Genomic DNA, 142,667 nt, shown 5'->3' on the forward strand with positions numbered 1-142,667 from the left:
CCTAGGCAAGCTTTCATTGAAATTCATTAAACACTGGTTGCTTTTACTTGTAAATTCATATGCCAGTTATTTCAGTGTGCTAGGGAGGAGATTGTATGTATTCCCCAATAGTTTTTTGCATGAAGAAATATACTCTCTTTCTCCTAAGACCTGTAATTTCTGTTATACTACTGCTTCCTTTATATGTCAATCCCATCTGTTATTAGCCTAATGTCAAAGCAAAGGATCATTGCTTATTCTCAAGCAACACCATCTCTTGTTAGTTGATTTATTATTTAAGAAAACCACTTTATACCATCCCTGTGTCTTTGATGGAGCTCTGCTATCACTGGTGGCATTAATTTTCTGCTTTAGGTCTGGGAAGTTAAAGTCTTCCTAAACAAGGAATTGCAGTTATTACTTTCCTGTAATTTTACCTCTCTTATAATTTATATTCAAGTTTGAATAGAAGAAGGAGGCTGTAAAAGATCCTCAGCACTATCCTGCTGGGGCAGTTTTTGTCATCTCTAGTCTGAGTTATTTCCACCCAAAGAGAATTTGTTTGGTCAGTGCGATCACAGATTTCTTTATACTCTGTCATTTCCTCAACATTCACTGACACTCTCCTTCTCCTCTCATTTCTGTATTCCCTAAAAAATTCCCTACATACTGCATTAGCGGGAATATTCTGTTCTCAGCAGAAATGCAGAAGACCTCTCCATGCTCCAGCAGAGTTACTAATGAGCTTCTGATATCTCACCTTGCCTTTGACATTGCCATTCTGTCTGGGCAAGACAACTTTCACAGGAGACAGGGCATGTCCTGTGTGAGGCTCAGGGGGAGGCTGTGCCCTGCCACGTCCAGATGATAACCAAACACTTTTCACAATCAAAGATGACCTGAAAATAGACATTTGATAGCTTTTCTGTGTGAACACACTGACTCCATAGGTCCTCAGGCCTGGACTACCTTCTCAGGATTGTCATAGAGAAGTATTAATATGAAGAAAGAGTACAGAAATACTGATTTTTGTGCTTATTGATTTGTTCCCCTGTGGATGTCATATTTCCAGTATTTTTCTGGCATTCACAGCAATGAGAATAGTCAGAGCACTTCCTATGGAGAGATCTACTTGAGCTAATCTGCATGTCTTACTTGTTCTTCAGAGAAATTATTTTAGCCACATCACAAAGCCATTCACTGAGGTTATAAATTTCAGCAGAGCCAGGGGAGAAATATGGTCCTACATACCTGATCCCCTGAATCCATCGGAGATTTACTTCTTGGCACTGACTGCAACATCAAACAAAAAATAAAGGACTTGTTGAGAAACGACATTGCTGGAGTTCCTTTGGCCCCAGTCACTCGTGTCTGCACACACCCAGTTGCTGTGGCTGGGAGTGCCTCCAGACAGAGCTGAGTGATGCAAAGCATTTTCCAAATGTTTGCACAATGAAGAATTTCCATCATAGGCTCAGGAGCAACTGTTTTCAGAAAGTAAATATTGTGCATTTCTAGATTAGATAATAGCTAAGGGCAGCACGCATGGTGGCTGGAGCCTGAAGGCAAAGCATAGCAGCAAGTCTGAAGAGAGATTCTTGTCTCCTACACAAGGATGAGACTTAGGCTATGCAGCTCAAGGAATGCTCTCCCTTTCACCCATTACTAGTGGCTGCAATGCATCATGCTTAATTTTTCAGAGATGTAAAAATAAATTAGACAGAAGGACAGCAGCAAAAGGTTCGGTGAATTGCAGAAAGAGTAATAAGTTTGTATCTGATTCCATCAGATCAAAAGTATCCCAGTTCTCTTCAAAGTGCCAGCAGTTCAACAGTGTTCACAGTTTAGCAGCTCTGGTCAGAACTTCTATCTGGTTCCCCATGTAGCAAGAACAGTTCTTTAACTGCAACATTATCAATTCAGATACAACAGCTCTTCTGTTATCTGGTAACATTTTTTGACTATGTTTCCTTCTTGCTGTTCTCATGCCTTTCCATTGTAGTGTGGAAAGTTACAGAAAGTATGGGAAGTACAGAAAGGATGAAAAGTATGGAAAGTACAGAAAGGATTGGCATTCACCTGGCATGTTGTATCTGCAAAATGATTTATTAGGTCTTAATTAGTAGTTCTCAGAGGGTGTTAGGAGGTAATTTCTCAATAGAGAGGATAGGAACAGCAACAGGATAGGAAATGTCCCATTGGTATTTCTGTGGGCTGTTTGATGCTCAGAATATTTTTTAAAGAGCTATTTGGTCAGAGGCACATCTTTAGAGGAGTTTGGGGATTGATTACTGCAAAAGGACAGTATGGTTTAAAGTCATACTACCAGTGCAGTATTTTCTAAGATAGAATGGTTGGCAAAGAATTTTTGGCCTACTGGTAGCAAAGTGTACAGGCCTTCTTCCCCTCAGCAGAATGTCCGAAAACTATCTGAAATTTCTTGTTGTCTTGGCAAGGTACCTGCAACTCTAAGAGTTCTTTTTGCTTGCCTGTGTGGAAAGGTGGCTGAGACAGGAGGTTCTTTCATCTGGGGGAAGGATTGCATGTGGGAAGTGGCTGCTGAAATAAACACTTGATTTTGTGTCTGCAGTTTTAGGATGGAGAGTGAACAGAGTCTTACCTAAAACTGGTCAAACAGTCCAGCTTGTGTGATTCATAGCAGTAATTCCATGCAGGAATTCTGTGCATTCTGTATAATGCTACTCAGGCTGGAAGCCCCATTGGGTTGATAGGATTTTGGCCATGATTTCAGCTCTTAGGCAGACTGTCACTGCAAATACTACCATAATTAAAAACTGATGAAGAAAATTGGGCAAATGTGTTCTCTGTTCTGGACATCATCTTTCAGCTCCAGCTCAGGGGCAGTTTTGCACATGCGGCAGTATGTGTGACAGCTTAATAGAGATGCCAAGGACAGGACAGTATTAATGACACTGTAATTAATACCAGCAGTATTTTAATAGTATCTAACTGCCAATATATGTCCCATATATGTCCCAGGTCCAATTCAGGGTGACTGATTGCTTTAGAAAAGCATGTTGTTTTGGTGCCTCTACAGTCAAGGCAATTACTATTTCAGCTTGTTGTAGTCTGCAGCATCAATCCAGCAATCCAGCTCTTTTCAAAGCATTATATTCACATTGGTTTTTTTTGGTTATTGTGGGGGTTTTTTTGTTTGTTTGTTTGTTTTGGTTTGTTTTTTTTTTAAAAAAAAAAAAAAGATAAAATGAACTTTGCAATGGAAACCCTTGTTCTGACTGCCAGGCAGTATTACCAAATCAGGGCTGTGACCCTGTAAGATGCACATGAGTCAGCATTGGGTTCAAGTCCTGCCTGCAGAATCAAAGTGCAAAGACTTATTTGGCTTGTGGGATAGAGAAGCCTTATTCAATATCTCACATCTCATTCTGTAACCTGAAGATGCACAATGTGAGTTTCCAGGGGATGATTAGTTGAGGGTAAAGCAGAAAGGAAGGTCCCTGCATCTTTGCTGGGACCTGCCTGTTTTTTAGTTCACCATAGGTTCATTAGCATTTAGGGAAAATGCTTTATGAGTGATCACACACTTCTTTGTTCCAAACTGTATTATAATGTGAACTACATGTCACAGAAAATACAAAATAATCTTTCCTGTTTAGAGAACTAGACAGTCTAGACTTCAATTTATTTATGGTATTTATTTAAAGCTTCAGTTTTGACCTAGATCCAGTTCTCATTTCTGAAAGCTACATAAAGTTCTGACTTGCAGCAATTTTCTTCTTAAGGCTGCTAATGTATATTTATGTAGAATCAAGAATTCCAACCTCTTATTACATGAACCATGTAGTATTTTTAACAAGAGTCAATTGATTCTATGTAAAATTATGCACAGGATACTGCAGGCAGGGGGGAAAAAACCTTATGGTCTACACATATTTGTTATTAACTGCTTTAATTTGACCTACCTGGTTTTATAAGCAGCAGTGTCAGGGGAATGAATTGTATCAGAGTCCATGGAGTGAAAAATCAAGGAGGAATTCTATTCACCCCAAATTAAGCTTTAATACTGCAAAGCTGTCATTATGTGTATCAAAGGCTGTTGAAAGTCATGTTGCTGGGAATAACTAGGGGGCTTGTTAATGTAGTCATGATCATCTTTCTGACAGAAGCTCACTTTCAGGAAACGTGATATGAAATTTTCCTTAGGTCCTCATCTCATTCCCATACTGTGTTTATTTCACTCTTAGTGTGCTTCATCTTTAATTTCTCAGTTAGGAACTAATTATCTACAAAACTGTATAATGAAAGATGAGCAAGTCTGAAAGGAGTCTTAAGTGAATGCAAGTTACATTTTCTTTTCCTAATTTTGGGAATGGGAATTTCTTCAACTTATTTGGGTTGAGGCTCTTGCATAAATAGGATCATATTGTGCTTCTAAACATAGCCAGAGATTCTGATTTCTGCTTCTTGTAGTTCTATTTGAAAGGCACTCTTTTCTTCCATGTTCTTTTTAAGTGGGTGTATTTCTTCCTTTCTAGTAATCTCTGCAATATCTTCTCAGTCTCTCGGGGCTGACCCTTCCCTCTGTGAATGGCCGGAACTGCTGCTGGAGTCTGTAGCATTTAAACAAAGGGCAGAATCAATGAGAGATTCTCCTGGCAGCTTAAAGGCTTACAGAATTTGTAGCACTAATGTAGACATTGTTTCATTGGGATTTTGTATGCATTCTTACACATGTATGTCTATCATGTGCAAATCTATCTGTGCAGTTCTGTTCCATCCTTCCTCAGTAATTTTTATTTTTTTTTAAGATCAGGTAGGAGCCTGAGTTCCCAAATATAGTTCCATGAAGGCAAAAAGCAAAAGTGTATCAATAATAATGCAGTAGACAGAGAACACAAGAATGACTGTTCTACTTCAAATTCATTTGACATTTGACTGTATCTCCTTTATGCTGAAATCACTGCACAAAACAATCAGTTGCAGTGTAAGAGTCTCTTTCTGTAAATAAATGTGGCTATATATGATAGCTGTTCCCAGGCCAGATGATGAATTAGACTCAAAATTACATACACAAAATGCATGACCAATTGCATATTTTAATTTGTAATTATCACCAGTGCTTATGCTAATTGCTTGTTGTGCAGTAGCAATAAAATAAAACATAACTGGGTTAGTGTTTGCTGTCTAGCCATTTTCAGTGTACAACAACGGATTTATTGGTCCTCTGAACCAATGAATATTCTTTCTCTATGTGAATGATCTAGAAACCATTAAATGCAAGATGCCTTCATCATAGGATCAGCAAATCTGTAAGTTATTATCTACATGCTGTGTTCCAAATGGTGACCTTTGTGTCTATGTCTTATTTAGATTTTTGCCTCTAACAGTGAGCATTGTGTTTTCATTGTACAGCACTGAACATACTTTCTCTCATATTCTGTAATGTCATGCAGTTCTATACAGCAGCACAAAACTCTGCTTAAGGCAAGAAAATAGCCAGAGCCATCTGGAGAGGCACTGAATTTCTCAGTAGTGGACAAAGTGCATTCCAGACAAGGACAGGAAAGACAGAGCAGAAAAGAAGTTAGAGCACATATGGGAAACAATATCCCTTGGTGAGTTCTTTGGACATTAAACCAAACTGTGGCAGAGCTCCTGTGTGTTTCTCACTCAGAGTTTGGGAGAACTGTGTGCATTAATTGAGCCACCTGCATAAGTGCCACAGCACCAGAGCATACAAAGGTGAGCCTGGGCTCAGGCTGGAACTGGTGCTGTTCAGATCTCTCTGGGAGTCATTGGCAGGTGATGGTGGGGCACATACAGGATGTCCTGTCTTGCAGTGATCAGCTTGATGTTCTGGAGACCTTCCTTCTTGTTGTTGTTTAACCCTAGATAGAAACTCAGCTCCATGCAGCCACTCACTCACGCCTGCCTGGTGGGATGGGGAGAGAATTGAAAGGGTAAAATTGAGGAAACTCTTGAGTTGAGATAAAGGCACTTTAATGGGTAAAGAAAATTCACACACACAAGCAAAGCTAAATAAGGAATTCATTCACCACTTCCCATGGGCAGTCAGGTTCAGCCACCCCAGGAAAGCAGAGCTCCATCACATGTAGCAGTGACTTGGGAAAGCAAATGACACCACTCTGAAAGTCCCCCCTTCTCTATTCTTCCACCAGCTTTAAACATGGAACATGAAGCCTTGTAGTCTGGGATATCCCTTGGATCAGTGGGGCTCAACTGTCCTGGTTGTGTCCCCTCCCAGCTCCTCGTGCACCCTCATTCTCCTGGCAGATGTGTGGGATGAGGAGCAGGAAAGGCATTGACTCTGTGTGAGTTCTGCTCTGCAATAACAAAAACATCTCGTGTTATCAACACTGTTTCCAACACAAATACAAAACACAGCCCCATACCAGCTACTGTGATGAAAATTAACTCTATCCCAGCCAAACCAGCACACTTCTCCACTTTCTCTCCCATTAGCACCTCATCTACAGGATAAGGCTTGCAGTACATGAGACCAGGAATCCCCAGAGTGAATATTTCCTCTGCAGTGGGTCTGCCCAGGCAGGGAATCTAGATCAGCATGGAGAATGTTAACAGATGGCTGCCAGGCTCGTGTTTGCCAGCTGGAGAAAAGCACAATGCAGCAGGGATGTCTGTCCAAGCCCTCTGCCAGTGGTGGGACCAGCCAGTGAGGAGGAAAGCTCTTGTAACTGTCCTGATCTCCAACAACTATAAGCAAATCTAGGCAGAGGAAAAATCAGATGTCACACATTGATGTTACTGCTTATGCACAGAGAGCATTGCAATATTTTCTTGTACGTCAGGAGTATTTAATGTGTAGGAATGTAATATGACTTGTGTTAATTTGCTAGATAAAAATAATATTTTCTGTACCTATGTTCAGAGAATCAGCCTTTTGAGACATATCTTTATGAAAAATAAATGTATCTAGTGGTTTGTGTGGAATGAAGATTATATTTGGGTCAAATTAAAAAGTGGTCTATACTTTGGTGGGTAGTTAAGCCAATGAAAGGGTAAAAATGATAATCTTGCTTTTACCAGCTCAGCAGTAAGCAGAGCAGGTGCAAACCATGTTTAATCCATGACCCCTGGGAAATGGTAATGTTCATTTCTGTTGTCTTCCTGTGCCAGATGCCATGCTCTCCAAATTTCTAATTGAGAGCACTGACTAGAAAGAATGATAGGACACAACTGAGCACCTGGGTCACATCAAAATGAGAAAAGCTCTTTAACTGCTGCTTATTGTAATATGCCACTGTAGGCAACACCTGTGGTAGGACTTTATAAATAGATAACCTGAGCTGTGCTCACACAAGGGTAATTCAGAAGCTGTCAGCTTGTTAGGCAGTTTTCCAGCAGTGTGCTGATGGCACATGCCCATAATCCAAGAGGAAATAATTCTTCATGTTTACATGGTACAATATGACATAAAGTTGTAGGGGTTTTGTTATCTTTAAAATTCCTAGTATGCTTTGGCATTAAAGGAAGTTCCAAGCAGATGTGACATGAGCATTTTCTAATGTCTTGGAGCAGGTACGTCATGTTACCTGCCATGTTCTAAAAACATTTGGATGGTCAAAATTACTTACCATGGTAGCACACAATTGCAGAGGAATTAAACTTTTGGCAAAGGTGCTGATAACTGTTTTCATATGTAGTTTACTCTCTTATGATGCTTTTTCTTAATTTGCAGTGGTACTCACTGTACCCTCTGGAGTTCACAGCACTGAAACACCACATCCCTTTTGTATTGGGTACAGATATGAAAGAGATCCTTCTGCTGAACATACTACAGCCCATGGGCTTTGATTAGCTTTGGACCTTTAGATTGAATTTCCTTCAAATAAATTCAAATAAATTTCGTTCAAATAATTTACATTTGAAAATATGAAGAATAAAATGCATTTTCCAGCTACCATTGGTTCCTGATTACTCAGTGCTTATAGAGGTTGATTCATGAGATTCATATATAGTCAGCAAAATGCCATCAAACCCCTTTCTACTCTTCAGAAGTCATTTAGATTCTGTATTGTCTGATATATACCATATACATCCCACTAAGGTATATTTGTTAGTTTTTACATTGCTTTGATATCAAAAGAAGACACCAGTTCCCTGTCAAGATAAATGCATTTTTTTTTTTCTGGACCAATTTTTCTTTTGTGGGACTGGAGAGCAAAATTGTAGCTATTGACATTTAATGAATGAGATTAGACCTTTTCACTTTGGTCTAAGCTTTGAAAAGCAACTTCATCTGTAAGACTACAGAATGTAAATGATTTTGTAAACCTGTTTCTGTTGAATTAGCTTTATTAAAAAGATAAAGAGATTGTGGAAAATAGAAGGGTTTTGATTCTTGGATGATCTTTGGACTTTCAGAGTGCAAGGATAAGGAAAATGAGCTACATATTTCAGGTCTGTTTTTGTAAGTAACCAGTTAATAAGTAAACTTAAAGTAAGGTGCTGTCCTTAAGAGGGCCAAGGTTTTTTAAAATGCATCTAATATTTGTTTTTAGTGAGTTGTTCCTTGCCTTGTCCTTGTGGGATAAGCTTTGCTTATTAGTTTTTATTGCTTTCTTTAATAAATTTGCACTGAAGTATTTTATACCTTTCTCTTCTGATTACCATGTAGTACAGAGATCTATAACCAATTGTTGCATTCTGTAAATGGTTCTTGTTCTGAATATGATCTTTTGAACCAATAATTATTAAAAATAATGAAAATATAAAAAAAAATGTTTTCCAGTTTACATGTGCAGGATATTTTGGTTTGTGCTCCTTCCTCAATTGACAAGATTCTTCCTGATCCTGCTTAAGTTGTCTTGATTCACCCAATCCTCTGTGTAATTGTTCATGTTGAAATGTCAGTGCTCTGGAAGACAACATTCATTAATGTAAGAAAAATACATAAGAAAGCATAAGCATTTCAGTACAAGCTACATCCTTCCCTTGCAGTGCTGCAATGAGCTGCACCTTCCTCTAAATCTTGGATCCTTGTGCTTTTCTTCCAGGTGTGCACTCCAGCTGAAGGCATCGAGACACCAATTATCTCTCTGTTAGCAGCTTCCTTACTCTGTTCTTTTATCCTTTTCTGGGTCTGCCCTCCACATCCAAATGCTTCTTTTAAAAATTCCTTCTGTCAGTATTACAAATTGTTTCCAAATTGGGATGAGCTTCCCCCCCCATACACAGAGAGTCCTTAGCCTGAAGCCTTTGCTTATGCTTTCACTAAAACTGAGTGTGGAAGTCAGTGAAAGACTGTTGAAAGGAAATGCAAGTGGTCTAAGGTAATTTCTGGTTTAATTTTAGAGCACTTGAATAGGATTGGGTTATTAAGGCCATTTAAAATGAAAGGTGAGTGCCTGCATATGTAAAAAAAAAAGTCCTTTAATCTTCAGTGAATTTCAGCTTGCTCAATGTTAATGAGAACTAGTACTTGTATGAGACTTTTTCTTGATTGTTTTCTATAGTTAGGTATAAAGTGGTATGGAAATGGAAAAGACTACCTTAATAGACAGGTTGATCAAGAATTCCCTGTTTGGTAGGACTGCAAACAATCTTTGTCTTTCAGTAGGTGACACATTCAAGTGGTGACATATAAAACAAATCAAAATTTAGTATTAGAATTCCTATTTAGACAGACATGCAAATCATGTTTTATCTTGCACTCAAAAGTTTGCCTTCCTTTATTGAAAGGATTTGTGATGAAGAGATTCCTGCTGTTCAAGAAGTCTAGAGGCAGATAATGCTTTTTTGGCATTTTGTAGGCAGAGTTTACATCAGCAAATACTTTGTTAAACATGGCTAATTACAGGAGCATTCTGTAGCCTGGAAATGGTTTGTTTCTCAGAGGCACTGCCTGGTTCTATACCTTGTAGGTAGCTTTACTAAACCCTTACACTTAGGCAGAAGTGCTGCTGAACTGTTCCTTTGCAGAAGTGCTGTTGTTGTCACCTACACCTCCAGTGTAGGAGCACCCGGAGCCTCACGTGGTGACATTTGCTTTTTTGAGCTGTCTCAGACAGGACAAGTTCCTGAGAGCTGCTGAGCAGCTTCCCCAGCTATTGCCTTCAAGAAAGTATTGCATGAGGAGACACTGAACTGCAACCTCGCTGTTTGATCTCCTGCTTCTTACTTGGTCTGTTTGTGAGAATATTCTTTCTGCTTTGCTTTTTTTCCCCTTGACACACATACAATGTATATTTAGATCAGGACTGCATTAGACATTCATGTGGTTAAATAGTTTCTCACTCTATTCAGTCCTGATTTGCTGCATCTGTAATAGTCCACACAGTTCAATATTTGCTAAAAATAAATAGGAGAGGGTGGAAGGAATTTATAATGTAGCTGAGAAAGTTTTGCAACAGCTTCTTTACACAAAAATCATAACTTTGCATTTCCTTTTGTGTTAATGGAAATTAATTAAATCTCCTGTACCTGAGGAGGGAATAGACACGTATCATTTCTCTCTTACAATTTTGGAAAAAGGTTGCATAGGAAGCTTTAAAATAGAGCTTTATCACCACAGACGTATCTTTTATTTCAGCATTGGGTAGTTCAGTGACATAAAAAACAGCTTCAAAATTGACATGAATTGACAATTTGGATGGCAATATCATCAGAGTAACATGGGGAAAGAAATTTACCCACTTGTGACTCTGTTTTTTGTAAATCAGGATGGGATCCTGTTGAGAATTAATTTATACTGATGTTGGCACTTATACTTCTTTGAAGGAGTGCTTAAGTTCTCTTTCACAAAAATTAATTATTTTAACTAACTACATCAATTCCATAGAATGGTTCAGTGGACTAAAGTGAAATGAATATAATTTAATAAAGTAAATAAAGTAAATTTAAATTAATTGGATAAGACACATTTACAATTATAATCCATTTTCATATCTTAATGTTAAAACTTACTGAAAGTCTACCTGTTTGAAGTCAAAGTAAGCAGAACCTTCCTAATCAAGCTCATAAAAATCTACTAAGTATTCCTGAGTCAACAGAAATGAAGCCTGCACTAAATTTTGCAGAATGTTAGTGGCAGATGCAAATCCAAATATTGAGTATTTCCCAAGAAAACTGTAATTCCTTAATGATTTACAAGAAATTGATTTAAAAAGAGCTGTTTTATCTCTATTTAACACATTTTAAAATTAATGCAAACTGAATTTTCCACCAGCAATTGGAAATATGCAATATCATATAATCCAGAGGTTTGTTTCTCCACGTGCAAGTTTAATCATTTGTGGGAAGAAATCAGAGAGTTCTGACTTAAACCCATTTTAGAATGACAGATAGATACTAAGAGAAAACAACTGACACAAATGAGATTTCTTTTACTGTGTAACTTTTAAATGCAGTTTTCTTCAGCCAATTTTCCTTAAAATGTGAAATTCTGGCTGCTGGACTTTGGAATGGAGAAAAAGCCTCCAGTTATATAAAAACACTATTAGGTCACTGATGGCTGAAGGTGGAGGTTAAAACCGGTGATATTTATTTTGTCTCTGTCAGGTGGAGAAGCAAATCACTTTGTTAAATACAAAAAGACAGCACTGACAGGGAAAGAAAGGTTATATTTGAAAGCAGGAGATGTGATTCTTTTGTGGGGAGGGAGAGCAGAGTGTGTGTCTCAACATTCCTAAATAGAGAAGCCAATCTTTGTCCTTAAAACAGTGATCTGGAATAAGAGCTGGGTCCTGTGATCAGCTCGGTTCCCGGTGCTTGGAGATGCTGTTTTGTAGTAAATGAATTGTGATTCTTTGGGGCTTTATTCAGAGTTACCTGAGGACCTTTAACACCCCTCTGGCAGCTCACTGAGCCTGCTAGACAAATATTCCTTCTACATGAATATTGTTATCAAAAATATTGAAGAAAACCAACTGAAAATAAAACTATCAACATCCTTTAATTGATCCAATTATCTGTCTCTAAAAAAAGGTTTTAACGCCTCCCACGCGGAACAGCAGCTTCAGTAATTTGGCCATGATACCAGTGCATAATCAAGAAACACTAGGCAGTGATACGTGGTAGCACGTCCCATTTTGTGTATAGGAAGAGTTTTGTTTAAGTAAATATATTTTCTTTGTAAGTACCTTTTGGGTTACTCACTATTATGTTGCTCATCCCATTAGTCTCGTGTAGTTACCACAGATGTTTAATTGCAGAAGTTGTAAATGAGTGAATCTAGCATTCCTGAGGATAGAGATAGGAGATGAGGCTTTGCATCCTTGGATTTTTTTTTGATGTTCGTGGTGTATTTGAAGATAGGGAGTAAACTGTGACTAACGTGTAGAACAAAGGATTGGAAGGTTTGGTTATTTAGCTTCTACCAGTGACTAATTCACAGCAAGCCTTAAGTGTCCCATTATAGAATAGTGCTCTAACAAGTCCTTGTAATGATATGCTGCCATAATGCTCCAGATGATATTACAACATGATGTTTTATCAGAAAATTACATCAAAGGCCCAGCATTCAATTATGATAGGGTGGGTTGGGAAATCAAGCAGTCTGCTGTTCTGAGATTCAATGAATTGTTTTCAGCAGTGAAATGAGAACACCCTTGCACTGTAGACCTGCTGGAAGGCTACAAAGGAAGGTTAAAACTTCATGTCTGTAGCTGCTATCAATCTCAACATTTTTTCTGTGTGGAATTTGCATGAGGTCAGTGGCAGAGCTCAGAAGTACCTCAGACCCAAGGCACTGCAGGGATCAGGACATGGGATCTGCCCGTGTCACACCACAGAAACACGGTGTTTGAATAACCATCCTTACAAAGCATGGCTCTAACCTCAGCTGCAAGGAGCCACACCCACGTCCAGGGGCCCCAGCCCTGATGTCCATGCTCATGGGAGGGAAGGAAAAAGGACTGACCTTGATGTTTCCACTGGATATTTACAGTACATACAGAAAAAGACCCAGCTTTGTCATCAGTACTTTGCCTCAGTACTACAACAGCCAAGAACTATTTAAATGGAGATGGTGGCTGTTTGTACATGAAAAAATTATGTCTTACATATTATATATATTGTATATAACATATCACTAATTTTAAAGGGAAGGGATCACATTTTGCCTCCCATCCATGAAATCCACAGACAACCAGACAAATAATATTCTGGGATTATTTTAGAACGTAGTTCATTATAAATAAGATAATGAATTAGTAATAATTTACTCAAGCAACAAAAGAGATGATTGTATTCAATTTTATTATTCAAGTAAAATATTTCCTTTGGAAGGAAAACTAATTAGAATATTTAAAAAAATATGGGTCATTTGGTAACACAATTAGTGTCTTCAACCAGACAGAGATTAGCAGACTGGGGTTAAACACACACTTGGTAGGAGTAGTCTGATTCAAGTATATCCCCATGGTAGAGAAAATTCAGAGGGACAGCGGGAATTTGGGTTTATGTTTTGTCTTCCTGGATGCCATGTTCCAAATACTACTTTGAACACAAAACTTTCTTTTCATGAATTCCCAGGGGTGCACTCATTGTACATTTCTTTGGACAATCTGATCTCCCAAAGTCATTATATAATCTTGACATAATTGGCCTTTTTGTTAAATTATCTGGAAAACAGAAATCTAGTTTGTTAGTCGTATGGTATTTCCCTGTTTCCTCACTGCAGAGAGCCCCTGATTGCTTAGGATTAACACTTCCTTAACACTTAATTTATGCTGCTTAGAGCTGACACCTCATTTTCATGTACTCAAAGTTCAGCATAATCACGGACCTAAACGAGAATAATCTTTATTTCTAAACCCTGCTGGTATCAATAATTCAACAAGGTCACCTCCAGCCTTGGAAGCGCACGGGCTGCAGAGGGAGGGTGGTGTGCCCACCGCAGAGTCTAACCTGGGGCTCAGCAGCTCCGCAGAGCAGCACGAACAGGCCGAGTTCACCCCAAGGGATGGCAGCAGCGGCTGCGCTCCCGCAGGGCTGATCCCGAGGGACGGCCAGGAATCTCTGCTCCTGCAGGGCTGATCCCGAGGGACGGCCGGGCTCTGCGCTCCCGCAGGGCTGATCCCGAGGGATGGCCGGGAATCTCTGCGCTCCCGCAGGGCTGATCCCGAGGGATGGCCGGGAATCTCTGCGCTCCCGCAGGGCTGATCCCGAGGGATGGCCGGGAATCTCTGCGCTCCCGCAGGGCTGATCCCGAGGGATGGCCGGGAATCTCTGCTCCTGCAGGGCTGATCCCGAGGGATAGCCGGGCTCTGCGCTCCCGCAGGGCTGATCCCGAGGGATAGCCGGGCTCTGCGCTCCCGCAGGGCTGATCCCGAGGGATGGCCGGGAATCTCTGCTCCCGCAGGGCTGATCCCGAGGGATGGCCGGGAATCTCTGCTCCCGCAGGGCTGATCCCGAGGGATGGCCGGGAATCTCTGCTCCTGCAGGGCTGATCCCGAGGGATGGCCGGGAATCTCTGCTCCCGCAGGGCTGATCCCGAGGGACGGCCGGGCTCTGCGCTCCCGCAGGGCTGATCCCGAGGGATGGCCGGGAATCTCTGCGCTCCCGCAGGGCTGATCCCGAGGGATGGCCGGGAATCTCTGCTCCCGCAGGGCTGATCCCGAGGGATGGCCGGGAATCTCTGCTCCCGCAGGGCTGATCCCGAGGGATGGCCGGGAATCTCTGCTCCCGCAGGGCTGATCCCGAGGGACGGCCGGGCTCTGCGCTCCCGCAGGGCTGATCCCGAGGGATGGCCGGGAATCTCTGCGCTCCCGCAGGGTTGATCCCGAGGGATGGCCGGGCTCTGCGCTCCCGCAGGGCTGATCCCGAGGGATGGCCGGGAATCTCTGCTCCCGCAGGGCTGATCCCGAGGGATGGCCGGGAATCTCTGCTCCCGCAGGGCCGGGCAGTCCCGGGCACAGCTCTGAGGGGGCTCCACGCCCGCACCGGCCCTTAGGGGACATGCAGCCGCCAGGGGGCGCTGCCCCCACCGCGCCCTGGAGTCCTGCGCGCGGGCTCGGCCAAGCCCCGCCTTCCCCGCCCCGCCCCGCCAGCCGGTTGGTGGAGAGAGCCGTCAATCCGAGCGACGTCCCGCCCTCCTCCAACCGTTCGGAGCGCGGCTTGATTGGCAACCGCGCGCCGCTGCTCCCGCGCCGCAGCCTTCCCTCGCCCTAGCTCGCCCTCTGCGGAGCGATTGGCTGATACAGCTGTCAATCACGGATTAACCCCGTCCCAACCAGTGGAACCGCCTTCTGAGCGCGAGGCAGGGTTTGATTGGCGTTTCGGGCTGTCAATCAGAGGTGCGCCCCGCCCCGTCGCGGTCAGGTAGCCCGGAAGATGGCGGCGGCGGCGGCCGGTGGGGCTCTGTGAGAGGAGCGGCGGCGGGGCCGATGCCGCGGAGCCGGGAGGCGGCGGCTGCCGCGGGGGCTCCCCGGAATCGCTGAGAACCTCGAGCCCCTCGTTCGGCGCCGGGCCTCGGTCCGGGAGCGGACGGCATGCGGCAGCGCGGGGGGCTCGGCGGGAGCGCCGGGCGGCGGGGGGGCGGTGGCCCGCGGCTCCTCGGCCCGCGACACCTGCTCGGGCTCGTCCTTCTGCTGTGGCCGCTCGTGGGGAGCGGCGAGGCGGCTCCGCTGCCGCCAGCAGGTGCAGGTGAGCGCGGGGAAGCGGGGCTGGGGGTGCGGCTCCGCACCCGGAGCGGCGGGGCCCGGGAGCGGCGGCACTGCGGGTTTCAGAGCCCCCGTCCCTCCCCCGTGCTGCCGGCAGGGCTCCGCCGAAGCGTCGGGAAGGGCACGGCGGGCGGATGGGGCTCCCCGGCTGTAGGTCACGGCTCTGCCGGTGGCGGTGAGCGATATCCCGCTGTGGATCGCTCAGACCCCTGACACTGAGCTACCACACTTCTGTCTGTGTTTACCGCAGACCTTCTTCCTATAGTGCTGCTGCTTTCACCTGTACTGAGCTCGGCGGGATTTTCTGTTTCTGGTTTTGCCTGTGAATCACCGGGACTCGCGTTCCTGGGTGGAGGCTCTTCAGGGCAGACGGCACTTCCCTGTTTTCCGGTCAGATTAGTCGGATTCCCCCCTCGGCCCCCCCGGGCTGGGCTCCCTAAATAGTCATGTAGTTCACATTTATTTCTCTCGTATGTTAGGTAACGCTGACTTCCTTCGATTTCCCTGCTTATTTTCCTGTTTGTCTTAAAAGCGCAAACTAAACAATATGTCTTCGCAGTTGAATCAGGTTTATTCGGACTCACAGGTACCAACTGTGTCTTTGATTAATTTTTATTGTTGGCATTTCATTGGGACTTGCAAACATAGCATTGTATTGAGACTGAATTTTGTTAGGGTTGGGTTGGTTGAAAAGTGGGCTGAGATTCCCTTTGGCCATGAGGAGTTGTACAGCTTAAATAGACAAGATGTTGAGGGAGGAGCAGGAACAGTGGAGAGGGAAAGATACGAAGCACAGAGATTAGGTAATTTGGCTGCTCTTCCACATGAAATCTCAAAACTGGGAGTGGAACCTGTGCTTCCTTTTTTTTTTTGGACCTGTGTCTCTTTCCCAGTTTTTCCTTCCCAGAACATTTATGAATTGTTCATAAGTCACTCCCTCCATCAGCCTGCTTGGAGGTCTTTCATACTTCATGTAAAAGTGAACTTCTGAAAAAGAGAAAACTATCAGTGAAATCTTTATTTCTTTGACGCTAAATGATAATTTTTTTAATACATGAAATACCTGAGGTTTAGCCAAATAATGTTAATTTGTCATTGATCTGTAAGGTAAGACAGCAGAATCAGTTCTGTATGAAGGATTTTATAATGCCTTTCATGGGTCTTACTTTCTTTGAAATGCAGTTAATTTTTCTATTTAAAGGGAAATGTCGTGGGGTTTTTTTAATACAATTTTCTCTTTCTTATAAGGACTATGCATATACCTTACAAAGATGGGGGAACAAAGCATAACTTCCATGGCACTGGAAAAAGCTTTATTCTCAAAAGGAAAAGCTGATTGGACAAATTGTAGGACATAGTATTAAAGTGTTGTTGTTTGGTTTTTTTTTTAATTTTGTAATTTAAAAGACTGAATCAGCTGTGCCAACTGCAGTACTGCTAAGAGAAATATTTATGATGCTGTGATATTGGGCTCATACAACATGAATGAGATACTGTAATTTTATACGTAGGTTTTGGTTATATTTAGGCCACAGTATGTATACACGGGATGTTAGCTCAAGTTTAGCCAACTGTCCAGATGCTGTCATGGGAAATCCAGGGAATGAAGCTGCTGCTTTCTCCTGTGTCTTTGCCCATGGAAGAGACAATGTATTTGAATTACTTTATTGATGGATATTTAGGTGCCTTTTCTAGTTACACTGGCATCACTTTTGCTGGAAGGACTTTCTCCTGCCTGAAACAATGTGTGCCTGGTGGGTTTGAGTGCAACAGGTTCTTAGGCTGCAACATGTCCTGTGTCATCACCTGTATGAGCAGCAGGAGCTGGTGGAAAGCTACAAGGCCTTTGTTTTTTTTCCTTCCTGTGAATATCTTCCTAGTGGATGACAATGAGACTGGTTCAGCTTGAACCTTCTCTGTCATTCTAGGCAGGTTTTAAACCTGTCAGAAGACAAACTGTGACATTATTTTGCAGGGTTAAGAGTCATGGGTTGTGTTTAAAAACAATTCAGCCAAATTGTGAATGTCTCTCTTGTGTCCCATGACAGGTTGCTTTGGTTTCCTCTTTTGGGGCTGGCAGGTGGTGGTGGGCTCCATTCTGGACCTTGGCAGTTTTTGCAGTTGACTGTAACACTTGGTCTGATACACGTGAATTGAAAACTTGAGAGGAATTTAATGGGCTTTTCACAGAGTGATTACTAACTGGTTTCAAGATTACTCTTCACCTAACAAGAATGGTTGCTTCTTTGACACTGGAGAAACATTTTTATGTGTGTTGCTTGTAATAGGAAAGATGGGATCCACAGAAAAAGGAGAAAAGTACTTGTAGTTATTGTAAGGAATTTTACAGAATATTTCATGAAGTATACCTATAATAAATTCTCCTTTGGGGAGGAAGCTGGAATGCTGGAAGTGGTGATGGGCAGGTTCTAGCAAGACTAGATTGGATTCTTTGTGCAAAAGTGCTCCAATTTGTGGGAATGCTGTGGAAGTTTGCCAGAATGGGTGGCTGGGGAGCTGTCAGGTTCCAGGGCCCTGATGGAGAGGAATGATGTGCAGATGAAGGCATGCATTGACAAGGTGTTCTATATTTGCCTTGCCTTTTTGATGTTATATTTCTAAACTAATGTATTTTTCTTCCAACAATAACCAGAGGAGGTAATCAAGCTTGAACTGTTTCCTTGGTAAGGTTCATAGCAATTATTGTAGGAAATGTGAAAAACAAGCTGTTGAAGATGCTACTGCCTAAAAATACTTTAACCAACTTAGGTTTAATTTATTCTGTGAGTGGAAAAAAAGGATAGTGATATGTACTGTGATAGTTCTGAGTTTAAGGTTTGACTTTATACTGGAGGTTAGAGCTGGGGCAGTTGTGCTGGAAAGGAGTTTCAAGGCTGAAGTGTTGAAGTTGTTTTTTGCCTGCAGAGTATTGGTGGTTTTCCCCAAGTGCACCAGCCTAATGTGAGTTCCACTACCAGCTGTGTGGCTGAAGGAAGGACATTTGGGCGCTGCTTTTCTGCAGCAGTGTTTAGCAGCCAAACAGTGCATCACAAACTGCCATGGCTGCTTTACTGTGCTAAAGCTTTACATGTATATTCAGGCTCTCAGTTCTGACTTGGATTTCCATACTTGACCTTAATTCCACTGAGCATCTGAATCAAGTGTGTGTGTAATGTCAGACAAAGTGTTTTCATCATCTCTGCGCTCTATGAAGTCTTTGCAAATACAGAGAAGAGGGACTCAAAAATACTTTTATTATCCTGTAAAACTTGAATAGGTGGTAGCATTTTTAGCAGGTGTGTTCAGTTTCACATTTCTGATGACTGCACAGTCTGATCAGTTGAAGAGCTGGACTTGGTGCCTACATGATTGCTTTTTGAGACCCTTGGCCTTACAACTGAGTGGCCCAATTGGGTATTAGTGGCAGAGAGTCTCTGCTGATGGACTTGGTCATGTAGGATCCAGGAGGAGATTATTAGAATTTGGTATGTAGTATCCAGAGATGTTCATCTGGAGAATTTAAATATTCATGCAGCTGTACAAATCTGAGTATCTAAATATTCAGTCGGCTGGCCTCAGATGGCAAGTTAAAACTTTGAGATGAAGTAACTTTTTTTTGTTTTTGCATTAAGATGAGCTCTGTAGTACATATATACTTCTGGGAAAATTGCTGCTTTTGGGTTGGTTTGGCTTGATGTTTTACTTGGAGTTCTGTCAGACTGGGGCCAAATTGCAGTTGTGGCCTGTGGTTTGGTACAATGTAAAATGTCTGTGACTTGCGCATGATAAGAAAAGCCATTTTCTTATGCAAGTTAGCAACTTGGATCACTGGAAGTTAAGAAAAATCTTGTTTTTACAGTGGAGATTTTAACTGTGGTATGTGCCTTTCATGGGAATGGTCTATCCTTCCTCCCTTTTCAAGCTGAACTTTCTTACTTGTCCCTGTATTTCTTTTTATAGCTTCTGTCCTAGGTACTTAATAATTGTAGAACCAGAAAAAACAATGAACTGGAAATTTGTCCTTTATCTTTCGTTTGTATCTGTGAGTTTGAGGTGAGAAGCCAACCCTGACTTTGGCCTGCAGAGATTCCACACAGTGCTTTGTTCACAGGCTTGGTTTGCCTTCTCTGCCTGTGACTGTAAAATGTCTGGACTTTGCTACAACTAAAGGAGTCCTCATAGGATGAGGTCACTTTCTGAAGCAATTTCTCATGTCTTGAATGCTTGGGTATATTTAATAATTCCCCAGGTATCATTGCAGCATATTAAGATAGCAATGATCAGAGAGTGTTTGAAGGTTTATTGTCACAGCATCAGGCGCTGGGCATTGGTTTGAAAAGGCCAATTGCTGGGTGCTGGTTGTGCCCCTGCATTAAAAAAAAAAAAAAAAAAAAAAAAAGATTTTGTGGGATCCAACATTCTGGATGGATAAATATGATTGGGAGTAATTTTCTGGATACTTGCTGTAGTCTGGTTTCAGTCACTATTCACACACAGTTTATCTGCGTGGGATAAAGAGACCTCGGGCAGTGTAATGCCAGAGCTGCAAAAATCACAGTTCTGTTTCAGTACTAACACTGCAGTTCTGCAGCAGAAGGACAGCACATGGAGTACTGGAGTCTTCCTTAGCTTTTATTTTGGGTTTGCCTTTCTGTTTGGTCTGGGCATTTAGTGTCTGGAGCTTGATACAGTTCTGGATACAATTTGCAAAAGCTTCAATGCTTTTGTTGCTCTGTATGAGCTCTTTGTTTTCATTGTACTGCTGTTATGAAAGGTCTTGAGCAACGTCTAGATACAAGAAACATTTTGTCAACTTTTATAAGCAGAAATGTACAAAATGTGTCAGGATAGTCCTTTCAGCCTGCATGTGTGCTTGTCTATAGCAAGGTGTTGTGCCATATTTAGCTTGGGCAAGGTTGTGGTGGGAAGCAAATTGTCAGTAAATTGTCTTCTGAGTGATTTTCAGTATGAAATGCTGTACAAAGTAACACCTTGTCCAACACTGCTGCACTTACAAAAGTTTCCTTCCTGATAAGAAAACATCACTGTAGTGACTTAAGAGTGACATGACTCTTTTGGGACTACCACTGCAGCGTGGTATGAAAGACATGTAGAAAATAGCAACAGTAGATTTTTTTAGTGCTGACTTTTAAGATTTCAGCCTGTACATCAGATCCAGTTCTCCAAAATCAATCACTTTCTCGATGGCCTGTTCTGCCTGGGATCCTTTAGCTATGAATAGGGATGAGAAATAGATCTAATAAGCTCTTTGTACAAAATGCTGCTGCTTCCTTTTTCTCCTGCATTTCTTAACTCAGCTGTACATTGGAGTTGGAAAGGCATCTACTATAAAATCAAGATTCTGGAGAATCCCATCACATGAAAGTTGCATTTATGGATTTCTTTCCTGTGAACTGAAATTAGTCTCTTCAAAGGCATTGTATCTTAATGGCTTGTGTTGCTATCAAATGGTAGGAGGAAGAGATACTGCTGTTTAGTTTCCATGCTGCAGATAATGCTTTTTTGGTGGTTGGAGAAACCATGATGTGTGATCATTTCCTGCTGCTTTGAATTATTGTGGTCTATCCTGTGTTAAAAAAATCAAACTACAACTCCTGTGCCTCATTGTTGGAGATATGGTATAACAGATGAAAAAAAAAAAAAACTGTACTTGAGCAGGAATTAATTGTCAAAACCAACATCTAGCAGTACAGAATAAAGTATGCTCAGTAGAATTTTGTGAGTGTATGTACATATCTGCACACACATACATGCAATTAAGAGTCAGTGATGCATTTGCAAGATGATGCTTCCCAGATTTTCCAGAAACACTGCCATGAAGGCATAAGGCACATAATTATTTAACATGGATATTTTTTGCCTTGTCTTAAGATGCCTTTGTGCAAACATGAGATTCTAGCACTGAAACTTCAAACAGATCTCACTCTGTAAACACTTGAAGTACCAGCCTATATTTAGTCCTTATTAAAATTGAGCAGTATGCTGTTATGTGAGTAATTCTCTGACATTACTGGGAAGACTTGTAGGATAATAGAATAAGGTCAGTAATGTAAAACTAATCCCAGCTCAGAGTTTTGCTAGTTACTAACTGTTCAGCCAATATGCAGGCCAGGACAAGTGCTCAGGAACAGGAGGATCAGAGCAGTGTTGTTTTGAGATGCTGTGCTCTGGGAGAGTCCAGCATTGCCCTGGATATTCTTGTCTTAGGATATGGAACATGTGCCACCCTAACACACTGAGTGGATTTAAACACATTAGAAGAAACTCATTTGAAGCACGTTGTAAAAGCATTTAGGGGGAACAAGGGATAAACTAGTTTGAAAAAATATTGGCTTATACTGCAGGATAGACTCCTGTTCTTTTTAAGGACAAATGGGAGGACAGAAATAATTTGCCAAGAATTGTTGACGTGGAATTACACATCCAGTTGTGATATGAAGTAGCTAAGATTTCTTCTTGAAAATATTGTAACTTATTGCATAGGATAGTGATATTTCAGGGTCATGTGTCCAGAAAACACAAATTTAACTGTGTAACTGCCTTTTGACACTGTAGAAATACATCCACAGCTCAAGATGGGTTGAGGAGTGCCACAGGTGTTTTTATTGTTTCATGGGGTAAACTCTGTAAGAAATGGCCATGTTGCTGTCTTCGTTACCCTTCTTTCTGATGGTTAATTGTTGTAAAGAAGAAAAGCTTTTGGCTTCTCAGAAGAATTGTCTCTGCAGGTGCCTTGGCCTTTCATCCCATCCACTTACCCCATGAGGGACCTAATGAAGTTCTAGGGTAAGGCAGGCATTGTAATGGACAAGTCGAGTAGAGGGATGAATGTCTCAATTTCTGTCTAGAGGAATATGGGAACAGACTTTTAATTTGATTTTTGATTATTTTTTCCCCACACTACTGCTGAAATCTTGTCATTTTACTTGTATCTTTCCAAGTGCCAGACTTTGATTTGGGCCATGTGGCACAATTCAGGTTTAGCCAGGAAATCGTTTTACTGACAAGCTGTTAGTTACGGCTTCTTGTTTTCAGAAAGAGTACAATTGTGCACAAGTAACTTGCTATAAGTCCCTAAGAGTTTTTTTCCTTGAGATTATATCGAGAAAGTAGAATTTTTCATAGAAGGAAAAATAAAATCAGGTGATAAATTGCTTTTGCAAAAGGGTACGTAATAGTGAAGGTTACTTTTATTAGTAATGCATTAGACATTTGCATTATCCAGTGTAGGGGTAGCATAATGTCATGAGAAGACAGACTTTTGAAACAACTCTTCAGTTAATATTTTCAACAGTTTGTTCTACGTTATTAAGACAGTAAACATTTGTGCTTTAGTTGAGTGTCTTAAGTACTAAAAATATGAATGCTGAAAATTTCAGGTGTAGACTGAGAAATGTTAAAGTTCCTTTAGCAGTGTTCTGTCTGTTCTTAGGGATTTGCTCAATGAATGAACATTTCCAGTCTCTGCTTGAAATACTTTGGGCATTTGGAACCATTTTAGATTTCACTAAGGTGCTGCCATTGTGCTGAGGACAGCAAGTCAATGGAAGTCTAAGATCTTGGGAATATTTCTTCCTGTAGTGCTGGTACTGTATTGGTAATGGCCATTCAAAGCAAAGGGCCGATTGGAATTTGGAGTGTCTCTCTCACACTAAAATTCTCTTCATTTTATTTTCAAAAGAATGTCTGAAATGCAAATAACACTCCTTCAAAACTTCTGTTTGTGTGTGTTGTATCTCATTTGAAGGTTGGTGATTTGAATGCCCTTCTAATGTAGTGTTTTAAAACCCACTGTGATATAGCATTGCACAACTAAATAATGGTACTGCACCCATTTCTTCTTAAACTTAATCTTGAAAATGATGCTTTTTTTTGGCTCAGTTGTTAAATGGAGCATAGCAGGAAAAAAATGAGATTACAGGAATGTGGTAACGAGTGGAATGTGCTTGAGTTTGGTTGGGGTTTTTTTTTGTTGTGAAATGGAGGAGTTGCAGTGTCTGTTGTGCTTTACCTTGTCATACAAATCAGGCATTACACAATAGATGTGTCTAAAATAATTTTGAATAGAGGCTTGCCTTAGTATTCTGCCTGTTACCTGCAGGCCATCTGAATTTATAGGCCTGGTTCTGTCTGTATGGTTTTGTGCTTATTAGTAGCAAACATCTGAAGACTTCAGGGAGTAAATAAATGCAGGAGAAACTCTTTATGAGGGAAAGATAATGATCTGAATCTGACTTGTGGAGAACTGGGTAGGAGTCGATAGCGCTTTCCCACTTAATTGCTGGCATAGAAGAGAATGACAGTATTATTTAGGAAAGTTGGGATAGCTTTTAAAATCACATTTGTCAAAACCACTATAAATTAGCGCGATATTACACTTTTAAATGTGGTTGCTTTAATATTTGTTAAAAGCAGAGTAAGTAAACTGACAGAAGTTTATGAAAGATGCCCTGGGTTTAGCTAGGGAACAAAATTAGATTTGGTCATTCATTAGTATTTTAAAGACTGTGCTGTTCTGACTTGGTGTCATAAAGTAGCATCTTAGTTCATGATCATATAATTTGAGTGTGTCCAAGAGACAGTTTAAGTGACTGCTGTCATGCTAGATTTGTGCTGGAAATAGTTATAGCTATTAGTGCCAGTTATATAGCTGCTCTTGAAAGGAAATGGGCTCTTGCTTATGCAGTGGGACTGTTGTTGCATAGCAACTACTGTGCTGAAAGCTTAAAATCAGATGCTCCCTTGAAGTTCACTGTGCCCTAATAATGCTTAATTTATCTGTGCCTTACGCTGCCTTTATCGCAATAGTGAACGTCTTTTATGAGTGCACTCGGTCATGTCTGGAGTATACATTTACTTTTCTTTTTCCCCATGCTTAGAACTGTGTGGAATCATGCATTTTTTAGCCCAGTTTTATGAAGGTAGAGACCTTAATAATGTGATAACTCACATTGAACCAAAATCAACAGTTCAGGCATCCTGGCCTTTCATAATCTGTAGAAGAAAGGCAAGCCCAGCATCCCTCATGTGTGGGCAGCTGCACCTGGTCCTGTATTGTCCTGAGTGGAGGCTGTTGCTTGACAGTAACTAAACATAGATGGAATATTTGGCTAGTTGGCATGCTCATTACTTGTAATTAATGATACCAAAGGATGCCACAGGTGGATGACATGAGGGTATTTGAGTATTGTGGGCAGACTGGGAAATGGGATAGAGAAGGGGAATAGTTGTAGTGAAACAAGAACTTGTGTCTACTTAGGTGTTGCATTTGGTGGTTGGAGAACTGTCTTGTGAAGAAAGGAGATATAAAAGAAAGGAAGGTATAGGAAATCCTGACCTATAGAAGTTGCTTTGAAATATGCTTTGTATGAAAAGAACATTTTACAGCCCTTGAAACATTGTAATAAATACTGATGGGTGTGTTCTCAGGTCTGTACTTGATCCTGAGAATACCAACACAGTTCATCATCATGGTGTCCTCAGTGAGCCTGCTCGTGTACTTGCCTGTGTACAGCCTTTGACTTCACATGTGCTGTGCTCAAATTTAGGCCTTAGTGAAGAACGTGCTTAGAAAATGGCATCTTCAGAGGTGCTGAGGAATCTGCTTCAGTAGCTGCTAATTAAACATCTGCCTCAGCCATGGCTTTGACTTGTTTATGATACCATGTTCTTCTAAAAAGTGGTAAATATCATAGATTTATTTAATCCTGTGTAGCTTTGAAAGAATACCTGGTTTTCTGTGTTGATAATTTAGGACCATGTAGGTGCCATTTTGGGATGGAACATGTCCTAGAACAGAGCTTTGTAAAGCATTGTGTTGTGTTAACCTTGCAGTAACACAGAGTGATGCAGCTGCACTTCATCTCCTGCTTATTTTAATACAGGACTGATATAATCCAGGCCTCTTCCTCTGGTTTAAGTAGTTTGGATATACCAAAGCAAACTAGTCTAGACTATTTATATTAGCTGCAGGGAGCCTTTTACTGTTGGCATGTTAGAGAGAGTATTTTATTAATCTGTTTGGCTGTTCCTTTCCTAAAGAACAGATTCTGACTTCTGGGTAGATATTAAGATGCCTTAGGTTGTTACTGCATAGGGTTACAATAAATATGGCAGGGTTTTAAACTGGTATGCTAAGTAAATCTATTAACTTCTCCACAATGTATGATATTAAGAATCTTATCTTCTGCAATAATTATGTTTATTGGAGTTTATCCAGGTTTATTTTGAAATTATTTCAATTTAAAATGGTTTTTTAACAGGTTTTTTTAAATTAGGAAAATTCTTTTTTGATGACTTTATAAAATGGTCCTCTGCATTAATTAGAATGGATTTCTTGCTGGTTGCTTTTTTCAGTCAGGACCATAAAATAAATGTCATTGCTTCATACTTCCACAATTTACAAACAAAAGGGTGTAGTCAACATCTTCTAGTTTCAAGTCATTTTACTAAGCTCCAGTGAATTAATCATTGGATGGAAATAGTTGAAAAATGCAAATGAGGTTATACTGCAGCAGATTTTCAGCACTTTGTCACAAAGACCAGTTCCAATACTTAATCAGTAACTTCTGTCACTGAATATGTATTCATGCAAGCTTTTAAAATAGCTTTACGTACAATAAATTTTAGCCCAATTACAGGTTGCCATAATTTAATTCTTAACTTTACATTAATTAAAAAAAAAACCTGCAAATTAAGAATATTACTTATTAATTACTATGTAAGAAACTTCAAAGTTTATCCAAACAGAGATGGGTTCTGTAATTCTTAGTTAAGTGGCTCTTACTTGTGTGAGTCATCTGGAATGCTGTTCTGTAACTGTTGCAGAAACTTGCCCAGAATAATTGGCATTTTTATTGTATTAAAGCTTCTGTTCATAATTTTCTGTGTGAAAATTGCCTTGTGCTTTTGGAAGTTTAGATGACTTCCATCTTAACAGACCATTAATGGTTAGCTGCCTTTTCAAAGGTGATCTTTGCTTAAAAAAAAAAATAATCATTACTTTCTCCAATTAATTGCTGCTCATTCACACAGTTTCATATCTAGGGAATTATGAAAGGTTTTAAAGGTTAGGAAGTAACATAATGAACAGCAGCAATATTTTTCTTTTCTGTATTCTTTCCAGGACACTTAAAAGAAATGCTTACCTTTTGGGGATAAGTGTAACTTGCATGACAGGGTTAGACTTTAGGCTTGATAAATGTGTAGTTTCTTTCACAGAAGGAATTCCAGAAAAAATGTTATATTTTTCATATAAAGTGTCTGAATACATATGCAGTGTATCTACCATGTACAGTAAATGCAGCTTGTCATTGATAGAGCTCATTATGTCTCACTTGGAGTTAATTAAACTACTTTGAGTTAAATAAATGTCTCACTTTATTGTGCATAAGATCATCAGGAGCTTGAATCCTCCTAGCTGGATTTGCTGTGATAACTTGTAACTGCTGGGGGTCAGAAGTGGGGATCCTGAGTTGGAGTGAGCATGGTAACGTTTATGAAAATACAAGTTGTGGTTGTGCTGCTGTAGCTGGGATAGTGCAGGGCTGAGTTTGTGGGTACAGGGACCATCATGACCAGCTCATGTACTTGCAGTAGATGAACTTCTGGGGGCACAAACCTCTGGCCAGGTCTTGAAAACAAGCAGTAGAATTGAGGGAAGTGAAGCAAACTCTGAGGAGCTGCTTCAGGTTTTGGTAGAGGCTGGTCAGAAAGGCCACCTGGAAGGTGACATGGTGTTTGGAGCAGAAGGTTCTGGTGAGAAGGGAATTGTCCCCTCAGTTTCTGTGGGGAACAGGAAGTCACTGTAAAATTCATGTTAGCCAAAAGAGACCTTGGAGTGTACCAGAAACCCAGAATAAAGTTTGATAGCATTGTTTAGTGTTTTATACTCTCGGCAGTTGAGATGCTTTACACCCTGCTCTCAAGGACCTGGTCTGAAGTGAAGTCCTCAAAGAGCAGGAATGCTTTCTGTGAGTAATGACAGCGCTCGTGGTGCCTGGGTTCAGTGTGCAGGGGTTGGCTTGGCCAACTTTCCCAAAGCATGAAACATTTGAGGAGGTTCAAGAGTCTTGATCTTCTGCTAGGAGGAGTGATTGTGGTGATGTGTTCCTGGGTGTTTGTTAGGGAAAATCTGCAGCTCTTCATTAGATAGTCTGAGGTGAGTTGACTTCTTGTTTCAGTGAAATTGTTGGGGAAGGTGAGGAAGTTGTTTGGAAATCAAGTGTGACGGGTTTGGAAAAATGTCTGAAAAATAATTTTAATTTGTAATACCTGGTAATGTAATTTTTGTTGATAGTGGTTTGTTTTTTGTTTTGGGTGGGTTTTTTTTTTGTTGTTGTTGTAAAGCTACCTTTTATTTGGTTTCAATTAGGAGTTTAAAGGAATTCCTTAAATTTTATCTACAGCTGTATTACCTGTGTTTGTTACAGTAATTTAGCTTCACAGAATATTTATATTTGCAGTTCAGGTAATTTTTAGTCTCCTAAGTAAGGCTACTGAACATTTGGAGGAAGTAAACACGTCAGCTGTTATCTTCCCCTTTTTTCTTGTTGATGCTTAGAAATGGAAAAATATCCATTGTGTTACATAGAAGACTTGATTTAAATAAACATAAATTGTTCTATTGAGAGCCCTCTTCAGAGATACTTCGTTCTGTTCAAAATTATGACTAAAAGCTGGTGAGTGGCCTCACCTCGTTGGTGACCTGTTAGAACAATGCTCAGTATTTGCAGCGAAGTATTCCCAGTCCCTAATGAGGTTAGAATACCAAAGCTATTGTGGAAACTAGAAACAGAATCACTTGTTTGAAAACCTTCTATTTTTGCTAACTTTTATTTGTTGTATTGATAATATTCCTAATTGTGCAGAAAATGTGACCTTCTGGAAGTGTCCTGACACACTTTGAAGCAGGATTTTCATTATGTCAATTTGGTCTTTACATGTAATTAAAATAAGTAAATATTCTGTAAGTATTCAGTGGAACATGATGAAAAGCTTTTTCTGCAAATGTCTCAATTTTTGAAATTTTTTGAAGGTTTAAGAGATAGGTGGACAAGTTTCTGTGTCCCTTGACAAGCAATCAACTTCTGCTTTTCTTATTTTTGAGGCTTCATTTACATCCTGTCCTGTTGCCAGACGGTCCCATTGATACTCAAATGCTTTTGTAAAATCCAGTCAGTCCAGGTCACCTGACATGGTTAAACTCTGACAGTGATGTAATAGCTAAATCAGATTTTAATCAGATGTGGTCCAACTACTCCTCTGATCCCTGTGGCAGTAGCTGTTTGAAAAGAAACAGCAACAACAAAAACAGCTCCTCCAGATGTGTGCTCTGGTCTCCTAGGGAACCACATGTCTTTGTTCTCTACTGAAGATGAAAACAGGGATGAAAATGGTTTAATACCCCTGGAAATAACTTAAGATTTTTCTAAAATGCCATTTGAGGCTTTTGATCCTGTGAGTAATAACCTGACTTAATCTCAGGAAATGTGTTGTAGAATGTTTATATATAAAATTTTGGAAAATTATTTGAAGTGTTTGTAAAACAGCTAGAACTCTAAAGTTCTTGAAGTGAAGGCAAATCACCTAGTGAATCACAAGGAACAGAAATGGTGTGGAGCTGATTTCATCCATTGCACTTGTGACAGCAACTTGTGTGTTTGGCAGACTGTCACAAATGCATTTGTTGAAAGAGAGAGTACTGTCCTGTAGTGATATATTTTACATTTGTGTGCAGTTTAAGTGAGGATTTCTTCTAGTTGCCTGTTCCTGTTTTAGCTCTTGGGAAATATCTTCCAAAATACCAGGTTTCTACTCTGTGTTTGGATATTTGTATAAATTTATTGACCTAAACAGAATCCCAAGGCATGGTGCTATCACTGTTCATCATAAACTTCAGAAAATCACATTGGCTGAGGCCTCTTAGCTGGAGCCAAGTAAGTCCAGAATGGTGCAGGCAGGTGCTGAAGCACAAATCTATTTTGCCAGTTTGTCCTCTCTGTTCAATTTCTTTTTAGCTTTGATCACATCCATGGGATTAAATGTTCAGACTCCCATTTTTAAATAAATACATGTGGATAATATGTTTGGAAGGAACTTCTTAAATATAAACATATTTATATAATACTGCATACATGTTTATTTCTAGGAGACGGGACTACAGCAGAAGTTCCCTCATCTTTTGTGATTCTGTCTCTGTGCACTCTGGTAGTTCTGGTCATTCTGCTGGCAAACTGTGTCTCCTGCTGTAAAGACCCTGAGATAGATTTCAAGGTAAGACCTGAAGTTATCAATGTGTGTACAAGTGATATTCTCTGCAGTGTCACTGTACATCCTCTCTTCTGAAACAGCCAGTGACTGTATTCCTACAGGCTGTGAGTCCTGATGCAGCTGTTTATTTTAACTAATTGCTCCCTGCTGCAGTAAGGATCTTTAATGCTTTTCCAAAATAATAGCTAGCTATCAGAATCAGTAGTAAAAGTTACACCTTTGAGACAATTCTGCTGTCAAGAAACTTTTTGTTGTTTTTCTGTGTTTTGTTTTTTCATAGTCTGCAAGGTGGGGTCTGTCCAATAAGAATACTGAAGATGCATATCCACTGTAGCAAAACTCTTGAGCAATTGTCATCAGAGAATTGTTACTTTTGGAATATCTGTAATCAGTGTTCCTAAAGCTGAGTTTTGCTCTCATTTCTAAATGGAGAATATTTGGCCTCAGCAGTTCATGGTAATTCATTCAAAGCCAGGGCTAGCATTTAAAGTAAAAACAAAACAAAGCAAAAAAAAACAACAACACCAACAAAACCCAAACCACCAAACCCACAAAACCCCAACTAAACAAAAACCCCTTGATTATTAAAAGCAATGCTTTAATCTCTTTAAGACATCAGTTAATGGAAAGTAAGGAGTAGAGCACTAAATATCTGTCACTATTCTTGGAAAAAAGCTAAGCTTCCTTAGCAGTGCTCATTCAAACTGAAAGAAATGTATTAGTACTTATTTAAAGGCAAGGATCAGCTTGTTTACTAAGACTTCTTTTGTTTAAGGAATTTGAAGATAACTTTGATGATGAAATAGATTTTACACCTCCAGCAGAAGATACTCCATCTGTTCAGTCTCCAGCAGAAGTGTTTACTCTTTCAGTTCCCAATATTGCTTTACCAACTCCCTCCCAGTTTCCATCTCGTACAGGTAAAGTACTGGTTTTCAGTGCAAAAACAAAAGTAGGCATTTTCAGTGTCTAAAATGGAGTGTGGCTGTTTGACTTTAATAAATAACTTGTTACAAATTTCCATAAACTGAGCCAATATATTTTGTAGGGTAAAGGGTAAAAGGGGAAATATTACTTCTAAGATGTTAACCTGTGTCAGAGTAAGAGATCTTAAGAGAACAAAACTGCCTTAAACTCCCTTCTCTATACTGCTGTCATTATATCTCTATACCCCCTAAAGGATTTGAAGTACCCTGGGACATTAGTGACTTCTGCTCTTTAGTGGTTTTCTTCATGGCTAAGTTGTCATTGGATTTTAACCACCACCCTTAAATAGAAATAAAAGTGAATCCTTTACTTGACAGCAGTGCTACTGCTCAGCTGCATCACTTTCTTGATGTCACTGTAGACTATTTGTGCAGTAGATGTGATCTTGGTAAGACAGAGCATTAGGCTTCATCCCCCTGTGTGGAAGGGGTTTTGGAATGTATTCTTTAAAATACAATTTTTGTAAAAGGAAACTTTATTATAAGCAGAGTTTAACCCAAAGTACTTACTCTTGTGTTGTGCTACTTCACATAATTTTACATTCTACTTGGGTTGCTTGATCATTAGATGTTCAGGGAAGCTTCTAGTAAAATTTCTGTACAAATTTCAATAAACACTTGGTGTGCCTTTAATACAAATGACACAGTTGTACAAATGACTCAGTATTTTAAAGAGCTGGGAAAAATTATGAGTGAAAAATGTTGTCAGCTCTTCTGTGTAGCCATAGTTGTTAAAATGAAGCTGTCACAACAAGTGTTTTGCCAGAAGGAAGGCAATGTGCCTGAGTGCTTGGATAAAATGTGGTTGCACTGCTGTGGCCTTCGCCATGCTTAGGAGCACATTGACAGTGATTTATACAGCTCTGGCTCTTCCAGTACAATAATACTGCTCTAAATCTAGTTTATGGAAATAAATTGCAGGCTAGAATTCTCAGACAAGAAAAGGTTTTGTTTAAATCAATTAGTGTTCCTCACCAATTGGGCAGCAGAGGGGTCAACACTGCTGAATCTCTTCTGGTGAATGAGGTCTGCCATTGTTACTGCCCATCCTCTGCCAAGATCTGGGTTTGCTTTTCTGTCCTCCTCTCTGGGCTCTTATGTGAAGTATTTTTAGTTGAAAAATGTCCTCCTTCCAGATGGTAGCTACAAGTAGGGCAGTTGGGCTGAAGAATAAAGCAGGCAAACCTTTTCTCTTGGAATGGTAACTCTATATAACTGTAATTGTTAAGATGTACAAACAATGAGTTTTGTCTTGGGTTTTCTATTTTGTTTACATAGGAGACTTTTGTAAGTAGGTTATTTTCTCTACCCAGATACAGGCAATAATACACTTTTATATTAGAAGCAGAACTTAGCCTTTTTGCTAAGTGTGTTAAAAACCTTGTAAGTTCATGTTAAAACCATATAAGTTCACACTTAATCAGGACAGTTGCTGTGGTTTTGTTGGGGGTGTGTCGTGGTGTAGTTTAGAAGCTGGACCTGAGAAAAGTTTCACTTGAGTGCTGTTGTCACAACATTACCTTCCTACTTTATGTACATCTGACTAGGGTTTGGTGCTTGGGCTGAATGTGTGCACCCAGCTGGGTATAAATCTTGTAGAAGCTTGCATTGTTTCCTCAGCAGTTGCCAACTTTGGCCATCTGAGTGGTTTGATATGTGTTACGTTTGTTTCGTTGTGTGACAGATGGATCAAAGTCTCAAGTTGCACGTCAGAGTCTAAACTACATCCAGGAAATTGGAAATGGCTGGTTTGGAAAGGTGAGGAGTTATCTCTTCATATTGCACAGATTGAAGCTTATTCCCAGCTGACTGGGCCTCTGTATTTACTTTAAAATGCTACTCAAAAAAAAAAAAGCATAGAAAAATTTTAGTTGAAATTAGGTATTTCCTTGCATGCATTTTTTTAGCTGTAATCACAGCCATAATCCGTGCTTTTAAAATTTATCTGTACATTCTTACTAGAGACTAGTTAGACATTTCACTTCCACAGATTTGATTTAATACACTCCTGTTTTTACCAATTCTTTTTAGGAAAAAAAATTAAGTAAATAAGTGGTCTTCTCTAGAAATTATGTTTTCTGAAAGCTGGCATGTAGATCAGTTGTCAAGATTTAAGTATGTGTATTTAATTATCAAAGCTCTGTTTGTGTTTGTAAAAAAGCCAGGAAATCTTTCCTGCAACATGTTTTTAGCTTTTGTTTTTCTTTGCAGGAAGACTACAAATGTTTTTTCCCCTCTAATTAAAAACACAATCTCTCTTTCAGGTTCTCCTTGGAGAGATCTACACAGGCACTAGTGTAGCAAGGGTAATAGTGAAGGAGTTAAAGGCAAGTGCAGGTCCCAAGGAGCAAGAACAATTCTTAAGAAATGGAGAACCATATTAGTAAGTAATGTTTCACAGCTTCATTCTGCTGCAGATAAATCATGGGTATTGCTTTTGTTCAGTGTTACTGTCTCTACTTGCCTTCCAATATAACTGTAATGTTTTTCTTTAAAACGTGAAATACACTCAACCTAAAGTGAGCAAAAGTTGTGTTCACATAACTCGGTGTGCTTTACTTTGCCTGGATGTGCTGTAAAAGATTGGTCAGTGAAGAGCTTTCTCTTCTTGGTGATTCCTAGCATCCTGGCTGTAGTTGCATTTAGGCTTGGGTTGTTGACATTTGTCTGAAGAAATTTCATGCCTTCTGCTGCACTGGCTCAAGTGGTTTTGGTGCAATTTTGGAAAAGTAACTGATCTGGCTGGGAACTAACCCGGCTAAAAAAGATTTATCTTGTAGCCAGATCTGTAGCTTGGTGTAGTTCATGAGTTGCATGCTTTTATTTTTGGTATGAGGGGTTGTGGGAGGATGAGTGTGACTCTCATGTGGCAATCCTGGCTTTTGAGGGTTTGAGATCCTGTGAGTTTTGGCTGCTGTCAGTGTTACACTTCAGCAATACAAAGGTACAAATGGAATCTGTGGCTTTGGTACTTACACCTTCTGTTCCTGCCACCCCCCTCCAATGTAATGTGTTGAAACTTCTGGTAGGGATTTCAGTGTGTTGCACTCTTCTGTGATCTTCCTGCCTTTAACTGTATTTTTTCACTCCAGCATTCTTCAGCATCCAAATGTTCTCCAGTGTATTGGGCAATGTGTGGAAGCCATTCCTTATCTCCTAGTTTTTGAGTTCTGTGACTTGGTAAGTGCACTTACACGAGATGCTGCAGTTGTTTTTCCACTGGTGTAAATTGTATGTCTTGTATGATTGCCCTTTCATCATGAAATTATTCTTTTGCTTTCTTGTTGTTTGATTAACCAGAATTTTAGAAGGCTTTTGTTTATTTATTTTTTAGAGGAATCACAATTGCAATTTTTTTGTTTGTACTCTTTTCATTTTATCATGTATATTCTAAGTGCTTCTGGAGTGTTCTGAAGAGGCAGATACCTGTTCCTTGATAATGGAATTACCAGTCTGTCTGCCTTCAGCAAGGAGCTTGGAGGGCAGAGGGTGTCATAGCAGGGAGCTTTATATCCCAGTATCATGTGCACACACCAACATCACATCCAAAATACTTGCTGTCTGCAATCTTAATGTGCTTTTATTACCATTTATGTGAAAATGTTAATGTAGGAAAATAGAAGAATTTATTCCCTTCTGCCTTCTCCTCTACCTCCTGAGTGCCCAAATTTTACCCATGCTGTGCTTCTTTGTGCTAAAATGCAATGGTGGGCTCACTTCTGGTATCAGTCATGTGTGTTCTAATAGCTGGAATTTTCAGTTTCAGTCTTCATTCTCTTCCCAATCCTTTCTCTTATGGTTATCTTTTTTTTCCCCTACATTCTTATCCTTTTATTCCTTTCTACCCCCCAAGCAACTACCTTGTGCTTCCTAGGCACCAAAAGAAAAGCTAGGAACACACTGAAGGGTGTTCCCACTGCTTTCAGTGCCACATGGCCCCTGGAATAGGAGGGACAGCTCAAAGCCTTGCTCAGATATACATCCAAATCAGATTTAACTGCAGTCCTTGGAATGTTCATGAGTGTTGTGAGGAAGGGGGGGGCATGTACAGAGCCTTTGAACTGTGCCCAGTGTGCAGAGCCATGAGAGACAAAAATTTGGATCCATGGGCTGGAAAGACTTCAATTGTTTTGTTGTAGCATAACACATTACTAAAACCAAACAAGCCCCAGAGTCCAAGTGGCTGTCTAAACATTGGCTCAGTACATGCTTCTAAGGTTTCTTGTGTAGATGTCACCCAAAGCAGAGTTCCTTGGGAAATGTCAAGACAGAAATTATGTCAGAAGTGCACAGATGTTACTAAGGAATGAGTCTTTCAGAAATGAGACAGTTTAAATTTATAAATTTCAGCAAGATCTTTTTTTACCAGTTTCACTACTGCAGAATTTCCCTTTAAACTCAGGTGCAAAAATCTGCTTCTAGCTGCCTCAGGCAATTTAAATTACTTAGTATGAACTTGAGTTTTTGGAGAAATATCAATTAATCTGTTACTTTAAATAACTATTTTTCCATGCTGCTCTTTTGCTCAAATGTATTAACTGTGGTAAATTAATGAAACAGAAGTGCTGATAAAATCCTTCTTTTCCAAATGGAAGAAATGCCTGAACTTTTTAAGTGACTGATCAAAGTGAAATGTTCTGGGTTTGCTAACAATTAAAAACTCTGTGCCTAAGGTCAACAGATAAGGGTTTTCATAGTTTTTCAGTATAGAAATAGAATACTACTTACTGTTTTTTAAACCTGCTATTCAAATTGGAGTTTCTTTAAAAGGATCCTGGAAAGAGAGTTGCATTTTATAGAATCTATCACATATACATCCAAATCAGATTTAATTGCTGCCATGTTTTCAAATAGTTATATTATTTAATCCAACTTAAATTTGAAGCTGGAGTAGCTTTTAAAGATTGCCCTACTTTAGGTATACAGGAAAAAATAATATCCTTGTTTGATTCCTCATTATTTATGCCAGAAGTTGTTATGATCCTGCAGAGTAATTTGGTAAGGATTTTATTTAAGGGGATAAAATAGATTTTCACTTTTAACTGGGGGGGCAGTAAGCTTGACAGTTAAGGTGGTAGTTCTACAAATTTGAGTATAGTTAGGTAATTTCTTTGGAATGGAAAATAAATGTCTGTGCTCATTATTCTATTCCAAGTGAACTAAAACTTGGTTTTAGAAAATGATATATTACAGTCAGTTAAACATAACTTTCATATTAAAGTCTGGCTCACTTGAAGAGTTCTTACTTGGTAGAGCTGAGTATCTCCTAGACATGATGGTGTTTTTTCCTTTGTGCACGCAAATACTCAAGGGCTGTGCAGACAGGACAATGTTCCCTTTGCAGTTTGGTGCAGAGCCTGGGCCGAGTGAGCAGCTCAGTATCCCTGTCCATCACTAATTCTTGTCATGGTCCAGGGCCTGGGCTGGGAGGTGGCAATGTTGGAGTAAGTGCACAGAAGAGACAGGAAGGAAGGAATGTGAGGAAATCATGATGGAATAGAAGGTGTGGCTAAATAGGGTTTTTTAGTAAAAAGGTTTTAGGGGAGTGTCAGGAAACTTTTTATGACTGCAGTTATTTGGATTTTTTAGACTTCAAGTAATTGATCTCAAAGCTCCTTTTGTACTTCCCCTGAAATTGGGTGAATTTGGGTGCATGGAGGTGCTTCTGGAACACGCAGCAGTGATTCTTCAGCAGAAAAAGCATTAGGGCAGGTGGAACTGAAGTGGTTGATTAAAGGTTCCAGTGTCTGTGGTGACTGCTGTTCAAATGGGAAGGATGAGAAATGTGGTCCTGTTCAGCTGCCAGTGGTTTAATGCTGAGCTAAAGCTCTTTCCTTTATGTTATGGTGGTGTCTATGTATATCCAGCAAAGTAAACTTGTTTTAATCCCTCTTACTTGTGTGTTTAAGAATTCAGTAATTCTGAAAAAACATGGCAAGAAGATGAGCTATGCTGGATAGCAAGTTTCAGTATCTTCTGGTGACAAGTTCTTTTGAGGCTCATGTGGCAGTGTTGACCTTGTTTAGCAAATTTGGCATACTAAGTAACAAAAAATGTGGCTATTCTGCTGACCAATTCAGTCCGGAGGGTACAGAGGTTGTTTTATTCACACTCCTTCAAACTCATAGTTTATCACAACGTGTCCTCCTTTTGCTACTTTTCTTACTTGGATTTGTAGCCTTTTTAGGGCCATTTGACCTTGTCTTGGCTACTCAGGCAGCCCTGTTGGATTATTGGTTCCCAGGCTCCTTGGCATTGAAAGGTTCTGATCAGAGGCACTGGAAACTGTAGTGCAGAGAAACCACAGCTGTCAGGGTGGCAATGCTGAATGTCAGGCGGGCTGGCTTGTTTTCTTGGCCACAGAAACTCCTGATACATTTCTGTTACACAAGATTGCTGGTTGCATGTGCAAGAACTGTTTTGGCTAACATTTAGTCTATTTTATAATGTAACCCAAGTTGCTTGTATCCCTTGCTTTGCAGAGCTGGGAAAGAAACAAGAGAAGTCAGTTGCACAAAAGTGATTTAAGCTGTTAAATTCTATGCTTTGCCTGTGTTAAAATTATTTAGAAAATAGTAAATATAAAAAGAAATACTCAAAAAGGTTGAACAGTCCCTCTCCCCATATTAGTTGCATTGTATGTTGGTGCAGTCTGCTATGAATAGTTAACTGTTCACTGTTAAACATTGCAGAATGTTCACTGTTAAACATTGCAGAATGATGTCAGGTTAAAAATAGTGGTAGCTGTCTTATTAACTTTAATATATTACTCAGCCCTGTGTGTGGCCAGCATTTTGTCAGCACAGCAAATCCTCTAATGGATTGACATAATTTATGAGTAAAAGGAAAGTTATTCAAATGTGGAAGTTGCATGTATATTGTGAGGCTGATTTGCCTATCAAATTCTTACAGAAATTCTTCAAGTCTTGCAATTCCCTGGGCAGATGAGATCAGCAGGATGCAGTATTTGCCTGGAATGCTCTGTAGCTTACTTTAGGGATGTTGCTGTTAGGGGAAGGTGTCTGCTTGCAGTGATTGGTTCTTTTTTTAATTACTGCCACTTGAAAGCATGCTCTAATCAAAAAATAATCTTTGCAATGAAATCATCATAATCAAGGAGTTCAGTGAATCTATTTAATGATCATGGTCAATATGGATGTGGGCCAAAGAGCAGATTTATCAGTGGTGTGTGGTTTAACAATAAAGGGGGGATTTGTCACTTTATGACAATTTGGTAGAATGTGTTCAGTAGATGTAATTTGGTAACTGTTTCACATTTTTAAAACCATCATCAGTTTTAAAACAGTCAGTGCCTTCTGGTTAGAAAGTCATGTCAGCCATTTGGGTGTTAACATGAACCCAATATGGAATTTGCACAAACAAAAAGCTGCCAAACAGTACTGACTGTAAGTGTGCCCCAGCTTCTGGCTGTTACAGAGAAAAAGTGTATTAAAACTTAACAAAATGGCTGAACTGAGAAGGATGGAAAGAAAGGCAAAATTTAGTTCTTCATGGAATCCCAGGAGAGGAGAGAAAAGGCAGAGTGGCTGACGAGGTTGGAGAGAAAGTAGAGCCTTCCTCAAGCATGATTATTGAGCTTTTTATATTTAGATGTCTCTGCAGTGAATTTTGCAGAACTGCATTTATTCAGATATATATAACCTTTGATATTTACTGTGTTAAAAAGTCTGTCAATAAAGGGCCATTTTGTGGCTCTCAAAATAGTGCAGGGATAATGTTGCTGTGTTGCTACTGTCTGCTTTTAGGCAGGAAAGCATCATAGGATAATTCAGGCTAGCAAGGAGCTCAGGAGGTCTCCAGCCTCCTCCTCAAAGCAGTATCATCCTGAGGTCAGACTGGATTTCTCAGGACTTTGTCCAGCTGAATCCTGAAAACATCCAGGAATGGAAACTGCGTGTTCTTTCTGGGCAGCCTGCACTTCTGTTCATGTCCTTATGTGAAAAACTGTTTTCCTTACACTCAGTCTGAGCTGTCTGTGTTTCAGCTCATCCCTGTTCTCTCTCATTCTCCATCCATGCTCCACAGGGAGGAGCCTGGCTTAGTTTTTAATAACTTCTACTGGGCAGTCATGCTGAAGTCTTTCTTTTTCCATGCTGAATGGGCCTGGTTCCCTCAGCCTCTCCTCATGGGGAAATGCTCTGACCCCTGATTGTCGTGGTGGCTCTTTCCTGAACGTGCTCCAGTTTGTCTTGTTGTGGGGCAGGCAGTTCTGAGCACAGGATCTGTGTGGTCTGACAAGTGCTGAGAAGGTGGTGAGACCTCTCCTGGGCCTGGCCCTGTTTGTGCAGCCCAGGAGCTGCTCCCAGCCTGCTGCCAGGGCACACAGGGCTCACTGGAGCTCACTGCCCACCAGATGCCCAGGTCCCTTCCTGCAGAGCTGCTGCCCAGCTGGCCACTGCTCACTTTGTGCTGTTGCAAGAGATTTTTCCTTCCCAGCTGTGAGAGTTTTTGCATTTGTCTTTCTGGAGTTTCATAAGGTCCCTGTTGAAACATTCTTCAGCTTGTCTAGGGTCTTCTGAAGGGCAGTTCAGCCCCTGAGTGTGACCACTGGTTCAGCCCACTTTGGTACAAGCAATGTCCTTTTAAAGCAATACCAAAAGTTCCTATTTTAAATTTTTAACCTTGAGTGTAGCCTTAATTAGACTGGAATGGAAACATAGAAACAGTATGTTTCAAGGTGCTGGATTTAATAAAAGTTGGTTTTCCTACAAAAATATATGCCTACATGAATAATTTACTAAATAAGGGATGTCACACAGCACTGCTGTTACTAATGCATTTAAAAATTAAAAAGTAATTCCTGGGTGCATTTCAGACATCCTAGGAACTTAATCCACCTGGGACAAGCCCTAAGCAAGCAGTTGCTGTTTTAATGAATGACAATTTTAGAGCATGACTTTCTTCAGGCTCTTGCTGCCACCTACAGTCGGCTCAGCTGGGAGTTCAGGGCTTGTATTCCTTGGGCTCTGCCGTTTGGAACCGCGTGTGTTACAAACACTGCTCCTTTCCTGTTTGTTGGAACTCTGCTCTGGCAACAGCTTCCTGGCCCAGGGTTTGGGAAGACAATGGACATAGACAAAGCCCAGGATGTTATGCTGGTGAAACAAGTTGTGATATACATTGTGCAGTCTCAATACAGAAACGTCTTTAAAATAATTTGCTAACCTTTCAGACAGTCTATATTTTAAATAACAGAAATACAGGACTGGTGGATTGAAAGTCAAACTGTGAGAAAGTTAACAACAATGGCATGAGAAACTTATTCTTTTCCCTTGCTTGGATTCTCTTACTACATAAGTCTTTCTTTTCCTCAATGTTTGGACAGCATTCAATTATTTTTCTCTATTTCAAAGCTGTTCTTTTTTTAGTAATTTATGGAGTGCTTCCATGGGCTCATTAATTACATATCTATTGCTCAGCATTGCCTGGGTTCAATAAAACTGCTGCCATCATCAGAATTCTCTGACTGGAATGGGCTGTATTACCATACTTTTTATGTAGAAAGCTCTGGTGAGTTAGCAATGTCTGAAACTCTCTTCTCTAGTCTCTCCCTTCCAGCCCCTTACAAATTTTCCAGACAGCTTTGCTGATTTGGAGCACTTAAAAACTCATCTCATTTAAAAGCAGAGGCTCATCAAACTCTGTTTTTTTTAATGGAAGTTATTAATGCATGACAGATTTTATGTGGCAGTCTGATCTAGGATGTTAATTACTAAATTATTAGATTAAAAACCCTTAAGGACAATACCAAATGCCTTAGATGACTTATGCAAGATCCTTTATGGAGACTGGAAACTTGAGGAGCTTTATTTTATTGAGCATAAATGTGGTAAATAAGTAATGTGGTCAGTTGGATCTTTATTAAAAATAATTTTTTTTATTCAACCGACATAAAAAGCTAATAAATATCTTCAACTTTTTTTACAGGGTGACCTGAAAACTTATATCTGCAATGAGCAGGAGCACATTAAAGGAGAGTCTCAGCTGATGCTGCTGCAGAGAATGGCGTGCGAGATTGCCGCTGGCCTCGCTGTAATGCACAAACACAACTTTGTGCACAGGTAGGCTCCAGAGAAATGCCAGTCAGTCAAGATGCACTCTGAAATTCAGCTGGGTGTTTTCATTAAAATCCAGGGGTATTGAAGACTCTGTTTCCAAACATGTGAAATAGCCTGAGGCATGAAGGTGTGATGCTCATGAAGGTGCTAATTGAGCTGCAGTGCTATGGTGTTGAGCACCACTGGCCTGAAAGCCATCACCTGCTCTTTGGGTTTGCAGCCCATAGAACACAACCTGGTGCCAAGCCAGTCCACATGTAGTTGTTTGATTAATTCTTGGACAAGTCAAATTAATTTTGTTTATTGTGAAGGGAGGGATGTTAAAATTCAGTTACAGTGAATCTTACATGCTGTGAATTTTTATTAGATTGCACAAATTTATTCTTGGTAATGTTATCTGTATTACTAAAAATGGGGAAAAAACCCTCTTTCTAATGCAGTAAGGAGGAAGCTGAGTTTAGAGGGAAAATCTGACTGAAAGGGGTATTCTCTCACTGATATTGTTCATGTAACCTTTAAATCTTCGCTAAAGGAGGTAGTCAGATTTCAAAGTAATCATGCTAGGAGAAGAATCTTGCTCCCATCAGGGGGAATGCTAGATTTATTTTTAATTAATATAATTATCTTTAATTAAAGTTAATGTAGTGAATACTGAAAAAATGGCAGTGGTTGCAAAAGGCTGGGGAACCTCATTCATGAAACAAGTTGCCCAGAAAAATACAACAAAAAATTTTTGCTTTAAGTGTAAAGGTATTAAGGAACTGGAAATTATTAACCACTAAGATGACTAAAATATTAAAGAGTACTTGTTCTCTGAATGTGGCTTTCATGGTGAAACCTTGGGTGCCACATGACAGTTACTTTGTCAGTCTGTTCTCTTCTTTAGAACCAGCACTTGCATCACCCTTTCATCAAGTCAGGAGCTTGTGTTGCAGCTTGTTAATGCACATCTTGCTGCTTGGGGAAGGCAGAGATCTTGTGTTCAGGGAGAAATGTACTCTCAAACCTAAGTCTTTTAAAAGGTGCAGGTTTAAAACAGCAGCAAAACCCCAAAGCCTGGGCTCAGCTGGTGGCTGATGAACAGAGCTCTTCTTTTAACCCATTTAACAATTTCAAATGACTTGAAGGTAATACCAGTTGTACCTGTCTAACAGAGGGATCAGTTTCTTGTCTTGCAGCAGCATGGCTCTGTAGGTATTAAATTTAACAGTACATTTTCAGTGAAATACAGATAAACTGGGTAAATAATTAATCTGTGGATCTGCAAGATTCTCATTGTAATGTTTACTTCTAGCAACACTATCCTGATGCTGTCAGAGTAAGTGGTAAAGCTCCAGCATCAGTGATTTTGTTGTTAGTGGTAAATTCAAGCAGCCAACAATTTTTCTCTTCCAGGATATTTATTTAAATAGTATAAAACAATTTGGCAAGCTCTAGGACATACTTGAAGGTTATAGATGTGTTTCTGACCTGTGTAGTTCAATGACTCTGGAAAGGAAAACATCATTGTCTTTGTAGCAGACAAGCTGTGGCTTTCAGACCATTTGTACTTCAGAGACTTTTTTAAGCTAACAGAAGCAAAGGTAGAGTTCCTCCAGGGCACTTAATTGCATGATCCCCTCTGTGAAACTGAAAAGTGAAATATTTGAGCAATTAGTCTGCTGAGCTCTTTGCTGTCGCAGCCACAGTTCCAGCTTCATTAAACTTGCATAAATTTCTGAGTTTGCATGATGGGTCTCTTAAAACTGCCTCTTTGTATTATTACAGCAGCAGTGCTGTTTCGTGAGTATTTGTGGTCTGGTTATGGTAGAAACTGGAAGGAAATTCTGTGTCTATTCAAGAGCTTTGTGATTTGTTTATTGGAGGACTTCTATGAAATACATTATTTTTTCTGTTGGTCTTTTTCAAAGACTGTCTGTAGTACTGATTCACATGTAATGTATGGGTTTGTTACTTAATGAACTTAACTGTAGATGTAAGATATTACTGGTTGCTCAGTATGATATTGTAATTATTATTTAATCAGAATTGCTGAATTGACAGTTAAAATGCAAGCCATGTAGTGATAGGTGTGAAGAGGGGTGACATCACTGTAGCATGTGAACAGCCTACTTAATCTCCAGGAGAGGATTGTGAGCAGAATGAAATGAACTGCATGTAAATGCTGTGTGTAGTTTGAATGCTTAAGAGTTACACCACTGCTCTAGAGAAGTGACTGCAGCTTGAACTTCTTTATACAGGACAGCATAATAGTCCAGGGTTTTTGTATGAAACCTTTAAATGTGATTGCCTTGTTGCTGTGTTTAGTTTTCTTTGGATTCCAGAATGCAGATTCTGCTGGGCTCTGTGGCTCTAAACTGATTCTCCTTTGAAGCAGTGGGACTGCCCAAGGGAAATCACAGCCTCTTGCCATAAAAGAATCTTGTCCAATAAGTCCTCTCTAAGGAGAAACCCTATCAGTGTTTGTTTTTTTCTGGGAGTGATGACTGTTTGTATAGAACTGTAGTGGCCACAGTATTCTAGTGAGATATGGAATCAATTGTTGGCATGTGTAGGTTCTAAAACTTAATAAAAAATATAAGCAACAAAAAACTGTCTTAATGTTTGGTTTAGATCACTGTTGCATTTTAGAAATTACTTTCCCCAGTTCCTGTGTTTGGGTTTGCATTGCATATGAGTTGGTTTTTCAGAGTGCATGGACTGGTTTACTTTCCTCAGAAGAGGATCAGGAAGGGAGCTGCAGGAGCTCCAGGAGCACGCCTTCCTTGCACCCAGCTTGCCTCAGCCTTCAGCAGGATTTAGGTCTTTGGGATCAGCCTACAGCTCATGCACAGAGGATTGCTGAAGTGTATCTAGAGTGGATGCTGAGTCCTTAGCACTGTTTTGTGTTACTGATCTGCTCCTGTTACTTGCAACTGTAACTCTGCATAAGTCCTTGACTTTTAGATTCTAAGTTTTTAGAAAATAGTTTTCTTGGTTTTTCATTTGATACTTCAATCTGTGACCTGACTGTTCTAAAAATTGTACTTTCTGTTAACCCATTTGTCTGAATTTGCTTTGAAGACCTCCTGGTTTGTCTCACTGTTTATTTGTTTGCATTTGCAGTGACTTGGCCTTACGGAATTGCTTCCTTACATCCGATTTAAATGTCAAAGTAGGAGATTATGGTATAGGATTCAGTAGGTATAAGGTAAGTTAATCTTGTCATGGACCACTTTTTTAAAGGATTCAGGGGCCAAGGTTACAGCAAGCATGCTTGACAGTTGTGAACTGATACTAGATTGTCATTTATTTGAATAATGAACTTTCAAAGTATTACTGGCAAATAACTGTAGCAAGTTCATGTACTAGAATAGCTACCTTTCTAGAGATGAGTAGAGTTTGTTTCTGGAATCTTCTGTTAAATCTACCCTTTTTTGGTCCTATTTACAGTGCTCCTACAATATGAACAAACTAATTTTGATTTGTTTTAAGGACATTTGAAAGAAAAGTTTGAATTTTTTAATGAAAATACACAAAATATTAAACTATATCAGGAAAGTGAAAAATTAAGGACATTATTTAAAACATTTTGTAAGTACCAAACCTTAAACAAGAAATTGGCATTCTATTTTCTGCTGTGCAGTGACCAGTGAATGACTTTCCTCTATAGCAGTATTCTCTGCTACTTGGGGAAAATAGGATTATTTTTTTTTAATTCTAATTTTTTACATAGGCATCACAGAAAAACATATTAAGGAAAGGACTGTCACTGTTGGAAGTTGATCTAATGTATGTTCAGCATTTTTATGAGTTTTTTCTTCATTTTGCTCAATAATTTAGGAAGATTATATTGAGACAGATGAGAAGAAACTTGTTCCTCTACGATGGACTGCACCTGAGTTAGTAACAAGTTTTCAAGACAGACTGTTATCAGCAGAGCAAAATAAATACAGTAACATATGGTATGTAGAAGGCTTTAAGAAATTTCAATGAGAGATCTGTGAACATATTTTCAAATGTTACATGAAGGAGTAAATAATATTTAAATTAGCTGATGCATCAGATGTACAGTGGGTTAATCACTGTAAACCTGAAACTATATCCTGCTTTGGAAAGATGCTTAGAAATCTGTTGAGAGAAAGTTGGAGCAAGCAAAAATGTTTAGTGGAATAGGTGTTTATATTAATAAAAATACCTTCAGATGTTTATAAAGAAAAGAAATGGTAAATGATTTTTCCAAGAATAAGTATCTCTGAGTGACATAAACAGATGATCCCACTAGAGCCCGATGAAGTTCAATTGGTAGAACAGTGGCATTTTAATTAAAATGTTGTGTTCCTGCTGCAGCATTTGAGAGCAGCAATTAACTGATGGTTTCTGCTGCCAAAGACCTGATAGACAATGGCTGGTGAACTCTTGAGGATGAACATTTTTGAAATAGCCAAGTTCTACTTCAGTTCTCAAGCCCCAAGAAATTTGGAGAATATAAACTGTGGATTAGGCTAACATTTCTGAAAACATTGTAGTTAATTCCTGCTTTATATTTGAAGGATATTAAATAATAAACTAGGGTTTGTTTGGTGTTTTAAAAGTAAGGTTGCAGAAAGCAAGTGGGGTATATAGAAATTATGTAAAAACGAATTTGCTTCCATCCTCCAAGGATGCTTCCTCAGCTCATACTGTTCATCTAGACTGCAAGCAGCCAGGGTCTAAATGTTTCCAGCTTGTTATTTTAGTGCCTCTTATGCAGAGCTGCTTTGAACAGGTTTGAACTGGATGATTCCAGACATCCCTTCCAATCTAAATTATTCTACATGCAGAGTAAGGTACTTTGCATTTTGAGCACAGAAAGATTCCCCAAAGCTTAGCATTGACTGTAATCAGTGCAAATGTGATTAGTGTTGGATACAGTAGAGATGCAGCACTGAGCAGAGGCAGCTTTTGACCACTGCAGCTTGACAATAAAGAATTCTATGAACTCTGGAAGAAAGATGAGTTTTCTAGCAGTTTGACCTATAACTGCAATTTCTCATGAAAGCTTTTTCTCTTCTATTGGACTAACTGTAAGGTTTTTTAATCTCATTTCTATACACCATAGTAAAAAATAACAATATTTTTTTAATTGTTGCAAAGATAATATTTTATTATATGTGGGGGTTTTCCATGATCAAATAATTTGAGACCTTCTATATTTTGTTGTCTTCATTGTTGTTGCCTTCAAGCAACTTTATTCTTCAGGCTTTTAGCATTCTGTCAAAATGAATTAAGTTCTGAAGTTACTCTAGAGACAATGGGGACTAGTATTTATTTCTTCTTGCCAGTTATGCTTTGCATATCCTTTCTTAGAAAAGCCACTCTAAAATAGTTCTGAGAGTGCCCAGTCATGTGCTGCTCTTTTGCAGGTCCCTGGGTGTCACGCTGTGGGAGCTGTTTGAGAATGGTGCTCGGCCTTACTCAGACTTCTCTGACAGGGAAGTCCTAACCCATGTCATCAAGGAGAAGCAGGTTAAACCCTTCAAGCCACGTCTGGAGCTGCCATACTCTGATAGATGGTAAACTTTTAAGTGTTTCTATTTATTCTTAAAGCTGCTGAAGAAGTTTCTGAAATGACTCAGTTCTCTTAAACACATTGAAATTGCTACATGGGAACTCAGCAAACAAACCCTAGATAAAGGGAGTAAAAGGACTTGCTAGAGATGGAAGTTCCTGCCAGTGATGCTGGTACTCTGAGGCATGTTAGGTACCTGAATTCTATAAATTCCTTTTCAGTGTGAAACCTATTGAAAATGTTTTTATTTGTATAGGTATGAAGTTCTGCAGTTCTGTTGGCTGCCTCCAGAAAAGAGACCGACGGCAGAAGAAGTGCACAGACTTTTAACTTACCTCCGCATGCAAAGCCAAAGGGACTCAGAGATTGATTTTGAACAGCAGTGGAATGCTCTGAAACCAAACACCTCAAATAGAGAAGCAAGTAATTCTGCATTCCCAATCTTGGATCACTTCACAGGAGATAGACTTGGCCACGAGCTGGAGGAGGTTCTGACTGTAACTGAAACAAGCCATGGTCTGAGCTTTGAATACATCTGGGAGGCAGCTAAACACGATCACTTTGATGAATGTGGTCATGTGAATCCTGATGAAGCCATGAACTACACAAGCATTTTCTATCCAGTGGAGGTTTTTGAGAGGTCACTTTCAGAGCAAGGACCAGGAGCACAGGATGGAAGTGGTCAAGAGGCATCACTTGCTGTCCCTGGGGTGTTACCTGTGTTTGATGCACACAAACTTTCTGTTGGAAATGACTACTATATCCAGTTAGAGGAAAAAGGAAGTGGCTGCAGCATGAATTTTGATAACCAGTCAGTTGTATTAACAACAGAAGTTGATCATCAAGAAGCTGTACAAGAAAAAAGTTCTCATTTCACGGTTCTCAGGGATCTTGATGTTGAAGAATCTAGTACTGATGGGGACTTCTTCCACTATAATACAGATCCTAAAGAGGAATTTTTGACTGCTACCAATAGTCCAGAAAGTCCTTTCCAGAGTATATTTAATGACATTGATAGATCAGAAGAATTGACAAATAGAAAAATACTTGGGTTTGCTGAAACAAATGATTCTCCTAAAGACTTTAAACCAGCTGTTTTGAACTCAAACACAGATGCTAGAAAGGCAGTAGGCTGTTCTGAGAAGGAGCATTCTAATCATGCTTCTGAAAATGAAACTGTTTCCTTATGTGAAAATATCTCTAACCAGTCAGAATTGGTAACTTTAGAAGAACTTTCTGATAACTTCTTATTTCTTCAAGAGAAAAACTTATTAACAGGTTTATTGCCTAAAAAAGCCAGCAGTGATTTTGGGCCAAACTCAGATGATGTTCTAAAAAGTATATTAGAAACCTCAAAAAGAAACTCTGTAGAGCCTGAGCCTGAGCTGGCTGAAAATGCACAGGTCTTTTCTTTAATACATGAAAGTCTTAGAACAGTGAAAGATGAAAATTTTAACCCAGTGACAATGAATAAAGATCCCAGTTCCCAGTCTCAGACTCCTCTAGAAATGCAGGCATCTTCTAGTCCACCCACAGCACATAATTCATCTGATAACTGTGCAAATCTTCCTATTTTGAAGGATGAGGGGAGATTTCTAAAAGTGGAAGTGAATGAAGTCATGTCCTGTAACACCGATGTTCTCTGTCAGGAAGAGCTATCTTATAATGCCAAAAATAATAATGTTGGAAACAGTCCATATTACAGTGTTGCTATTGAAACAGATGAGTGTGATGCACAGATGAAACAGGGAATGCTTTTCAAGTCTGATGAAATAACTTTTAACAAAGAAAAATGTAGTGATCAGGAAGACAGGAAAAGAAACTTGCAAGATAGTTCTCCCGTATTTAAAAAAAATGAATGTTTATTGGAGGAAATACAAGAAACATCAAATCATTTTGAGAATTGTAAGGATGTTCCAGAAGAGGTGACCTCAATTTCTGTTGCTGCTTCAGATTGTACCAGTCAGGATAGTCTTTTGGAAGACAGCCCGTCTCCTATACAAGCTGTAGAACAAGCTTTAGAGACACCTGATTCTTTGGATTCTTTAGATGTAAATGAGGTTTTAGAATCTTTACAGGCTCAAAGTCCTCAGAAACTTTTGCCACCAGATAAACCTGCTGACAGTGGCTATGAAACAGAAAACCTGGAATCTCCAGAATGGACTTCCCATGTCCCTGTTGAGGACACTTCCAATGTGGATACTGCTCTGTGTGTGAGTGAGAACAGTGTCAGTGCTTTGCCTTCTAATCCAGTTATCATTGTGTCAGAAGCAGCAGCTTGTTTGGATGCAGTGAACAGCAATTTTGAAATAACCCCAGTGGTTTTCCTGAGTGGAAATCAAAACTCTTACAGAGACTCAGCCTATTTCTCTGATAATGATTCTGAGCCAGATAAAAAACCAGAAGAGTCTGTAAATCTGTCCAGAGAGACTGTGTGTATTGTTTCCTCCAACAGTGGAGAGAATCACACTGAAGAGGTTTGTGGTTTTGAAGAGAGACAGCAAACGTGTGATGTGAGGAATTACCAGGATGATGATAATCAAAACTCAAAACTGGAACTAAACCACAATTTAGAGATTCAGGAGATGGATGAAAGGATGCAGGGGTGTCCTGATGAGTGGGCTGAGGCAACTCTGACTTCCCTGGAAATAATGATGGATGGTAACCTGAGGGATGAAATAAAACTATCTGAGACTTCCCATAAAAGTGTCTCTTGTGTTGGCACTAACACTTCAGAACTCCTTTCACACAGAGACTTAAAGCCTGTGCACAACATGGCTTTAGATCTGAGTAACAGTGAGAAGTCCTTCTATCACATGGAAGGACAAAAGCTGAAAGAGCCAGATATTGAAGGAAAATACCTCGGCAAACTCAGCGTGTCTGGAATGCTTGATTTAGAAGACGGTGATGATGCAGATGAGGAAGATGAAAACAGTGATTCTGAGGATGACATGAGGACTTTTCATATGCATAGTCTGAGTTCTGACAGTGAAGATGAAACTGTTCATCAAGTACCTGAGATAGTTACTGAAAAAGATGATGGAAAACACTTGAGAAGCTTGTTGAAACTTCCAAAACCTCTTAATGAAAGGCAGCCTGAACTTTGGAAAGATGAGAAAAAGGCTGTGAAGTTCTTTGATGATGTGACAGTCTATTTGTTTGATCAGGTACCCTTCTTTTTAATTACTAAGTAAAATTTTTGTTGGCTTGCCTTTTTTTATTTTGTTGTTTTTCTTTAAACAAGGAGCAATTGAATAAATTGCTTAATATTTGGGAAAACCTTGTTACAAAAGTACTTTTCTTGTTTTGGCAGGCTTACAGCTTGTTCATGATGTGGGTTATTTTTTTTTATATATTAAGGCTATAGAAGAATTTATGTATGTAAAAGAATAATATTTATATATAAAGAAAAAAAGAACTTTGTGACTTGGGTAGGTACAGTTTTGTGCTGCTGGTAGAATAGCTGCACTAATTTGAAGTGAAGGAGGATTTTGCTTTGGTTTCCAAATCATGAGTCTCCTTTGCTTTTGGCCCCTTGGCTGCATATGCTGAATGAAACATGGTTTTAGTGGTATTTTTCTGCTGTTTATAAGATGTATTTAATTTGAATATGCGAGACAGCATTGCTATGGACAAGACTTATTTTGGCAGAACATTGTTGTAACTTTATAGAAGCAGCTTATCTGTTTAATGAGTTTGAAGTCTTTTAGATGCTTTATAAAAGAAAGGAAGAAAGCAAAAAAGCCAATAATTAAACAAAAGTCCCAAAACTCAGACTGAAGCCTAACTCTGAATCTTATGTTAGTTAGCACTAAGGTAAATTTACCTAAGATCATAATCAAAGATGAGAACAGTATTTAGATGGTAATGCTAATTTTTATTAATCCTGTGGGATTCATGCTCAGTGACACAGTGATCTGCTTATAAAATTCAAGGCTACTTTTGTTTTCCCTATCAGCTTTATCAATTTTTAACTTCTGTAACTGGATACAGAGGGGATTGTATTTTAGCATTATGGCAACTAAACTAGTCCAGTGAGTTTAAAAGAACAGTCACATTGTCAAGCTTTGGAAATGTTGCTTATGATGGTGATTTATTTGTGTTTAGGCAGCCTATAGAATAGTAATCCTTTTGTCAGAGGGGAAGGAAAAAGTCAGCTGTGTTTAAACTGCTCTTAGTTGTTGAACTCTTTACTTTTTCAATAACTGATAAAATGTTGGCTACTTCCAATACCGGCTATACAAAATCTGGCTCTTTATCCTGAACATGATTAGGGGATTAAAAAAAAAAAAAAAGTTGGGATAAGGCTTTATTAAAGAGGAAAAAAAAAAACCTACCCTTGTTAAGCCGATATGGGAACTGCTTTCAGTTGGAAGGTATTTGTTGCTACAAATATGAATTTTATATAGTAAATAATATTTAAATAGTCGTTTCCTGTGTGCATTTTAGCATAGATTTGATGCAGCTTTCTTTAGAAGTACTTGCATGTGCTAATCTGTAACTCAAAGTCTAGTTGTGTTGTTGTAACAGTTTACAGACCTTTTAATTCCACATTTGACTTGATGGCAGGATGGGGGAGTGTATTTGTGGGTGCTGGCATCTGAAGGCACAGAGACATGGTGTGTAAAAAGAGTTAAATAAGTGACTTTGTTTGCCTTAGGAAACACCAACGAAGGAGCTGGGAAGCCGTGGGATAGACGTGAACGGGGAAGGTGCTGGCAGCTCTCCTGTTCCATCTTCCAGTCCTGGTTACTTAAACAGATTTGCAAATTCAGAAAGCTCAACAGATGAAGAAGGTACATGAATATATTTATACACAGCAGGGGCCGAGACTGTTTTATGCAGAGCCTTTTATGAGAAGTCATTAAACTATATGTGATCTGTAAATTCACTGGACCATGTTGGCTTTAATTTTGCATCCTAAGCACACACTGCAGCTGGGCTCAGATTCCCTTGTTCCTGAGGAGCAGAGCTGGGATGTGATACTGGTTGCTTATATATTGATGTGTCCAGGGTTGCCTTAGAGGCAGCCAAACTGGGTGACAAATCTTTGTGAGACTCCCTGGGCTAGGACCTTGCCCAGGTTTTCTTTGGGGTTAATGTAATCTTACACTCTGCTTGTACAACTCTGGGTGACCTTATGTGACATTACTGTAATGCTGCTTTTTTCTTCTTTCTTCCCTTTTTTTTTTTTTTTTTTTCCCTCCCCAAGGTGGGGGTTTTGAGTGGGATGATGACTTCTCTTCTCCAGAGCCATCCTTTATATCCAAGGCAGCTAATAGTCTCATTGGTTCTAAACTACCCCTTCAGCCATCAAAGTACTTCTCTCCACCTCCACCTTCCCGGACTCTTGATCAGAACTGGTCACATTCATCCCCTTATTCCAGATTCTCCATCTCTCCTGCAAACATGGCAAGCTTTTCTCTTACACATCTTACAGATTCAGATATAGAGCAAGGAGGTAAGTGATTTAGTTATAATAATTACTTTAAAGATACAAATTAAAATTGTTATGTAAAGATAAAGGAACAGATACAACAAATCTTGTTCTATTTAAATACCAAATGTAGAAGTACATTTTTAACACTATGAAAGTTTATGTCTGGTCTTGTGTTTCAGTTAAGACATAGTTTTCCATGAAGATTGAGATTATTGCATCCAAGTGGGTACAAAATTGTGGTCAAACAGCCTGTGGAACATTTACAGGATAAGCTCTCAGTTTTTGTGTTAAAAACCCTAGTGCTGTATTTGTATAAATGAACATCCTGCAATCCTACAGCAGTGCTGTTGCACCTGCCACACTATGGCAGTTATTAATTCTGATTATTGCACTGTCTTAAGTCACAATTGTGTTTTCATTGCACAGGATGAGGATGCCAGGAACATAATGTTTCTGCTATTACTGTGTAAGCTTATTTTACAGTTTAGTTTTCTTTTCATATTGCTTTTTAGACAGTTCATTCTTGACATTCTCTTGAGAATTGCAGCATGTTTTCTAGAGCTGTGAATAGGATACCTTTTGTTAGGAGAGCCAAACAATCCATTCAGAGCAATATTGAGTACTAGCAGTGTTTATTAATAAGCCTTCTTGTCAGTAACCAAAAGCCTTTTTAACCTTTGATATGTTTTTGAGGGTTAAGAGAAGCAAAAATAAGCACACTTGAATAGGTTTGGCATATTATTAATCTTGATAACACATTGCATTATTAAAAATAAATATTACTGATTGCAGAGCCTTGCTTATGGTCAATGTCTATAAATATGTAATCAGTGCTATATAGAGTTGTATTGTTCTTGTATTGTGCTTATTGATTAGATAATATTTGCTGCTTAGTAACTTAGAGATAAGAGAGAGTATTTTGGAGATCCTGTGTTGCCTTATGTGCCCTAAGAAGTGACATTGAACTGTGTGATTGAAGCAGATGTCTATGAATAAATGAACCAAATGTTTACAGTAGTTGAAAGTGTAGGGAAAAATTAACCAAAACTTGGAAGGGCAAAACAGCAGAATGCCAAGTTCTAGCAAGAGTCTTACAGAGAAGTGAGGTTTTGCCAAAGAATCTCACCGTATCTTATGACCTTTCCTCTACTAATAGGAAGCAGTGAAGATGGAGAGAAAGATTAAATCAATTTAAACGTGCTTGGACTCCATACATAAAACACATAGACTTTGTGTTTGAAACTTCTTTATCTAAACTCTGGATCCTCCTGGAGTAACACAGGTAACCAAGAAGTACTGAGAAATGGAAGTAAACACTGAAAGCAATGTTAAATCAGGACATTAATTTGAATGTGTATTTAACTTTGTAATGTATTTTTAAATCAGTGCAATTTTGCTTTTCATTGAAAGACGATTCTGCCGCTGTTTTCAAGTACTTGAAGTATTTTTCAGATAACTTAAACAAGTAAAGCAATTACACTACAGTCTGGTTTATGTATGAGATTGTATAATATTCTTTTTATATTTTTCCATGTAGTTCATTATCTATTTGAACATACACCTGTTGTAGAATTGTGTATACCTGTCCTGTGCAACAGGTGGCTGTGTTGATGGAACTGTTTGAATGATAGTTGATCAGTAGTGAGCCATATTTATTCAAAAAATATCACTACATATTACTTTGCTTATTACAATTGCACTATGGATTATTCTTCCTTTATTTCCTGATGATGTACAGAATCAAATCTTAAATCTTTCAAAGAAAATAAGACAAGTTGAATTGGCCCAGTTATCCAGTTTAATTTGTCCTTTTTGTAGCCTTTTGCTATGCACGGTACTCGTAAAACGTACATAACTTCTGAGTATTATGTTAGACTTGCTGAAATCTTATATTCAGTACCATTTCTAAATTGATAATGGTTATAGAATGGTTGTTAGTGTTCATGTTTTATAGGAAACTGGAAAAGAATATATGATATACTCTGGAATTTTTAGATGAAAGAGATAATGTCTCTTAATTCCTACATATGATCCTACTGACTGCTTAAACTGTAATTGCATCTGACTATATCAAAGTTAAGAGCCTTCCAGTTTTTACTACAATTTCTGCCTTTTGGAGAAAGAAGAGGAAAAATAGGTTGTACAAAACTCTGGAATTTATGAATCTTATAAACAGACTAATTTCAATAGACTGGATTTGGGTACACTTGGCCCTTCAGTTGTACATTCTGTGAATTTTGAAGCTCACTCTTCTGCTGACTGCAGATCTGGGCTCCATTCAGAGGCCTGTGGTAAATCTACCTCTCGGTGATGTTATGACAATTAAGATTTTGATTAATGGTTAATGCCCAGTTTTGCACCCGTTATAGAGCCAGATCCATTTTAAGATGTCTGCAGAGCTCCATGGTACATCTTGAAATATATTCTGAACAAAGGCTGCAGTACAATAGGTTTGCTCTGAAGCCTGTAGGGAAGGGAAGACAGTGTGAGGCTTAACCTTCCTGCTCTACCATGCATTTAGCTGATTTAATCCTCTAAACTGCTTGGAAAAAGATATCCTTAATTATTACTCCAAAGTGAGTTCAGTTGAGAAACAAATCCCTGACTTCTTGGGATGCCTTATGCAGTTCAGATCTGTAGGAAACACTGATAGAAACAGTTTACCTGGCTTTGTATTTGTTTACCTGTACTAAAATACAAATGCACTGAAATGTGAAGTACTTTGTATTTTAGTGGCTGTTTTGGCAGGGCTTGAGGTAATGGTGGTCCAAGTGCTCTGTGTCCAGATCCAGTCACCAGAGAATTTTCATCATATGGAGATGGGAGGACTAGATATTTTCAGATGTGTGATTTCTTTTTTTTTTGTATACCTCTGCATTAATTTTGATTTTTAAGTATGTTTTAAAAATGACAGGAATATGTTAACTGTTTTTTTTTTCCCAACATTATTTAGCCCTTAAACCAGAATGGCTTCCATACTGATGAAAAGGGAATAATTTAGTTATCATGTTGTTTGAAGTTGCCAATGAATTGAGATATTTTTTTCTGATGAGGCACTCAGGTTCAGAGTTAGTCAGAACTGTTCTTCAGTATGAAGTGAGGAACTGAATTTTCCTATGGACCTTTCCCAAAACGTTATTTAGAAGGCAAAGTCAAGTAGTTCTTAATACAGGCTTACAGTATATACTGTAGAGGGTTTAAGGAAGCTGTGCGCTACTGAAAATATTTTTAAATGTTGGTAATAGACCTTGTGCACAAACTATTGCTTAGAAACTCCATAATTCCAACATTAAACTCCTTGATACAGCTAGATTTAGGGTACCTCATCTGTCTTTAAATTTTCACCATAGTAAGAATGAAACTCCATAATGGTCTGCAGGGAACATGTGGGCTTGTCTGCCCTACATGGTGAAAAACTTGTCAGACCAGGAGTTCAGCCTTAATTTTGAATCATTTTATTTAAAAAATAGTTCTGGGTTAAATAAAAGCTTATGGTCTGGAATGTTGTAATTTGGTTGTGCATTTTGTTCCTTGTAATTCTGGAAAATTAGATGTTTATCTTGCACATCAGGAATTTCCTTTGCTTGATGGAAATCTAAGATTTTTATTCTTTACCTGGGTTTAAAGAAAAGCTTACACAGGAGGTGAAAGTTTACTCCTTTGTCCAAATGGTCTCATTGCTAATGAATTGCCAAAGGAGCATTTTTTCCAAAACGAGATGTGTATGATACTAAGCAAGGTAATGTCCTTTTTAGCTGTACAATGAAGAGAAATAAATATTTAAAGTTAACTCAGATCACTTAAACATAAATTTTAATTTCAGTAATCCAGTAGACTGGATTGCAATAATATAAACTATCTTTTGGGGTAAAAAATGATACTTAAAGATCTGATCAAACTACTAGCAATACTTAAATATCTGCCTGGCAGTTAAGTGGCACAATGAAGATGAATCAGTAATTCCAACATGTTACATTATAATGAGGGGATTTGTTCCAAATCATTCATTACACTCTATGTAATTTCTTGCACTAGCTACTTAAGCCTGGTCTCCATTTTAGAAGTACATGTATCTATTTTCAATGGTTTATTATGAGGACTGGTTACAGCTTAATTCCTTCTCTAGTAGAATACCTGGATTGTTTGAATAATGAAGGCATTGTTGCAATTCGGCTACTAAAGATATTTAAAAGATATGATTTTTCCCACCTAAAGAAGTTTATTTGAACATTAGGATCTGTAGTGAGAAGCCAAGAGAGCAGCAAGTGTGTCCAGTTTCAGTGGGAACACCTGTACTCTCCCAAATGCCCCAGCTGCAGATACACTGTGTATAACTGCATTTGTGGAAATTGCCATTTTTGTGGAAATGAGCAGATTTAACTGTTTTTTCATATCCTTGTTGATGCACTAATGAAAGCCATTTAAGCCTCATTCTTTTTATCAGTATTTTTAGCAGATTTGTATGTAATACTCAATCTTTCATGAGGTGGCTGGTTGGTAGAAAGATTTTTTTTTTTTTATGATTAAGCACTATCCTAAAATGTCAGCATTGTGAGGTGTCAGTGACTTGGCTATTTGTGTGGGAGTTGGTGAAAGGTGGAATTCAAGTACATTAGCCTTATAAGAAATAGCCTTAAATAAGAATGGAGTTACTTCAAAAATTACTTCAGCTTTAAGTCATACATGTTAATGGTTTTGGTACAAAATGGGAAGAAATCTAGAGGAGAGTCAAACATCATATAAACTTATTGAAAATAAGTATTTGTAATACCAGCAGCCTGTTTTTCAGAAACTTGAATATGACTTACAGTTAGTTTTGTTTATGAAATTGTTTGAACTTGCACAGATGTAGGTGTAACTTAAATGATAAATGGTACTGATGTGTGTGTATATATAATGTTCAATTCTATTTGTAAATGAGAAACTATGTAACAAAATCATAGGTATGAGGTTTTCCTATTGTAATTTAATACAGGTATGAGGTTTATGGCAATATATCATAGTTAATGAAATTTCAGGTCAAAATGTCTTTAAATTGTGTACATTTTTAAATTGTAATTTCTACTGTATATTGATTATCATGCATAGTGTGATTCAAGAAACTGCTTGTAATTTAAAAATATTTAATATTAAAAATAAAATACAGTTATATATTTATAATCTCTTTGTCTATTTGTTCATTTTTAAACAGATGCCAGCAGTGTAGTTCTACTGTAAGATATATTTATTAGTCTCCTGAGGTTGAGAAAGTTCCAAAAGTTCAAAACCACAGTCCCGGCAGATGAGTCCTCGCTAAATAGTGTAGTCACCTTTAAATTCTTCCAGTATCATCATCCTTGTGAAAATTTCAGGTAAAGTGTGTACACAGTCAGTAGAGAAGCAATAATTAAAACAGAAACAGTGTAATACTGAATACTGAATTTTGCTTTCAGTCATAGAATTAGAGATCTGTAGGAAGAATGGGGATTTTGAAATTTATAAATTCAGAAAACAAGTTAATGATGCTTTCTCAGTGTTCACAGAATTTCTTCCTAGAAGAGTTGCTTGGTTTTTCTATCTTAAGAGCATGTGCTGAATGGACCAAAAATCACCAGGTAAATAAATGTAGTAGTGAGTGGTGTGTCCTGGGAGCTCCCTTGATGAGACGCTGTGGCTGGTGCAGGCTGGGCGCTCGGTGGGGCAGGAGGAGAGCGCTGGTGTTCCCTGCTCTCCGGGAGGGTGCATGGCCCAGGGCAGCCCCGGCAGTGGTGATGGAGGCTCTTGTGGAAGCCCCCACCTCTCATGGCAGCTGTTGAGTGCTGGCACCTCTTGTGACCTGGGAATGAGAAACTGATAGCAAGATGACTTAACTTCATTAGGTAAAATATAACTACTGGGCTGAAATTTGACCAAGGTGGTGGTCATTAATGAGAACAGATGCAAAAGATCCCATGGCACTAAATTGGTCACCTTATATAGAGCTTATTATCAAAGAATTTGAGAACTTGCAACCTTTATGATCAGCAAGTTCTCAAAGAGATGGCAATGCTGTGTCTGTGGGCCTGTGTCAACGGGTGCTGTGACAAGTTGCGGAACAGAGCTGAGGCAGACTTTGTCCTCCTGCAGCCAGGGGCACTCCACGTGTGAAGGAGGCACTGGGCCGACCCCTCCCGTGGTGACAGAGCTGTGCCCGGCTCAGTGTCAGTGACACCCACCGGGCGCTGCCTCCCGTGCGCGTCCCCTGTGTCACCGCCAGCGCTGTGACCACCCGAGCTGGGGCGGGAGCCGTGAGCGGGGCGCTGTGGCTGTGGCCGTGGCCGGCCCCTCGCGGGGTGTGTGGGTGCCCGCCCGCGGAGGGACCGGAGCTCCCGCCCGCCGGGCCCGCCCCCGCCGCTAAAGCGACGTGTCCGGGGCAGCGCCGGCCCTGCCTGCGGCTGCCTCCGCCTGCGGGCTCGGGCAGCGCCTGCCCGGGGCTCCTCGGGCCAGGGCAGGGCCTCGGCCCCTCGCACGCTCCTGCTGACAGACCCTGCCTCGCTCAGAGGACACGCAGCGTTCCCTCCCTCTTGCCCCCACAGCCCTTGCTGCTGTTCCTGGCTTCCCCTGGGTCTCTGCCGCGTTGCCCCTTGGGCCCCAGGCACCTTCTCAGCAGCGGGTGGAGTGGTAAGTCACAGAAGAGGGATGCCAGCCCTGGTAGATGGCTGCACAGGGTGTTAAATGTGTTGGTGCTTGGCTGCTCTCTTTGGTTTCTCTTGACCACTCCAGTCTGTTGCTCCTGATCCCCACAATCTGTTTGCTCCTTGCACACTCTGATAACACCTTCCTGGGACTCCCAGCAGCTGAGCTGGGGCTCTCTAAGGTTACTTCTCTAGGTTACAGCAGTGACAGTCTAAGAACAAACCTGCCAGCGAGGCACCTTGTTATCCCATTATACCCCATTTGCTTTTGCCCAGCCTACAGTTTTGAAGACTACTTTGCTTTCGTAGTTTGCTGAAGCTTCCTTTCTCTTGGATCTTCTTCCTACTTTCTCTCCTGGCTGTCCCCATGAGCCCCCTCTTCACCAAGTCCTGTGGACTGTTTTCTTCCAAACAGCAGTGCTCCCCAGGAGTGCTTCTCGGGCTTGGGCAGGGAAGATCCCACTCTGTGCTCTACTGTAGCTGTGCCTTTTCTGCCAAGTGAGTTACACCAAGGGTCCAGAACAAACCTGGTGCTTGCCTTTGGACCTGTTTTCTCTCTGAAGATACCTGCGTGTCTCCAACATTTTTTAGGCTCCCACAATGCAAGCTGGTTTGTGCTGTCTTTCAGCTGTCATCACCAGGTGCTACCTTAACCCAGCTGCTTTGTGAATTCCTGTCCTGTTTGGTAAAGTTGCCTCTTTGATAGTAAGGAACCTGGGGATGGCCAAGATGTCCTCACAGGCAGAAAACTGAGTCACTGTGCAAGCCCAGCAGCTGAACATGGCTTTAAAGAAATGAGAAATGAGACAGGGTCAGGTGTTTACCACAGCACAGCCAGGACCTGCCAGACACAGCCACCACCTGCTCCAGCTAAGGCTGAGGTTGTACTGGGACAGTCTCACATCTGGGGCTAGGTTTTTTGTTCTTGTTTTTCTTTCATTTTTTATTGGCTCACCAACTCTCAAACTGCTCCTACACAATAGTATTGGCATAAAAATGTATTTTCTTTTTATGACTACATGAACTGTGGAAAAAACATATTTTGAGAATGTTTCTTAGTAACACTGATTGTTGGTGTTAGAGGCAGGGTTGCTGTGGTGCTACTGTCTTCAGATGTAGTGTGGGCACAGAACATAGGCTGTAAAATATCAATGCTGTTACCTAATGCAGAGGAAGGAACATTGCTGTGTCTTTTTGGGTAACTTGGATATAGCCTGCTCTGCTGCTGTTGATCTGGGGCAGTAACTGCAGTTAAGCCCTGGCATTATTGGATTGTTGTTGGAAGAGGGAAGTGCTTTTTTTTTTTGTGTGTGTGTGTGTGGTGGGGACTAGCCCAGAACACAGAAATGCTGCAGCTGAAAACACGTGGCTGGCTTGGAGCTTCTCCCTGAGAATGTACCATGTTTCCCTCTAGTGGACTCCTCTCACAGTGGAAACCTGTGCCTACAAAAACCAATTACCAGGAGTTCAAGGAGAAATTACTTTAAGTAAGAGCCTGAGGGTCTGTCTAATACCCCCCTAAGCCAGCACATGTACATGGAAGTGGTGCATGGCTTTATTATAACATGGGGGAGTGAGGAGCTGGGAGACAACAGCAGCATAAGAGATCAGAGGCAATGTGTTACCAAACCTCACTGACTGTTGTATTCTGCATATTTTTTGAGTTGGGGTTCACTTTTCTACAGAAGACCGAATAGACTTGGAGACCAATTTCTCTTACGTACAATGATAAAGGAAAAACCTCTCTGCTTTGAGGCCTGTTTCTAAGAAAGTAGAGGCATCTGTTTTTCACCAGCAGGTGATTCACTGCATCTTTGTTTCACTGGTTCCATTCACTTGCCCTCTGTTCCCTCTGCGAGCTCTCCTCCCAGCTGAATATTGGTGTTATGTTTTTACAGCACATTGATAATTAGTACCAGTCCATCCAACAAAACATGAAGACTAAAACCAAAGGAAAGAAACAAAGGCAAACTGTTGATAAAGAAGCGTTTTCCGACGAGCCAGCAATGAGAAAAAAGGAACTGGTGAAACGTTTGCGACACAAAGAAAGGAGGAATGGGGGGAACAAGGAGAGCAGCAAGATCCCCACAGGCAGAGCCAAGCGTGCTTGGAGCAGTAAGGACAGGCTGCTGAGGAGGCTGGAAAGCAATGAGCGCGAGAGGCAGAGGATGCACAAGCTCAACAACGCCTTCCAGGCCTTGCGCGAGGTGATCCCTCACGTGAGAGCCGAGAACAAGCTTTCCAAAATAGAGACTCTCACACTGGCCAAAAACTACATTAAATCCTTGACCTCCATTATACTCAATATGTCCAATGGACACTTTCCAGCAGTAGAAGGGATGGGGGGAGCCTGGGGATCCAAATTGTACCAGCATTATCAACAGCAGCATGGGGAGGATGAGCATGAGGAAAATCTACAGAAATATTCCACATAGATTTATAACTTCAGCCAAAACACCAACTGCCAACTACTACTGTCATTGTTTTTCCTTCTTACATCATAATACATGCCATTACCTAGAGGTTTAAAGAGATTATTTTTGCCTTCAGTCTCCTTTTTTTTTTTCTTAAAAAGACAAACGGGTAACACTTATGACTATAGTTTACATGGCACATTAAAAAATTACCTTAAATCTTCAGAATTTTTCAGAGCATAGGGAATGTGTTTGTGCAGTGTGCTAGGGTCTGGAAACCTATCCTGTAACACTGGAGTTGACTTGAAAATAGTGATTTAGTAACTTCTGAAAATTATCCTACCTGGAGTAGAGTGAGTGTCACTTGAGTTCCTTGGAGTTTGTTGAGAATCTTGGCTGTAGCTCTGTTTACTACCCTTTCAATGACTCATCTACTGTGCTAAAGAAAAGATTAAAATTGATGACAGCATTTGACTGACTTGGTGACTGAAGTGGCATATATGGGAAACTGGTCACCAAATCTTAATATTTATCTTGATATTTAACTTCTGTGGATCTGCCCTGGTAATCTTGAACGTTGCAAGACATAAAAACCTCTGTTGATGCAAACATCTGCAAAGCTTTCTTAGATTGTAAGCTCTCTAGAGTAAGGACACTTCTGATCTGTGTTTCCAGAGCATCTTGCTTCACAGAGATTTTCTTTAGTGGATGTCTTGGTGCCATTGTAATACAAATAATAAATAAGGGACAAATTATTTTTGCCAAGACAATGATAAAAATGCTTTAGTATAGTCTTAAGTTAGACAATGCTCTGGCCAGTTTAAATTACTTGTTAATGAAGCCTGTGATGTGATCAGGTTCTTTCTGGGTTAGTGTTAGATTCTGATACTATAAATCAATAAATGAAGCAGAAACTTTTCAAAAAGGAAAATAGGCTCTTTTATTCCCCTCCTCCTATCCCCTTCTGTGGTAAAAAGTTTTATGTCACTGAGGAACTCTCATTTCCTCTTGTATTCTCATACCTGGGGCACCTGAAGCTGGAGTGGCCTCAGTTGGAAGTGCCCATGGAGCCCCCATGTCACAGCTCCCCTCCCCACATGCCCCATGGAACAGGAGGCTGCTGCTCTGTGCTCTGCTGGCACAGGAAACATTTGGCACCTCATCCATCACTAGGATTGATACTGGTTTGTGGCCTGGTCCTTTTCCTGCAGAGGAGGGCTGTTCAAGGAGGAATGGGGGCTGAGGAAGGATTTATCAGATCCATCACAAGAGGACTGTGCTGCACTGTGCAGTTTGGAATGTGTTTGTAGTTTGCTGCAGACAGCTGAGGGGATGACAATGTAATTCAGAGTGAAAGGTGAGGTTTCCCACACAGGCTGGTAAGTGATGTCAATTCTCTTTCTCCACCACAGCAATCCATAGCTGTGATGTAGAACAACACAACAGTTTATACATGTGGTTGCCTTACTGGAGAAAGCATTTGGATCCTGCGTCAACCAGAATTTTCTTAGTAGTTGAACTGTTTTCACATTAAAATAAATGTGATTAAGCCCTTCTCATATGCAAAGGCTGAAAGAATTGCAGAGTCTCTTAGAGATTTAACTTGTCATTACAGTGCTGGATCTTACTCCATTTGCCAGCAGCCCTGTGTGGGTAAATTAATCCTCACTGTGTTTATGCACTGATCACAATGGGTCAGTCAGTAACACCAAGGCCTTTTCTTCCAGTTATTCCACTTGGCACCTCCTCAGGTAAGAGATGTTGATGTTATTTGGTTATTTCTCACCCTCTAGGTCAGTGCAAACTGTGGCTCTGTGTGTCACACAGTAAGCGATGACCAAGCAATTGTAGATTATGGTAGTTTTTTTGTAGGATTCTTCAAAGGTCATTATCTGAGAGTTTCCAGCTAGTAAACATCTGTGGAATGCTTTTGTGGGATAGTTATGTTTGAACTGCTGTTTGGCTGCATTGGTGGAAAGAGGGAACCAGCAAGTTTAAAATCCAGTATTTTAATGGTGCTATTGAAGAATTGCACTTTAAGAATCAATTATGCTGGTATTGCTCCTAAACATACAGAGCTTAATGCTTGGGCAGTGTATTTTTGACTTTCTGCAACCAGAGGCATTTCAAATATGAAGCCCAAAATGGCACATCATATCTAGCTATGAATACAGCAGCCAAGGAGGCAAGTGAACACTGCCATCCCTGAGGGACAGTCAGGCTCTGGACACAGGCATTTTTATGGAATTACACCTGCTAGTTCCACAGTGTAGCGAAGTACAAAGTGCTGTGTTCTTGGACATGTCAAAAGGGATTTTGTAAGAAGCGTGTTTTTCTGATAAATTACTTTTATTTTTCAAAATTGCTTAAGTTTAAAGTCACTTTTCCATGTTTTAACTAGCCACAACAATGACATTATATTTTTAAATTAAATAATTTTCTAAATAATATTTTAGAAGGCAAACACTTAGTACTCAAACATAAACAATTTATAACTTATCTTTTTTTTCACTTAAACCCAGCTCTTTACAGTAAAGTAAGTGAAACTTGGCAATGTAGGGAAAAATGCAAAGGTACATTATAAAGCTTATTGTATGCAATCAGGTTGATTGTTGGAGATGTAAACACTGACTATTAAAAGGAAAAATCTTGATACAATGCAGAGAAAAATACAATCCTAATAATTCTCTAAAAATACATGTAATAAAGTTCTTTATTTGGACAAGATACTGTGCAAGTTATGTGAAACCTATTACGGTAATTAATGCAACACATTATTTATGGTTCTGCCACAATGTATGTATAAACCAGAAATCTCTAATCACATACTGGAAAGATCAACAGGTTCTTTTTTAACAGTAAAGCATCTTCAATCTTCATTCACATTTGGACTTGGAAACAGTGCTTTTCCTGGCATTAAATACCAAATAATATTCCTTAAATACGTGCAAACATAAGTTTTACTTCTACAAATACAGTACTGAGACCACACCAAACTGCTCATCATATAAAAATAGCTTCATGTACAGTCACAACAGAGAGGAGAAATGAATGTAAACTGTCCAATTATGATAAATAAGTCAGGAAAAAAAGCTTTTTTTTTTTTTGAGAATAGAAACTGGTTTCATGTTGGAAAAAGGGATGAATAAATCACTTACTCAAAATGAAGAGCAGAGCTTCATTCTGAACTGCCATCAGTGTACATTGGCAAACTCCACTGCTGCCAGTAATGCTGTTTTGCATTCCTACCACTGTAAATTCAGAGTTTAAGACCTTCCCTTAACTTCTACAGTAGGAAAGCATAATTTGCAATGATCTGGAACACAGCCTCCTGAGTCTGGTGCCTTCCAGCCTCCTCAGGCAGACATCTGTATACCTCAGTTGTCCCAGTTTCATTTCAGCTGAAGACAGAACATGATTTCCCAGTGCTTGCAGTGACAGTTCAGAGCTGAGCCCCACTGACCAGGACTGAGCTCTCCAGTGGCTCCCTGAAACCAGGAGTTCTGCTGCCTGATTAACACATTGTGAGCAAAGACAGCAAAAATTGGCCCTTCCTGGTAACTGCAGCCTAAGCAGAGCTGTGCAGAATTGGATTTTGCTGATGGGAGCAAGAACAGCCTGACCCAAGTCCATCCTTAGACATGGAGCCCTCCCATGAGCAGAGCTCTGTGCACGTGTAAGGGCCTCTGCAAACAGGATCAGCTGTGTTTGCCTGCATTCATTCAAACTGAAACATTTCCATCTCTGCTCAAAGATGAATCTCAAGGACAGTGTGCAAGATGTGTGAATATGAGAGAAATGTAGGGAGCATAAAAAAAAGAAGTAAATGCAAGATCATCGGTGCAGATACTCACATTTGCATGGTGTGTAGCAGCTATGGTAAAGGGTCAGAAATACATTGTGGTTAAAAACCTTGCCTGCTTTGACAAAACTATGAACTCTATCAAGTCACATTTTACACAAGATGCATTAGAAGGATTCAGTACTTAAAATACCCCATTACAAAGTCCAGTTCAGTCAAACATAGCACAAAAATGTCAGGTTTTTCTCTCCAAAAAGTAGACATCTATTTCTTTTCAAACTATTGCCTACTGCTTGTTAGCAACACGTAGATGGCAACAATTTAACAATTAACAGAATTTCTGTCCAACTCTTGACTTTCACTGACCATCAGAGGGGTCTTAGAGTGTTCTGTTTTCCCTTTACTCTCCTCATCTTCTCCCTCCTTCGATACTGCCAGGTTTTCCTCGGCGGTGTCAGGCCCAGCACCCTGAGATGCTTCTGTTGCATTTCCTCTGACTGTAATGTGCTCCCATCCACCCTGTGAAAAAGGGACACAGAAACTCAAAAGGAGGAACATCACCCTGTCAGTGCTGTACATTGTGTGATGCTTTATGTGCACTGCTAGTTTATTAATTTCTTTCCTGTTCATGAGGAAAGTAATCCTGCTCTGGGATGAATCAGAAAAAAGTCTCCTTGTAAAGTGAAACAAAACACAGCAGACCTCCCTGACAGGGAGTTATAGAGGTGGTAAACTTGAGGATTGTTCTTTATCACAGGGAACTGTGATTAGTAGGGTCAGGCATTCATAACAGAGCCACTGCAGATGTTTCACCAACTTAAAAGTTGGCAAAACTTGAAATAGGCTTTCTCAAAACATTGAGAATATTACAGGGTACAACAACGAGGAATAATTGTGTGCAGACCAGGAAGGAATCCACTTTATTTTAAATGGCTCTTACTCCACTAGTTTTTCCATTGTAACTTTTAAATTACCTATTTAAAATGAATACTTATCCAATGCAAATAACTTCCCAGCTATGATTGCACAGCCCATTATAAGAACCTCAAAAAGGAACCTAAACCTGAAGGAAAGTGTCTGTTTCCTGCAGGTATATCCAAGCTTTCCAATGCTGGCCAGCTGGGCAGGATGGCACTTCCCTTTCCCTGTGATCCCATAGACATTGGGATGTACAACTTCAGGCAGTTCTGTGCCCCCAGCACTTACCCCAATGCCATAATCCCAGGAGAGGCCTTTGGGTTCCAGAGGCTGGACACCAGTCCGGTGGCAGACGGTCCCACAGCTCAGGCTGTGGCTGCCCTGCACTTTGTCAGCTATCACCCACACCTCAAGGAAACAGAGAGAGGCAGTAAAATGTGCTGCTCTTCCCAGATGTGAAATCTCTGTCTGACCCCTTTCAAAAATCAGTCTTGTTCTTCAATAGGCTGAAAATGCTCTAATTTAGGCAGAGAAACACACAAACAAACTATAGAGCAGTGTTATAATTAAAACATTGCCAGATAAGACTTGGCAGGAAAGAGGTTAAATATATAAAAAGCCTTATTTAAAAAAAGGAAAAAAAAATAATGAGGCTTTTTGCAGCAGAGGGCTTGGCTGTATCACTATTCCATTGGTAGGATTTTTTCTCTTGCTATCAGATTCCAGCATTTAGACCAACATTTTGTGCAATAAAGTTAAACAAAACTAAGGCTGAAGAACATTTAATTACTAAAGTATGTTCTACATAATTTTTAATAAACTCATGAGATACAAGGAAACTTAATACACACCTGGTCCAGGGGCCCTACAGACATTTTACGGATATTATTTGAAACATGATCCCAGGTAGATCCTTGAGGGTAGCTGGGTGTGATTCCCTGCCGGTACCAGAGATTGCCTGTGAAACAAAGAGTGCTGGTTACAGCCCAGCATGGCTGTTTGTCTGAAGTGCTGTAAACAACATAAATCAGGAATTCATTCTTTCTGTGTGCCAGGGAAATGCAGTTTTGGCTGATGTGTTACAGAGATGGACAAAATGAAGTTCCCACTATGGAATTTGTATTTCTATAGTTATTGCTTATAAAAGGTAGCAAATACTCTGTTTTGTAAAACTTGGGGAAAAATGTTCACATAAGGAACTAGGCACTAGAAAACAAAAGCAAATGAGATGAAGGTCTCTGAATCTGCTAAAGGCTTGATTCTTGTACAAAAGGTGCTTCATGATTTATCTGTTTTGGAGCAGGATTCCAGACAAAACCCAGCCATGCAATTCTCTGACGTTCATCTGTGTCTTCCCCCCACAGAGCACAGATGCTGGATTGTTGTTACCCAGGGCACTATCAGATATAACAACCTTCAGAAGCAGTACTGAAGTGCATTGCTCCCCCAAATCCTTCAGTATGAAATACTACTCCCTTTGGAGCACCAGTATTCATCTGTCCAGTTCTAACTTAACCTCTCCTTTGTAAATCAGTCTGGTATAGACTGCTGTACTTTTTGTAGCATTGACTAATAGTTTTTTAAATCCTTACCATTTTTATCCAAGACAAACACAGATGTTCGTCCTACTGAGACTTGCTTTAACTTCTGTTTTTGAGGTGAAGGGATATGGTACCAACAGTCACCTAAAGGTCACAAATCTTGAGTTAAGCATTGAAAAAATAGAATTAGGCATGGAAATGTCTGCATTGTTGTTCAAGAAGGCTGTGAAGGCACCCTTCACATATTTTTAAGAGATTGTTTTTTACAAATGAACACTTTAAATTACATAAGTGAATAGCAAATTAGCTGCTATAATTATTGTATTATTTGTGTGCACTGTTTTGCACAGCCATAGGAAAGGCCTCTGCAAAACAGATTGGACTTTTTCAGACATAGCAGTGGAGTAGAGCAAAAGATAAAGTACAAGTTCTTACCTGCAGGTTTGTTTGGAGACACTGAACCCCGGTAGAAGGCAGAACCATCTCTAGCAATAGCCCACACTTGGTAAAATGCTCCAATGGAGATGGAAATGAAGGGCTGATCTGTTCCCACATGCAGCCAGGATGTTCCCTAACAAATCATGGGAGATGAATTGTGAAGCAGTGCTTAAAACCTCCATGACAAAATATTGTTGATTATTACCAAATGAGAAAAAAACAACATAGTGAAAAATATTCTGGAGAATAAATCTTACATAACTTTACAACTGAACAGAAACAAGGCTGCTGAGCCTCAAAGATATTTGAATATATAACTCTTTGAAAATAACTAAGTTGGACAATGAAGGGCCTTTTCTATTAAAATCACTGCATTTTAGGCATCTACATGTCTCTGAACAGCTGGACTAGAGCCTTCTTTTTTTTTTTTTTTTTTAATTCTTCACAAAAATCAACTGATATGGGATTTCACATTCCAGACATGGTATTCCAGTTCTCACTGCTACACTGCTTTACAGATCAGGAAGGAAAAAAAAATCTTAAATATTTTTCAATTTCTTGTAGTTTTTCTCCAAATTCTACTAAAGTATTTTCTTAGATGTTTTTCCTGGTTTTTATCCTACTGGTATCAAGGCACTAGACTGGGACCCTGCTTCACAGAGTCCATTCCTCAGCAATTCCTTTAAGTGGGATACACCTGTTATCCAGGTATATAACCATTTCAAAAACAAACAAAAAAAAGAACAACTAAGCTGCCAGTGCAGAAAGTGGAAGTAAAACACTTCATGAGAAGATGGCCAGGAGCTGAGAGAGGCTCCTGCAGGTGATGTGGCACAAGCTCAGGTAGATTATGCAAGAGAAGCACTATTATAAGGAACGTGGGCAGCAAACTGTGTTATAGCTGATGGACAGGGACTTGCAAATCTGGGACACAAAGGGATGAAAAATTACAAGGTGCTCTGAGAGAGGGCCCTGTGTGATTGTATGTACTTGCATATTACATTAAACACATCAATAAGCAGTAAAAACAAACAGGGAGCCTTACAGCTGGGTTTTGCTGTGTCACTCCAAGCCTGCAGAGCACGTCTCCTTTGTCACTGATTGCCCACAGTGCTACTGCTTCTTCATCATCTGCATCTGAACTGGGAATTATGGAGATGTCCCACAGGGTAACAGGAGGCACTTCCAGCCATGGCCCATTGGTGACTATCTTACATTTTCTGAAGCAGAAAAGACCCAAACCTGTCAGAAGTATATACTCTGTATAACTGAATTGGTTTCCCAGTCTGTTGTTGACTTCCAATCCTAAAGTCTTTTCATTAGGTAGTGCTTTTCATTAAGTATTAGTATTTTTAATGTGAAAGAGGTTTTTAACAATCAATCATGTTTTGCATCAGGTTTTGAAGTTTGAACTAATAATTTCTCAAAGCTTCTGTTGTTTGTTTGGATTTTTTTTTAAGTTACTTTATAAAACCAAGACCACACAAGAAGTCTGCAACTGGTGCTACACTGCTCCATAGCTCTCTCAAACTCACTGGGCAGCAGCAGGATAATAAATTGCAGAGAGAGCTCCACACCCAGCTCATTCCTTCCTCTGTCTTGGTTCAAAGAATAACTTTACAATTCTTTTTTGGTTGGTCTGTTAAAAAGATTATGTAGCATCTTGAGGTAGGCAGAGGTAAAGCAGCTCTAACTGATAGACTTGATAAGTCATGCTAGGACATTGTGTACTTTTTATGTGGAAATTGCACCAAAGTAGTGCTGTCAATTAGGGAAATTATGTTAGACTCTATCATCACCACAATAATTTTGTGTATGAAGAATATCCTAAAAACCACCAGGACATTTCTTTGTTTCCCAGTTCTGAAAAATCAGATCCAACCCTGAGTGGTTCCCTATTTGTTTTCAATTTTCAATTGGTAGTTAAAACAAGAGGAAGTATTTAGGCTAGAGGGTATTTCTCAAGTTGCTTCTTTTATTTCAAGTCACCATTTTGATTTACTGGGTTTGTTTTGCTGCATATCATGAAATAACACTTTTGATGCTTCAGAACCTCACTTCAAAGCTTTTTGTACAAGGGGCAAAATACTTTGTAGCATCAATACTAAACCCAGCAGTGTGCAAGTTCACAGCAATTAATTAGCACAGCTATTAGATGCTCTAGTATAGAAAGCACAGAAAAGTTGGAAAAACAGGGAGTGCACAGACTTCCCCAGCTTATAGAACATAGTGGCAGTTTGCTGTTCTCTGGGCTCCACCTGGACATTTCCTCTGACTGAAATGGGGTTGGACTATCTGTGGCCCAGCACTCACTATGTGGAATTCATAAGTTGAAACTATTAATATAAAAGGCCTATTACCAGCAGTTACAAGTGACCTATACCCAGTGTCTACTATTCCTTAATCATTTTCCATAAGAAATCAGATATAGAGAAGAACTGTCTGACTTTTATCTACAGATCCCACAATATCCAATAGGGTAACTACCCATAGAGACTTACAATTAGAGACATTATGCTAAAGGTCATCAGTTTCTCCACTAGGTTATTTATTTCAGGTTTCTTTACTTTTACTTTTATTGATTGGGTTTTGTTGACAAGACTCTTTACCTCATAACTAAAGTAGACTTAGTGAGCAATTAGCATTCAAGTTCAAAATTTATTTATATTGAGGTTCCTCACCTTGCCCAGCGCCTCCGTCGGACAAAGTCTTTCATTGTCTTGTGGCCATGGTAGGACCTGCCCAAACAGATTTAAACAATGTTCATGAGGATGTCAGAGCATCTCCAGTGTCAGTGCCAGCCTGAGAGCACTGCCTCCATCTGCCCACCAGGCACAACTGCTGATTTTAAAGTTCTTCAAGTCACAGTTTGCCAAGTTCACCTTGCTGCCCTCCCTCCCTGCAAATACCAGCATGCCCACAAAAAGGGGGGAAATGAGGTAGTGTTGTGTCCCTGCCAAAGGGCAGTTAATGTGCAAACCAGAAATGAGGAGTGAGGACTGGAGCCTGGGATTTGGTAGAAGAGGAGTTTCCTTACGCTGGGAAGTCAGCTGCATACTGCCAGCCCTCCCGGTCCGTGCCGCCCGCCGGGCTGAAGTCGATGTACCAATCCGAGACCTGTGGGCAAAGGGGACACTGGGAGTAACAATCAACACCTAATGTAAGATGAACACCTCTTCTTCTATTCACCTCCACCTTTTGGAGAGCAATGACTTGCTAGAAACCTTCTAATACTTGAAATACATTCAGAGGTTCCCAAATCTTTTTAATTCAGTAGAAAATTATCTAAGTCACATTAAACAAAACACCCCACTCAGTGCTTAACATTCTTTAGACTATGGAAGATTATTGCTAGCTATTAATGGGAAAAAAAAGGTTAAATGTTACAACAAATCCCAGAAGAAAATCTGGGCCCCTTGAACTCAAGTCTTGTATCCTACTTGCTAAGCCTGGACTTCTTTGTAAAAAAATTTGTAAGACAAAACTTACCCAAGACCACTGCGGAGAAGGAGGCTTGGTGTTGGTCTTTGTACATTCCTGCAGGCCAGAGGCATCACTCCACATGTATCTGTCTGTGGGCAGACCTCTGTGGTGGTGGAACACAAGGAATGCAAGGTCATTTACAACAGGGAGTTTAAAAGGCAAGGGAAGAAAAGCCTTTCTGTAGCACTTCCTGCTTTCACACACAAAACACTGCCATCATTAATCTCTGTATTTAGAAATATCATGTGAGTGATGAGCACAGTGGGAAAGAATCTGTACAATTGCTTCCAGTTACAGCAAACTTGAGGACCATGTAAATGTTTCTCTGTAGAGTGATATTCCTCAGTACCATTTAAAACTGGTATGTGAATGTCATATAATTGGATATGTATTTTTCTATACTTTTGGTTAAACATACTATCCAAGGACCCAGTGTATTTAGCACAATATGTACAGGAATATACAGATCCTAATAACTTTTCTGTCTGGCCTTAATAGTGAAAGATACTGCAAGTAGGCACACTTTGTGCAATCACAAAGCACAAATCTGTAACATTTTGCCATAATGACATTTTGACATTTTTGATAATTACAAATTAGAAAATTCAGAAGCACTGCTCCTTTCATCACAGGTAAACTATGAATGTTGGAGGAGACTGAAGATAGAGTAAGTGTAATAACTTTTCCAAGCTAGAACAAAGCCATTGTTTCATTTGACAGTAGTAGTGTTAAAGTAAATAAATGCAATAAATTGAGTAAATAACCTGCTGCTGTATCCAGTGACAGGGTTCCACCGTTGGTTCTCATAGATGTAAACACATTTCACATCTGTCTGTGTGTAAATGTTATCAGCACTACTGGCCAGTCCTGTGAGGAATAAACAGTGTGGATTAGAGTAAAGCTAAAGCTCAAAGACATTACATTTTAAATTCCATCAGCCACTGATGATTCCATTTCTCACTGCCAAGCTGTACCTTGGATGAAGCCACCTCCATATCCACCGGAGTAAACCCAGGCTGTGTGGTCGTAGCCGATGCCCCACACCACGCCCCGGCTGTTGCTCTCTATCAGCCGCAGGTGGCCGCCCACCTGACGCCAGAACCTGCCAGGAAAGGACATTGTACTCAACACCACATCCTTCAGGGATGTGTGCTTTCCCCACCAACAACCCAATAATCTTCAGCACAGGCAACCTTCTCTGCTCACTTGTCCAACCACTGTGCAATCCCTACGTGAAAGCAGCTGCCAGCTGAAAGCATTTCCCTCTGAACAGCTCCCAAAAAGCAGATGGTATTGTTCTGCTTGAGGAGTTTGCAGTACCATACTGCCACAGTTGTCATAAAACTGTCAAGAAACTACTCCTGGACTGCAGTGTCTATGGAAGATGAGAATTTCAGATTTCTTGACTCAGATAAAACTGAAAGCTCAAATTATATTCCAATTGCAGCAATTAGATTTACTTTCAGTTTAGGCTATCTCTTATGACATTAGAGATGCAATTAAAAAAATGGGATCTCAGTGAGAAAGGCTTTTGAAATCACAAGGATATCTCCAGCATTAAATATCTCCAGAATTAAAATATGATTTGGTGAATTTCTTCATGTGCAATCATGAGTAGGAAGGCAGCAATTAACCCTGTCAGTGAGAGACATCTGCAGCATACTACACACTCCAAGAGCCCATCAAAGCCACTGAACTGACAGGACATTCTTTGCTGGATGGTGTCCCATGCAGAAAGAGCAGCTTCAGAAGCCTCTTACATTTGATCACATGGCATCAGCTGGGGTCCGGCCTCCAGTTCAGGACTTGGCTCACTAACAAAGATGTCTCCTTTACAAGTAACTGACCAAATGGCATGGTGAGAAGGAGGGCCTTGAATCCGTCTGCTTTCACAGCAAGACATGTTCAGCAAAGACAGCTACAAAACAAGAAGCAAAAAAAAAGCTTCCATTTACAGCAAGAACAAAAATTCCCATTGAGATGCTCAGTACTGTAAAACAAAATTTTACCTCTGCACGTTCTTGCAAATCAGCAAAGTGAATTTGCAGCTTTTTCTCAAAAGGCACTAGGATTCAGTGGTTCAGAAATTATTATACAACCACTGGAACTGCTGTGGTTTTCAGGAGCTGATCAGGATGAAGCATCTCTCAGGTCTGCCCCTGCTCCAGTGTATCTATGCCTGTCTGCCTGTACAAAAGACTCTCTGCAGCAATAAAAACAGAGAATGGTTCTTCTACTAATGCAGAAGAACACAATAACTTAATTCAACTCCTAACTCATTCCTACCCTGATCTATATCCAGAGATAGGAAGAGAATGTAAAGCAATATTGGTGTTGCTGTGGATAACTGCAGCACCAGAAAGCAACCGGACTTCAGAGGAGATAACAAGCCTCAGGTGCCCCTAAATAAGTTTTACCAGATGGTTTAAATACCTAAACTTAAAAAACAGATGAGTAGCCTCAAGAGTTTAAATGTAATGCTGACATTTCAGGGACTGGCTTCTATGTTTAATTGCAGATACTGCCAGCTTGAAGTGAGAGATGCCCAGAATTACCCAGTCATGCATTTCTTGCTCTGTTGCGGCTGCCAGGCGGATTGGCCATCGTTGCTTCGTCCTCTCAGGTGTGTACAGTGCAAAGGAATGCTTGGCTTCATTCAGCACTTCAACTATAATGGTCACTTCATTCAGGAACACGTGGATGTACTAAGACAAGAGAAAAAAAAACCTGTGACTAAGGCAAGCCTTCCACAGAGCCAGCATTTTTTGCACTTCAGGTCTACAAACAAGGCATTCCTGCCAAGGACAGCAAAGAATCAATTCTTGGCACAGAGGGAATGGGACTCCACTTCCAGTCTCGCCCTTCCTCTGATTCCTGTTGCCTGCAGGCATTAACCCTACTTGGGAAGACCCTGTACAGCCAAGCTGGGCTCTTCACAATCAAGAACACTTTGAATTTCCAGAAGAATTCCTAATTAGTGCAGAACTGATGGTTTAAGCAATGTGAGTGGTTTGTGATTGGGTATTTCTGACATAGCATTAACACAGCTCAGAAAAGCCTGTGGTTTGCTGGTACCTGGGGTTACCTTTGAATTGGTTGCCAAACCTCAGAACAGTAGGTGCCATAATTTGCCTCCTTTAAAGAAACTGCTTCCCTTTCAGAGACTTCCCTTTGCCAAAAGCAGCTCTCCCAGGGGTCTGCAGCTGGACACACCTTTTTCTCCTCATGGTACATGTAATAGATGAAAAGGATGCTGTCACGCATCCCATCACTCCCAGTGAACTGCTCCAGTGCAACTCGAACGTCCATCCACTTATGAGGCTTCCAGTTCCTCCACCACTGCAAGGCTCCAGTTTTAACCCAAACTGACTGCAAGGCAAACACAAAAGGAATAAAGAAACTGCATGACTCTTTTTCTTTCTCCCAAATGCTGTTTTTGTGCCCACAAGTTGTGTCCGTTGTAGGTTAGTCTGTATCACACCTCATCATACAGAGTGTACCAGAGTATGAAGACTTGTAAAAGTGGATAAAAAGATACTGAAGTAGCACGTGTACAACAGTAGTAACATTTTTACCCTGCAAGAATGCAGTAGCACACAGGTAGTAACTGACTCAAGTTTGCTCTTGTTATAACACAACCTCTCTTTGGAATTTAAAGGCTTTTGACATAATTTTTTTAAACTTGATTAAACCCCTGGACTCCAAGTGTTTTTAATCAAATAATTCTAGATGTCATTTGGCAATTAGCAATGAAGGGACCAACCATATGAATGAATCTGAAAAGAGCCAAGGAGTCATAACAAAAGGAACATCAAACAAAACTGCTGCTATTTAGGTGCTGCCATTGACGTTTGCATCATTTATTTACGCAAGTTAAATTAGTCCTAATGGCCACAGAGAGGGAAGCTCACCTCGCTGAGTCACTGTCTCAATTAAGATGCCTCATCTTGTGGTGGAATAATTCATACAATGTTCTGCTGTTGCAACCATTTCTCTGAGGATTTGACGTCTCACAGTACCCAAATAATGCTGACCAATGCTTTGTTTCTTCCTAAATAAAACTCTCTGATAATGCTTTTAGGTGAATACTGCTGCTCTATGTTTGACAAGTTGTTAATTTCCCACAGGAGCTCAGACATCAATAATCCAGGCAAGTTGTCACAGAAATAGGGGCAAGAATATAAAGCTGACAGTAAGCTCAAATCAGTATGTCAGAAATATATTATTGATTCCCAGATGTGTTTAGAAGATAAGAGATAAATGTCCTCACTGCTTACCTGCTCAATAGCCTGCTCATAGTGCCTGAAATTCTCCAGTTCCCGCTTTGTCCTTTCACTGAGCTGCTGAAAAATCTGCTTCCTCCACGCTGCTGTCTGTGCAGGAGTGATGGACAGGGACAGAGACTGCACAGACGATGACAAACCTGGGGCAGAACCAAACCCAATAAACTCCAGTGAGCTTTGAGTACAGTTCTGTGAAAGGTAAAACATGGTGCTCCTTTGAACACCAGACTGGATCAACCCAGTCTAACACCATTTCTATAATAATTATAATTTGGAATCAATGTATTACAGCCAAACTTTGTAAATGATGCATAGAAATAGGATCATTAGATGATTATGTAGAAGCTTTTAAAGCCATAACCTTGTAAAAATGCGAGTTTTGTCACTGAACTGCAAGATAATTAGATAATATATTGCATCACGAGTTAGACTGTTAAATACTGGGATGCCACAGTTCTTGGTTTATTTTACCCATTTCAATAGGAATGGCAGAGTGAGGCAGCATCTGCACCTCCCAAGAGAGCCCTTTTCACTCCTTCTTGTTACTGCTCAGTGATATTATGTGTTTAGCCTGAAGCTGCAGCTTCAGTACAATTAAAAATGAGATGTAGATCCAGCACAGATTACTTTGCAAAATTGTTACAGGAACTCAAGAGAAAACATCACTTTTACATTTATTTATCTCAAGCCCAAAGTGCTCTACAGCTAAATACTGCAGCACTATGCTCAGAGATTAACCTATTAACAAACTGCAGTAAGAGAAAGTGAGTTAGCACAAGTTTTGCACTATGGCTTTGCTCAGAAAAAACAAACCAACATTTTTCTTAAAGAGCATATTGAGCTGTGACTGGAGCTGGGGTGTGCTGTGGTGACTGGCAGTACCTGATGGAGCAGTGAACCACTTCAGTGGGCTGTGCAGATCTACCAGACAGCCTCCCCCAGACAGCCAGGCCCACAGTGGGTGCTCATCGGCTCCGTACTGGTCTTCAGCTCCCACTGAGAACGCGCCCAGGGAAGAGAGGCTGGATGTGTCTGCAAAGCTGCTGACAGACAGCACAGGATGCTTCTGAGCCTCCTTCAAGTCGATGTTTATCCACTGCAGTTCTGCAGAAGGATTTGGGTTTCCAGGAGGTTTATTCATTTCAAGGTTATCTTTGTCATTACTAGCTGAAGCAGCAGTGGCTTCTCCTTGCTCAGAGTGCAGAGGATCCACAGGCAGCTGTGCAGATGTTTCAGCCTGGCTGGCTGGGCCATTCCCAGCAGCTGCAGCTCCCAGCAGGGCAGTGCTGGCAGGGCTCGTGGGCACACCGGGGAGCTCTGTATCAGAGGAAGGATCTGCATCACCCTGAATGACCGCGCTTGTTTGGTTCTGAATATCATCAGTAAAGAAACAGCCAGCACTGAAGGACAAATAGATAATTAATTATTATCAAAAGCATTGTAAATCAGCACAGGCCTTAGATCGCAGACACACAGAAACTGACTTAGTGTTTCACTGCAGGAGAGAAACAGCAGACTTCTCTTTTAAATGTCAAATTCTCTCATCAGAGGAACGAGTCCAACACAAACCTGGCAAACTGGTCTAGTAAATCTGAAACACAGGAAGGAATTTTATTGATCTTTTCAAACAATTCATGGTGTTGGCTGCCTACAGCTCTCAGGAAAACACATCCCATTTTCTGAATACTAAATAACAAATAGGATTTTTTAAAGCCCATTATTAGCTTTATGATTTGTCTTTGCCAAAGGGAACTTCTCAGCACACATTCTGGCTCAATCAAGTCAGATCCACTGGCATGTGTGGTACAGCACAGAGGCCAGCAGGCAGGGGGAGTAAATGACTTAACCTCCCTAGGAAAAGAAACGTACAGTGACACTCAGGAAGAGTAATTCCTAAGTGGAGTTGACACTCCTTCATGGTATTTCATAAACAACATCTCTTATTAGAGACTAGTTCCAGATAGTGATAGTAAAGCCCAGAGGAACATGCTTTACTGCAGGCATGCAGTGAATTCCAATATGGGAGCTTCAGATTCTTCTCTGAGTCCAACAACTGTTGCTTATTGTAATTTTAATGGCAAAAATGCAATTGCCTTTTGGCATACATAATGATTAGAGATGTCCTCCCCACTCCTCCTTATCTGTACCCCTTGAATGTAAAGAAATATCTCCTAGCATTGAAACCCTTGCTGTACAAAGTCTTGAGGAGGTATTTCATGAAGTACCTGAGCAGACTTGTTGAGCTCCCAGTCTGAGATCTGTCACTCTCTCTGCCAGACACAATTGCCTTCCATGTCTTCCCACTGAGCTCACTTGGTGTGACACCTTGACGAAAATAAATCGCTCTGTCATCGCAGCCGATTCCCCAGACCTAGAGGGGAAAGGGCTTGGTGAAGCAAGTGGCTTGGAATGCAGGAGGTATCAGATACAAAAAAAGGTGCAGTAGTGCAGAATTGAGCACAGGAAACTGCTGGGCACAGCATTTTCCTTTTGTGTTCTTCCTTAATGCTGACACTGTAGATGCAGAACAAAATTCTGTACCAAAACCAGTCTGCACCTCCCTGTGCCATACAAGTCGGGTGCTGGCTGTCACCTTCAGGTGCAGAATTGCAGAATTCAGCCACTTTCCCTCCTAGCAGTTTAAGGCCAGGGCCCCTTTTTCCAGCCAGCCCTACTGGCACTGCTGAGAGCCCTCACCAAGTGTGAACAGCCCTGCACTAGAAGGAACACACCCCTTAGAGGTAACAGTCCCCTTCAGAGAGGAATGTAAATACCCTCTCAGCTGCTCCCCAGCTCTCTTACCTGGTTGTTTAAGCCTACAGTTACCATCATCATTTCTCCAACCATTTCAATCCAACTTGTCCCACAAGGATTATGTGAGTTCACTCCTCTTCTAAACCACACCTACAACAGCAACAGAAAGTCTAAATTTTTCTACTTCTGCTCTAGTAGGAATTTAGTTTCTTTAGTGGATTAATCTTAATCTTTAACACTGACTTGCCACATTGTCTTAAGAAGTCAATTACTTCCTTGATTCTTTATCAGATAAAGATAAAGCAATTCACTCAACATTACCCACACTGTGTGTCCACCTGCAGCCAGAAAAGCCAAAAAAGGAGACTTTTTTGTAGGACTTCATGTGACAGAGTTAGTTTTTATGCTTTTGGAAAAATACTTTCTATTACTCTCACCAGGCTATTTTTGATCACTCTGAATGGGCTTCTAAATAGTGTTCTTACATTCAAACCCTAGAAGCAGGGCTGCCAGAGGGAACTGTCAGGGGGATGTCTTTAGCAGTACAGCTCTTTAAATTGTCTCCCCTTAGATCTGACTTTATCAATCTGAAAGTGTCTGTGGACTGGGCACCTGGAAGAAGTTCCCTCTGTATGTAGCATATATCCATATAGTCATAGTAGCAAGTAGCTCCCTTAGAAGCTGTTGGTTGAATCCCATAACATCAGGATGCTTGACTGCCCTGTGGCAGATCTGAAGGAAAATGCACCAGCTTATCTCCATTTATTACAGTGGATTTATGTGGCAGATGCAGCAGGCTGGGCACAGCCTGTTACCATGGCTCAGCTGACAAGCAGTGACTCACTACAGCAGAGAAACTCAACAGAACTGCTGCACAAGCACAGAGTTCAGGCCTGGCTTTGAATTCAGTGTGAAGGAACAGGGAGTAAAACTCCATGATCTTTATGGGTCCCTTCCAACTTAAGGCATTTCATCATTCTAAGTTAAAACTCCAGTAAGAAAGTAATCACACATCCGCATAAGAGATATCCCACCTAATTAAATACCAAAACCCCCACTTTAAAAGACTGATGAAGAGGGAACAGTTGCAGTAGGAAGATAAGAAAAATAGCATCATGTAGGACAGTGTAGATGAGAATACCCCCCCTGCTGCTTTTGATGGAAAATTCAGTCCTTGTGGAAACAGTCACTTCAACTTTGATGCTTAATATCCCTTAGAAGAAGCTCCTCATCCAATCCCCACCAACATCCCCATCCACCTGCCAAATCTGTCTGGCTTGGGTTTAGAAAATTCCTTCCAAAAGAAAAGCAAAAAGCTTCCTTCAATCCAACTCAACTATCAGAAACCACAGAGCATTCCCATAACAGCAAGGGGAACTAGAATTCCCTAAACCATGGGGATAGAGAGTTCAAATCACCAATGCTTCCTATGCAAAATACACCCCTGTTTGAGAGCAGCAGCCAGGGAAAGGGAAGAAAAAAGCAAAAGCAGAACATGAGCCCTCTTACTTTTCTATCCTTTGTAACACACCACACCACATCAACACCCACGGAGACGTGCATGATCCCATTCTCAGAGCTTGGAGACTCCACAATACTCCAGGAAATTCCTGCAAAGACAGAACCCAGAAGGTACTGTAGGTTAGTTTCTTACTCAACACTATACAAATCAAAGGGGTTTCCAGACAGATTTAACAAACTTTACCTTGAGGGTTATTCCTATCAATTCCTTCTCTCACAATAGCTTGCCCTTCCCAGAGAGTTGCCCAAAGGAGGTCATAGGGTCCACAGCTGATCTGTACAACTTCACCAGGAGTGGTGACTAAGGACCACGTGGAACCTTCTGGATTGTGATGGCAGACATTTTCTCTGTACCACACCTAGACAAGTTTAAAAAAACAAAAACAGGTGAAATAAGGAAAAAATATCACTACAACAATGAAACCATTGAGACAAGAGTAAGGACAAATTGGAAAGAACAATTCTCCTTTAACAAGAGGATTGTTTTACGTAATGTATGGCACTCTGACCTTTAAAGGTACATTTTTTTAAATGTTGATTATGCATTTGAAACTATTTCCTTATGTACTAAGGGAGGAGGCTGTTTTACAGAGCAGCTTTTATCATGGAACTACATCTGGATTGGGTACAGTAACCTATTGCTATAAGTTCTGTGTGTATTTCAACATTTAAACCACTTCAGTGTATTTCAGGGCATGTTATATAAACCAAGAGTGAACAAATACATAACACAAAAATGTTACTGTTAGCTGAGAGCCTGGCCTCACTTTCACTGAACAGAGCTTGTCACAATATGGGAGAAAAATTCCATTCTCTGTGCAGCCTTTGGTGACATTCAGCCATTTGCTAGTCTTGGGCTGCAATTTTCTGTAGATTACAGTTCAAACAGGAAGGTCAAACATAGAAAGCATCCTGTGGCAGTCATACAAATGCTCCACAGCATGACTGCTGAGTGCTAAATCTTCATCTTTAGGAATACTTTATTTCCCCAGGGACTTTCACTTGGGAAATAAAAGCATTTTACAATGGCAGTCAAGTAAGCCCGTAGACTGGGATACTTGTCACTTACTACTAGAAAGCATGAGGAATAGGGAGTTTTATTTTAAACAATGTAACCAAGATCACTTGCCTCTCTGGGCAGTGCCAAATGTGACTGAAAGCTCAGGCTTCCTGTTAAAAGTATTACATTCTGAGACCATAAGTTACAAACTGTCTAGACACAAAGGAATATTAGATACATGCTGTAAAGATGAAGGAAGAAAAGCAAGAATCAAATCTTCAAAGGACTGAGCAAAAGAGGAGACCCCATGGGAGGCCTAAAACCAACAACAACAGAGAAAGATGTATAGTTTTCAAAAGAAAATAAAATGAAAACATTTCAGAGCTGGATGCCACATTGCCAGGTCAGGAGGTGATCACTTTCCAATCAGTAAGTCTTTGAAAACCATTTTGTAAACTCTTGAATCATCCCTGTCTCTCCACCCCAAAGGCACAGCACAATGCTTCACCTGAACCTTTGTCAGGTTTTAAGGCTCCTTCTCCTGGTTCCCAGCACCACAGTCAGCATTCTGAGCATTTTTCAAGATAAAATATACTACTACTCAGCCCCAATTTTTAAGATTCACCTGTTCACAGAGGTTAAAGGCTTCCATCAAACAACAACTCTAGAAGTACTAAGCCTTTCCATTTAGAACACAAGTTGTTACATAATGTAGTCCCAAAGCAGCTTTTCATCCTCTGCCAGATGCACAAGCAGTACATTTCCTTACCAGTATAAGACAATAACAACCCTGCCTTGCTATACAAGTATTTAATTCATTTTAACTAGTAATTTTTATTAGAAAACTTAGGGAACACACACACACCCGTCCTTGCAAAGAAACTGCCCACACTGACAGGCGGCCGAGAGGCTCGTCCGTGATCTCCCATCCTCCAACGGAGATGTCATTGAAAGGGTCTGGCAGCTGGTCTGGTTCATCATGGGACACAATCTGGAGCAAAGGGAAGGAAGGTTGAGGAGAAGAGACACTGCAAACAGGTGACTTGGCTGGTGGCATAACTTGTGTCTTGCAGATTGGTTATATATCACTTCCTAGAATGGCTGAACATGGAGATTCTCCCTCTCATTCAAGGCCTCCAAATGCAGAGAGGGGAAATGCTGCCAAGGCAGCATGGAGAAGTCTGTGTATTGCACCTTAACTAAAGGAAGTTTTTACTCACAGAACAGTGCATACAGAACTGGAAAGCGGAAAGATCACAAATTACAAATTTTGAATGTTCTTAGAATGAAACAATTATTAAAGAACAGTTATTCACACAGATAAAGGACATAGCTTGTGAATGATGCAAAGCAGGTACCACCTTGAATGAGAGTGCTTTGTCACAAAACCAAAGGAAGTTAAAAAGTTGATCTGAAATTTGCAAAGGAGCTGAGCATCTATCTCTAATTGCATCACCATAGGATTTGGCACCTTATTACCACAGGTTTCTATGAAAAATCCCAGCTTTTCATTTATGCTTACAAGAGTAGCAAGTTGGAAGTGAAGGAATCCAAATCCAGCCTACAGAGAAGTCATAAAAAATTAACTTCCCTGCACTTCTAATTGATTATTTCAGACAATCAGTTTATTTAATATTTAAAAGAGATCCAGAACCTTTGCCCAAACATCCCGTGATTTGTATCTCCTGTATCTGATCCATCTCCTGCGTCTGACACAAGAATTCCATCTCTTATCCTTTGTGTAGGTGCTGGGGAAGTCTATGGCATAAGTCCAGCCCTGCAAACAGAGGTTTTCTTGTATGAAAAACAGGATCAAGGGAAAGCTTGAAGTCATAACTCAGAACAATTCTGCACAAGAGTCACAGCACAAGTCACTCTGTGTGTCTCTAGAGCCCTGATTAACAGATCAGCTAATTCCATGAATGATTTATGAATCATGCCCAAATTCCTCTGGGTGATATACACAGAACAACCAAGACACAGTATAACATTTTACTTTCTTCATAGTAAAGACTTTAAATAACAATGGCATTCAGCTGCCAGGATTTCGTGGCCTGATCAAAAAAAAAAAAAAAAAGCTTCTATAGAAGCTCCTATAGACTTCAAAAGCCTTCAAACAAGATCCTTCTTTATGTTGTATTAGAGTTGAGCTATTTCCCAGAAAGAAGTATCTATGGCAAGTTTTATTTTTATAGACTTTCTTACACTTCTATAACAGAGTAAGGATTCCCAGAATAGATCTCTTTTTTGTATTGTTCACCTACCCCTTTCTCTGTTGGTTCCCCTCCAATATTTTCATCCACATACCAGTCAGACTCCCACTCCCAGTGTGGTGAAGGCAGTGTGAAACTATCAAGCTGCTGGTGTTTTAGCCCGCTCACATCACTCCACTGCCAGCGGTCACTGGGCAGTAATTTCTCACAAAAGCCACCAACTGGATTCCAGCGCTGCCAGAAAGAATAAATAAAGTACTTTGTTTGAGATCACATTATCTCGTTGCACATCTACAGGGAGTCATGACACGTTTCTTATTTTCTGCAGCAGAAGAGGAATAAATTCCTGGGGTAAATGAGAAAGTGTTCACTCCATGAGCCCCTCCCTGACACAGCCTTTGGAGTGGAGGAAGCTTTTTTAAGTATCAAATAAGGGCTGACTGCAGAGCTTGTTCCAACCAAGTCATTTTCAGCTACATAAATAGGACCATCTGATGCTATATTTTACCAGGCACTGGGCTTTCTCCTTTGGTGATGTATGGCACCATGACAGTGCAGCATTAGGGTAATGCTGAATGGATGGCTTTGGTATCTCTAATCTACTCCCAGAGAAAGATGATTCATATCTTGTCTGCACAGGAACGGTGTCGAGAGAACTGTATCAGCAAATCTCCCCTGGATCTTACATTGTATTTTTTCCCTAATCTGTGTTGAATCAGTTACAGAACTGATAACACAAGGATTTTCACCAATACTGTCATTTTTTTCCCCCCCGCACTCCTACGTATTACAGAAATACTGTCAAAATCTGTCCTGTAATACTGTCTTACGTTTTAGGGCACATGGAAAATGAGTGGTGCAAAATCTGTCTATAATTTTTACACAAAATATTATTTGCTGTTACTAGAAATCTGGCTAAATTGCCTTGCACATTATCTGCAAACCACTTCAGTTTAATTTCATCATTGCTAGTTCTTGTAGAGTATTTCTTTTTGTGCTTTCTAGTATTTTGATTTTCATTTTTCATTACCTAGAACAAACAAAATGAAAGTTTTAAAGTAGCAAATAAAATTTTAAATTTTGCATTTTTAAAGAAAATGCTTACACTATAAAAGGAACATACTTAAATGGCTGAAAAGCTGTTTCAAAATGAAATAATGTATAAAATTAATTTGTTGTACTTTTGCCCATGCAAGTAAGTTAATGTCTCCTCCCAATTTATATTCATTCTATTGCCCATTAGAAATCAGAGAAATGTGCTCAAGAAAATCCATCAATTTTCTCTCCCAATTTACTTTTGGTTAACTTACAACCAAATTTGATAAATTTCCTTTAAAATACTGTTTTAAAGACATTATTTCAAAGTGCATCAGATAGAAAGGATCACCTTAACAGTTCTATGCAAAAAAGTTGGCAACATTGTACTTTAACGGAAAGTTATGCCTTTATTAGAGAAGTCTTTGGAGCACTAAGAAGTAGCATTGTTTAAATAATGATATATTTCTGATAATATATTACCAGAATATATTATCATATATAATATATTTCTATCTTTGTTGCCTGCAAGTCACATGGGACATTTTCTTAAGAGGATTGTGTATTTGTCACTAAGGAAAGGAGAAATAGAAACCACTCAGTGAAAAGGGTGAATGCTCCAGTCTGAAGTGGCTCATGCAGAACAGGCTGGAGTTCACACTGGCATTGCTTTTGCTAGGAGCAGGGAAGTGTAACTCCTTTGGGAATTCAAATACTACAAGAATAACCTGGTATCTGGCACATATATGTACTCTTCAGAAACTTCTGATAAAAAATGAAAACAAATAAAACTGATCAATGCTCCTGTGAGAAAAACACAGTGGGACAGCTGATGCAGGATGTGCTGTCAGTCCAAACAGTGGCTGTGTGAGAGGTACTGTACCTGTCATACCTGGTTCTCATAGGTTTCCTCCTGGTATCTGATGGGAACATCTCCTGAGAACACGTAGGTGTACACTTGATGGTCACAGGCTATTCCCCAGCAGCACTGTTTGACAGCAGAGACCCGCTTGAATTCCAGCTGTGTGTCCTTACAGAGCTCCCAGTACTGGCCAACAGTAGAGAGAGTGTAAACCCTCCCAAAAATGTCAACAGCCCACAAAAGGGAACTGGGCATGGCCATATCTGGAAGGCAAAAACAAGGTTATTACTGGAAATGATGGGTGCAAAAATGGATCTTGAATCTACTGCAGATCAGTCATGCTCTGAGCCACCATCAGTCAAATTAAATAAAGATGTAAGGGATGATTTTTTTTCAAAAGAGCCTGTGCAAAGCTGGCAGCCAGATCTCTCTGTCAGAGCTGTGCAGCCAACACCTCTCAGATGTCCCTGAAAAGCCATAAGAAAGACCTTTCTACTGTGCATCCTCCAAGAGCTCAGAAATAAACAGGACAGCTCTGGCAGGCTGGGTTCAGACATCAGTTCCGAACTGGGATGAAGCAGCACAGACCACTTCATAGCAGGCAGCTCCACTCTCAGCATCTGCTAATGCTGGTGGTGCTACACACCCTGCTCATCTCAGCTCCACAAAGCCCTGATATCCCCTGATCCCTCCTTCTCAGCCTCCTCTCTGTGTAACAACACACCTACACAGCTACAAAGGCAAGGATGTGAAAGGGAGCTTCTCCAAAAGCACACATCTGGTTTTAAACCATGGACATACTGCCTGCTTCTGCCAGGAAACCTCTTTCAAAGCACTCTGGATCAGATCCAACTTTAGGATCTTTATACGTAGGTGTGATGAATTTAAGTATACACAGAGCATGGTTTGGCAGCAGAGAGCTGGTTGAGCTCCATTCTGGTTTTAACACATAATAACCTGTCATTTTCTAAGCACTGCAGCCCTGCCCTTTTCAGAGGGGTGAGGCAGGTGCACATCAGTCCTTTCAGAAGTCAAGAAAGGCCAGTGTATTTCTGTCACTTGACCTGCTGGATGCCATCAAAACAGACAAATTTTGGTAGTTCTGTATGTTTGACAGTCAGAATTGCTAATGAATGTCTTGAACTTTAGCTTCAGCTCCTTTAACTGTGCAGTAGGGAACTGGGAGAGGAAAGGTAGAGAAGTGGACTTGTGATAAACTGTGGTAACTTGTTTGTTCATCAAAAAAAAAAAAAAAAATTAGAATATTAAAGGGGGAAATATAAAATTAAAGTATAAGGGACCAGCTTGCTTGTTAAGAGATAGGGGAAGCATCTGTGAAGTTGGGAAACAGGAAGCAACTGCTACAAATCGCAAGGCTATAGACATATTGCAAGGCGCAAGACCACAAGTATGATTAATCATCATATAGGGAGCTTTTCTTAGCTTCTTTTGCAGACACAGGCTAAGGATGTTGGGGGATGGCTGGAGCTGATTGTGAAATCAGCGACCACCGGGCGGCGGCCACCGGAGTGGACGGCGTGGGAGTGCTCCGGGTACGCCCATCACTGTCCGGAGCCAATTGTGAAACCAACGATCACCTGCCTCGACACAACGTAGAGACGATGCAGAGGGATGCTCAAGCTACGCCCACCGCTATCGCAAGAGACGCGAATGAAGAAACCTCCAAGAAACTATAAAAGAGACTGAATAAGGGGAATGGGGTGTGGGGCACTGCAGTGTGGGACACTGCAGGAGGGGCGGTTTGGAGACTCCTACCCACCCAGCGCTGTTTTGCTTGCTACTGCTTGCTGTAATTAATAAAATGCTAATTGACCTTAAAAAGGCTGAATCAAATTATTCGCCTCAATTTATCACAGACTCAGTGTAGTCAGTGTGGAACACTGCTTCTTTGCTGTCAAATGGCAACTCTGCTTTTAATACAAGAGCTTAAGGAGAGCTGCCTGCCTGCTTTCTGATAGAAGAGGTGGCACACAGGGATTGACTTGCACTCTGTGTGTGAATGGCAGTGGTGAAACTGAGGAGAATCTCACACAGCTGGGTCAGTGTCAAAGAACAGCACGGGGAATTCCCCTGGGAACCCAGGGAGAATATATCAGGAGTCTTTGCTTCATAGAATTGCTGCTGCTAAGTACCTAAAAACCTGGATCCAACTGAAGAACAGGTAACAGTGATAAGAAAACACATAGCAGCAGAGAATGAGTGATACCAGGGGAAAGTTGTGAGCAAAATTCTATTAGTTGTAGCATAACTAAGATGAATCCTCTGGTTTTCACCATTTTTCCCTCTTTGTTGCTGGGACTTTGAAGGCATGAATCTTTATCTCTCTTGGATTAGCCATCTACCTTCTTTATATCCTCCTATAATGAAGTACAGAAGGACATAACATGGAATAATGGAAGAAAGTGAAGAGGAGGTGAAAATTAGCCTATCACTGGGAAAATAAAGGCTGTGAAAATAACCCTTCAGTACTGGCACTTAAAATTCTCCAAAGCAGTGGTTATAACAGAAGAAAATATGATGCACTTCTTCTTAAGAACCAAAATATCAGAGAGTCTGGAGTGAAGGAAGCTTTATAGATAATGCAACAATGACAGCTACCTGGCCAGATAACAAAGAAAAGTGATGCTTGGGTCTCTTAAAGGTGGGCAAAGATATAAATGAAGGCCTGTACCTGGAATGACAGTCCAGGCAAGCAGAAAAGTACCTGAACAGTTCAGGAAAAGGGGATGAAAATTCCAAAGATTATGAAGTTAAGAAAAACACAGATGGGACAATTAAAATAATACAGGCTAATGCAACTGGTTTAAAATACTCAAGGCAGCCAAAACAAGTGAGACTTTCTACATATTCTTCCATCTGAACGTTTGAGACAGTGTTTGGGGAATAATGGGAAAATCCCAAATGCATTTGGGATTATAAACTTGAAAGACTTCACTTTAGGCCCCTTTGCACTGGCTGTGCTGCAGAAGATGAAGACAGATATTGCCCAATTTTGAAGGATGCTCAGTGCTGGTGGCTTATATGCTTTTCAGTGAAGGCAGAAGTTGTCAGGTATTCTCAGGGGCCTGGAAAAAAACTGATCTGCTGAATTATTCCTCACCCTGCAGCTCAGCCAGGTAATTTCAGATAGAACTAAAATGCTTAAATGAAGAAAACATATTGGTAATTAAAATTTCCAGTGGCCTGGCATATCATTGATTGCTACAGAATTCAAGAAAAATATCCCAACCCTTTGCACATAATAAAAGCAGTGATGTTCCTCGGGAGAACAGGGCCCTGTCCCCGAGTTCAGGCCGTGGCGGTGGCAGGATGTGAACCACCCCAAGACTCGAAGTGTTCCAAGGCACACCGCGCACACATTTCTCCGTGTCGCACGAACCGAGCGGGAACTCCTCCGGTACCCCCGTCCAGCCACGGACGCGCCGCTCGGAGCCCGCGGGGATCCCAGAGCGCTCCGCAGACGCGGCAAGGCGCACACCGCGCCCGGCAGCCCCGCACGGGGCCCTCCGGCCGGGCATTAAGGCCGGATCGGCTTAGGAGCCGTGCGGAGCTGCGGCGCCACCGGCCCTGAGCGGCCCCGGGCCGGGCACAGCCCCGCTCCCCGGGCCGGGCACAGCCCCGCTCCCCCGGCGCGGCCCCGGGCCGGGTACAGCCCCGCTCCCCGCGGCGGCCCCGGGCCGGGCACAGCCCCGCTCCCCCGGCGCGGCCCCGGGCCGGGTACAGCCCCGCTCCCCGGGCCGGGTACAGCCCCGCTCCCCGGGCCGGGCACAGCCCCGCTCCCCTCGGGGCTCCGCCGGCGGCGCGACACGAAACGCCCCAAGCGCCCCCCACGCCCTCTCCGCGGGGGCTGCCCGGAGATGCCGGCACCTCCCCACGGCTCCGCCACTGCTCCCGACGGTGCTGGAGCCGCTGGGAAGGGCGGCAGCGGCCCGACCTCCACCCACCCTTCCCTGCCCGGCCCGGCCCGGCACCGGCCCGGCACCGGCCCGCGGGCACCGAGCGGCGCTGCCCCGGCCCGGCCCCGGGCTCGCCCCTCACCTGCCTCCCGCCGCCCGGCGCCGCTCCCGGCAGAAGGAGCCGCCGCGCCCCGGCAGGGCGGCCCCGCGGAGCCGCGGCCGGCGGGGAGCGCCGCGCCCACACCGGCTCCGAGCGCCGCCGCCATTGGCGCGGGCCGGGCGCGTCACGGCCGGGGCGGTGGGGCCGGGACCGCGGGGCTCCGCCGGGGCCCGGCTTGGGGAGGCCGGGGCGGCTCCTGCGGGAGCTCCAGAGAGGGCGACAGAGCTGAGCAAGGGACTGGAGCGGATCTCATGAGGGAAGATGAGGGAGCTGGGCCTGTTCGGCCTCGAAGAGAGACGACTGAGAGGGGACCTCATCCATGTGTAGGAACATCGAAAGGGAGGTGTCAAGAGGATGGAGCCAGGCTCTGCTCGGTGGTGCCGGGCAATAGAACAAGAGACAGCGGGCAGAAACTTATACAGGACGTTCCACCTGAACTGGAGGAACAGCAGTTCCCGTGCAGTGACCGAGCACTGGAACAGATTGCGCAGAGAGGCGTGGAGTTTCCGGCACTGAAGATACTCAAGGACTGTCTGAACGCCATCCCGTGCCATGCGCTCTAGAACGACCCTGCTTGAGCAGGAAGGTTGAACAGATGCGTCACTGTGGTCCCTTCCAGCCTGCCCCATTCTGTGACTGCCATGAGCTGCTGTGACTCTGTGGAAGGGGCTCGTGCAGGCAGAGCCCATCCGTCTGTCCGGCTGCACTGAGAGAGCAGTGGCTGCAGCTGGAGTGAGGGAAACCAGCCTTTGCCTGGAGTTGCCCTTTGCCGTCAGTAAATGCCGTGCCGGAGGTGTAAGGAAGGAGGTGGCCTTTCCTGTCACAATCTGTGGCAGTGCAGTAGGAGCACAGTAACAATCCTCCTTCCCTGGGTGACACCGAAGGTGCTGCTTAACATTTATTGCAGGATATCACACACCTGCCCTGCTACAAATGATAACCTTTGAAACTGCTTGCTTGTTCATCTCAGCTTTTGCTGTCACATTCCAGTTCATTTTGAAGTGAGACAGAAAATCTATCAAGATAGGCAAGGACTTTCCAGGCCTGTCCATTCAAATATCTGAACCAAAACTATCCCAGACCTTCATATGTCTTGCAGGCCAGTACAGGAGTTGAAAAAGCATTGCAGATCTCTTTCAAAGGGAACTGGCTGATCTGTTGTGAGGCTTTCCTGAGGAGTTTCTAGTTGCTGGTTAAGGAGAATACATCTGCCTTGCTCTAGTCCTGTGTGCTGCGGGTTCAGATGGTTTTGGTGTGCAGAGGGTTGTGGTTTGGAGGGTTGATGGATACATGAAATTCTCTAGAATGATTCCTGTGTGAGGCAAAGCCATCCAGTCTGGGTTGTTTCCTGCTGAGCCCCCAGGACACTTGACTCACTGCAGTGGTTTGGTCCCTTGCACAAACTGGGGCCTACCTCAACGCAGAATTTTTGCTCTCTAGTAGGGTTTTGATGATTTGATCATTGTAGCAAAACATATTTATCAGACCAAATACAGTTTTAGATCTTAGAAAATTCGCTTTGCAAGATTTTCAGTGGTTGTGACTGATACAATTGATGTGTACTCAATCCTGTAGCCACTATTAGCACGTAGAAACAAGATTTTAGTTGTTTTCCATGGGAACTAGATTGCAGAAGAATTTATGGAGAATTTCCTGGGTTTTTTTTTTTTAGTTTGGATTTTGAACTGCAGTCTATAATCTTACAGGATGGCAGCAAAAATGACTGGATATAAAATCCAAACGATCGAGGATGTGTCCCAGACCCAAGCTGCCCCCACCTCAAACCTGTGCTGCCCTGACAGTCCCAAGGGAACCCTACAAACTGACATCAGGAACCTGGGCTGGCCACTTTTCTTTCCCAGGGAAAAGGGCCGGTCTTTGTCTCCAGGGGCCAGTGGCCCTGAGTGGCCGGACACCTCCAAAAAGTGAGGTGGTTGCACAATAAATCATTTACAACCAGTACAGTTTTCCCTTAGTTATTTTAAGGAGTACATTATATATGAAACCAAGCAAGTACTCTCCATAACACTGGCAGCACGTGCCTTCTGTATGGTCAGTGGCTCTGCTACACTGTACTTTGATGTAGAAGTTAGGATTTAATTGATGCCTTACAAGAACTCACTCTGCTCTGGCTGTCCAGTGCTGAGCCCTGCTTTGTTCAGTTGCTGGTGTGGCAAGAGAGTTGTAAGGAGCTGTAAGGAGCTAATGAGGAAGCTTTTGCAAAGACAGCTGAATATACATGGATTTGCACTGGGTTAGTGGAAACCTCCCTTCCAGTCTGTGGCCTGTGAAAGGTGCATCCTGCGTCTTCTCTAAATGGCTGAGAGAAAGAAAACACAGAGATATCCTTCCTCACTTCTGTCCTTCAGTCCTGTGGTTACTGCATGACTCAGGAAACAGGAATTTTCTCCAGTGAACCAAAGCCTAGTCAAGATATCTTCAATCCTATTTCACTGCTTTGCAGCCTTTGTCCTAATGCAGTCAGAGGGGCTTTGTATCCTACTCTTGGCTCTTCCATGCTTTCCCAAACCTCACTTCTTTAAAAGAGAGATTTTTCCTTGTTACTTAACATCCATTTTAAGGAAGTATCTTTCCCCTAATGAGGAAGTGCTGCATTGCATTTGTGTTTTAAGATTTTTCATTCAAAAGCCTCATGCAGCATTTATACTGCTACAGTTAAAGTAAGCAAGAGAGCCCTCAGAAGAGGTGCCCCTTCCAGATGGGTCACCTGCAAACCAGAGGAAGGAGACAGAAGGCAGGAGGGCAGGGATCCCCTCACCATCGTGTGATGCTGGCACTGGCTTGGATTTGGGGTGGTGTGATCCGTGTCCCTATCCGTTTCAAGAATTTGTTCCCTTTTGAGACAAATTGTTTCATGACTTCTGTTTTCTATGTTCCCCCCCCCCCCCCCCCCATGAAATGGGGCTAACCCTTCCCTACTGCACAGGACCTGTCATGGGACAGTCACAGTGTTTGCCATGGCGATAAGGCTGTGCTGGGACCTGTAGTGAAGGACAAACCAGGGATTTCCAAACCAAAAGATTTGCTGAGTCAGACAGCTCAAGGGGAAAAGGTGTGGAGGGAAGAGGCAAGAGTTTTAGCTGCAGTAAAAGACATTTAAAATCTTCACAGCATCTGGCCTGGGCAGCCATTAAGAACGTGGGTTTCAGAAGCAGCTGAATCTGGTGAAAGTGTTGTTGAACTCATTCCTGTAGTTTGCAGTACAGCAGGCAGCATCCCCTTTGCTCTCTGTAGTGTTTGTTTCTTAACTTTAGTGCTTCTTTAAACCATGAGAGTTTCATCCTCAATTCTTTTTCAAAAACATTTCCTCTCTTTAGCACATTTTCTGTGCCACCATCCCAGAGCTCTTCTCCCGTTAACGCTCATGTGTGGCTCTTCGCGGTGGCGATGTAAGAGTTTGCAGAAGTCACTGCGAGTAACCGAGCTCATCCTCACCCTCTCCAGCCCGCCGGCTTCCAGCAGGGATCGCATTCCACAGAAGGGCTCAGGTTGGAAGGGACCTGTGGCTCATCTGGGCCAAGCTCCCTGCGCAAGCAGGGTCACCCCAGAGCGCACGGCACAGGATCGCAGTCGGGGAGAGCGCACGGGCAGGAGCGATGCTGAACGGCGGCGGAGCGAGCGCGTTAAAAATCCCTCACCGGCTCCGTGACAGAGCAGCGGGGCGGCGCGGAGCCTCGGGCACTGCCGGCTGCTCTCGGTGTCCGAGCGGGGAGAACCCGGTATCCCCAGCTAGGGCAGCGTGTTCACTGCCCCGCTGACCGCGGCACAAGGGCGCGGGGCAGTCGGTGCCGGTGTCGGTGCGGGCCTGTGGGTGTCGGTGCAGGGCAGTCGGTGCCGGTGTCGGGTGTCGTACGGGGCTGTGGGTGTCGGTGCAGGGCAGTCGGTGCCGGTGTCGGGTGTCGTGCGGGGCTGTGGGTGTCGGTGCAGGGCAGTCGGTGCCGCTGTGGGTCCCGGCGGGGCGCGGCCCCTTTAAGGCCGCGGGTTCCCTGCGCCGCCCGGCGGAGTCGCCGCGCGCCGCTCGGGGAGCGGCGTCACGTGGGGCGCGGCGGCCTCGTGACCGGCCGCGAGCGCAGCACCGGGGCCGCCGCTCCGCGCGCGCCGCTGGGGAGGGGCCGCTCCCGTCCCCTCCCCGCCCCCCCCCCCCCCGCGGGCCCCTCGCGCCGCCGCCGCCCCCGAGCTCCGGCGCCCCCGGGCGGGGCGGGGCGGCCGGCGCGCGCCGGGCCCGGCGCCGCTTCCTGGTCGGCCCCGCGGGACGAGGCAGCGCCGGCCCAGCATGGACAGCAAACCGCTGCTGCAGGAGCGGCCCCCCGCCTACAGCCCCGCCGCGCCTGCCGCGCCGGGCTACGACTACGGGCACGGCAACTACGGCGCCATCCCCGCCCCGCAACCCGGCTTCCAGCCGCCCCCGCCGTACTCCTACCCGGGCGCCGCTGCCGCCCCAGGTGGGTCACGGGCGGCGCCGACTCTGCGGGGCTGCGGGTGGGGGGTTCCCCGGTGTGCGGAGCGGGCGCCCGAGCGCCCCGCTGCCCCTTCGCTGGGGCGGGGGGCGGCTGTGGAGAGGCCCCCCCTGCTCCCGGGGCTGGGCGGGGGTGCCCCGGGGCCGCGGGCTCGGGAGCCGCGCTGGGGCCGGCCGGCAGGAGCGGGGAGCTCCCGGGCCGCTCCGCGTGCGGCTCCCGCGGCGCACGGAGGCGCTGGGGCTGTCGCGGCTCCCCCGCTCGAAGGCAGCGCAGGGAGGCGGGTGCGCCGGGATCCAGGTGCTCCAAAGCGCCATCTCCCTTTGCCCTCCTTCCCTCGGGGCCCCTGAGGTGTTTGTGTTGTGCTCTTCCCCAAAATCCCGGCTGGGATCACGGGCGTTCCTAACACGCGCGGGTTTTCTGCCTCGGAATTATGGCAGAGCCACAGCTGTGCTTGGCACTGAAACAGATCCGAAACTTGTTCTTTGCCTGCACTTCGCTGTACTCTGGTTAATGTTTGTTTTTTTTTTTCTGACACACTTCAGTAGTCTGAGAGAGACTTAGGCAGGTGAGGAGGAGCAATACTTTCATTAACAATTAATACTAACATCTGCCGAAGAAAGAAGTAGCCTCTCAGGAAAGAGGAATGCTTCAAAAATTACGGATGTTACACAGCAGACACAGACCCCCATCTTTGAGTTGAACCTTGAGGCTATATGTTGATTTTCCTGTTGATAACTTGAAGCTTGTTTTCCTGCAATACAGGTATTAGTGGCTATCTTCAGTTTGAATAGTGAGGTTGCCAGACTTCACAGGTAGATAACTTGATTGAAGAAAGTCTGAGAACTTGGGAAATAAACTCAAAATGGATTATAACTGGGCAAATTGTGCCTTTATTACACTGCATACATCTAACCATCCATTTCAAAAGCTTTTTTTAAAATACAATTTAAATTTTTTAATGTTCATAAAGCAGTTAAAGCCTTCTGTCTTCTATCTACAATCATTAAAATAACTCATTGTTTTGCTAATAACATGGACTTTATGAAAGTTGAGGTTTTTTCCTATGCTGTCTCTTTCTGCTTGCATCCTATCACTCCTACCTTGCTTTCCAGTTAGAAAATAAGTATATGGAATTAAAGCTTGAAACTAAAGGAAGATTTACTAAGTTTCAAGTCGTTTGTCTGCTGGAGTGGAACATTCTTGATATATAACATCCAGAAGTGAAAGCTAGGGTCATTGTTTAAACAGTTTTTCCTGGGTGCTCAGCAGCATTGAAACAAAATCTTGAAGTTAATGATTAGCTCAGTGTCCTTTTGGGATGGTTAAATTGATACTTGGGTTTATGAAGAGGCTTTGCTATTAGATGTGCCAGGTGTTCCAGTTCTGATTTTGATAGAGTTTAAAGTGCATAATCAAGACTACATTCCTGTTTATTATTTTCCATGTTTTGTTGTCATACCGGTAAATTATCATTGTTCTGTGTGCCTTGCGTGTGGTGATTGAAGGGTTTTTTTCTTATTTTAGGGTATGCTGTTCCTCCACCAACATCACAGCCAAACTATTCGAGCACGTACACCATCATTCAACAGCCTGCCACCACCACTTCTGTAGTAGTAGTTGGTGGCTGTCCTGCCTGCAGGTAAAATGGCTTTTGAGGAATTAAACTCTGTCTTGGGTTTTGTTATTTAAGATAGAGGTGTCCATATGGTTCCTCAGTTTTCAGTAGCTTTTCTTTGTGTGTGTATTACAATTAACTGAAAAGGCACTTAAGCTCTAGGAGTGGAATGCTTTGCTTTGTGGAGTGTGAGCTTGTCCTGGTGGGCTCGTGACATGTGCTATAAATAATGCAAGACTCTTCAAACGTGAATTTGTTCTTTAAGATGGAGGTAGATCTGTAAGTGATACTTCTAATGAAATGGCACTTCAGTAACAGAGGTAACAGATCATTTCTTGGGGAAAAGCATGACAGGAAGTCCTTTCTGATGTGTTTATGCCTGGTGATGGTGAGTAGCATGATTTTATTGTGAAACTCTATAATCTTTGACCATAGTCACTTCTGGTTTCCTGGCAGTACTGTGGAAGAACTTCTGCTGTTGTGGTGTGTGTTCCCATTCTCAGTCCAATCTGTGCAAAACCAGTGAAAACATTGGTGGTTTAAAGCTTTACAATATCTCTAAAAGTCCTTTAACTGCAGAAGAACAGAGAAATTGATAACCAGACCAAAAATGTCACTCTGCTGCAGTGGTGAAAACCAGAAAATGTGGTCAGCTGTCACATGGAGTTGCAGCAAGAGGACAACTTCCCCCTTTGGAGATCACAGCCATAAACAAGGAAGGAGGCACTCAGTTTTCTCACTAGTGCTGTAAGTCAGCTGTAGTCCCTTTCACTTCTCAGTTCTCTTCCTGGGATATTGGCCATGGCTGAGGGCAGAGGGATTGCTGCTGGTGCAGTTCAGGCGCTGCTCTGCCTGGCCAGCTGTGACTCAGATGCAGGCACATTCCCCTCTGTTAAAGTGTACAGGAGTTACCCTTGGGGTGTCTTGCAAGGAGGCATTTGATACTCTGCAGGTGTGAGCCCTTCCTTGCCTTTCAGAACGTGTAGGAAAACCTGCCTGAGTAGCTGAAGTGATTCCAGTGTGGTGTGTGATGAATGTGACAGAGGATGTCATATGGCAGAGGCTGTAGCCCAAGTGGAAAAGTTGGAAAAGTTGGTGTTTGTCTGAGAGTCAATACCTGCCTTCAGAGGTGGTTTCAAATAAGAAGTATCCTGTGGTGTTATGTAAAAAACAGGTGCCTGTTGAAATGGCACTAGTTAAGGCTGAAAAACCTGTACCAGCTAGAGCTATTGATCTAAAAGGTGTGTGTTTTAAACAGTGGGGGAAAGCAAGTGCTGAGCTGTTCAGAGGATGTGGTAGATCCTGCCACATAAGTGATTACATCAACATGCTGATGCTACATGCTGATGCTCAGCCAGAAGACAGGGCAGATGTTGTGCATGGCTTGGAGAGAGACAGGCAGTGTATTTATACACACAGGTTTTCTGGCCTTGACCCCAGGACAGCTCAGAGCGTTTCACTGGGGAAGTGCTCTTGGAAATAGCTTAAAATGGGTAGGCTCTTGTTGCTATTATTTTTTCTTTTTCTGGAAGTTCATAGAATATGCTGAGTTGGGAGGGACCCATCAGGATCATCTAGTCCAACTCCTGGCCCTGTACAGGACACTCCAAGGATCCCACCATGTGCCTGAGGGCATTGTCCAAACACTTGATGAACTCAGACAGGCTTGAGGCTTCTGGGATGGTCTAGGAAAGACTTTTGAAACAATCATTTGCACATATATTATATAACTTTGGCCAAATTTTTGAAAATGAGCAGTCTGTTGTTAGTTAAGTGATCTCACTTGAATAGCTTTCTTAAGTCATCAGCTATGCCCAACTGGAAGTACCCATTGTGGACTCTTTCCTAAAGCAAAATACTCTCCACAAAATCCTAGTTTACTCTTGGATCCTCAGTTTCTGTTTTAGGCTTTGAAAAAAAAAAAAAAAAGTGAGGAGGACTGTGAGCTATTTGGGATCAGGGAATCCCAAGGATGAGTAACTGTATCTAGTAATGGTGTGTCAGTCTCCTTTGCCCTATTACAATGTTAGTTCCTAATTGTCCTAATTGAGAAAAAAACTCCATCTTCTTTGATTTCTCAAGACCTTAAACACAGTTCTAGTTTACTTTCATGTCCTGGAAACCTATTTTATGATGAATGCATTGTGCAGCTACACTCTGAATACTGCCCTGAACAGAAAAGATGTTTAAGGGACATTGAAAAATATTAAAAGCTATTAATGGTACATTAAAAACTTTGTTATTAAACTACCAGGTCATTTGTCCTGTTACTTTCCTGATTTGATGGTGCATGATTGTTAGAGAAGTCCATCTGCTTTAGATCACCAGGAAAAGCCTTGTGTGTGGCTGTGGGATGATGTAACTGATGGAGGAACCTAAAGGCCATCAAGAAGATTTCTGCCATCAGAAATACAAAGCACTCTGTTGCCCTATGGCATGTATTCATGTTGCTGATTGAAATCAAAACCATTTCCAGCGTAAAATATATGGTCTTGAGGAGAAATATGCAGTATTGGTCTGTTATTTGAATTGGTGTCTATTTTACTGCAGTCATGAGTGATCTTGGAGTTAATAAGCTGGCTCAAGTACAGTCCATCTTTGGGCTTTTTTTTTTTTTTTATAGTATTTAGTAATAAAAAGTACAAAGTATCTCCAGCAGTAGCCTCTCTGAAGTTGGTAATATGCCCGTGGTGACTGGAAATTGCATTCCTGCCCTTCTCCCTCTGAAGCACTGCTGCCATCTGAGGGATGACTCTCCTGTCTCTTGCTTAGAGCTATTCCTCACATTGAGCTCATTCATCACTGGGCAGTGTTGCTTTCTAGTTACAGACTTCAGTTTTAATGTGTTCCATCCTTCCTTGCACTCTCAGAATGTCTTTGATGGTTGGAGTCCTGTTTTCTCAGTGTGTGTTCTCCCAGCCCTGATGTACAGAGAATTAAACTGAGTTGCACAACCTTGTCAGCTTTATGGCTTCTAGTTGACATTTAAGGTTTGGCCAAGTCGTGCTTTTAAACTATTTTATGTTCCCGAGTACATGTTGAGTCATTACAGGCACTGACTTTACATACCCTGCTGTGGAATTATCTTTTTAACTTGGAAAATGCAGCCTGGCTGCTTTACTTGTGGTCACTTTCATTTTCTTTTTCTCCATCTTTTGTTGTTGGCAATAACTAACTGCTCAGGAATGTTTGCTTTCCTGTTATTTACCAGAAGAAAGTTCCTTTTAAAAACTGTAAAAATATTCTCTTGATCTGATGATTGCAAAAGTCAGTTCCTTCAGAATCTGGGAGAGAGCCTTTGATGGGCCCCGTTGGGTTTGTGTATTTTCCTGTTCAGCTGTATTCAGTTGCTAGAAAGAGCAAGGGAAAGGACCTCACATGGCTGCAGCTTCACTTCTGACAGCTACAGTGCATCTGCTGGACCAGCAGTGTAGTGGGTCTCACATTATGCCAACACCGAAGCTTCTTCCTGAACTGGAAGATGAGACAAGTTTAATTAAAACTGTATTTATTCTGAGATGTCTTATAGCATTCTCCCTGCCACAGGTGTGGTTTTGGTTTGTTGTTATGGTGAGTTTTTTTTAATTTATTGGGGTTTTTTTTTTTGACTTGACAACGTTGTAACTTCTCAGGTTTCAGTTGAAATTTTGTTTTCGTCTATTACACGTTTCCTGAGGAACTCGCCTCTAGAAAAATTGCACTTAGGTGATCAAGTCCTTCCAAATTTCAGCCTTCTGCTCTTCCATTCTTTCAGTCACAAATGATGTGTGGGCTTTGATAAAAGGCTGCTCAGGATACAGTCTTTCTATAGTTGTTCACTATTTAAACTTCATGTAAATATTCTTAGTATAATTTAATTATAGTCACTGGTTAATTATGTAAGGAATTTTAAAAAAGGCAACAGCAAAACACCTGTTTAGAGAGCATGTCTGAGAGTGTGAGCAAACCTGAGGATTTTTGTTTTCCAGCAGCAGGCTGGAGATCCTTTTGAACCTTGTGAGTGAAGCAAACTCTGCAATACCTTTTTGAGAGTGCTGTGAAGAGGACAGGGAAGAAGAAAGCTTTGATCCAGCAGACTGGGGCAGATGCCACGAGGGCAGTTTGGAATTCCTGACTGGGAGAGCTGGGACCTTTCCCAGCTCAGCAGCAGCTGCTGAGCAGGAAGCTGCTCGCTGAGCCCTGCAGAGTGGAGGGATAAGCCTGTAGCAGGGTCCCACATGAGAACAGCACAGCTCTGGCTGCTTCTGAGGGGTTTTGTTCCACTGGTCTGACCTGATTTGCAGACAATAATCAAAACACATTAATCTCATGAAGTCTCATTTCTTAGAAAAATAAGGCACAGCAGGAATGTGTTCCCCAGTGGGACTGTATAAAAATAATAATCTGGTCTCTAATGCCTAGTCTGTCACTGACCCCAAATTACAGCAATTTTTTTTCTTAGAGTCACCATTTGTCTTGAAGAATACTTGTGTGATAGTTAGGATTTCATTGTAGCAGTGAGTTGTTCTGGGAGAGAGGAGGGAGCTGCCCCTGTTTGTTGCTCACCACAGCAGTACTGATTGGGCTCTGTGTGCAGACAAGGGAGGAAAAGCCCCAGCAGGGCTCAGTGGGGTTCACCCTGCTGGATGTACACCCCACAGAGAGCTCTGGCTGCTGTGCTCAGCCTCCTTTGCCAGGCTGGGCTCTTGGTGTGAAGCCTTGAGGCTCATCTCCTGATTAGAACTGGAATTATAGCAGTGGTGCTCCTGCAGCAGGGAAGGCTGGTGGTTTGGAGGCATTTCAATAAAGAAAAACAGCTAGATACAGTCTGCTCCCATTGCCAGGATTCCTCTGCTTCTGCAGCCAGGCCTCTGTATAGGAAGTGAGGCCTAAAGCATAAGGAAATTCAGATAAATTTGTAAATACTGTTGTGCCTCTTAACTTGGAAGTGATTTTTAAATGTAATTGCATTTACATATGTGTATATCTTGTGCTGAGGTGGGCAAGCCAGTGGCTACATAGAGATTTGGGCTTCTTGTGAATATGGATCAAAACCATTCAAGATGCCATCAAGCTGAGGCTGGAGAAGCTGATACCCCTCTTCACAGAAATTAAAACTGTAAACATCCAGTGCTTACTCAGTAGTTCCATATACAATTGTCAAATATTTTTCTTCTGCAGCTGCAGGTGAGATTTAAACATTCTGAACATAGCTGCTGCTGTTGCATTAGCCAGGAGATGATGAAGAATCATTGGCTGGTTTTGTTAGTATGTTCAAAATTAAAGATTTAGCGTGTAGCTGCTATAGTCCATGCTTGTCCCTGCTCTGATGTTCCCATTCAAATCTAAACTTTGAAACTCAACCAACCTCTGTGGCAGAAGATGGGACATGATTTGAAAATTCCAGGTGGTTGATCAATGATTTTTGTGGAGGATAGCAGTTTTCTCAAGTGCAGTTTCTTTTCATGTCTTGCAGAGCTTGTGGTACAATCAGCTTGTCTCTGATTACCTGGGGTGACCCTTTGAATGTATTTGTAAGGTCTAAAAAATGCTGATAAGCCCACATTTAAATACTGTGATGTAGTGATAAGTCTAAAAATGCACGTGTTAAATCGTACCAATGCTGTGTTCAGAGATCTCATTATCAGCCCTCTCATCCTGAGCATTTGACTTAAGATCTTAATGTGAGAGTTACTTTGAAAAAGGGGGTTATCTGAAAAACAGTTTGGTTTCAAGTACTTGTCAGTGGGCATAATTGACCTTACTGTATGGAGTTGGCAGCTGCAGTTATAGCTTAAATGCAAGATTCTGCTTGCAGTATAAATAAACCTTTCCACTTTATTTTTAGAGTGGGAGTGGTGCAGTTATAATCAGCTTTTATGTGGTTTATGCTGTAGAAGAAAATTTATGTTTGGTTATGTTAGTGAATCCACAGTTTGAATATGGAGTCTCTAATTACTCCACATCTCAGGCAAGATATACAAGCAAAAAATACCCAGTCTCCCTTATGAAAAGTTTTTTTTTTTTTTTTTTTTTTAAATGTAGTAACTGGCTTAGCAGTGGTTGGGTAAGTGTTCATCTAAAATTAGGTGCTGACATAAATCAGTAGAAGCCAAGAAGTGTTTGTGTGGCTAATGCTGTAATCACACTGTTAGACGTGACAGGAGCTCTGAAACATCAGGTATGGTGGGGGTCATGCAGGCACAGCTCTGGTGAGTGTCCCCTGGAGCTGCCTTGCTGTGCTGCTGGCTTGGGCTGTCCCTGTTCTTCTCCAGTGCTGACCCAGCAGTGCTCCCTGTGCCTTGCTTTGTCCCTCCCTGGGCCTTTTCCCTGGATCTGGTGTTGAATATGGATGGCAATTTTTTAATTTTTAGTTTAACTTGGCATTTTGCACTACCACTAAACACTTCCAAGTAACTCTGTTCAGGGGGAAGGGAGTTGAAAAGAAATTCTATTTAAAGTGTCAAGGACATGTGCTGACCAATGGACTTGGGCCCTGCAAGCTGATTAAGAGAGTTGATTGGAATGGGTTGGGCTGTGCTCATCACTGTTGGGGCTGACCAGCAGTGTCCGATTGATCCCTCTGTGTTTGAGCAGTGTCTTTGTTCTTTAAGGTCACATCAATAGACTGCTTATACTCTTAACTAAGCACACTGGCTTACTTGTCACAAATGTAGGTTTCAGGGCAGGAATTGAATATGGAATTATTAAGAGACAAGGAGAGGATTTCAAAACAGTAATGAAGCAGGAGCTGGATGCCTGCAGGAGGGAGCTGCTCAGTGTGTGTGAAAGGAAAAGAAGGCATTAGTGTAACAGCAGGGCTGGAAATACAACAGCTGTAATGTGCTGTGTGCATTTTCTAAATAATGTTATTTGTGAAGTCATTGAAATGCCTGGAAAAGGGGCTTTGCCTGTCTTAGGTGGATCTGCAGTGTGAAAACTGAATCTTGAATTACTCAGAAACCTCAAGAGTGTGTCTGAGCCTCTCCATACATCCAGTGTGTTACTGGGTTAACCTGTGGACAGGGGAGGAGAGGCCTCACCTCCTGAGCTCGTGCTGCTGGTTTCTGTTTGGTCTGAGGGTGGTCAGCATTTTGTGCATTTCCCAAGTGCAAATTGCCAAATTCAGCTGCTTCACCTGGACCTGACGGTTCTGGCTGAACACTGCAATGTCCTTTTTGCCCCTGTATCTGTAACAGGTCTGATCCCAATGTCCTGAATTTCTTTGCATTCCAGCTCTAGTAGCAGAGTGTTCCAGGAGATGGCACTTTCCCAAGCTCCAGCTCTCGGGGCAGTCACTTTGTTTTGCCACAACAATGCAAGATTACTTGAATATTGAATTGAATATCTGTGTTTCCAGAGAGATTAGAACAGTGAGAGATGAGCTCTGCAGAAGTGTTCTGCTTCAAGACACACTCCTCAGGACTTCAGATCCAACCCTTTTTGCCAGAGTGGACCGTGTTTTTTAGAGTTTCAGTAGAGCAGGTACTGCTGTTCTCTCCCCAAGACTCCACAGCACTTTGGGAGAGCCTCCTGTTCTCTCCCAGGGCTCATGTTATGCTGAATTTGTGGGAATAGCCACAATGTCCAGCACAGGCTGCACAAGTCTGAGTTGTGGGACGCTTGTGTGCTGAGACTCAAACTTATGCAGTGATACAAACTCTGTCTACATTTTTTAGTTGCCTTAAAAGAATGTTATCTGAGGACATGAAATGATAAAGCTGCTGCTGGGATCAATGGTAACCTGACAGTTCCTTTATTTTGTACCAGATACAGAGTTAACTTCTACCTCTGCAAACAGAAATAAAGTGCATTAAAGTGAGGGAAAGCTTAAGGGGAACATGAACTTGCGTAAGCAGCAGAATATCGAGAACACTTGGAAAAGCCTTTGGCTTCTGATGGTGGTTGAGGGGAAGGGGAATGGTTCCCAAGTTAAATCAAGTTGCAATGTTTCAGGCAGTTGCTGTAAGGAAATGGTCTCTTGAGCCTGCGCCTTCCTTCCTTTGCTCTATTTACACATCCAAGAGCTTGTCCCTGACTGCTCCCAGGGGAACAGCAGCTTGTTGGCCTTGGCATCCTGCTCACAGCCTGCACTTCAGGGTCACTCAGCTCTGTTTGCGTTGATTTTCACTGTACCAGGAGGATACATCTTGTTTGAGTGTTTTGCTAAACTCCAAATCTTGACTATTTAATGTAACTGCACAAATTTCTAAACTTGGAATTCTCTGTTTTACTGTCTGTCTACGTTTTGGAGGATGCTCAGATACAGCACTTCAGAAAGGAGTCAGGGATTGAAACGGAGGTAAATTTCTGCTGTCATAGGACTGTGCTGAAACAAAATTTCTGGGTGGTCACAGAGTTGGGAGTCAGCTGGAACCATGTGACATCAATAATGAGTTCCTCTGCAGTTGTAAAGGGAAATCAGTTTTGTGAAGTAGAAACCAGGAATAAACCCCAAACCTTGTACTTTATCTTGTTCTATAAAATGGTGTGGTTTCTTGTGACTGAGTGGTGACTTGGGGGCAAACTTGTTGAGTGTCCTTTGACTAAGTCTGTGTTCCCTTTTTGCAGGGTTGGCGTGTTGGAGGACACCTTCACCTGTCTTGGTGTTTTGTGTGCCATTGTATTCTTTCCAATTGGGATTCTGTTCTGCCTTGCACTGAGGCAGAGAAGATGCCCCAACTGTGGGGCAGCTTTTGGCTGAGGGGCTGAACATGGACGTGCTTACTGAAGCTACAACTGTTAGCATACTCTTTCTAATGTAAATGTCATGTACAATCATTTTATTTGCTTCAGACCTGTTTTGTAAAGTGTGAAGGAATTTAGTCTCTTGCATGTAATTTAAACTTAATCTTTTATGAGCATGTGCATTGCAAAACATGAAAACCTGACTTGTTTTCCATGTTTAGTGGCACCTGTTGAAAACTAAATAAAACTGCTTTTCCTTTTGCAATCCTCAACTTGTGGCTGGATTATTAAGTATGTTACTGAAATGTCTGATGCTGTGTAGTCTGAAAGCAGAGTAGTAATCCTAGCTACAACGAAGGGTATTTGCCAGAATCCTTATGATGATGATAAATTATGTTTAAGACTGTACATGTTTAGGCCATCAGGTATTTGAGGGAAATGTTGTAAGTGCTGTGTCTGCTACCTCTATGGCAGCAGCTCCTCTCCCCCACTGCAGGCACAAGTATTAACACACAGTCAGAGCCTTGTTTTAACTAGTGAGGGTTTTGCTTCATGCAGGGGCTGGTGTTGCTTCACAGACAGCAGAACCTTCTGCCTGCAGCAGGAAGAGGTTGGGGCACTGCCAACCATGAGCTGCCCTGAGTAAAGGCTTTTGCATCTTAGACTGTTGAATTCTGATACTGAATTACTGAAAGCTCAGACAGGCTAGGTTGAGTTGCCTCCACTGTGCTTTAGAAGATAGGCTCAGGTGTGAGTTACCCCTCTGAAAAGCTGGTGTTTCAGGTGGGGATGGTGGATGTTTATGCAGGGTGCTCTGGCAAACTGTCCTCAGCCTTGAACTTGAAAGGCAGGGTGAGAGGAGCCAGCACATGCTCATATACTATTTTTTGATATTAAGTAACTGAAAGGCATTTCACATGACTTGAATTCACTGTTTATAGTAGTAGAAGTAGGCACCACTAAACGAATGAGCCAGGGGATGCTGCAGGAAACATGTGCATGTGTAAAATAGAATGATTTAGAGTAAGGATTAATCACAAGCACAGCTCTGCTCTTGCTGAAGTTAAAAGCTCAGTTTCACTTAACTCAGCTACTGCACTGTGCCAGCACTCAGGCCTTTGCTCAGCTCCTTAACCAAAAATATTCAACTTTAAGCTGTTTTTCTTTTGGGTAGGCTACAGTAATGGAGGAACTTCAAAGGCAGCTTTTATATTGGCATTTGAGAGAAAAACATGGCACTGCTTTATTATGACCTTTTATCAGACTAAAGTTTGACAACAGTTTTTAAAGAGAAAATTATCATTGAAGAATGTGTTGACAGTGTAACATTAGACTGCAAATGAATTTCTGTTGACTTGAAATTTGTATGTGAACATTAAGCAAGGCATTACAAGTTGTCTATTCTTAAGGGGATAAATATTTATTTATAACCTAAGGTATCTTTCTTACACAAAATAACATATAATCATTTATACAGGCAATTCTGTATTCTGGAATAAGGCAGTTGTTACATTCTTCTGTTTGAAACAAAAAATCAGTTATCTTCTTCAGGTGGCATATGCAGGCTTATATTCTAGAACTTACCATTGCAGCTTCTGAGTAATGAATGCCAAAGATTCTGAGCTATTACTTATTCTGATTCACTAGAGTATCCAAACTATCTCCAGTATTTTCACAATTCCTACTACAAAAAAAGGCATACTGTAAAATCAAGCCCAAGTGCTCAAACACTAGCCCAAAGCAATTACCTCATTAGAAACTATAGGTTTAAAAAACATCAGAGCTCCATTCCAGTATGTGTCTATTGTACAGTAATTACATTTAAATAAATTTTTAGGACAAGTTGAGATAGTAATTGTCATTGCTGAAACTGGGTGTTGATAAGGAGGAAGCAGATGTGTCTGACGTGTGCATTCATCGGATTATCGGTGCTGATCTGTCATTTGTTACTGTGGGTCTGAGCTTCACCGTTGCAAAGGGGTTTTCTCCACTGAAAAGAAATGCATGAAGTTACTTGAAGGATTTCCGCAATCCAACCCCAAATTTATTATCAGTTCCTTCATTGTCAAACAGTAAGTTATGGTTTTGAGACTCAGGGATTCTGTGCAACTCTTAGTTTAACTTGAATTTTTAAAACGAGGTTACATATGAAGAATCACTTTTCAGTGAGCCAAAAATATGGGAAGTTAATGCCCAGTTACATCTGGACTTTTTTTAATAGCTCCCAGTATTCAATGATTTTTGCTTTTAACCCTCAAAGTCAGTTAAAGAAAGGTTTTAAGTCCTTCTCCCTGTCAAGCTACTGGAGGAACATGTTTTCCTGAGAAGGGCCTGTGTATTGTGCTGCACTTGATGCCACTCTTGAGGAAAGTACAACTAATTTTAGCCATATTGTTCTAGCAGTGCCTGGGAAAGGTCACAGAGAAATTAATGATAAACATCCCTATTTCCCCTTATAATCAATAAAATGAAATAAGCCAATATAAAAACACAACAAAATCAGTGTAAAACTATTTTACCTTAGAAAAGGTGGTTTTATAATGCCATTCATGTCAGGTTTCTGTAAAAAAAAAATATATATATTCACATGAATTTGCACATAGAAATATGCTACAGGTGATCTTGCTGTCCTGCTAAGGGAAGGAGACCCTGTAATTAATCGGTATGGCCAGTTTGGTTTTCATACTTCACATTTCAGTGCTGAACCAAAGCCTGTCAGGCTTTCCATTCCAGGCATGCTGTGTTTCAGGACCTCATTCAGCAGGTTCTTAACTCATGCTTGGTTTGTGATTCCAGTGAAATTGCTCAAGTACATCAGCTGTAAATAGACTTAGACCTTAGAATTAGGCTTAATTAACCCTTAAAATTAAGAAAAATGAACAAATGCCTGAATTAAATCTTCCTGAGTACCAGCCCTCCTCAACTACTAAAGTCTTTTTTTCATAGTTGATACTGTTGTGCATGTTACTGTCTTGTGTAGCACAGCAGGAACAGTTTAACTGTCAGCCATTCCTCATCTCTCCTTCTTGAAATCCTGAGCTATTTTTTTTTTGTGTATTCTGAAACAAAAATAAGATGCCTTGAATCATTTCCTGCTTCTGCATAGGAGGCCCAGTGGACAGACTGTTTTACACATCTGTAAATCCTATATGACTGTACAAGCCAGCCCAGTATAATGTTGGGCATATTTCCAAAGCCTATGGAGATGTGGGGCTTGGGGACTTGCACAGAAGCAGGAAAGACAAGGAAGTTCTGCAAGAATGAAAATAAATAGTGACTTTGGAACAAAAGACTTGGTTTCAAGTGCAGCAGCTCTCCTTTACAGTTGTCCTAAGATGGGGTCACAGCAGCTGCTGTGAGTTAGGAGGTGCCTCAACAAAAATGGTCATTGTTCTATACTCCAGAAGTTCTAATTTATTTTAGTCTTGCTTTCCCTGTGGAAATTTAGATTATCAAAAAAGATGCATTTGTTTTCCACTCTTAGGAGCTATCAGTTTCCATTCTGGCTTCCAAAGAGATTGTACAGCTCTAATTGGAGCTCTGACAACTGACTGATCTGCCATTCCTCTTGAGTTTCTGGTTCAACAGGAATGTTAGTCCATAAGCATTAAATTTATTCCTAAACCCCCTGACCTAATGCCACAAACCAAAACAGCCCTTAAGGTGACTGTTCCTGAGAATGGAGTGCCCCCAGCAGAACACTGCAGGGATCCTGAGACCATTTCACACATTTCCATAATTCTTTAAGCTCTTTAGTCAGTCACCTGCTCCCAGGGCACAGAACTCTCCCTGCTGGACTGGCACCTCCCAAGGGCTTTGGACATAACCACACTTGAAGGCCACGTTGATCCTGCAGGCTTCAACAGCAAGACACAGGGTAAGGGAGCCACCATAAATTCTGACATTTCACCATTACTAAGGCTCACAGCTTCGTCATTCAAAAATGAAAACCACAAATATGTCCAAATACAGATGCTGGTCTTCAGAATAATTTTACAAGTTGCCAGATATTTGTTTTAAAAGTAACTGAACACTGAAATTTAGGTCATATTTCTTGATAATTATTTTATGCAGCAGAAAAGCTTCATTCCTCACAGAAAACACTGTCCCAGAAATGTCACTGCACAAACTACACACTTCCTACACCACAATGTTCTTTATTGAGAAATAAACCAACTTACTTGAATGTGGATTCAAATATATATGCTAGTATTAAACTGTTCTGGCTCCCCAAAAAAGTGCAAATCTTTTCTGTAGGAATACTTAGATGGAAAAAAAAAGGGGTATCCCAAAACATGACTCATAGTGAAATGGAATAAGATCTCTAACTGAGAGGATCTTCACAAATTTCCAGCAATGACTTCCATACTTTCACACTTTTTATATTTGTAAAGTGAGGTAATGTGTTCTTTTGAGAACTAGACACAAGTCTGTGATTCAATTATGAAGGTGATTGTAAAGGCCACTTCAATTTCAATTTCTACTGTAGGATTCACCAGCTTACTTTGAAAGCAAAAATATCTGTCAGCAGGTCAACCTATAATTTGTTTGGATGCTATACTGAGAGACAAAATATTTTAGTCATACCAATAAATAATACCATTTTTAGCTACTGGCAGCCAATTGTATTATTCTTTGATTCCTGAGGTTTCCCATGGCACCAACTAATAGAACTTTGCATCTTACTTTGGTACAGTGTCTCATATTTTAGCAATGCTAACCTTATTTTATTTAATTTGGGTTTTTTTTTTTTTTTTGCCTTCAAAATGTGATCTCTGCTTCAAGAGGCTTTTTGGAGAAAGTCTCAAAAACATCACCCTTACATACACATCAGCAAAATACTTAAACAAGCAGCAAGAAAAAAAGCTCATAATTTCCTAATTTAATTAGTCTTCATTTTGAATCAGTTTGAATGCTCCTTAAATAGCAGAAATAATAGCATTGTAACACATGATCTGTTCATAAAAAAATGTATTTTCACTTAGCTGCAGCTTTGCTGAGTACAGCCAGGAGTTAGTACAGCTCTCCCCTGGCAACAGCTGCAAACACAGAGTTTATGCTGCTGTAAGTCCCCTGTGCCCCACAGCTCTAACATCACTGGAGATGATGGATTTGTACTGCTTTCTGTGAGATTTCTTTTCATGTTTAACAGATTCCATGGCTGAGAAGTTTTGCTCTGCAGGGTAAGTCTCCTGCTATTGTCAGTTATATCCCTGAACAATTCTCTTCCCTTCCTGTTAGGATGGATGGACTGAATGCCAGAACCCCTGATATTGCTGGAGACAGATGGGTCAAAGGGCTGAGGTCAAGCACAGGTAGGTGAGGTCAGAGATCCCAGGGCCTCATTTAGGAGCCCATCCAAGCAGGGTGGAGTATTTGGGTTCCCTGCCCCGGGCACTCACCGGGCCCGCCTGCTCCGCTCTGTCGGTCGGAGTTTTCACAGCAGCACCTTTGGCAGGCTCCATCCGTCTGTCTGTCTGTGCAGCCCCCAGGTAGTCTGGTGGTGGGAGGACAACTTCCCCTTTCTCCACAAGGTTCACAGAGCTAACACTTCGGATTGGTGCAGGGCTGCAAGACAGAACCCAACAAATGCCATTCTCAGATGCCAGAATCCACCTCGCACTTCTCTTGAGCACCAGGAAAGCGCAGAAGTGCACGAGCTGGAATGGGTGCCATGTCCTGGAGCCAGGGGGACTCTCAGTTAAGGCTGTTCTAAAGCTACTCCTTGGGTCTGTGTGTAACCATTAAAACACATTATTAGCATAATTAAGGCATTGTACTACAGACTATTAGGGAGTATTTACTGTACATGTTACTGAACCTCAAAGAACATGAGCACAAAAATAACATTTTAAATAAATGTTAGCAAAGATCTGGGCATTTCTGCAAGTGCCACCCAAAATGTTACCTTGGCACTGGGGCAAAGGCTTTTTCTTCTGCTGATTCATCCAGTGGTCTGGTGTATGATGATGGAAACCATCCTTTTCTGTAAAGGGAAAGGTCTTTTATATGATATAAAATTGGAAAGATCTTTCAAAATACAACAGTAAAGTCAGCAAACAGATTTAACTTTTGAAGAAACCAATTTCTGATGATGCCAAATTAGTGCCAAGTATGTGCAGAGATTTTCTTTAGAGGGAGACCCCAAGTCCCTAGTCAGTGACAGCCAGTAAAAAAGGTGGAAAACCATTTACTAATATCTGCTAACATAATCTGGTGAGACACACTTTTACTTCATGTTCAAGGTGGGTAATGATTATCTTACAGTCTGGTTGTGTCGTGCTCCCCATAAAGCCAGCCATCCTTTTCCTCAGCCACCAGCAGGGTGATGATATCTCCCTGGGCAAAGCTGAGCAATGTCTTGTTGCTTCCAGCAGTATGAGGGAAGATTGTCTTCACTTTTTGCCTTTTCATTATGTTCAGTCCCGTGGCAACAGAAGTTGAACGTGATAAACTGGCATCATCTGAATTCTCTGTCAAAAAAAGTTAAAAAAAAAATTAGACAAACAGAAATAAATGCAATTAGTAATCTGAGAGGAAAAAAATAAAGGAAAACTCACGTGAAAATGGAGTTCTGAGACTTTGAACTTAGACACCTCTCACTGCCAATGTTTCTTATCACCATGAAGTTCTTAACTCCATATACCTTTATATGCACACACCCAGCATAATAAAGTGGAACCAACAGGCAGAAAAAGTTCTGTGGGTTTTAACTGGCTACTTCTTTCCTCTTTTGGCATGAAAAGTACTAAACAATCACACGTGTAAAAGGCCTTTGAAAATTTTCCCTTCTGAAAAATGCAACTGTGTATAAAATCTAACTTTCAAATGTGCCTCAGCACTCAGCTTCAGCATTGAGAAGACTTGCAGATACTCAGCACTTTCTGGACACCAGATGTTTATCAGAAAAAATATAAAGGAGGGCTTAAAACTGTATGTTACTTGACTAGTACAATATATTGTAAATGTATTTTTAAGGAAGAAATGCTGGAATTTCTATTACACATTGAAGAGTTCTGCATTTCTTATGCTGTGGTCTAGGCCTAGTTGTTCCCCATATCACAAAAAGTATAAAAATCAATATATTAGACACTTGGGAAGCAAATCTTATAAGGATTTTAAATTTCAGGAAAAGATCTACAAGACTGTGTGCGTTTTGTCCCATGTGCATTTCTCCCTTACTGCTACGTGCCCTTGAAGTAAGCCAGAGTGAGACTGTCAGTGTTTGTTTGTGTGCACTGAAACACTCAGATGTATACTGTTCAAAATCATGGAATGCCTTCTGCTGATAACATTTCAAGCCATGAGAGCAGTTAAGTTGGGTTAATCAGTGACACACGGAAAGTAATTAAAATAGAAAGGACTTACCCTGACCTGCATTTAATTTAACACATCTCTCTCCCATTAGGTAAATGATATAAATCCTTTGTAAAGACCATTTCCTACTCCTCTATACATCCTGAAATTCACATCATCATAGTAGCAGAGCAGCCCTGAGGTAATTTTGAACAGTGCAGGATGTCATTCACACTTACCCAGTTTGCAGGGAAGGGACACTGACCTGCTGAGTGATTCAGTTTTTCAGAAGGTGCTTTGGGAGCTGTTGCAGGATTGTTGAACATATCCACGAGTGGGCTCGTGTACGCCCTGCCTGTGGGAGCTGGGGGCACTTTGGATGCATTTTCTTGGTGAGGATAAAAATCATTTCCAATCTGGAGCCACAGAAACAACAGTATCACAATACTGAGGGAACAGCAATAACTTTTTTGCAATATTAAATTCTAGAGAACAATGCTTAAATATTCCCAAAGGATACACATTTAAACATGACATAAAGCCCACATGTTCCTATGGAATTGCTGATCAAAGGTTTGTAAGAGGCTTGATAAACACTTGCTAGTGGGAAGGCTACAATAGCCTTTTTTCTGTAAATAGCATGATGATCTCCAGATTTTTCTTGTTTAGATGTTTACCCTAATCTTTTAGAAATTCAACAACTAATGATGACACAACATTCAAACCAGCAGAAATGAGAATTTCTCTTGTACTCCAATAAGCTAATAATCATGAAAGGAAGAAGGAAAGAAAATAGAAAATAACATTTTTCTTAAGTTTACATTGAACTACTGAGTATGTAATGCTATTACTTAGAGACAAGAATGTAGGAAATGGAATAGCTGGAACAAAAGTAGCCCTGAGGCTGAGTTCTGCAGGAGAAGCCTGGGCACCCAGCTGAGAACTAAGCCTTGCTTGGACACGTGCTCCTCCCTTCTCTGCTGTGTGTTTTCCCCACAGCAGAGCTTCAGCTTAATCATCTTGGTTCCATACCCAAGCCCAGTATATTCCAGCTGAGATACACCATGGAGTCCATCCCAAATGCTGAGGTCCAGCAGAACCTCTTGAAGCCACTCCACCCCCACTGAAGAGCCCCCAGCCACGAGGAACAACGTACCAGGGTGTTTCTCTTCACCATCGGCGAAGGCTGCGGCGTTCCCGAGACCGGGGTGGAACCAGGGGTCCTGATTTCATCTATCATCATTCTGACTTTTTCAGGCACTTTGGTGGCATCACTACAGATTTCCTCCCACCCAGGCAGCTTGGATTTTAAGAAGTCTGCACACTGCATCCAAATTAAAAGATACAAGTCAAAGACAGGCTTTTTCATAAAATTGCACAAATCTACTGGTTAACTTTCATTATACCAAAATGTTTACACCAGCAAAATGGAAGTATTTTCTAAGATTCTTCTAAGGAATACCTCTTTGAAACAAATAAGATGTAAAAAAACTCTTTTGCAGGGACAGATATTGGAAGTATCTGATCACTCCATGTATTTTTTCTTAATACATGATTAAAAAAAATTCACAGTAACCCTAGATTTTTGCTACAATACCTTTCATAGAATAGTGTATTGTTAACGTTGTCTGGCACGTCAGTTCTTCTTAACTATTTCTGGCAGTCTGGTCTACATGCTGCAGGAAATACTCAATACTCCTGTGTGCCTGGATTTCAGGAGTTTCATTTCTGTTTACTCTCACAGCACTGACCTGAACATGGTAGAAGTGCATGTGCTGGGTAAAGCTGCAGTGCTTGTCAACCAGAAAACAGAACCTTCTTTTCTCTTCAAGGAGAGCTTCTCTGCAGCCTTCTGCAATAAATCTCTGAATATCACTTTGTCGAGAGCTCACGGTTTCCAAATACTGAGGGAAAAAGGGAAAAAAAGAATCACATAGAGCCTCTGAGTTTTATTTGATGCTATATCCAGTCAGTTAAGTAAACTCAAAAAGCCTTAGAAAGAGCTTTTAGAAAGGCAGGGTGGGACAGGGTGGCTCTACTTCTAAGTCCCTCTCCTTTCCTGCACAGATCTGACTTCCTTGATCTCATCAGGTGAATGTATGCTGTCCCCACAGACAATTAGCAGCCTATTTAGGGGTTGTGAGGGGGGGGGTGTGTGGTGTGTGTTCAAATTAGACTAATGACCTTTGTCTGCACCACCACAGCTCCATTTATTCACACAAAGCTGTGATGAATCTCTGCTTCATTTGGGGGGGGGGGGGGGGGAGGATATGAGTTACTAATAAGACTGAACTATATTTATCTGAGATTATGAGGATTCATTAAATGCTAATCCTTGAACTCAGACCCAGAACTTTCAAAAAACCCTCAAGTCTTATGAAAGCAGGTTAAAAGACAGGCAGTAAGAAATAGGAGCTGCTGTTACCTCCACTTACTGTGCTGTGTTATACACAGAGATTTCTTTGGAAATTAAAATAGCTATGGAGAAAAAAAAATATAAGCTAGCAGGAAATACAAGTGTCATGAAAATATAAATATCAATGGCAAGTATTTTCAGAGAGACACCTGACAATGAGAATCTGATTTACTAATTTTAAAACAGTTTCTCTTCAGTGTCTTGCCATTTCGGATTTCACCTCAAGATGGCAATGCTGGATTAAGGGCAGTAGGAAAGGCAATAACACAAGTTGGCAGTGCCTACTGAGGGAAATTACTCTATAGCAAATTACTACTGAATTTGCATAGTTCAGCTGGCTCCCTGTCCAGAGCTCTGCATAAAGGTGTAGTTACAGATCAATTATTGGCCAAGGGATGAAATCTAGGAACCAGAAGCCTCTGAATATGTACACTGGAGCAGTGAGAGCTCAATTGCAGCCGCAGTACAAACTCTAGGAGTGCCTTTAGCACACACCAGCTTCGAGGAACCATTAACTTTTTCTGTTGACCAGTTCTCATACAGAGAAAGAAACAAATAAGAGACAATGCACTGACCTCCATTTCTTTGTGCTCGTACTTCGTTACATTTCGTGCTCCTTGGCTTTTCCTTCTGATTTTTTTCAGCTCAGCCTGAGACTTCTCTAAAGAATCCAGTTTGCTTCTGTGTTCAGTTTGGTACCTTTTTAAAGTTGCCTGCAATCAAAGCATTTACATCCTCTCATAATGCACTCAGCCTTGTATCTGGGTAAGGGACTGAAAAGCATTACTGTGATCTCTGAGATATTGCTCACACACCCCAAATGACTTCAGCAACTGCTGCAGTTTTATAAGGAGCTATGAAGTTATACAGGAATTCCCTTTTTAACTTAAATTAAGCATTAAATCTTGGCTATCTTTATATATCTAAAGTGCATTTCTATTAAAGTTTGTATCAATTAATTAAATCTTGGGAAACAATGCCTAAAAAAATTCTTTGACTAGCAATAGGCAAATAAAATAGGAGTTTTAGAATTGAATGTACTTACAGTCATATATTTTACATCCAGGTCTGTTTTCTTCTCCAGTTCAGATATAATTTCTTTATGAAATTTTTTGAACTTTAAAAACAAATGAATTAAGGGTTATTAAAAATTGGCAAAAGTAGATTATAATTTCACAAGGAAAATGAATTAGAAGAAATTATTTAACTTACACTTTCCTCTAGACTGTCATTAAGTTTCTTGTGTGTTCTTGAGATTTCTACCAGAACTTGGCCTGTTGATAAACATACAACTATATTGGTTTCTTTCTTAGACTTCTGAAGTTAGTTAACAAAGAGCAGTAATAGAATACATTTAACTAAATACTCATTAATGGTTATATTTAAGAGGGGTAGGAAATTTCTTGCTGTTGCTCATCACAGCAGCTGAAATGAATAATTCACTCTGGCCACAGACAAATCAAGCAGTTCATAAGTGATAGAAGAATAACTAATCATGCATTGTTATGCAAAAGGGACCTGGAGTGCCAGGAAATACTTCCTTCTCTCCAGAGCAGCTCCTCTTGGTTTAGTTCTCACCCTCTTTTTGTGCCAAGTCAGAGAATAGCACACAAGTTGTTACTACCCAAATAGCTGCTATCCATTTCATAGTCTGAAAACTAAACTTCAGTGTTTATTAAGTTACTGCACCTTCAGAGTCAACAAAGCAACCTTTCAGTTCCCTCACTGCACACCTGCTAAAACAGACCTGATCCACACAGGAATTCCCACCTGTGCTGCATTAACCAACAGCCAAGGCAAAGCAGATTCCTCAGCATCCTCACAACAGACCCTGAATATCCCATTCTGCTCTTCTCTCCAGCACAAACTTACACAGCCCAGTCAGGACTGCGAGCAGCTGAAAGCTGAACTGTTCCATTTTATTTCGGGAGGATACAGAGGAGACATCCCTCCACCTTTGGGTGTGGCTGTACGTGCGAAGCAGTGCGAGCCGCGGGCTGGTGCTGCCGTGCCTGCAGCCAGCCACATCACCCTGCCTGCTGCTCATGGCCACGTCAGCCCCACGCCCTTCCCTTCCCTGCCCTGGCACGGGCACACAGAGAGTGCCAGCCCTGTCTGGGAGGTGGCAGCACTGCTGAGGAGAGCAGCAGGAAGGGCCCAGTTTGACTGCACCCAAATCAGACCAGCCCACTGCTACCAGCTCCTGAGCAGGGGCCGCTACCAGAACTGGAAGTGCTGGGACCATGAAAGATCCACAGACTGGGTAGAAGCCTTGACTAGAGATGTGTTCTCCTGGCACTCCATTTGCATGGCAGGACTGGCAGGTTCAGTTTGGTTCCCTGGCACACCTCCTCCCGTGATCCTTGTATCCCTCAATCACCCTTGCAGCTGTCCCACCTGGATTTGCCACAGGTACCTGCAGTTGTGCTATTCTCGTGCACAGGCAGGGTGCAGAGTGACCACAGCTTTGTAATTCCTGCACATCACTGGCAGTCACTGCATGGGACTGTGTGTCCCTCCTATTTGCCATCTTATGTAATTCTAGTTTCCTTTTTTTGAGTCAAAATAGAACGGATGCATTAAATGCTCAACACACTACTGTATGAATTTTGCTTTCTACCCATCCATATTCTTTGAGAACCCCTGAGCAAAAACTTATCATCCCATAATGCTTCAGATCGTTCAGCTGTTCAGAAAAGCTCCCAAAAGATGCCAATAATTTAAAAAACTGGCTCAATAAACGAATGACAGAACTCTTCATGAGAACCTTCTCATCTTCCTTCTCATCTGCACAGACATCCAAGCCTGTCTCCCCAGAGAGCAGGCTGGTGACTTGGTAACCTTCTCACAGCAGGCAGAAGCATCCCCATGTCCATGGATATGTTACCACCTTTCTCCCTTCTAACTTGTCATTCTCCAGTTACATCATCTCAAAATCTTAGTTTCTTTGAGAGGAGAACCACATCTCTTGTGAAGCAGTATGACACAGCAGATTTTCAACTAAATCTTATAAAATGTGGGTCTGCATTGTTGTTTGTGGGGAAACATCAGGTGGTGCAGGAGGAAACACACTTGTCAATCCTGGCTTTTCAGGAATCCCTCTTCCTGCTCCAGTGCCCACCCCTACCTCTCTTTGCACAACAGACTGCAGGACACTGAGAGGAAAGAATTGGAATGCAGTGAGAACGGACAACCCCTTGACTGGCAAGAAAAGGAATTCACAGTCACAGAGGAGTGATTTTTTTTTTTCTAATATATATAATTTTTCTGAGTTCTGCACAGCCCACAGAGTGCTGTGGTTTTTCTGTTCATATTTAAAGTTGCTGGTAACTACAGCAACATAAATACTATGAGAAGTGAGAGGTGCTACAGTAATTAGTTGCTCACATGCAATAGAAAAATAAATACAATTAGTTACACAAACACTTGAAGTAACGGAGGTGAGCAGTGTTATTTTAAGGCTCCAGAAGTGAATGCACTTTGGTTCCTACTGTTTCTGTTTCATCAACTCAACTCAAAAGATACATTTTAGACTGTGATGGGCTTTTAAAGTTAGAAGAGTTTGTGAATACTTATCTACAAAAGGATAAAAATATACAAAATACAAAAAAATACTTATCTACTTAAAAAGGAAAATGTTGATAAAAGAAAGCAGGAAAAAATATAAGAAATACAAACAAAATTACAAAGTTTGTTTGGTTTTAGAGAGCTGTTTGGGAACTTACAGAAATTCAGGGCGAGAACTGGAGTGGCCCTCAAAATAATTACCCTTACAGATTTCTGTGCTTTTAAAACAAACTTATTCCTGCTCTGTGTAAAAACCCCACTCCACACAGTGGCTGCCAAGGCAGAGCACTGAGCTAATCCTTGGCAAGGCCAGCGTTCCAGCACGGACAGACATGCAGCGAGGTGGGGCATTGACTCAGCTCGGGGCTGCCACCCTCCCTGCCCAACGCCTTCACCTGCGCTGGCGCGATGGAAAACCCGAGCGCGCTCGGGGTCGTTTCTGTCTGCAGCCTCTTGGCTTTGAGTGCTTGCTTGGAAAGGGGCTTTTCCATCTCTGTTACAGAAAAATACTGCCAAGACATGTCCTGAGAGAACTTTGAAAGCTGCACTTCCTTCTAAATGGTTGGTGCTGGGTTATTTGACTGGTTTATTTTAGAGTGTTCTGGAAAACGTTTAAACAGTGCGTTTAGTTGTCAGTGACTCTGTCCCTAATTGCATTTTCTTTTGCTCTCAACCAGAGACTTCCTGTACTGTGCATCACTCAAAAGTCATGTTTATATTTCATGTACAGAAGAAATATATTATTATGATATATATAATACTTATATATTATATAGAATATATAATATTATATATATTATAATATATAATATATATTATATATATTATTATATATATTATTATATATGGACTATATATTATATATATTATGATATATATATATTATAATATATTATTATGAAATATATTATTCTGGGATCTCCTCCCTGTCACCAGGAATCCACAGGCACTGCATGTACTGGCTCACCCATTTCATTTCCCATTTACAAAATGTTGATTCCAAACATGAAAAGAACCCATCCACAATAACCACACTCTGACCTATTAAGATTTAGATTATAAATCAGATTCTGCACTTTGAATAAATAGAGAGCATTTTTGCAGAGAACATATATCATATTTCTTTATTGCCAGTTTAAGATAATGGGTTAGTCACATTTAGATGGTGTTCTCCTGAATTAGTTTATACAAGGAGACAAGTTTTTGTAGAAGACTAATTCAGGAGAGACAAAATAACCCCTAGTCTACACAGAACAGTGTCCAAGTAGAATGGAAATGGAACAACTTCAACATAATATTTGAATTTAAATCACCACGGTGAATTATAGAATAGCTCTAAGAAAGACAGTGGATTACTCTGGATTAATGGCAGCATAACCTAAGGTTCTTGCAAAAAGGCACAGAAAACTACTTAAGGTGAAGACAAACATGTATTTCTCACATCAATTAAAATATTCTGCTCTATATTAAAGCTGCTCATGATTAGGTTCTATATATGAGTGCTCATAATACCTGATAACAAAATATTAACCTCAGCATCATTTATTGGCAAACCCCCAAACCTATCAAACAAAACAACAGAACATGACACCAGGCCACTAAAGTCCAGTTTGTGGCAGCCATCCTGTAAACTTGAACCAGTTTTAGGCATCACATTATGCAATTAATTAATAAACCCAAAACACTCATCTTGATGATAAACATAACTATTAAAATACTTGTCTTTCAACGATACTTCTCTGCTTTCCATCTTCCCACATGCTGGACATGAAATCTTTGTGACTGAATGAAGTAGGTGTACATTAAATATTCCCACTTTGTTTTAGAAAACAAAAAAAGTAGTTGTAGAAATTTACAGACACTTGCTCTGATACTTTGCTATTACCTTAGAGGTGCAGTTTAGGGAAGAGAAACATCAATCTCTTTCAGAAAAGGATTTTGGGGGAAGATCTCAAATATCTTAAATGACTTAAAAATTAAACAAACATTCCTCATATACAGTTCATGAAACCATGTGTCATAATACAGCTATAATCTGATATAGGACCATGAACAGTATTGGTTCCACGGTAAATTTATTTCAGTTTCAATTAGATTCAGGGCACACATCGAAAGATCTTTTAAGCTGAAACTTCAGGAATTTGTGGAATATTTTTAGGCTTAACCAAGGATGTTGGTTGCATCTATATTTTCTATTGAGAAAGTAATACAGACTAGAATTTCATTAATGATGTTGGGTTTGTTACAAAAAAAGCCAAAACAACCATGAGTCCAAAAGGTGCAGCAGTCATTTCTCCATATACAGCATCCCCTGAGCAAGAAAAAAATCCTTGAAAGGCTGTCTTGCCCAGGAGATGAAAACCAAGGAAAGCAATTTCTCTCAGAAATACTCATTGTAAGGCCAGAACTTCTGCAGAAGTTACACTTCAACCTCACTGTTTGCACTGGCTGATTGTTCAGGTTATTTACCTTTTCACCTTGTGTTGACTGTTCTTGTGAAGTCTAAAAGAATTTGTTCAAGTTAGAAACAAAAATGGAACTCAATCAATAGAGTTCTGTCATAGAAACAAGTATCAACAGCTACCTACAAAATCACTTCTACTTTTAAATACCAAATAGCTACATTAGAATCAATAAAAGTATTAATTAACTCAGCTTACTTGAAATAAAATTCAATTTTGTTTTATTTAGAGGAGGTTGCTTTTGACAAAATTCAGGTCTCTTAATAGTGACTTTTTTAGATGTCTGGGAACAGGCAAAATGCTTAATTATATCACTCATTTACCTCCCGTTGCCCTGTTTTGTATTCAGGGCAGGTTGATTAACTTTGTGACTTAGAGATGAAGCCACATAATTATTTCTATTAAACAAGAGAATGGAAGGCTGAGTCAAAGCTGCAATGGAGACAGCACAGTCCAAGTGTGCTATTAGATGCTATTGCTGGCAAGATGCTCTTTTCTCCAGGTCACCCTCTGCCCAGAAAAAAAGGCATTTATAACATGGGAAAGTTAGAAACAAAGTCCCTTCAAAACAGTAGCCCCCAGGAGGTAGTAAAATAGGAAGTTTCAAAGGAATACAGTGTAACAAATAAATATGATTGAACAAAGCATCTGCCAAACTTCAAACATGTTAAATTTATCATTGTGTCATAGGAAGGATTTAACTGTGCAAGGGATGCGTTAATGAAACCAAGCGGTTTAATGGAATTTAACTTATGAAGGAAGAAAATCACAAAGAATCATAATATAATGCAAGACCTGCCCAGCTCTAATTGCACTTCTGATAAAGTTTGTCCAGATTGCTTTAACACACTCCCCCCATCTGTAGAATTAATCGTAATATGCACATAAATCAGCAGGACTAGGTCAAGTCTGCCTTTCCTTACTGCATGAGCGACCATGGAATAGGAACTCAGGAGTAAATCTCCCTGTAATTCATTTTATAAAATGGCATTGACACATGACCATTCAGTGCCATTTTGTGAAGGTGACTGCAGAAGGTGAAGAGGAGGAGAAGAAAAAAAAAAGACTAATCAAGAAAAGGGGAAGAGATTTTAAAGTATAGTAAAGTATTTTAAGTCCACTCTACATGCTAGATATAATACCCTGAGAAAGCTAGAACCATACATAAATAAAATCTGTAATTAAAATAAAAATAGAAGTAAGGAGAACTTCACATTTTAAATGGGATTCTGAGATTTATTTTAAAATATGCAGAGTTCTCATTAAGGCTATGAACAACCTTAGTACAGTGAGAAATGTTTCTGTGATATAACAAGCAAATAAGTTAGTTAATTTAAAACAGATTAAGGGTTAAGGGAAATGAATAATTACTTTCCAGTCTCATTGATACAGAAGAGATAAACAGTTCTGCAAGATGCCTAAGTCTAAGTAGTCTGATATCTTGCCTCCACGTCCAGACAAAAGCAGTAAGCAATAAATAGGATTGTGCAGGATGCTGTTGCTAATTTTGTGAACTGGGCACTGGTGGGGTTTGAGCTGATGAACTCCCAGTGCTCCACTTGCTCCTTCCTACAGGACTTCACTGCTGTGCTCCTGAAAAATGTATTCTAGCCCATGCTGACTTCTGAAGTGTCTTTGACCACAATCAAATTTTCATCTGATTCAAGTGAAAAAAACCCAAACAACCCAACCCAAAACAGCCTACAACTTCAGCCTCTGTTTTTACCCAGTGAAATTAATTCTTTCCAGTTATATCACAGCCAACACACTTGGCCAGGAGTCCACAGCTGCTTTTCCCAGCACAGAGAACTCTCTAGGCACAAGATGCATCTGTAGGACCAAAGGAGACTTTTAGCATTTTACTTTTACAGGAAATACTGTACACTAAGTTCTGTCCTTCCCAAATATTGGCTTTATTTTGCAATGTACACGTTTGCCTGTACATATATAACCTAGCCATACAAGTGCCTGTCTGTTTCTCACTGACACATACTTGGCAATACTCTCTTGAGCACTTCCCTGTCATTAGGTTACACATTGCTCTCAGCATGGGAAATAGAATCAAAGAATCCTCTTATTCAAAGATCCTTTTCCCATTTCATAATTAGGCAAACAATGAAGGGATAGAGCACAGTTCACTTCTATTCTAGTAGCCTAGCACCTCTTATGATATCATTTCCTTTCTGATCCTTCAGCCCAGGATCAGAACTATATATAGTCACCCCTTTCTAAAACTTCATTGATGATCATTTGAAATAGTTTAAGACCACATAACAAAGGACTTCCCCAGTACAGAAGACAGAATTTTAATTACTTGAATTAAAATTATTACTTTTCTTTAAAACTCTGGGACATTTAAATATTAAAAGAGACAGAATACTGCACAGCTCTTTATACCTTAGAAAGTCAATGCCTTTTTATAAGCCATATTCAGTTAAACCCAAGGATAGACTTGCTGTTTAAATATACTTTACTAAGACTAAAATTAATGCCAAATTCTTTCAGCTGGACACAGGTGACTTTAGAAAGAACTACACAGTTCATACCATGCTATAAAGTGGGCAATGAACTGCTAAATCCATGACTTATTCCCACATATGGCTACACAAGAGTGAATACTTATGACATTAACAAGACCATTTCAATTTCCAGTTACTCAGAGTTTGTTCTTGGGGTGATGCTCCTATTTTCCTGTTTGAAATGGAACAAAAACATTAGCTCACATTGTATTCTAAAGAGGAATGTGACTTTACTGCAGATTCAGCAAAGTTCAGTCTGCAGTCTAGTTCCCCCATTTCTCACAAGATGTTTTGATCTCTTAGTCAAAAAAAATTCAGAGATGAGAATTTTTTTAAACATACTATATCACTGAACAGATGATAATTAACATGAAATATTCAGCTTGTCTCAGATGATTGGTAAGCACAGAAACGAAATTTTAATGTTAAAAAAAGGAAAAGTAAATGCCATGTAAATAATGCATGAAAAATTACAAACTTGTTTTTCCACCTGTTACTCCATTACTAATATATATGAAGTCTGCTGCAGGCATTTTTGTTATTTTCTTTTTTTTTTTACGCAAACATATAAACCCACAATACATTAAGGTTTGTATGTCAGAAACTCATCTTTCTTAGGGCCTTGGAAGCCCTGTATAAAGCAGCTTTTCATACCTGAGCTGCAGTGGGGTACAGTGACTGGTAATCTTCACACAAGTCAGGTGAAAAAAAAATAAGTTACAATACAGCCACAAGCTTGAACTTGCCTGGATGAAACCCTGCTGGTTTGAGGCAGATTAGTTAAGGAAGATCATACAAGAGAGCTAATCCCTGTTTTACAGCAGGGATGGACCAAACAAATCATGCTAACCAGCAAAAACTGAAGTTTTTATGGGTTTCCAGTACCAGAGAGGGTAAATATTTAAGTCATCATTATAAATGTTACATGAAATGCAATAAACCACAAGGAACCACTGCAACTTTCATTGCAGCATTTTGGAACTGCCACTGAATTTCACAGTCTTAGCAGTGTCCAAAAAAACCTCAAACCAAAAAACCCCATATCTAAATTGAGTCAAAAGTTTTGATAAAATTCTCTTACTCAGAAGTCCAAGACAATTGGTTTAGGTTCCCTGCCCTGCCCCGCGGGACTGTTAGTGACATCTACAATGGATACTAGATTTTTTTTTGTTGAGAAATAATTCAGCAGGAAGAGCTGACTGTACAGACTAAATATATCCTTTCACTAAAGGATTTACAAGCTAGCTACAACTATGACGTTATTTTCCTCACAAAGTTGTCATTTACTTTCCATTTTGTCTCTCACTGAGAGCACAAGAAGTACATTTTCTTGACTCAGGCTGATTTCACCTGGGGCTGGTGGTGAGGAAAGGCTGTGATTGCTCAGCATCCTTAGCTCAGAGGTGTGAGAGAGAACAACCTCCTGCCCCGAACGAGCCCCCGCTGATGGAGCCGTGTTGGGGGGGTCAGGCTGGGGGAGCACACACCTGGAGTCACTCTGGCCTAGCCAGACCTGGCCACAACCCAGGAAGCACAGCATGGACACACAGGTGAGGTCCAGGGCATCCTGCCCAGGGCTCCCACTGCAGGATGAAAGATGGTGCCAGGCTCACGTGGAATTTACTGTTCCAGCACGGTGAGAAATGCTTTAAGGAATCCCTTCACCATTTCCTCAGGCCTTTGAGGCACAGCACGAAGATATCAAGTCTCACACATTGTAGGTGTTTTAAATATGTATTTTTCCCTGGAGGGTGTGCGCTCACAAGCATCATTAGGGGTTTCTGAGCTGAAGCCCAGCGTCAGGGCACACAGGCAGCTGCTCTTAGAGCTGCAGGTGCCCAGACACCAGTTCTGGTGCCAGCACCACCACACTGCAACACACAACCACCCTAAGCAGGTCAGGGCTGCAGAGTGTTACACCCCATCTTATCACTGTCTAAAAACAGGAGAATGAGCTTCAGTTTGTAGGGTGCAGTAAGATTGGGACAGGTGGGGAATAAAATATTAAAATTGACTGGAAAATGTAATCTATTATCTAACTTATCATGAAAACATAGCTGGAAAAATATCACTGAAATCCTATGAATATCTGTCTCCTTTCTTTTCTCTGGTGCTACTGCAGTTTTTACCAAAGGCCTTCAGTGTTTTCAGATTCTGCTTCCTCCCATCAGCCATTTCCAGAACCTGAAAATGTGTTACTTATCTGGAAGTCTTCATAACAAAATTTACAACAATAATTGTATACAGAACAAACATTTTTGGGGTAGTTCTGTAAGAACAAACTGCAGTATCTGTTTCTACACACATTCTTTTATGTTCAGTAACAAACCCACCTCTTGTTCACTGTGCTTCTTGAATGCATCATTTCTGGTTTATATTCTAGCAGGGAAATATTACAGAACTTACACTCAAGACTGGTTCATCTTCTTCCACCTTTCTTTTAGCAGACTGGAGGTTTGTATAGCACAAGCCTGGAATGTTACTGTATAACTGGAAGATACAAAACCTTATTCCTGTGAATCCCCACAAATACTTTCAAGACAGCTCTCTGTGTAGTTTCCTTTTATAGCACAGGAATCAAGTGGCTTCTTCATATGAAATTCCATTATAAATATAGCAGAATACTCTTTTATTAATGCTCCATAGGAAAAGCTGGCCTGATTCTAACTACTTAAACTGCAGCCTCTAAGCTGGTTTCCCAGAAGTTTCCACCAGATGAGGTGCTAAAGGTTCTGCAGTTGCTGGCACGCTTCACTCTCCTTTCTGTCCAACACAATCCATTCCAAAGGCAGCACGCTGGGATAGAGGGATGGCATGGATGCAGTGAGGTGGACAAGATGTCAGATCTCTCCTCTCCAGCTGAAATGAGCCGAGGAAGGGAAGAGTGCACGGTGTCATCTTTCTAAGTGAAATAGGATTCCAGCTGACAGGGTCAATGTATATGTGTTAAAGTAAGCCAACAACTCTCCTCCCTCCCCTTTTTATTTTAATGGAAGCTGAGCTAGCTACATTCATCCTAAACCATGGAATTTTCTCTTTCTCTGCTTGGTTTTCTCACTAGTGAGAGTGACACAAGTTGACAGTTGTGGAGACCTTTAAAATTACACCACTTGACAGGCAAAAGTCTTTTGTGTTCAAATGTGTTCAAATCCTGTCTTTTAACCTGAATAACAGTCTGTTCTTTTGTGCTTGAGAGGAACATCAAGTTCAGGGTTCACCCTCTGTCAGGAAAGAATTCCACTTCCTCTGTGCACCATGAGAAGTTTTGGGGTTTTCTCCCCTCCCCTCTCTATCTTGTGACTGCTACAACAAAGGGCAATCTTTTACTTCAATATTTGCTTCTCTAGATCATTTGTAGTGGTTTTTAACCAGGAAAATTCTTCTGAAAGGAACCCAAAATTTCCCAAATTCTTACATTTTAGACTGCAGATGAGCATAAGCTCTTGCATACCTGTTTCCAATTAAGTTTGAACACAATGCAACTATTAAAAACAAGCCTGTAAACCAGAGTAATGTTTAAATAAATTAGCAGTCTTGGTTAGATTAGGAGAGAATTTTGTCTCCTCTGATTGTTCTATTAATATACAGATCTTCTGTAATTTAGTTCCATTGAACAAAACCATGCAATGTAATATTTTTCTTTCTTCTTCTGTTTGGACAAGCAATTAATAGTTTACACTCCTTAATTCTTGAGCAACAAGCTCTGGGTACAGATCCATAATGTAATTGTGGGTGACTGCTGTAGATACTGTTGCTACACAACAAACTGAGTGGGACTTTACACCCACAATATAAAATGAGATGTAGCTACAATAACTGGCAGGTGCTGGAAGAGAGAGTTGGGAAGATATAAGAAGCAGAATTCCATAGGCAAGCAGGAAATAACCTCCAAATTCCTTGTGCAAGTGAAGCCTACAGAGACAGCCTGTGTTACTAGAGGAGATTTTATTTAAATTATAAACACTAAAAATCGACATGACAAAGCCTGACAAGCCTTGTGTTTTGGGCAAGACAAAGCCAAATAGCAACATGTGAAAGTTACTATTTTAACACCGTGGTGAAGTGTCTATGTGAAATTGGTTTTACTGCATTATTGAAACACGGCATTTTGTCCCGGTGTGGTATGCTGAAATTTGAATAGTATGAAATCTTAACATTTTTAAACATGCAATTTCTTGTTTTCTATCTTTTCTTCCTAGAGGGATTTCCAAAAAGTACTAGGAAAAAAGGTATGCAAATTCCATATTGCAGAATAGCTTGAAGCACATAAATTCAGATTCTGTTCTTTTAATGCTCATTGTGAAGTCTGAGGGACTACAAGCTCAGAAATTTAGGGAAATACAAAATTAGAAAGAATGTTGACTCAATCAACTCATCCCTTATTCATAAGGATTGTGTTATGACTACATACATTCTTCTACTTCCTCAATTTGCTTAAATTATTCTGTATTAAAATAATGCAGAGAGCTTCAACCAGACTTGAAAGACAGAGATACTTAGTACAAAAGCTCTGAATCAGCTGGAATATCCAGATTTCCTTTTCATTCTCATTTCCCTCTTCTGCTCCAATCTCGTTCAATAGAGGAAAGGATTTCTGGCATTTTTCCTTGATTTTTTTCCCCCATGACTTCTCCAGCCTCTCTGCTTTCCACCCTCTGCTTCAAAAAAAATCTCCTTTTTTTCTGTTCTGTTTGTCCCCTGCTGTGGGTCTGGTGTCCCTTTTACTGTCTCATCTCAGAAGCCCACGTTCTGTGTTTCCTCGTTCTGTGTTTCCTGGTGGGGAGGAAGGATTGGCTGTGGTTTGATACCAATCTTTACATCACATTGGCAGTGAATACGCTCTAGGTCACCCAGCAGGTTTGGGTTTGAACTGTGAAACCACCTCTAATTTGGCAGAGATAACAGAAGTATTATGCATGACAGAGCTGCTAGTGGTCAACCACTTGTGTTTTGGCAAGTCTAAAGGAACTCCTGGGTGAGATCTGCACAGGGGGCTGCAGCAGCTCCCCTGGAGTTAGAAAAGGCAAAGTTTGATCTGTCCTTACGCACCCCACACTGCTCAGCATGCACTGCAATATGGTTAAAACACCAAAGTGTACAGTAAATACTTTTCTTTTCAAGCAGATACTTTCAGAGACACTGGGTGTATCATATTTCTTTGGTAAATAGTCTAATATTGTAGCCCAGCTTCAGAACTTGTAAGACTTTCTTGAAAATGCAAATGATCTGTCACAGACTCCTAACCACATTATCCTGCCTTTTCCAGCATTCATTGACTTTCCTTATCTCTAAATTAAGTATTCCATCAGAGAGTATGTTGGAAGAAATCCTGAGTTGCTGTTTGCCTTAAGAAGAATAGATTTTTCTGCAGTAACAGTTGAAGCAGAAGGTGAACAGAAAGCAGAGAGGAAGGCCATGTTTTCTCAGTATGGCATATCTTGAAAAAGATTTATAATTGCAGGATGGAATTCATAGTTAGACAAAAATATGTTTTCAATCACAATTCTGTATTGTCCCAAATAATAGGAAAAACCCGCTATTTTCACAAGTCAGCAGAAGATTACCCAATAATAATAATATTTCCAAATAAGCAATGTCCCACAGCGACAGGTCATAGATCAGTTGCTTCCATGCATCTGACCAACTGCTTGATTGCAAAAACTGTAATTGTGCATTTTCTGCTATTTCATAAGACTCTGCACAGCCATTTCTTTTAACTGTTCTATAGTTTGACAGCAGCAGCTCTGCTTTCTGTAAACAGCCTGCAAAGCAAACAGAGGAGCTGCTGTCGGGACTGTTTGCTCTGCCCTGTTTGCTGTTCCACCACTCCCGGCCCTCAATGCTCACCCACAAGAGCTGTCAGAGCAAACCATAAAAACGCAGGCAGCCACACAGCAACCAGTGCCCACCTTTCAACAGGGCACTGTCCCCTCAATCCCACTTCTCCAGAGCGATGAAAAAAAATTGCTAAACCCATCCATGGTAATCAGCTGAATTAACAAACTATGGTGAGTTACAGGAGGAGATGCAAGTTACATCACAGGAAGGGTCCTACATTGCCCAAAATCAAAAGTTCAGAGGCAAGACATATCATCAAGTTATTTTTGTCAAACAGCAAATGAAGGCATTAAACAAATGTTTGTTTTTTGCAGTATAGGTCCCAGTTCTTTGCTTTGCAGTGACATGAGAATCTTTTGTCAGAAATATTGCAAATACTTTGTACTCCCTTGCCCAGTGTTGCAATTACGCTGCTCAGCCTACAGAAGTGAAGATGTCAAGGTCAAGTGCTACTGCTGATCTTTCAAATATTCAGAAATTATTTTCAGAGAGTACAGAACTTGAAGTGGATTTATATTAATGTAAAATTAATCTGTCTTTGAGTCTACAGTTTCTCTTTCAAAAGCTCAAGTAGAAAATAAATATAAATGCACCTGAGAACTTTTAGTGATACACTTGATCAAAAGTAGTGAAGTAAAACTGAACCCTTCACAATGACACTCAACCAGAAAATTGTTTTAGTTTAGAACTGCTGTTGTAGATGAGGACTTCTCATACCAATATTCTGCTGCAAAAGTATTTCAACCTTCACCTCTATATTAAAAATCAAGATACATGTTTTTTGGTACTTTAGAATTATATGAGCTTAAAAATACATGCTTTGAATGCATATGAAGATATAGTCACCAAAGGAGGGAAAAAAGAGCTAAACTTGTCAAAACATTGTATGAGTCTTGAGAAATAATATGCCTTAAAGGCATCTAATCCCTTCCATCCGTGTTATATAAAAGCAGAACATACTTTAACTGATCCTTATCTACTTCACATTTGTTCTATGAGCTGCCAGCAGGAAAACAAAAATAAAGGTTATACTTTGAAGTAATTTAAAAAAAAGAGTTTTCACTTACCTAATTCTTTAGAAACTGGAGAATCTGCTGATATGTCCCCAATCTTTGCAAGGCTATCATAATATGCTCTTCCAGCCACTACCATAACTGGGGATGAGTGAAAAAAACACAACTGTTAAAAAAATCAGAATATCTTCAATTTTTATTAATGTATGATCCTATGAAGTCTTGTCATCCAGAGCACAGAGTATGAGAGGGGTATAGGGCAACAAGGAACTCCTTCTGTCACAGAATCTTACAGAAGTCCCTATCCTCCCTGCTGATCTGTGAAACAAGGAAACAAAGACAGAACTTCAGAAAACATTAATGAAGTTTCAGCCTGTTATTTAGCTCCAACCTCCGTGCATACCCAGAGGCAATCAGCATTTAGTGGGAAGGCTTAGCCATAAGCCATTGGTCAGGACATAGCAAAGTTTCTTAGTACAGAGAAAACTATTGGAAAAACCCAAACTGCAATCCCAAACTTCCTAAAAGTGCTGAGGTCTCTGGTGGTGACCAGCCAGAGCAGGGAAATGGCAATTGGGAAATGGCAACTGGCCACGACACCAGGGACCTGCAGCTGTCCCAGGGACATGTGGAGCCCCTCAAAAACAAATCATCCTTTCCCTCTAAATCTGGCTGGTACAGAAACCAATAATATATAGCAGGAAGTTTCAGTTATTGCCAGTTAATAATTTCCTGTTTAGGGCTGATTTAAACAGCAAAGCCACTTTCTGTGGAATGAACACTGAAACATTGGGATTGAAGCTGCAGGGAGGCCAGTGGGGAGAAACATCTTACACAGGGAATAGATCCATCTTCAGTGCCTAGAACTGATCTGCACAGCACAAAGAAAAGAAATAACAAGGACAAAGTGGCAAGCTTTAATGTGAAAAATAACTTATTGAAGTTATTTGTCATAATTTTTTGTAGTAGTACATTCTTGACCTAAAGTGAAAGTCAAGCAGAGCCTCACTGTTGACTTTAGAATGCTTTTTTTTTCTGAGAGGAATATAATTGCCAATTATAGGTCTGTATTTTATAGTTTTTACTAGTAAGGTGACATCTTTGGTTGCATAACAGTATATTCATCAAGACTGAAAATTTTCCAAATCAAACAAAGATTCTCTTTGAGGCTCTGTTGCATTAGAAAAGGTGATTTCTCTCTAAGCTGTCTCATAGGTGCTCTGTATTCAAACTTTTTGAGCAGAAGAATTATACTGGTGCCTGGTGGAGCAGTGTGCCACCTGCACAAGAGGATTTGATGCCAGTCCAACTCTTCCTATCTGTGTTTTCTCAAGACAGCCCCAAGTCACTCTTTTCTCCTAATACAACCACTTAAAAAGGAAGGAAATGTGTGATTTTCCCTGTCCTAACCAAGCTAAATCAAGAACCCTGCTTGTATAGTCCCCTCACCAGTACTATGGAATATAAATTATTTCTACAGACAGGGAAGGTTTTTTGACCTTTTGTCCTTTGTATAGAAAAATACATTATAAACATATCTGGAGTTCTTGTAAGTTTTATGTTCTTTGTCAGCATACTCCAACTTTTTTGGAAAGCTGCAAAGTGTTTGATTAGCAACAGAGTATTTACTCCTTGTTACAGATCTATTTACACCACTCAGAGCTGATGGTGAAAAGATTGCCAATTTATGAGAGTCCAAAGATGACTTTGTAACAGTTGTTGCAACACTGTAAATATTCATTTGAAATTAAGCATTCATGCTAAATATGCCTGATCAGCTAGGCTTGAAGGCAAATGTAACAAAAACCAAAATGTAACATATCAACAGCAAAGTGTGTGAAAAGAAGAACCCTCAGAAATTGGTATAGAAATATTTCAAATGATTAAGAAAACACTTGTTATTCCTTCTGGTACTACCTGCAATTCCTAAGGTCAGGTACAAGGTAACCACATGTTAATCCATCAAGTTAGGCACTGCCACAATTAAGTCAACATTTCCCTATTTTCATCTCCAGCAGGCTTTTGTTTTATCTTTTTCTCAAGCCAGGTCTAAAATTTGCATGAAGAGATATTTCAGTGTCTGTTTGGCTAAGCACTACTTCTGCAGGATCCCATTTCTCAGAGGACTGATGTGCCACAGGCTTGAGTGGGGCAAAATTAGAGATTTTACATGGCTTTAATATGGTATCAAGCAGTTTGACAGGTCTGCAAGGGAAATGGAGCAGGCTCTGACAGGTCCCACAGTGCAGGCTCTGGGAGTCTGGAGCCCAGTCCTGGAAAGACCTTCTTAGATTGTTTCTGTGAAGTCAATAATGGAAGCAGGCAATTATATTCTAAAATGTTTGAGAGACTGGTCCTTAGATTCAAATTCATTCTGATTTTGACTCAATGAAAAAGATAGCATCAGGATTAGTATGGACAACAACAACAACAAATCAATCCACTCCTGCAACTTGAACTAATTCACATTGTTCTGTACTCAGGGTTACTTAAGTAGTGACGTGTGTAGGTGAGCAGGAACAGATCTAAGAATGTGAAATATCTCTGGAAGGTATTTTCAGAGAAAAAAAACAAACCACCTAATCTACATAACTTTGGTTTTTTTCACTTATTATTCTAATGTGGGTTACTTAAACCCACTTGCAGTTTATTTTGCAGGAGCTCTGTGCCTAAGTGTTTGTGATGCAACTTCTCCAGAACAGTGGAAAAACCCCAAAAGACTGGAGAGAAGGCACATATATTTGTAAATTTGTGCTTGTTAGTTGGGGTTTTTTCCTCTTAATTAAACACATCCAAAGTTCAACTTGAGAATTAAGCCTATATACACAACCCTCATATCCAATATGTATATTTCAATGAGAATTAAACATTCTTTCTAAATGTAGCAATTGGAAAGCTTACCATTAACAGCTTTTTCATAATTCTTCCCCAGATTTATTAAATTCCTCAGTCCGGGATTGAACTGTTCCATAACATTCTAGTGAAAGAAAACAAAATTTGTGTTATAACCAAGATAATTCCACAGTGGGTATAAGTATTAATCTCAGTGTCACTCAGGCCTAGTTCACGACTGAGAAGTCCATGGATGGATGAAAATTGGAGGATTTAAGAGACTCGGGAAAACAAAGGATGGAAAGGAGAAGAAACTGAGCCCTTAAGATCAACAAATGGGAAAAAAAAAGTTAAACTATTGCAACAGGGGTTAAAAAGGAGTCTGGCTGTTTCTAATACAAAAGGATATCAAGTGTGTGATCAAAGTTTGTGCAAGACCATCTTTTATGGTAGGTAATGTTGGAATGAGAGAAAAACCTTTATCCACTAATTGTTTTATTAATTCAGACAACTTTCTAACAATAGTTCAAGATTTGAGTTCTAAATTTAAAAAAATGCTAGAAAAGTAAAATTTCACCAGATCACTGGTTCATATTCTTTGTGGTTTCTGTGTTACAGATGCATTTAGGGAAATTAGCTGTTTTGGGATTTTTTTGCTGTGTTTTTTGTTTGTTTGAAATTTGTGCAAAGCCATGTTTTTTTTCAGAAAGAAAATGAAAATGATGACCTTATTTAAATAGAAGGGGAAAAAAAAATCCACTGCAGCTGCTTTCACTGTCAAATACAATTACTGGCTGAAACAACCAGAATCTGAAATCCAGCAGCTCCAGGCAGGACTGCTCTCGTTCCTAGCAAATTCTACAACCTGCAGATTCTGGACGTCCTTTCTCCAGAATCTTCCTAACAAAACTATGGCTATGACATTACTCTGTGAAATTACATTGTCATGAAAAGAAGATAATGAGATTCCTGTCGACACCATTTTGTTACTCTTACTATTTTTATGGCAATACTTTTATGACACCACTCACTACTGTTCACACAGCAGAACTGTCAAGTTCAAGGAATTCAAAACAGATGCTTTCTGTTTACAAGAAACACAAGACTCAAGACAAGTGAAATACTATCAAGCTTTTGTCTGTTGTACTACTAGCAGAATGAAAATATTTATGTTTAGTACACAGGTGGACCCAAAAAGAACAGCAATATGTCACATTTGTCTGATTTTCAGGCAAGGCCACACAGACAGAATTCTATTATTTTTCAAAGACAGCACTATATCTGGATTCTGCTGAACATAAAAAGTGAAGGATTAAGTCCAATAATACTTTAACAGTCATACTGAATAAAAATATAGATATTTTAAAAGTATATTAAACTATTAGATTCCAATACTAGTATAGCATAAATTATATCAAAAGCAGCCACGGAACAACAATACCTGGCTTCACTGCCTTTGTGTACAAATAAAATGCAACTGGGATTGTTTTCTGGTCTGTCCCATTAAACTCTCACCCACCCAAATGCAATCACTGCAAACAAACCAGCTATTGTCCCCAGGCCCTTGATTTGTGTTAAGTCACAAACCACATCCAGAAATCATTTGGGAAAGTGTGTTTCAGGTGGAGCCAACAATGCCAAGGGCTATTCTAACAACTTAACAGGATGGATATTCAGGCTCTGGTGTCTGGGAACATCCCTCCTCCTGCCCCAGCTCAGGAAATTGCTGCTGTCAGTGTTGCTGCTGTGGTTGTTGCTCTCCTCCTTGCTGAGGCACTCTGACTGTGAGACACTTGTTCCAAGGAGCAAGTTGTTTCTTCCTATTCCAACTTTTTGCTATTTCTTCCCAGCTGTGTACTAAAGATGGTGTCTGTTGACTTACATGGAGTCAGTGAATCACAAGGGAAAAAAAAAAAAAAAAAAAAAGATGAATTAGGGGATTGTTTCAGGATAAAGAGTCCTGTATGTTCAAGGATATGGGGAAAAAAAAGATGTACCGTGATAGGGTGTGTCCATGGCAAGTGAGAGTCTAAGTATCATCTTGAATTGCCACTCTATACTGAAAATAATCTTGAAAGATTCTGCCTATGCTAACCCTGTTCCTCAAAACAAAAAATTACAGAGTAAAACCCCTTATTGCCACCTACCCCAAAATTCTAAGAAGAGCATGATAATTATTGGCCTTGAAGTACTGATTTTTGGAATGACTGTCTTAAGCATTCAGGGGTAAAGATTCCAGTTTTCCTGACATCTTCTAATTCAGTTTTCAAACCAGTCACTGCACTTGTGTCAGTTGTTTTCATTCAGGAAGAAGTGAACAAACCCCAATAAAATTTCCCTTCACAGGTCCCCTCTCTGAAGCCAGCTCCCACAGCTCTTGTTTTTCACCAGACCTCTTGACCCAGAGCAGGTATTTGTGTACAGCAGACACAGACCACGCTCTGGAGACACAGCAGGTCCAGTGGGACACAGGGGACTCAGAGGGAGAGCTCCAGGACACCACATCTGCTCAAGGTACACGAGAAACCACTGGGAAAGGTGAAGAAACAACTTACAGCCAGTGCCTGCAGCAGCTGCAAGGAGCACAACTGATGGATCTTTTCTCCATCAGCCCAGGCAGTCTCTGGAAGGGTTTCAGGCCACAGTGGTTGATTGTTAGCAGAACCAGTCCCTGGACGTGAACGCCCGAGGAACAGCAAAAACCTCGGCAATGGAAATTCCCCTTTGGAATCCTGGTTTCACAGTTTGGTTTATGGGTACCAGCTGATCCTCCCAGCACTGGGCAAGGCTCATCTCAATCGAGGGTTTGTGCTCAATAGAAAAACTTAACTCTCCCTGACGCCCCTGCCACGTCTCCAAGATGACCCAATGAAATAATTCTCAGATTATTTCCCTTTCATGCATTAGGAAGGAAGCATAATATGTGATCTTTTACCTTTCTACTGAAGACAAGATTCTCAAAGCAAACAAAGAACCTGGCCATGCTTCTAGTGGTCTTTCTATACAGTTAACCACAGGTAACCACTGGCTGTCTTTGAAGTCCAGGAGAAGTATTTAGAGCACTTTATCAAAAAGGGAAACTGTCACAGGCAGAATGAGCTAGAGATTTGATATTACCAAGACACTTCAGATAAATTAAAATTATTGTAGTATTTTATTCAGCTTTGGAAGTTATAGGGGACAAGTGCAACTCCAATCATTTTGTACAGTTACTTTTTCCTACCATGTCTTACAGTTTTATAGATTCTCTTACTTTTACTCCAAAGAAAAGGTCACAAAAATGAGTGGGACTGAACACCAGTGCAAAATTCCAAATCATACAATAAAATCAGATCTCAAAACTTCTCAAAAAGGAGGACAGAGGAACAAAGAAAAAAAATCTGATCAGAAGAACTTAAAATTGTCAAAAGTCTCAGAAAATAACAGTATTTTTATCTGCCTTGGTGTACAAGGGCATGCAAATAAAACCTTTGTCTTAATCCAAATAAACATCATAAAATGAGAGAGAGCTTGGGAGGGTTAAAGTGGTTCACAACACACCATTTGCCTGTACAGTGAGGCACACAAACAGGGCCTCCTAATTGTCAATCGTGTGTCCTATATTCCAGTGACACACTACCTCTCATGAACAGAATAATTAACGAGAAGAGGAGGCACATGATCAGATCCTACAGCTTTCTATTATTTAGGATGAATGGAAATAAAGGGAAACATTTACAAAACAGGCAACTGGAAACATCTTTTATGCAGAGAACTTTAGAGCTGGCAAAAGCGACCTTCTAAGGGAGAAAAGCATAAGAGAAACCTATTCTGGTGGTTTGAGTCATTAAATACTCAGAGAATCTGTTATAAGAGTTGCTGTGTTCCTTTCACCACGTGAAACCAGTGTGAGTTATCCAGCCTGGTAGCATGGAGCTGGCTGAAGAGGAAGAAGCCCTGAATTTCCACTTGTTGTGTGTGGATATTAAATCTTTCACAGTTCCTGATAGTCACATAAACAAGGCTAATCTTCAAACCAAATGACAGCCATTGTAAAAGTGCCTTCCTGTAAATGCTCAGCTTTGCTTTTTACTTAAAGACACACCTCACTGAACAATAGCTCAGCAGGTATGAACATAACTAAACAATGCATAGACTCCCTGCAGTTTCAAGTTTACATCCTGCAGGCACTCTTGCAAGAGTGAATAACAATGTATTTGGGTAGAATTCTGAAATTAGAAAACTACCAGAGAAAAGTAGATCTTGATGTCTGCCATCACTCCTATTACTATCACTATAGCTATTCATAGCTAAGCTCTGCATAGCTACTAGTGATTTATCTTAAACTGTTATTTCTCAATTTGAAAATGTGCAAAATTTTTAAGTCTCTAGTGTTGCCACACTATGTCTGAGACCCCCCCGCCCTTGAGAAGATTCAAAAGGAGTACAAAAAGGAAATAATACTGTGTTCTACTGTACTTGAAGCATTTTGTACATTAGTGCATTTCATCTCCTCCTTTAGCTCCTGAGATCCATAATACAATTTTCAGAAGGGCACAGTTGAGCCCTCAGCACATCTCATGCGAAGATATCTCATTTGTATGTTAGCTTAATATAATTTTAAAACTGGTTTAACAGAATGGAAAAGACTAAATCAAGATGCCAGTGTTTATTCAAAAAGACTAATTCTTATGACTAATTGTTAGTCGTCTTGATGGAACATTTTTTGTTCAAGAGAAACATTAATACGTCATCCATCAGTGTATTTCAAATAGAAACCTTTTCAGGTTATGAACACATGCCCAAGGATAGACCTCAAGTAGGCATAACTCTAAATAAGGGCAGAAGAGATAATTTGTACTGAGGAAGCACTGGATTTTATACAAACTCCCAAAGGCTCCTCTTCCCCCAAGTTAGATTTATAATGCAGGGTACAAAGGATCAGCCTGACTGCAGCTTGTGCTGGGACCATAGGTGAATTTGAAGTTTGACACATAAATCCAGTAGCTTAATATAATTGTGAGGGTTTTTTTTTTAATACAGAAACATGGAATTTAGGACTTTAAACTGAATTTATCAGATCTATTTCCGTGTATAGCCTACCAAAATAATTCTTAATGCCTCTGAGGAGCGCAAAGGTTTTTTTTTTTTTTTTAGTAGGGGAGGTGTTTTGGGGTTTTTAAAATTGTGCTTTGGTTGATAATCAAAATTTTTGGGTAAGATTCATTTGAATACAGAGAGATATATCTTAAATCCAAGATGAGCAACACAAATCATGCCAATATCAAGAGCTCTGGAAGCCTCACCCCACAGGAGCACTCTGAGCTGCCTGCCCAGCCCTTGGCCCAGCCAGGCAGAAGGACAGGTCAGTACCTCAGCACTTTCCTGTCCTGTCCCCTTTCCCCTGCACTCCGTGTGTCACAGCCGGATGCCAAGCAGTTTCCCCGCCTACAGCAGAAAACCTGTGCAGGCTGCAGGGACACAACCACACAAAACCACTTTGCTGGGGTGACCAAGTGACCATCTGTGCGTCAGGGGGTCCCACAGTGGCCCCCCACACTGTCCCACATCCCCACAGGGAGCTGCCAGGGCAGGGCAGTGTCATACCAGGGAACCTCTCAGCAGTTCCTTGGCAGAAGGGAGGCTGTGGCCCTCTTTAGTCATAGGCTCCCACACCCTTGGGCTTCATTGTGCACGTGCCATTCCTATCATGCATTAAAGTGATTCTTCAGATCTTACATAAAGGGTAAATGTCAGCCCTGGTTTTGGTGTGTGCACACACATTTGTGAATTATGCTGTTTATTTAGTCAGGTTAGCTGAAAAACATTGAGGTATTCATTTTCTGGTGTTGATGCCAGAAGAAAGGAAGAACAAGATAAAAATAAAACGGCATTACTCAGCCACCTGATGACTTCTGTAAATATATTTTGAAGCTTTGCATAACACAGGTTACTATGTATTTAATAAATCCAGTGGATTAGCACTGTAAGAAACAGAAAAAAAAAAAATCACACAATACTCCCCCACCCCCCAAAAATAGCAGGCCAGCAAGGTATTAAATTTAATTTTCTATTATATTTCCAGGTCACCCAAAACTTGAGAAGTCTTAAGCCTGTATTTGGTCCTGCAGCACAGATGCCATCACTGCACTGCACTGAATTAGTTTTTCACCAAACCAAGCCTTTCTTCTTAAAGGTAGGAGAAGCACAAGCAGTGCTCTGGGTTTTACCCATCCCAGCACAGTGTTTCAGGCAGTGCACTGCTGGGATGGCACAGGCAAGGGCAAAAGTGTCATGAGCACTGCTGAACAAAGGAGAGCACACTCTCCACACAGGCTGGAGCACGGCACAAAGAGGTGTTCATTTGTTTTACATGGGGGAGCTGTGATTACAGTCCCAGCCAGTGCTGAATACACAGGCTCCTGCTCTCTGCCTCTAAAGGGTAACCAACTGTTTTCAAGATTTCAACTCTGATGGAGAAGTAACTGCTTTAAAGTGGACCCCGAATCCATTCTCTATCTGAAGCAGCCTTTATGCCTTATCTGGATAAAGTTTCAATTTTTAATGAGGGCAGGGCAGGAGGGTTTCCAGGCCTGTGAGTACGAGCTATGTGATGCAACATGCCAGACCTCTCAAAATACCTACAGAGGAGACATTTCATCACAATGTCAACATTAACTTTGTATTCCTTGGTGGTTTTCCTGGTTATTTCAATCTTAAAGATACCTTTGAATTAGTTGAGAAAACAAAACTAAAGCGCAAACCTTCCCAGGAAATCAGTCGTGAATAACAGGGAAGGTTTTGCTATTTAGAGGTCTCTCATTCTTTAAAGCCTATTTTAAATTATATCCATTAAAACACACAGGAGATCTTCTCCCCTCTCCTCTGTAAAACTGTTTTGACTGCATTCTGGAAGTCAATAGACAGAGCAGAGCATTCCTTTGTTGGCACAGCCCTGAACAGTCAACTTCCCAGGTTTCTCTTCTGTGTGCCTGTATTTACAGGGTGCTCTTCTGAGAGAGGAATTTATGTTTGCTTATGGCCTTGCCACAAACGTAACTGATACCAAAAAGCACCAGACTATTTAAGATTATCTGCTCTGGTTCTAGAGGATGAAATTTATACCCAGATAATCTCATTTTTTTAGTAGTTTTGCATGAATTTGATATCTAAGTCCGAAGAAAGTAAACAGCAAATACAACATGACCCCAGTATAACCGGACTACTTAAAGGGAGGGGTAAAGTTGACTTTAAATGTGTGTTGAAGAACAACAAAAGTAACAGCAAAATTTACTCCTAGTAAATGTTTTTGGAAACCTTTAAATACTGATGACAACATCTTCAGAAATATGAAAACGTTTGATAATAAACCAGAAAAATTTAGTAAATAGTGAAATAGAACAATCCAACAGAAAGCTTTCCTTAGGGCTCAAAGCTACAAGTGCAGTGCAGCTGTAAGTTAAATTTGCAAATGCATTCAATCATGCAAATTTGAGTGCTTTCTCTGGTACAACGCACTGTACAGAATGAGGACTACAGATACAACTATGGATTACTTCACTACCCAACCAAAAATATGATTCTCAAGGGAATTTTTCCCAATTAGAATTGCTGTGTTTTGGAAAGAGTGTATTTATAGGAAGAAGGAGTTCAGAACAAATGTCTGGTGCTCATAAACAAAATATTTTAAATTCTACAAATAACAAGGCATTTTGGAAAGTTTAAAACCTCTCAAAATGAATTGAACTACCCACAGCAGTCAGTACTTTGAGGCAGTGCTAGGGTGCACCATCATAAATCTGTTTATCAGCTCGGGACGCTGGCAAGCAACTCAATTCAGCGTTAAGCCATGTTTAGGCTCTGGCCCATATGAAGAAACGGTTCAAGCAGAGGACCACAACCACCAGAATCTCCAAACCACCTTATCACCAAAACGCACCAAGGGAATTGGAGCTGGCTGTTGAACCGAGCCGGCTGGAGAGGCAGAAACCGGTCTGGAAGCCGCCTTGTCCCGGGGGTGCCGCGGCCGTGCCCGCCCGGGGGCTGCGGCGGAGCCCCGGCCGCGGGGAGGGGGAGCGGCCGGACACACCGGGGCGGGCGGGATCCCCCCCGGGGATCGGGGAAAAAAGGAGAAGGGGGAAAAAAACAGCAAGAAAAGAAAAGAAAAAAAAGTAAAGAAAAAAAAAAAAAAAAAAGAGTTAGAGAGAGAAAAGAAAGTAAAGAGAAAAAAAAAAGATAAAAGTTTGCTGCGTTTCCGCGGCCGCGCCGCGCCTCCCGCGGCCCCCTGGGCAAAGGTGGCCGCGGGCAGCCCCTCCCCGCTCCGCACTCACTTTGTACGTGTTCTCCGTCAGCTTGTTCACCTCCTCGGGGTCCCGGGACATGGTGCCGGCGGGGAGACCTCGGTCCTGCGGAGCGCCCCGGCCCCAGCCCAGCGCAGCGCCGCGGCAGCCTCGGCGTTCCGTGCACAAACTGTCAAAAACTTGCGGAACCAGCCGGGCAGCGCCGCCGGGGCGGGCCCTGCGCGGCTCCCGACGCGGCAGGACTGGCTCGGCGGGCGGGGAGGGCCGGGCCGGGCTCGCATCGCCGCACTCGGCTCGGCGGGCACGGCTCGGCTCGGCTCGGCTCGGCCGGGCGGGGCGGGCGGAGCGCTCGGACCGCCCCTACCTGAGCCGCCGCCCGCTCCGAGCGCCGCCCCCATCCTCATCCTCCATCTCCCATCCTCCTCCTCCATCTCCCATCCTCCTCCTCCTCCTCCTCCCCGGTGCCCCTGCCCCGCTGCCAAAGCCCGGCCCGGGCAGTGTGGAAGGAAGTCCTCTCCGGAGGCAGGCTGCTCTAAGTGCCCCGCGAAGTCGGAGGTAAACTTTTCCTCCCAGCAATTAAGTGAGGGCTCTGTAGGAATTAATTAGTCAGGATTAATTAGCTTAGCCCTGGTGATGGTAGTGCGGTGCGGTGCGGTCCCCCTGCTTCCTTCCACACCTCTCTCCCTCCGCATGCGGGAGAGCAGCGGGGGGAGACCCCCATTCCTGAAACCCCCTCAGGAATGGACACAAATGTTTTTCTCCCGACTCCTGGTCTAGTGCACTGCCCGAGCTTCCTGCTACACGTTGAAGTTTTCTATTTGTTTTAAATACACACCCAATAAAACACTGCCCTCAGTCATCTTTCCTCTCGGAACTGACTTACGAGTCCTTCATGGAGAGGGGTGGTGAGGAAGGCTGCGAGAAGCTGTAAATTTTTGTGGATTGTAAATTGTCCAGATTGCGAGACTAAAGTATGCCAGTTAGAATATCTTTCTGATAAAGTAAAACTGGCACTATCTTGAAGGGCTTTGTGGAAATTTCATAACCTTGGGTATTTAAAACTAGGTTACGGTGCTGGGTATCGAGTGTGTGAGGTGTAATCACCCTCCTCACACGCTGGCTGTCCTTCTCTTGGTCGCTGTCTTTCCCTCTGTTTCCCTCACTTTATTGCAGCAATAAAAAACTGGACTTGGATCAGAATCCTAGATATTGGACTCTGGTGAGGGAGGAAGTTGTTACGGGGTTTTGGGAGCTGCAAAGATGTTTTTGAGCACATGGATGTGCCTTTAGAATTAAAATTACAATTTACCATCTGGGGAAAAAGTGAGCGCTTAAGGTGTTCTCTCAAATGCAGCTAAAATGCAGGGCAGAAAGGGGGTTTCAGGAGACTTCCTACTCCCAGGTGAGGTCTTTACAGACTTCTGGTATGTATGGTGTTAATTGCTTTTCAGTTTAATTTATAATGTTGTCCTATGCCATAATGGATTGTTCTGGGCCCAAGTCTACAACTGATGTTCCCTCTAAGCCCTGTTTGCTTGTACAAACAGTCCTGTCAAATGTGATGTGGCTGCTTGCCTGAGCATGGCAGGAAGAGTCACACTGTTTATGCCCAAGTCTTTTGTCAGCAGAGTTTGTTACATCTCTGAAAACAGACTGGGTGCTATCAACTTTTGTGTTACCATATGCCAGTGCCTGAAAAGGATGTTATTCCCTAATAGACTGGTCAAATTTGAGGGAGCAGGTACCCAAAGGAAGATGCAGAAAGGGACTTTTCCTTCCCTGATTCCTGCTAAAGGAGCTGGGAGTGTAGTGTACAGCAGGGAGTGTTTTATTCCTGTTGAAGGCATAGCATTTCTCTTTCCTCTGAATGCTGTGGAGCTCTGGGAGCTCACCCAGGATTCAGGGTGTTTGTTTCCAGTTGGCTTGCTAAATTCAGTCACAGTAGATTACAATGTGAGTGTAAATGGAGTATGCACATCAGACAGAAACAATATGGATAATTTATTTAGGCAGAAGTGTTTAAGTTGTTATGACACTTAACACGTTGTAGGAATTCTCAGCATTTCAAAATATACATTTGTAAAGGTCTTTCTTTTTACCTTGTAAGCAGATGTAAATATTTTAAAGTTCTACTGAATTTCCTACTTCTGTGTATGACCTTTGGTTTTTGGTATGATCTTTGGAATTTGTTTCTGTAGTCTTTCTGTGCATACATTTTTTTAGAGTTTTTAGGTAATCTTTTTTTGTGTTTTTAATTCTGTTGGTTATTAAAAAAAGGAAAATAAGGATGGAAATAAATAATACGGTATTATACCAATTGTAAAGCTATGGAGAAAAGAAAAAGAAATGTAGAAAAAACAGTCTTTAAGAAATACCTAAGTGGGAAATGAAGCTAGCAGAGCAGAATCCTTAATTTGGGCTAATGATTACATCTATTATTTCATCTATCTGCAGATTAAAATAAAAATAACCATAAATAGTTCAGATATTTAACTTTACTCTGTGACTGCAAAACTTGAAACTTGACAGCCAAATCCAATTCTTTGAGTATCCAGGCCTTTGCTATTTATCATAAATTTTCAAATTCACTAGGAAAAGATTCTACTTGAGCTTGTAATTCTAATGCAAAGGCTTTGTTCTCTTAATAGGGGATTTTTATTTTACATTGTGTAAAGATCAGTGTTATGTTACTGATTTAGCTGGAGTCAATCCCGATGTGTGCAAACAAGAGGAATTTGGAATGGTTGAATGAGGTTTCA

General features: G+C 41.1%; 5 protein-coding genes across 9 annotated transcripts; 3 read left to right on the top strand and 2 right to left on the bottom strand.

The window, feature by feature from the left end:
• Window positions 1–15,282: 15,282 nt before the first annotated feature.
• LMTK2 (lemur tyrosine kinase 2) lies at window positions 15,283–73,786 on the top strand. Of its 3 annotated transcripts, XM_053991579.1 has the most exons (17): window positions 15,283–15,588; window positions 29,776–29,900; window positions 30,673–30,817; window positions 32,568–32,641; window positions 33,148–33,266; window positions 33,976–34,063; window positions 40,832–40,965; window positions 44,068–44,152; window positions 44,785–44,906; window positions 46,347–46,496; window positions 46,749–49,659; window positions 51,153–51,288; window positions 51,705–51,953; window positions 53,089–53,214; window positions 57,124–57,283; window positions 57,446–57,526; window positions 58,487–58,563. In XM_053991579.1, the coding sequence occupies exons 1-14, from the start codon at window positions 15,435–15,437 to the stop codon at window positions 53,115–53,117; spliced, it is 4,521 nt and encodes a 1,506-aa protein (XP_053847554.1). In that variant the 5' UTR covers window positions 15,283–15,434; the 3' UTR covers window positions 53,118–53,214; window positions 57,124–57,283; window positions 57,446–57,526; window positions 58,487–58,563. The 3 variants fall into 3 exon arrangements, with proteins under 3 accessions (XP_053847554.1, XP_053847555.1, XP_053847553.1); XM_053991580.1 differs by lacking the exons at window positions 57,446–57,526; window positions 58,487–58,563 and adding an exon at window positions 73,700–73,786; XM_053991578.1 differs by lacking the exons at window positions 57,446–57,526; window positions 58,487–58,563 and having other exon boundaries at window positions 57,124–57,345.
• On the top strand, window positions 60,294–61,122 carry BHLHA15 (basic helix-loop-helix family member a15). The gene is made up of 2 exons (XM_053991584.1): window positions 60,294–60,383; window positions 60,484–61,122. The coding sequence occupies exon 2, from the start codon at window positions 60,520–60,522 to the stop codon at window positions 61,018–61,020; it is 501 nt and encodes a 166-aa protein (XP_053847559.1). The 5' UTR covers window positions 60,294–60,383; window positions 60,484–60,519; the 3' UTR covers window positions 61,021–61,122.
• TECPR1 (tectonin beta-propeller repeat containing 1) lies at window positions 63,496–88,946 on the bottom strand. Of its 3 annotated transcripts, XM_053991581.1 has the most exons (25): window positions 88,909–88,946; window positions 84,880–85,112; window positions 83,004–83,186; window positions 82,394–82,516; window positions 81,605–81,730; window positions 79,924–80,098; window positions 79,728–79,828; window positions 78,267–78,368; window positions 77,690–77,835; window positions 76,347–76,864; window positions 75,459–75,604; window positions 74,395–74,550; window positions 73,737–73,886; window positions 72,942–73,099; window positions 72,156–72,283; window positions 71,946–72,048; window positions 71,188–71,284; window positions 70,736–70,815; window positions 70,380–70,436; window positions 68,744–68,918; window positions 67,696–67,831; window positions 67,312–67,404; window positions 66,571–66,677; window positions 66,008–66,127; window positions 63,496–65,320 (listed from the first exon to the last, which is right to left on the bottom strand). In XM_053991581.1, the coding sequence occupies exons 2-25, from the start codon at window positions 85,108–85,110 to the stop codon at window positions 65,123–65,125; spliced, it is 3,609 nt and encodes a 1,202-aa protein (XP_053847556.1). In that variant the 5' UTR covers window positions 85,111–85,112; window positions 88,909–88,946; the 3' UTR covers window positions 63,496–65,122. The 3 variants fall into 3 exon arrangements, with proteins under 3 accessions (XP_053847556.1, XP_053847557.1, XP_053847558.1); XM_053991582.1 differs by lacking the exon at window positions 78,267–78,368; XM_053991583.1 differs by lacking the exons at window positions 63,496–65,320; window positions 66,008–66,127; window positions 68,744–68,918 and having other exon boundaries at window positions 66,589–66,677.
• A 4,187-nt stretch (window positions 88,947–93,133) lies between these two features.
• BRI3 (brain protein I3) lies at window positions 93,134–103,958 on the top strand. Its single transcript, XM_053991763.1, has 3 exons — window positions 93,134–93,389; window positions 94,929–95,043; window positions 103,570–103,958. Exons 1-3 carry the CDS (start codon window positions 93,221–93,223, stop codon window positions 103,700–103,702), a joined length of 417 nt encoding a protein of 138 aa, XP_053847738.1. The 5' UTR covers window positions 93,134–93,220; the 3' UTR covers window positions 103,703–103,958.
• Window positions 103,959–104,904: 946 nt separating this feature from the next.
• On the bottom strand, window positions 104,905–140,154 carry BAIAP2L1 (BAR/IMD domain containing adaptor protein 2 like 1). The gene is made up of 14 exons (XM_053991759.1): window positions 139,939–140,154; window positions 131,699–131,774; window positions 128,852–128,938; window positions 114,611–114,672; window positions 114,444–114,515; window positions 113,974–114,111; window positions 112,734–112,886; window positions 112,139–112,306; window positions 111,248–111,398; window positions 109,952–110,159; window positions 109,595–109,672; window positions 109,089–109,254; window positions 106,206–106,246; window positions 104,905–105,676 (listed from the first exon to the last, which is right to left on the bottom strand). Exons 1-14 carry the CDS (start codon window positions 139,987–139,989, stop codon window positions 105,601–105,603), a joined length of 1,527 nt encoding a protein of 508 aa, XP_053847734.1. The 5' UTR covers window positions 139,990–140,154; the 3' UTR covers window positions 104,905–105,600.
• Between the last annotated feature and the right edge of the window lie 2,513 nt (window positions 140,155–142,667).

Source organism: Vidua macroura, chromosome 16 (assembly GCF_024509145.1).
Source record: "Vidua macroura isolate BioBank_ID:100142 chromosome 16, ASM2450914v1, whole genome shotgun sequence".
NCBI lineage: Eukaryota > Metazoa > Chordata > Aves > Passeriformes > Viduidae > Vidua > Vidua macroura.

What these genes read in the sequence shown, in the direction of transcription:
- LMTK2 (XM_053991580.1), top strand. Translation starts at nt 15,435, where the DNA reads ATGCGGCAGCGCGGGGGGCTCGGCGGGAGCGCCGGGCGGCGGGGGGGC. An exon ending in AAACACAACTTTGTGCACAG is followed by an intron (nt 40,966 to 44,067) that starts GTAGGCTCCAGA and finishes TTGCATTTGCAG; the next exon opens with TGACTTGGCCTTACGGAATT. An exon ending in AAGCTCAACAGATGAAGAAG is followed by an intron (nt 51,289 to 51,704) that starts GTACATGAATAT and finishes TCCCTCCCCAAG; the next exon opens with GTGGGGGTTTTGAGTGGGAT.
- BHLHA15 (XM_053991584.1), top strand. Translation starts at nt 60,520, where the DNA reads ATGAAGACTAAAACCAAAGGAAAGAAACAAAGGCAAACTGTTGATAAA.
- TECPR1 (XM_053991581.1), bottom strand. Translation starts at nt 85,110, where the DNA reads ATGGCCATGCCCAGTTCCCTTTTGTGGGCTGTTGACATTTTTGGGAGG. An exon ending in AGGAAACCTATGAGAACCAG is followed by an intron (nt 83,187 to 84,879) that starts GTATGACAGGTA and finishes TCTTTCTGGCAG; the next exon opens with CGCTGGAATCCAGTTGGTGG. An exon ending in GTTTGTCTTGGATAAAAATG is followed by an intron (nt 66,678 to 67,311) that starts GTAAGGATTTAA and finishes TTTGTTTCACAG; the next exon opens with GCAATCTCTGGTACCGGCAG.
- BRI3 (XM_053991763.1), top strand. Translation starts at nt 93,221, where the DNA reads ATGGACAGCAAACCGCTGCTGCAGGAGCGGCCCCCCGCCTACAGCCCC. An exon ending in GGGCGCCGCTGCCGCCCCAG is followed by an intron (nt 93,390 to 94,928) that starts GTGGGTCACGGG and finishes TTCTTATTTTAG; the next exon opens with GGTATGCTGTTCCTCCACCA. An exon ending in GGTGGCTGTCCTGCCTGCAG is followed by an intron (nt 95,044 to 103,569) that starts GTAAAATGGCTT and finishes CCCTTTTTGCAG; the next exon opens with GGTTGGCGTGTTGGAGGACA.
- BAIAP2L1 (XM_053991759.1), bottom strand. Translation starts at nt 139,989, where the DNA reads ATGTCCCGGGACCCCGAGGAGGTGAACAAGCTGACGGAGAACACGTAC. An exon ending in TGACGGAGAACACGTACAAA is followed by an intron (nt 131,775 to 139,938) that starts GTGAGTGCGGAG and finishes TTCTTTCACTAG; the next exon opens with AATGTTATGGAACAGTTCAA. An exon ending in GAGCACGACACAACCAGACT is followed by an intron (nt 109,673 to 109,951) that starts GTAAGATAATCA and finishes TTCCCTTTACAG; the next exon opens with AAAAGGATGGTTTCCATCAT.